Genomic DNA, 119,050 nt, shown 5'->3' with positions numbered 1-119,050 from the left:
AGGAATATGTGATCTTGCACCACACCATGTTGCGAAATTTCATTGGAACTATGTAATTTCTTATACTGGTAATGGTAGGAACCGAGGCGGGATTTAGGCTTATTTGTTTAGGAATTGAGGCACAGTTTTATGAATTTACAAAAAGCAAGAAACCCAAATCATTTTAAAGTGTTTTGTTAGGGAAATTGCAAAGTTTCATGTATTTTAGATAAAAGTTGAAGTTAGTAATATGGATACAACTAAAATAAATAGGGGTGACTTCAAGATTTTTTTTCTTCGATTATTAAATTAAAATAGATTTCCAGCAAATCATATCATTTCTCATAAATTGTAGATTGTTATATATATTTTTAAATCCGAAAGTGTCATATTTAATATTACTTTACTTTACTTTACTTTAATATAAAAAATGGTTCAGATTAACTCAGTTTTACGGTATTTTGCGGGAGGAGGAACCTTAATGATAGCTTGTCACTGTTGTCAGTATCATTGTAGCTGTTTAAAGCCCGACCAGAAATATATGATTATTGTCAAGAGGGCGCTGTTATTCTCATGTATAGGGTGACGGTTCAGTTTAGTATAAAAAAATTTGTTCCAAAGAAATTTCGCAATATGGCACGTAATCATATATTACTGGTCAGGCTTTACTTGAATAATACTTAGGGGTTGTCATTGAGATTCAAGATGGCGAACACGTCTCGTGAATATTTTTTTGTGTTTTGCTTATTCATGTAGTTTAAAGTGTAATATTGATAGCTTATTATGCAGTGAACTATCGTAGGAGTGTGCAGCTAATGAAAAACTTGAAACGCGTTTAACCATATTTTAATCAACACCCGGCAATCCATAGTGGCTTTTAATAAAGTCCAGCTATCTCTTTACTAAAAGCAACTACCAAACAACGTCATGCTCTACGAGCACACTTAAAACTTACAACGTAACTTGACATTGGCAAAATCATCATATATTTGATGGAAGCCATATTTTAAAAGAAGAAGAATAATACTTAAGTGTTGAATATTAAATAATAAATAACAAAAAATGCCCAAAACTATACACAGTCAAGAGCAAAACATTGTAAATAACAAACTGCTGGAAAAAACCTTTCGGGAAATTAAACTATTTCGCTACGAACATTAGAGCTGACAGGTAAACAAATCAAAATATCATTATAGTCTCGGTATTACGACTTGGTTATTGTAGTGTTGTGTTATACAAGCGAGGAAATACTTACAGTAACAAAAATTTTGAGACGATCAATCTTGTTCATTGACAATGTACCAGAACCTATGTAAGGTTACGGAATATAATATACCTACCTCACCTCTTATTTCCAACACTACCTACATCAAAAATCATAATACACCAAATTATAAGAGGGAAGTTCCACATATTGCCCGTGGTCTTCAAATCAGTAAGTAGCCTTACCACGAGTTTGACACTGACAATACTGACATATTCGCTAGCGTAACTTACTTTCTATGCATCTTGCTCGTACTGGCATCCTACTAGTGCGAGCGAGATGTATAGATAGTAAGTTACAAACACGTCAGCTAATATGTAGAGTCAAACTCGTGGTAAGGCTACAGTTGCACTACATAAAATTGGTAGTTTTCAAAAGGAAATGCAATGCTTAAGAATACAGTCAAATCACCATACATGTTCTTATTATTAAAGAATTACTCAAATCGGACCACGGGTGTCGGAGTAATCGGTGAAGGTACATAAAAAAAATAGCCACAACCGAATACACAACCTCCTCCTTCTATGAAATTGAAGTCGGTTAAAAAGTAAATATATAGGCAGCTTCGTAGTGTGTTTATATAATTAATTATATAGAAATGTATGACCTAGTAAGGTGTAATCATTTTTAGGGTTCAGTACCCAAAGGGAGAAACGGGACGGGATTACTAAGACTCCGCTGTTCGTTCGTCTGTGTGTCCGTCTGTCCGTCTGTCACCAGGCTGTATCTCATGAACCGTGAAATACTAAAAACTACGGAACCCTCGGTAGGCGAGTCCGACTTGCACTTGTCCCGCTTTTTAAAGCTAATATACCTATATGGCCAATCGCCCATGATCATAACGGTTCTATTGGTTTAAGTATCTACCTACTACCAAAACTGCGACATAGAAAATGCATTTCGATAGCCGGAAAGTAGAAAAAAAGAAAGTCAATAAGATATTGTACGAGAAGAAGGAAACAACTTTAAGGAAGGAGAGACCCGAGCGAGAATTGAGTAAGTGTTCGGTCATGACAGCAAGTGCTGTACCACAGAGAATAGGCACTTGATCAATTTAACGCCTCAACTTTTTGTGCATTACTCATTTGGACAGGATTACCTGCCACGAACAATAAAACGAACGGGTGTGATTGAACCATATGTGAGGGGTTCCGTTCTTATCGTCACGTTTGTAGTTATAAGTAATTATAAATTCCGTGCCGGTAGTCGGCTCAAATAATATTTACAGCCCTCTCATAGGTGTCAAATGTCAAGCAGCTCTGATTGCCACAATCATCAACTTCTTTAGTTTATCTATTTGCAGGAAACTCGGGTTGATTAAAATTCCTACTCTAGTCATATCTATCAAAACTGAATAAAAAAGTTTTTTCATAGCTCAAAAACACTACATACATAAACATTTACAACCCCCTAAAATATCTATCGAGAACCTAGTGACGGAACTCCGAACATATTTTCCACCACGTTGAGTACACACCCGACCCATTCATCGACGCAATGAAAATATTACCCTTTATCTTTTTGTTCCCAAACGGTTTAACTGCCGCTCGCAGAATATGTGTGCACTGACAGAATTCATTTCTGCAACAACTAAAATGGATTCGCACCCGGTGATATGTGAAATCACTTTTTTTATATCGCCAGTCGCTTTTTTGGCAATTTTAATGGATTTTCCGAGTGGTATCCTCTTTATAATTCAGTGTTATACCAAGTTATACGTACCTGGAAAGGTTTATGTTTTATCTTTTTTATTTACACAAAGTCATTCAATAGGCAGCTTTTGACTTAGGTATTTATTTGTCAAATATTCCTCTTGCATCTTTTTAGTATAGAAAAAGATACCTACCTCTAGCGTCTTATTTGCGCAAATAGCAATACATTCAAGAGTACCGTTACGAAACAATTTTTTTAATGAATTTATTTAAATTTGTGTTATGTCAAGTAGAAACACTACATATTAAATAAATTATAAATCGAAACAAATGTCACATACAAAGGAAAAATAAGCACTAAACAGGCACAAGGCAAAAAGGTACTGGAAGCCTTAATCACTTTTTACTTTGTATACCTATATTTGTGACATTTACTTTGGTTTTAGTATAATTTATATAGTAGTATCTCTACTGTTTATTGTTATTCTCTACCGAAGAGATAGCCAAAGGGCGCCGTAAGCTCTTAAGGATTGTATATAGGTACTTGGGAAAATTCGGTACCCATGCCACTGTGACCCCGCGAGTGGCCGAGTGGTTTAAGGTCACATTCGGATGGCAACCGCAGCAGCGTTGACGTGAGCCATGTAACTGTCAATCTCCTTAACAAAATGAGTGACGGATTGAATGTTCTAATCGCGGCAGTAAGGCGGCAACGAACGTAAACGCAATTTTTCAAGGAAATTGACAGAGAAATCGTCCAAGTCAACGCTGCAGCAGTAACGCTGCAACAGTAACGTTGTTGCAGTCGCCATCCGAATGTTACCTTTAGACATCTGTCGCGATTGCAGAGGACGCTGGTTCAATTCCAGCCCTGGGCACTGGAGGTCCCTTTTTCCTTTGTATTAAGACATTTACCTATTTCTGTTTATTATTCAAGAGTAGGTTCTTAAAAATGGACAACTTGCGCACGGAGTCTTGATCGTAAATAGTGATGTTCGGAAGGTCCAAAATAAAATTGTTCACAACTACTTAAGTATTTGTATAAAACGTATCTCTGTTGCTTAACCCGGGGCGTCAAATCAGCCAGGTCACCGCGCGTCAATCGGCCGCGTCTCCAGGGACCGACACCGCTTTGACGCGCTGACGACTGACAGATTGCCGCGCCATTGCTTTCGACGCGGCACGCGTCTGCCGCTTGCCGTTGTGTGATAAAAGTTGATGCTGTGTCAAGATTCCCTTTTGTTTCTTAGGGGTTAAAATGCAATGCATGTGGAAAAGTATGAGTTATATAGGTAACTGAAATTAATATGTTTTATTATGAAAAAAATATGGACGGCCGTTGAAAATTTGCGCCTGCAGACACGTGAAGACACGTAAAAGACTAAAGATCAGAATGAAAAATTAACGGCTTATAAAATAAATCTACTCTCGTTAACGTAAATTTGAACCCACAACTCTGGATTCATATGTTCAATTATCTGGGTGGGATAAAATCGGAATGCCTAAGTAGTTACAGTAACATTAGGTAGGTACTACGTCACAAGTGCATTCCATTACACCAGGGCTATTTATTATAAAATCTTATTATTTTCTTAGCTAAACCTGTCGTAAATGCTTTCCTATTTGGCACAGCTACCGAAGCCGAATAGGTACATCATAATGGGGAACTTTAGCGCTTTTAGCAATATGAACGTATCAAGTTATTAGCATAAATCCCATATGCGACGTGCCCGCCCACTGACAGATGTAGGTATTATGCGCTTTTTAATATGCGTTCTGTATGCTAATATTTTTTTGCTTTTCATCGAAGAATTTTGCGGTGACATTGTAAATTATTTTTTATAAAGTAATAAAAAATCGTGGGCACGCGACATGTACATAAATCACTTTTTACATTACTGTTTTTTTGTAAGGATACGTGAACCGTATTGCTCCTTTCAGAAGAACAAATTAAAAACGTTTTAAGTAATATATTTTTATGATGTCATTTATTATTTAAATTTATTTAAAACATTATTCTACGGCAGTATTGTCTTTGTTTGACTTCCGTTGTTCACGTAGCAACTGCAACTTATAGTCCACTAAGGCGGCAAAGCCCCTTCCACATACTTACGAGTATTTATTTAATACCGAGCACAACTAATTTACCTCGGTAAAATATCCCAATCTTAATTTCGGGATCGCTCACCAGGAGCGTAGCAACTTGTAGGTGGCTGGTTGATTAATCACCACATGAATATGCATGGGTGTTACGCTGGCAGGTGCCCGTACCTTTAAATGATATTAAATGTAGCACGTAGCCACCAACTTAGGTACCTATATTGTACCTATACAATATACATCCTTTTGTTAGCATAATTGGTATTGTCTTTATGCAGTGTTTTGTTTCTGAGGATATAGATACCTAGTAGAAGAAATATTGTATATCGCGGTCGGTAGAATAAGGAATTGTGAGTTACTTATATCATATAATATATACTAGTGGCTCAGTGAGCTAAACTTCGCGATAAGTTTTAAAATGTAAAAATACATACTTTGCTGAGTTATTATTATAGCGAACTCACAATAGTCTTAAACCCCATTTACTCTACTGGCGCTTATACCAATTTCTGCCATTTTAAATATTTTGCAAAAAAACGAAACGAAAGAACATTTTTATCTTGAGAGTACTATCGAATCTGCTCACAAAATTTCACGAGAATCAGTTGAGAAATGCGACCTGTAGAGGAGAATATCCGGATATACGAAGGCATTTTTGCCCAAGCTGAAACATAGACCTTCACTAAAGCTCTGTCAATTACCTAAGAAATTCCTATTTAATAAAATACATGCTTGTTGTTGAATAAGATCAGATTATAAAATTATTGAAATACTTAATTATTATTTTGAAGCAATTTTCAAAAAATATATCTTGAGTGTTACCTATGTAATCTTTGTAACTACGAACAATTTTATATTATTATAAAATAGTACATTTCGATGCTAGTGCGGAAAGTATGTCATTAGTCCACGAGTACCGAGATATCTTGCCACGAGCCGTAGGCGTAGGCGAGTGAAGAATGACATTTCCGCACTTGTATCGAACGACGTTTTTTAATACAGTTGCGAAAAAATAAGAAAAACAACAAGTACTTTTTTATGCATGTTCTATAAGACAGAAACAATTGTAAATATATAATATTATACTATTATTACCTAAGTATCGTTATTTACGATTATTTGTGTATCGTATACATATTTAAATTGTATGAAAACAATATCGAATGTTGCCTTTGTAAACTTAAAACATTCTTGCAGTAAGAAAAAACGCCTCTACTTTGACAGGCGTTTCGGCAGCTATTCCGTTTCATTCAGACAACTTATTAAGAACGGTTTTACAATATAAAAAAATTAAACGTGTTATATGGATGAAGTAATGAAATATGAAATATGCTTAATATTTATTATACTTACATTAACAGTAGGTTTTTATGTTGATTACGACTTTTAAAGGAAACTAACATTAACACTCATCAATAAGTAGTCATGAATTGGAACAAGTGGAAAAGTAAAAAGCACTAGTTCGCGAAATCCAACTTTCCGCACGCTAAACAGCTACGTAAAGTAGCACTTTTTGAGCAACTGTATTAAAAACTATTTTATTTTCAAAAAGAAACACACCCTAATGAAACCAATATGAAAATCAGCGCGGCAACCGCAGGCGCAGGGCAAACACACAGAATTACCACACGCCCATTATTATTTCTGGTGGCATTATCATCCAAATCGCATCTCCCATAGTGTCTAGGTATTTGCGCACTATTGTACGGCGTTGTGTATAAAATAAACATTTGTTATGGAGGGACACAATATCGCGCTGAATTACCATTAGAATGGAGGCTGATGTATGGCCGGCTCTATACGCTTTTAATGCCTTTGTTATTGTGAAATAAAAATCATGGTGGGTGTAAGATCGTAACGTAAATATTGGAAAATAAGACTTCTTTGGGAATGTTTTAATTATCTAAGTAATGCAATCGTATGGAAAATCACAAATCTATTTTTGGTCTGTTGAATGATCTTGCGGCCAATTCTAACTAAAGGCCATCATTTAGATATCAAAATGTGCGTTGGAATTGGCCTCAGTTTCTTGATAAATCTTGGAAAGTATTATAAATTGATATATTGGCAGAGGCATTTATAATAATAATTCATCCATTGTATTGTAAAGTATATTGTAGGTACATATATGATTTTCATTTTATGACAGATATTCCAAAATCTGTCATTTAAAACAAATCCATATCTTTAAACATTACAATAACATGCCTCTTTGAGCAATTAAAATACAATGCAATCGAGTATTTGCTTTACGATGTGAACTGATGAAATCTAAACTGAATTAGTGAGGGCGTTCGTCCGATGACACGGGTTCCAAAGATCCTCACGTTAAATAAATACCAAGGGTTCCGTCCTCGGGGGTCCGTCGCGTGGCGGGCGCGTGTGCTGCGTGTGCCGGAAGGTACCCTGTCCCATCTCTAGTTTTGCCGGATAGTATTTTGGCGGGAAAAGAGGGCGTCCATAATTGTACCGGGAACATTACACGCTAATTTTGTCACATTTGCGGATAGATTGATATTCTGCGGTGCGCTGGATTAGCTTAATTTATAGTTTTGTTAGCTGTTTGATTTATTGATAATATTCAATTGTATGTTTAGTTGCTCCATGCTTCGACTAAACCAGTTGTTTTTTTTTACTTCGTATTTTTTAATGATGTTAACATTGTTAGGTAACTCTTTTTTTTAGTTTTGAGTATCCTGTATATATAGTTACATAGTAGGTACATATAAACATAGTACATATGTTACGCTAATACAAGCACCCAAAAAAGTATAGTTTTTCTGGTTCTTACTGACTGACGAGTTGTGTTTGCTAGACTATATATCATTTATATAAATACCTCTACATAATTTCCTATTTTTATGATGCTTATGATGTTACATTAAAAAAAAACCAGGTTGCACTCCGGGAGTGCCAACAGAAGTGAAAACTTGAATATTAACGTTGTGCATTTTTGATATTTTGGAATGGTTAGGGAATAATTTTGCACGAATTGCTTTAATTATCAGTATCAGTTTATTGCGCTATCGTACACAAACATGACAATTTATATTACCTACATTAAAAATTTAACACTTCAGAACTATTACAATCTTCAATGACATTGTAACAGTTTTTCGATCAGGTCACGTGTCCGTCTTACGAATTTTCAATCCGACGAATCTGTCGGTCACGTGACCTGTCGCGAGTTTAATCGCGACTAAATCCGGCCTATCGAACGGTCAGGTAGCCATTTTTAAGAACTAACTGTCAACTAATTGCCAAAACTAAGTAGACATCACACTGTAACTAATTCCCGACGTAGCAATAATACAAGCCATAAATTGAACGCACTATATGTAGCGGAAGTAACGAACTATCGGGGTTTACGGCGCGTGTGATTGCTCCTTAGTGGAACTTTATTGATTGTTCACTAATTAAATTTGTCATTCGAGTAAAGGGCACAAGGAAATGCAGGAGTATTTAAATAAAGACAATACCTAGTGTTTGAGTTTTTTGTTTTATTTCATTAGCAATCTTGAGACCTTTCTTTTGACTTTCGCTCTATAGAAAAAAAATCACGAATATACTTACAATTAGGTCTAAAATGCACTTTAATTTTGTGACAATGTTTGCACGAAAACTAATACTGCTTTAAAAATGAGCAATATCAAAAACAAAAAAATTAATAGAGTCACCGAAGTAAGAGATCTTGGTGTTTACTTAGACAGCGAAATCCAGCTTACTTCTCATATTGACAAAATTACGTCAAAAGCATATAAAATGTTAGGTTTTATTTTCCGCCAAGGTAAAAATTTTTGTGATCCCCGAACTATTACTTTACTTTATAATGCCTTTGTCAGATCGCATTTAGAATTCGCATCCGTCGTTTGGAGTCCTCAATATTCGGTGCATACTCGTATTAATGCCATCGAAAAGATCAAAAATAAATTTATTAAATTGATGAAATATAGGTTTGAATTGTTTGATGGTGATAACATGGTAAGTCTCCAGCTTCGCAGGGAGCAAAAAGATCAAATTTTTCTGTTTAAATTATTAAACCATCTAATCGAGTCGCAATATCTTATTAGCAATATTTCATATAGATGTCCTAATTCCCGAACTAGATCAAAAGCGTTATTCGCCATTCCATTCTGTCGTACAAAGTACCTACAACAAAAACTCATATCTAATTAGAGCTCAACGTATAACTCTAAAATCTCTAAATATGCCAATTTTGATGTGTTCAATATGAAGCTGGGTAAATTTGTTTACCTCAATGAAGAAAAAAACTTTAACACAAGCTACATAACACACTAACGTCAAAATTGTACTGTACCTTTTCTTCTCCCAAATTAACAAACATAAGTGTCCGCTAAAATACCTGTTAAATAGCTTTCGATTTACTTTGGATAATACTTTATGTACTAAGTTCCCTTTGAGTTTTGATGTTTTAATTACCTAGTGGAAACTGTTTTGGTTTTTTATTATTCATATTATGTAACATTGTTAGCTGTTTGTTTCCCAAAAAAAATGTTTTATAGCGCTCATCGTTAATTTTTTTTATTGTTTAAACTTACAAATAATTTAAATTCCAACACGTGCGCACAGCCATCGCGTGAAAATAAATTCCGAAAAATAAAGCATAGTACTAACCACATTGATTGTCATTTTATTATCATTCGACAATAGTTATTTGTACAACAAGAGAGCAAAGTTTGATATTTCTTCGAGTGCTTGTTTTGAGTCCCGTGCAAGCGAAAGATTCTATAATATAATCTAACTCGCTACGCTCGTGAATCTAATTTAGAATCTTGAGCGTAGTAAGGGACTCATAAGCGCACGAGATGTAAATAACTTTGATCTCGTGTAGTACACAAAATTTTTCACGTCAGTCAGCCATCAAAAAATACAACCTGAAAAAATGTAATCCGTCTTGATCACTATTTAACTCATGTTTTCTGAAGGTATTCTAACAATTAACTTTAATTACCGCTTTAAAACAAAACGAAAAAAATTTCAATAAAATGATACGAAAATAATGAATTAACGAACATCAATTGACAGTTCAATCGTCAACTTTTTTTTGTTAAAAAAAAACTTTGTAAGATACGGTCCGAATTGCGGATACAATTATTTGTCAACTATAGTAGAGATCGTTAAAAGTCGTTAAGTAGAATTATTTACTGCGTAACAGTTGCGTAAATTTGTATAAGTACATTGTTTTGATTGTATAATAAAATACGTAAAATATGGTACTTTTATTTCATTAATTAATTATTACGAATGAAGAAACGAAGGGTGTTTTGGAACGATGCGGTCTGACTTATTTCGGGGGTCTATTATAAACCGTCAATATATCGTTGAATTACGTATGCATTCTTTTTTGTCTCTTTCTTTTTGCTAATGACGTGAAAGGGACAAAGACAATAGAATCCAAATACTTCGAACTTGTATTAGGCCCCGCACGTTGAAATGACATTCGAATATGAAGGTCACTTGAATGTTATTTTGTCTCACTCGGTGAGCAAAATGCGATCTTGCTCACTGTTTTTAAGCAGCAAATTACCCTTGTTCCAGCTGCTGACGTGAAAAATCTAATTGGACCCTAGACCGCACCAGTGCACAGCGCAATCTTTATTGTTTTATATTACGAATTGCATTGATTTTTAGTATTTAAGCTACTTACTGACTTACATGCATCGTTACTTAGAAACCATTTAGATGCTTTATGTTATATCTCAATGCGTTTGCTTAGGCACTAAACTTAATTGAGTTTAATTAGTAGGCGGTTTAATCCTGACAATCACGTTAGCTAAGTATCTATTAGATTAGCTTGCAATTACAGTTGTGGGAACTTACCCCGTATTCTAGGGACACACGCACGATCGTAAACTACGAGCGGATCAAATAGAATCAATGTCCCTTAAGTAATTGAAAATAAAATGCGCAATAGTATGATTATACATTTTGACGGCCAGTCTGGCCTAGTTGGTAGTGACCCTGCCTATGAAGCTGATGGTCCTGGGTTCGAATCCCGATAAGGGCATTTATTTGTGTGATGAGTACAGATATTTGTTCCTGAATCATCTATGTTTTCTATTTATTTAAATATTACATAAGCCTTCTTGAGCTTATCGTGAGACTTAGTTAATTTGTGTAAGAATGTCCCTGATGTGATGAGGAGGTTTCTTGAAGCAATTCTTGACTTAAGTTGACTTTACTCTCAGACGGCAGATTGTTAGTTAATTTAGAACCACTCAAATTAACGCTAAACCTTGTTTGGCTCGGCCCTTGTTGTAAGATTCATCAACAAACTTACAACGTGGATCCACTTAGCTGTAAGGTGCGTGCTTGTGACTTACTCAGAAATAATTAAATAAGTATTTTTAGTTACATTATTAAAGATCCGTTTGAAATCTTACAGTTTAACCTGCCATAAGTAACAATAAAACGCGTCGCTAAGAGCGGTATTAGCGCAAAGCCTTTATCTTAGCGCCGAGCCCCGCAAAGATGCCCATTGTGAGAACAATAACTGGAATCTGCATAATTTCGGCTCGTTAAGGCAATGAAATGATTAATAATAGGGATCATATAGCCCAGCCCTGCCATTGACCACGTCTTATGAGAGACGCTAAGGATATTATCGTTTTGTAAATATATAATATACCTAACTCACAAATAAGAGCAGGCAATGTGCTTCAAGTGTAATTAAGTTTTCATATCTACAATGTGTATACGTCTGTGGATTTGACGTAAACCGTAGCCATAGTATACGGGGCCTAGCCAAGATGACAATCGTTCAGAGAAAATGCCAATCGAAAGTTAAATAACGTGTGGAAATAGTCAAGTGACTTTTCATAGCATGTATCATGCCGATACATTATTTATTTTTATGCGTTTGTCGTAAATTGTTTTTCCAGATAGGTGTTCCTGTATACAGACTATCGGCCCGAGTTGAATTTTAAGATACGTCAAATATTTGCTAAAGATACGATATGGATTAGATATTATGTCAGTGTCAAACGTGACGTTTCTTCAAACAAAAACGTCACTTTTGACACTAACATATCCAATCCATATTGCATCTTTAGGAAATTTTTGAGTATCTTAAAGTTCAAACCATTGTGTTACTTACATCAACTTCTCTACGCTGCCGTCATGGCTACGCTACGTACGTCGCTACGTAGCGTAGCGACGCTACGTCGATGTCTTTGACCGAGAACTATTCCAAAGTAAACGCTAGAAACTTTGTTACCCTACTCCAAGACGTTACAATAGGAGCGATTTTAACAAAATATTAGCAAGCGACTTCCTATATTACAAAATTAAATGAGTATTGAAGGAGCCAAGCGTTGAATATTCAAAAGGAATAAATTAAGTAACGAACGTTAAACAGAATTTTGAAGACAAATTTTAGTAGACGCACGTACCCCATTAGATTAAATAAATAATAACAGCCTGGTTGTATCTTAACGTGCTTTGGTCCAGAAACGGTTTAATAGAAAGGTGATACCGTATAAGTACTTAAGAACTTGTTGGCACGCCAGTACCAGCTGAATACCTACATAATACCACAATATAAATGAAATTTTAACAAATAAATAATATTATGAAATATGATACAAAACGATAAAAAATGTGCTGTACATTAAATATTATATACTGATATAAATATGTACATATATTTTTTATAGTTGATGCGTGTTTGTCTAAAATTTTAATGATGTTATATGTTCATATTAAGTTGTCTTTCACCTATTAGTATTGGTTCCTCTCTCATTTTCTTAAAGGTTTATTTATTATCATTCATGGGTAGACACTCTCACTTTGGCGAAGTTAACACATTGTTATGGTAGTTATAAAACCTTAATCACCTAGGTGGTATCCTTAGTTTTAATATTGTAAGATTGAATTGAATTTCTTTTTAATTTCTTGCCATGTAAACACGTTTATTTTCTTTCATATTTTGCACTGATGCTAGTAAGTAATAAACTAATAAATGGTCTTGTTATCGTTGTTATCTATATCTATCAGCACGCGTACGACATGGCCTCTTTTCTCATCATGACGTCTCGCCGGCAGACTAGATGGCGTTGATCGCCGCCCTTTCGCCGCCGCAAAGCCGCGTTCAGTTTTATGCCGTGTCGTACAGCTGCGTTCGTGACCCACAAATGGTCTCGCCGGAAGATCAGCGCTGACTTTTGAGTTAGCATTAATGCTGAGGCGGGACCATTTCGTGGTAAACTATTTATTTATTCTATGTTTCTTTCTTTTGTTATGTTGTTATACTTTGTATGTCATAGTTTATCACGAATAAATGCTATGATTTCTGATTTTCTGATTTCTGGAAGAAATCCATTTTAGGTATAAGTTCGACTTTGTACATATTCTCATATCATTTATCGAATTTGTACATTTCTCCAACAAGAACCAAAGTGACAGAAGTCTGTAGTCTATGGTTTGTTTCTTTCTGTATATGTGTATGTTGGTTTAAACTAATACAGCGCCCATTAAAATGTATCAGCAACACGAATAACTTAATGACAGCGAATAAATATTGTTACTCCAGTCATTTTACGAACCGGAAGTATGGCGAATTGGAAATAAAGGATGACTCACGCTACTACGGGCCAGGGCCCAAAAATTAATAATAATTCATAATTCATAATATCTGATTTTTATAGTGTAATGGATATATCATGATTCTAATATTATTTACGAACTAGATTCTACTTCCGATATAAGTATGTATAAATTTATTTTCATATCATTTATTGTATTCTTATATATATATTTTTTTTACGATGATATCCGCCTCAGTTTTTTTTTTCACTATAAATACAACGATATATATATAATGTACAAATACTTAAATACATAGGAAAAACCCATAACTCAGGAACAAAATATTTGTGTTCATCACACAAATCATACCCTTCCCGGGATTCGAACCCAGGACTATCGGCTTCATAGGCAGGGTCCCCACACGTACTCGTATTTATTTGATATGTAGGTATGTGTCAGTTTGTGGATGACGTTCGCAATTGAGAACAGTGGCAGTATCAGTTAAGATTTAATTATTTATGAATTGGTCACTAGATAAGTTTTGCAAAAGACAAATATGAAACAAACAGGTGGGCTATCACATATAATTTATAAACCTTTTTTTTATGTTATAAAGATAAAAAAAGCGGCCAAGTGCGAGTCGGACTCGCGCATGAAGGGATCCGTACCATTTAAGACGTATTAAAAAAAATCTACTCACTAGATCTTGTTCAACATTTTACCACTTCTGTTATTTTAGAAGTTACAGGGGGGGGGGGGGGGGACACACATTTTACCACTTTGGAAGTGTCTCTCGCGCAAACTATTCAGTTTAGAAAAAAATGATATTACGAACCTAAATATCATTTTTGAAGACCTACCCATAGATACCCCACACGTATGGGTTTGATGAAAAAAAATTTTTTTTTAATTTTATGACGTATTAAAAAAAACTACTCACTAGATCTCGTTCAAACCAATTTTCGGTGGAAGTTTATAGGAAGGTAATGTATATCGTATATTTTTTTTAGATTTTCATTCTGTTATTTTAGAAGTTACGGGGGGGGGGGGGGGGGGGACACACATTTTTTCACTTTGGAAGTGTCTCTCGCGCAAACTATTCAGTTTAGAAAAAAATGATATTAGAAACCTAAATATCATTTTTGAAGACCTATCCATAGATACCCCACATCTATGGATAGGTCTTCAAAAATGATATTGAGGTTTCTAATATGGGTTTGATGAAAAAAGATTTTTTGAGTTTCAGTTCTAAGTATGGGGAACCCCAAAAATTTATTCTTTTTTTTCTATTTTTGTGTGAACATCTTAATGCGGTTCATAGAATACATCCACTTACTAAGTTTGAACAGTATAGCTCTTATAGTTTCGGAAAAAAGTGGCTGTGACATAATCGGACAGACAGACGGATATGACGAATCTATAAGGGTTCCGTTTTTTGCAATTTGGCTACGGAACCCTAAAAACTAAAAAAAATATTTTATTACATACTTATGTGCTGTTATAATAAATATAATAATTAAAAATACATAAAGTTGACCCAATGAAATAATTACAGATTTTTAGTAGAAAGTTATTTTTTATAAAAAATCTAAATTTTATTTGTACTCAATTTAAAGGAGACTTAACTAACTTTCAAACGATATTAAACACTTTTTCCTACTCCTCTACTGTTATCTGTCATTTATGCATTCATTAACACGAATATAAGAACATACATAAAAGATTTCAAGAAAAGTCTATATTGTCTATTCCTCATAAAAGCTCTTGTGCTTTTATAAGCTATAACGTTACTGCGATTAATGGCTACCAACCTAACAAAACCAAAATGAATACAGTTTTAAACTAAGTGCATTGCTGCCAACTTACAAAATATTCATTTGGTTGCATAGTAAAAATAATTACTTCATAAGTCAGAAACACGCATGTGACACCCGTAATATAGCAACACCCATAGACTACGAAGACCGCTTAGCGTTGCTTATTAGTCTCCGTAGGCTACGGTGGCCAAAATTGAGAAAAAACTGTCCAAAAAATTAATTTAGCAAGTAGCAAGTACCAGGGCCTCATGAGTTACGAGGAGGTGTCGCTGACCGGCCGGCCGCGGCCCGGGGCGTAACAAGGTATGCTCGCGCGTCTTGGCTATATACTTTTGCTGTAATTTGTTTACCTAAATTAAGATTTCTTTTTGTTGACTCGTAGGAAAAATATTGTATGCAACGTTGTATAAGTAGGTCAAAAAATTCTCGTGGCGTATTTCTTTACAATCACTCAACTCACGCCACTCGCCTTTTTTGACCCTTCTTATACAACTGTTGCATAAAATACTATAATAGTTTTCCTTTAAAAATGCTGAGTATAAGTAATTCAATTTCCGATAAGAAACTTTAGAATTACTCAACTTGCCGTGAAACAATACGTTATGTTCATGATTTTTTGTGGCGAATTTAGTCACTCGAGTACTAAAATATAGTCATATAATAATCTGATGCACTTATTGTCTTTAATTAAAATATTGAACGTTTTCAACTTAAACTATCTGAAATGATCTTGGTTGCCACTGGCACCACGTTGTACAGTCAGCATCAAAAGTAGCGGATCAAATAACGTTTCATAAGTATCTACCATTTTGTAATAGCTTGACAAACAGTGATGTCTTTAATATAGAACAACTAAGACTGTAAAAGATATACCTTTGAGCGCAAATTTTAGACATTTTTCTATATTTGGAAAAGTTATCCGGAATATCAGATACTTTTAGCGCGTTGTTTCATCCGCTACTTTTGATGCTGACTGTACTTACAGCTCACCGTCACATGTTTTGATCGCCAATCCTGTGTAATACATTATGATTTAGTACATTTTATGGTTTATTAATGTATTTTAATACTAAAACTATTAAATATTATTCATTAGCCAAAAAATATTTGGTAATCTTAGAAATGTGGGGATTTAAATTACGAAACACGTCCAGAAACTACTGAGCTATTGTTTTGAAGATTTTTTTTATTAACAATATTAATTAGGAATAAAATATAGGCTTAACCTAATAAACGAATATACGATGAGTATTTTAATATATAATACTAATAGAAATATGTTAATTTGACCACTTACGGTATTTAAAAACACACAACTACTTTTCACATACGCACTTCTCAAACACCTTGCAAAGTAATGTAGATAAAAAAATACTTTAGTTATGTCCTTGTGGTTGAAACATTTTCTAAATGTTGTCACGTTGGTAGTCTGTGTTTTGAAAATAGTTTATATATACCGTATCTGTGCATCCATTCACAGAAAAAAAAATCAAAAACCGCATACACTCCGTTTGTTTGGTACCCGGAGCTGCCATGATCATTTAGAGGTGCGCAATGTTTGAACCTCTAGCCACCAGAATCATGTGAGTGGCTATGGAAATATAGTTTAAAAAAATATATGTGATAGGCCACCTCATTGTTTCATTGTCTATTGCATCGTGTATAAGCGTTTTAAATAGGTCTGCTGGAATTTTATGAATTACCAAGACAAAGTACGGTCAGTGCGAAAATATCGTATACGACGAACTGACTGGCCAAACTCACTTTTAAATCTTAGTGCACTTAACTAAATATGTTCTTCATAATGTAGACTATCTAAAGTATCTGTACATATTGAGCATATCAGAGAAGTTGAATGGTCGGTCAAGTTCAGCCGACACCCTGCGGCTTATATTCTTAGCTGTAATCTCGTTAATCTTTATGGCTGTTACAGCATGCGCTGTTTATATGTGTCATATCGTCGTCGACTTATGTATACGACGTGTTGTATTGATGTCAGGCGTTTGGCCACTGTTCGAAGATGTATAGAGCTGTCTACCTCCTACATTAACTGAAGTTTGCACTTTATTATTACTTAGGTCATGACCGGTCATTACGTGGGAAAAGGTTATAGCTGCGTATAAATAATACTGAATTATAAATAAATAAATAATAAATAAATAAATATTATAGGACATTATTACACAAATTGACTAAGTCCCACAGTAAGCTCAATAAGGCTTGTGTTGAGGGTACTTAGACAACGATATATATAATATATAAATATTTATAAATACTTAAATACATATAAAACACCCATGACTCAGGAACAAATATCCATGCTCATCACACAAATACATGCCCTTACCAGGATTTGAACCCGGGACCATCAGCTTTGTAGGCAGGGTCACTACCCACTAGGCCAAACCGGTCGTCAAAAAAAATATTTTTCCTAATACCATATTACATTTTTATACCTACAATATCGATTATGGTTATTTAAATTCGTTACATTTTCCGATTCTATTGAAAGCCTAAGTGTATATTATGAAATCCCTTTAGGTATGTAGAAAACATGGTTTCCAGTACATCATTCACAACCATATTTTCAAATAAAAAGCATACTTACTTAATAAAAACTTTAACGAAGTAAATTCGATTGATATGTGCGGCATTGTAAACGCTGTGCAAATAAACATGTGACAATATTATGTATGACTAAATCCTTCCTATCCTTTTTGATTTGGGTGGACACCTGTAGGTATCCAAACTGTAGGACGCCAAAAAATATATTCTTTTTTTACAAGCTTTTATATAGTTCCACCGGTCCCGGTGTCTGTATGCATTGCAATCAAATCTTGCAATTAGACCCACTTCCCAGAGTTCGATTGAGCTAAAACTTTACATGCTTGATATGCTTATGTAAGTACCCGACGCCTCACGTGGCAGGGCGCCATGTGGAACGGGAAGTTGGAGGAGCAATTAAACAAGTGAATGCGATTAAAGACTAAAATTTTATTCAATAAACACGTAATTTATAGCAAAAACAGCAAGGTAACATTATTACTTCTTTATGAACTAACTGTTTAGTAAAATTAACATGACTATGTGCATCGGAACTTATAATTTTAAGTCAATTTTGTACAAACAGGCATTTCAGTGTCCAAAGTGACATTTCTTCAACTAAAAACGTCACTTTTGACACTGACAGATCAGTATCTAAATGATATATCTAACCTTATTGTATTTTTTTATATTGTCCATCAGAGTCACCTCATTTGAGTAAGTGTGTATAGACGAGTACAGCCAAATGAAGCGAAATTTTGCACGCGTGTAAGCTCGAAATGCAGAAACAAACGTATACGCGCAGAAAAAACGCTAGTCTGCCACAACCCTTACTGTCATGCTTATCATGAAACTAGCCTTATTTACCTAACAGTTTTCAATGATTCACGGTTACTTTCACTACACTTAAATCGACCGGGGTATAAACCTTGATTATCTTGTATATTGTTTTTATTGAGCTCCCGATATTTCGACGCAGTTACATGTATCTTATATCATTATTAAGTATTATCATAATGTTACGAGTATTATTGTTGTTTTAATTATTATGTCATTTATTATATCGGGAGTATTCGGGAGCTCCAAAAAAAACAATATAACAGGTAATCACGGTTTAAGTGCTTTTTTACCTAATCGTAATTTTGCAAGATAAGGATCACTTGTTGATTTTTTTAATGATACACATTTTTTCGGTCTTTGATTCTTTATTAATTTAATTTGAAATAAATGCACATTACAATGTAGGCCAATATGTGCTTCTACAGTTACACTTAATATTACAGTTACACTTAATATAAAAAGCTGGCTGTATTGCATAATAATCTATTGAAATTGGTAACCATATTATGACCATACTATGTTTGGTTTACAGGTCCTTTAATTATGCTTGATATAATTACCTACTAGTAATTAAGATTGTTTTCCTATTGGGTAAAGCAGTTCTGCACAGCGATACGATAGTTCTTATAGGCACTTCAAAATTTGAATTTGATTCCATTGATTCGAACGTTTAAAATTGCAACTCGATTTGTTATAGGCAAGACCTATGTGTAAAAGGTACTTATGTCAAATATAAATGATTTTTTAAGTCTGAATGCGGATCTAGACAATATTTAATTTAAAAAAGGACGCCTAATCGTTATACTTAAAATTGTAATATCATTAACCAATTCACTGTCAAAATTTAATATTCAGATGTTATGCAAATCGCTCGCTAAAATGCATAAACACTATACATTACGATATCGTATTACAAGGGGAGCCACCCCAATCTTCTATCAGCTACCCCCGCCATTGCAAAATATGTCGTACCCAATAAAATCGCATTCGATTGCTCCTTCGCTTCGTTGATGTACAATAACTGCCTTGAAAGAGCATCGATGTACTTTGTTAGTGATGTGCCATCGCTGTATGATATATGCCCTAGTACTAGGACGAATGGTCTTTTTTGAGAGGCATCTGCTACGCTCGATTAGTTTGACAAATTATTGTGGGACGTGTCGATTAAAATATCGCGTTAGTTGACGGGTTAATACGGCAATTCCACTGTCGTTTAGCGACCAATCAGACTAGGCTTAAGGTTTTTGGACCGAAGTGTTTATTTTTGCTTGATTAGGTAGTAAAAAGACAATATAAATATGTATCTTAATACACTTTGAATTTTGCAATGTGTTCGTACCTACTCGTCAACAACATTCACTCTGATCTCGTTGCTACTACTCTGTATTAATTATTTAAGTCGGTACCTTCGTCGTCAGTTGTCGAATAGCTGGTCGTTACATCGGTGTTTAGCTAAATCTACATCTAGTCTATATATACCCCTTTTTAGGGTTCCGTAGTCAACTAGGTGCCCTTATAGTTTCGCCATGTCCGTCTGTCTGTCCGAGGCTTTGCTGCGTGGTCGTTAGTGCTAGAAAAATGAAATTTGGCATGGACATATAAATCAATAAAGCCGACAAAGTCGTACAATAAAATCTAATTTTTTTTTAGGGTACCTCCCCTACACGTAAAGTGGGGGTGAAATTTTCGTTTTGCTTCAACCCTACACTGTGGGGTATCGTTGGAAAGGTCTTTCAAAACTAATAGCAGTCTTCAACAAACATTTTTTGATAAAGTAAATATATTCAGAGATAATCGATCCGAAAGAAAAAAAAATGTGTCCCCCCCTCTAACTTTTGAACCATAGGTCGAAAAAATATGAAAAAAAATCGTGGAAGTAGAGGTTAAGAAAGACATTAAATAAAAAATATAGCGGACATGATCAGTTTAGTTGTTTTTGAGTTATCGCAAAAAGTTTTTCTTTCACAGTAAATAGACGTACATCATACATCACAGTACAGTTAAACGTTATCACGATATTATTAAAGTCATTAAAGGTTAGGTTAGGTATTACGAGTAGGTTGTTAAAGACATTTGGCATTATTTATCTAAATAAGCTAAAATTTAAGATAAAAATTTGCTTATTTTACTCTAAAATATGTGTCTTATTCATCTATATGGCAATCTAAACGTTTTTCGCTCTCGGATATTTAGCTTTAGACATGCAAAGTCTCCGATTACAAGTAAGTCTGTTACTTTAATTAGGTACTGATTATGCAAATTTGCCTATTTGTTCAACCCGGGTGAAAGGTGCCGTTACTACGGAACCCTACACTGAGCATGGCCCGGTATGCTCTTGACGGTTTTTTTTATTCATAAATGTCACGGAAGTCATTAAAGCCGTTTTCAAGAATAGAATGACAGAATATTATGTAATTATAGCTTAAATTAGGTTAGGTTCTTCCTTATTCTACTTGTGTTACATGACTTACATGTATATGACATATGTCCGAGGTACTGTATTACCTGGTTATTTAAATACACAGCTACAGTTTTAGGTAGGTATATAAAAACTATATCTTTATTCAATAATAAAGGACACATATTGGCTTACGTTTTCGCTTACAACTACATACATAGTTAATTAACTTATTGTTAGTCACTATAAGTGCAAGTAGATACATAGCACAGTTAAGTGGCCAACAACAGTCCCTAAGTCATAAGAATAAAGTGTACAATTGGTCAGTTAACTGCACCGTTTAGTAATAATAAAATAATATATGGGATACATTTTATAATAGGGCAGATATTTTATTGGGAAAAATTATAACATGCAAAATCCTCCCCTTCCCCTCAACCAAAAAGGGGTATTTTTCAAGTTGCCTTAAAGCTCTTGAATTTTTTAAATTTAAATGTAACAACTTTATTAGCGTAAAATAAATATCTACAACTATTAAATACCTATTTACTCTTACTATTAATACGAGTAGATACAATAGGAAGCATCCACCCGAGTATCGCTTCCAAAGTGCTACTCTTCTGAAATTGTAGCTACTAACTGGTTATTGGTATAAATAAATAGGTAATTCTGGGCTTGGCTTAAAAATATAACAGCGTCATACACAAAAACAGCTTTCTAGCAATACGAGTATCATTAGAATTAGCATTTCGTAAGCGAATGCTTCAAAGGTAAATTTCGTGAAATAATCATTATTATTCGCAATATTTTATTTTCAAGTTGCTGTCAGATTACTCTGATTAATTCTGAATATCACTGTAGTCCATTTGAGATTGAGATTACCTATAACTAAGCACAGTATATGTATTAAAAGTTGGTATTGTACCTAATTTCGTCATTTTCAGCGATAGCCACGCTATGATCGATTTCTGACATTTATGCATCAAACGTCATTTTAAGGGAACAGACGACCGTCGCAAAGTTATTTCAGTTATTTGATTACCCCATCGTAATAAGTAACTATGCACATGTATCTTCGTTTATTTACCTGAAGTTCATCAACATCGTTATTAATCTAAAATATCATTAAGTTTTCAGCTATCTATTAGTAATATTTACATAGTTATTAAGAAGGACTTATCCATATATCTTCCAAATATCCTTAGGTACTTATTACAAAATGGAATACGAACATAAATATTATTTTAGAATGCCAATCTATAAGTATGTATTCTGTAGTTTAATATGTATAGATTAACCTTACTAAATTTAATGAACTACGATTTTTATGAAGGTGTATTCCACTTGTCACATACGCACGGCTTAGGTTTTAAAAATGGTAATAAACAGATCGATAACCAGACACCGTGTACCAATTTTTATTTTAGTCAAACCATCATCATCATAAAGTATCATCTGACCAAAACTTTGCTTTGTGGTATTATTGGTCCAAATAAAATACGCTTTCGCATTTTGTTAGCAACACTAGTGGAATGGTTTATCGTAAAGATAGACTTAATGAATGCATGCGTGTAATTTCTTGTAATATTAGAAAACTTAATACCTCGTGAGTTTATGAAGGCCAAGAACCTATTTTATCAAGCAGTATCTGCATGCTACTGTAATGAGAGATAATTATAACTTGAAAAGTTTAATGAATAAGTTTAACTTGTTATGATCGTTACCTAATAAATGTTGATACGCTTATTTTATTAGTATTATTCAGATAATAATCACAAACATGATAATATACACAAAAACACTTTAAATTCTAGGTACTTATGTACCTAATATAAGCAATAAGTAGGCATTTCTTATTAATTAAGTATGTAGGTAAATGAACTTATTGTTAGTACACTGGTTAAAATTATGAATCTCTATTCTACTACTAAACATTTGACAGATATATATTTTGAAACATAGTATATATAAATAATATTATTTTGTTGTAATAACAAGCTTTTACATAATATTACATTTACGTTTTTCTTTATTGAAACCAGTATGTAGGTAGGTACCTTACCTACTTCTGAATACAACTAACACAACCGATCACATTCCGTTGCCGTCGGCCACCAGCCGCCGGCCGCCGGCTCAGCGTGGCGCGCTCTTTGCAGTTCGTAGCTGCGCGTAGCCTACCGTAGACTCGCGTAGCATTCACGATAGATTTTTTACCGACTCATTAAAAATTGCGTTTATGTATGAATTATCGAAACCGAACTTTTAACATGATGCACGTGGAACAAACCGATCCGCGCACGGCGAGTAACGGACGCACCGAAGGCACGCCGCGCGTGCCGCCATATTGTTTCGCGCCCCGCCCCCCACACCGCTTCGTAACACTATTGGGCAAAAACACGACGTAGGCGGGGCGTATCTCACCAAAATGTTGCCAGCTTTTTGAATAAATAATTTCAGTAATTTAAGTAATGAAGGCAATTATGGCGTTGTTTAGCTAAGTTCGCGCGGTAGCGGGAACTTTATATTTATATCGGTCTCTTTATGTACGCCGACGCGGTTAATGCCGCGATCTGTTTGCGTTGTGCCTTATTTATTGCGGACGCTGCACGCCGGCCCGCGATTTAAACTGCAATTATTTTGTACGCTTAAGGAAAACATATTGCACTATTTAAATGAGCGCAGTAAAAATGCTTAGCTGTCGTTGATATACAACAATACATCTTTTGTATGGTGCATAATATTAAAGTGTAGTTGGTACTCGTAGAACCGTAAGTTTCATACTAGGTACCCACTCTAACAGATTACAGGAAAACTAACTCAACTAACAGTTGTATTGGTTTTTATTGATATTACCTAGGTATACTAAATATTTTGAAGGTAAAAAATGCATGGACAAAAAGTCACAAATTTCCATCATGAATCGCAATGACGTTGCGTGCCGGCTCTGGCTCGAGTAAACAGTGACGTCACAGAGCGTCACGACAAAAAGTCGATTTTCGCAAGTTCGGCCAGCTGACTGCGCTCGCGGCCCGCTCCCCTCCGCCACGCACTGAAAATTCAGTGCGACGAGATTTCAGCGCGAGCGAGAGAGACAGCGGGGAAGGGCAGTAGAGAGAGTGGGACGGTTACATGCATGTGGGGATCCGCAAGACGCGCGGTGGGCGGGCGGTCGGATGATGTATAGAGTGGTGGAGTTAGGTTCAAATTGTGCCGGGAAGTGGCCGAGATTAGAGCCCGCGGGCCGCGCCGCGAACGTAAGCCCACTTAAGACTGTTTTTAATACTAGTATTTTTTACGCGATCCCGACAGGATTTAGCGGATAAGCGACGTCGCGATCGTGCTTTGATTTATCGGTTTCGAATTCGGTTTCGGTTGGTGTTTACGCTAGTGGTGACGCTAGTAATCCCGCGGCTTGTCCCAGATTATGACGGATACCGGATTGCGTGTACACACACTGTGAAAATCGCGGAATTATCAGACGCGCTAAGCCAGCTTTTCGCTTGTTAATAGTGAGTACCTACCTATCTTAATTCAGTGAGTGTTCTGCTACGCATATGTAGACAACTGCTGAAATGTTTCACAAAATTTCAGTTTTGTACAGGATATTTGCTACATGCATACTTTAGCAGTTGTAGTTGGTAAGATAGCACGAATGCACCTACAAGTTCTACAGTATGCTGTGATGGTTATAGACCCGAAACAACAAAAGGAAAAAATTTTAAAACCTACACTTAAAACTGTTACGAGTAACTGACCGTAGCATCGTAAAAGACTTTTCTATTTACGCCTGACACAGTATTTTTTTTGGACTGTTCAAAAGGCTGTTCAAATTAAAACATAAACTTTATCCAATAATTAGCGGCCTAAGGTAATGTTTCACGCGGGCAAGTTTAAAACTTCAAGTAGGTAATAATGATGTTGCTAGTAAATCAATGCAAGAGTTTACTGTCTACCGTGCATATTTAAAATAATTAACAAGATCAACAACAACACATACTCAGTTATCTGACAAGAAAAAAGGAAACATAGTTATTACTTAAATTTCAATTGATTAATAGATAATAAGAATATAAGAATGGATATTAACTTCCAATGCAATTCTATAAATCGAATTAAGCTTCATTAAGCTAAGCTAAATCTTATTAATAAGTCAACCAAGTAAGATTAATATACATGATGAATCGATGATAGACTTGAGTAGAGTAAAAGCCACTTTAAAATTAAAAGTTTTTATCTTACGTGAATAATTTTATTATAAACTATAGCGAATAGTCTAATCTTTTGTCCTACACTGAGACTTGTCTTTCAGTTTATGTAGAATTTTATTTTATATTCAAACTTTATTGCACAGTAAAAAATATACAGTGACAAAAGGTGAACTTAATCCTACACGGCATTCTCTATACCTGTCAACCTTTAGGGCAAACAGAGAAATTGTGTTTTTCTAGAGATTTTATTGAGGATAGATGCCTCATCATGAAATTGGTAAGACGGATTGATGTCCTGGGGAATAAAATGATTAAAATTATGCAAACATTTTATTAAAATATGACTTACATAGCCATAAAGAATTGTCATTAATTCTTTAATTATTTCATTGTGATATAAAAGAAATACTTTGTAAGATTACCTATAACATAATTATAAAATATATATCAAACAATTCTTGTTCTGACGTAACTTCCAAACAATAAAATTGACCTAAATTAACTATATATATAAAAAACCTGAAGACTACTATGCTGCAAAATATTTTTTTCCCAAACATTATTTACATACTTTACAATCTTACACAACAGATACTCGTAAACGTTTATAATACCTATTTCTTAAACTTATACCCTATGCAAATATATAATTATAACACAATATAAAATATATATAAAAAAAACCTTCCCTACATACTCGTTTATCATGGTGTGTGAGGTATTAAATTAAAGCTCTAAGCGCAACTACATCGAGGTAGAGAATAGAGAGTGAAAATAAGCTAATCACAAGAAATCGCGGCAAGTATTATTTTTAATATTGCGGCACCTGGATGCGAACTTTGTGCACTAGTATATCGATAGGTATAATTAATATATATAAAAATTAAATTACCATTTAAAAGCTATGCCACTAAATAATAAACCCGAAATTTTAAAGCGTTCTCCGCCCTCGTCACGGACTTTATCGTAAAAACAAGGCAAAGGTAAATACCTGGGCACGGCTTCTGGGAGACTGAGGTATGTGAGGCTTCAGCTTCCTACTTAAACTACATATTATTTTTTCGTTTCGATATTGAGAAGTTAATTTTTGAAAGTGAGGCACCTATTCAACTGCAGCATCTACCTTGTAGATATATCGTTCTTGTCGCAAGCACGTCGGGAAGATGGTTGTCAAAAATATGTATCTCGTTTCAATAGTTTTGAGTGTAATTAAATATAAGTGTACTGAGTTAATACTTACATCATACCCTCATATAAATTAAGTAATTAATAAGTTAGGATTATTATTTTTTAAAATCTTCTAGGCGTACAAAACATACATTAGGTACTTAAAATTTGCCAACCCTGGACTAATTCATAAAACGTATATAAGTATTTAGATCTGCCGATAAAATATTATAATTAAGTATATCCATCAATCATTTATTTTTTCCGAAAATAGTCAAGTTTTATTATGGCCATATGTTCAAAAATAAATTTTGAATTTTTATTATTTACTCTTTTCAAAATATATAACCAGGGGTCGGACAAAAAGTGCGGATGACGTAAAAATGACGTAATCTTACACACAGGATGATGTTTGAGTTTGTATTTAAACTTCCGTGTGACATGTAGTATCAAAGTAGTATTAATGAAGTAACAAAATAAACGTAAATAAATCCATGGAATTAATAATACAGGTGGTAGGGTGATGTAGTGAATAAAATAAATTTCACGAAACTTGTTACCATAAGGTATAATTATTTGAAATTAGTTAGAACAAGTCTGTGGGATCCTCAGATAAATAGGTTTAATAGTCAAAAGTGGGAACAGTAGGTAAGATTAGCAGTATACGTGTTTGTCACGTACCTCCAAAAACGGAAAATTGCCACAATATTCGAGTAAAGATGACATGACATTTTAGAGCGTTTTCTTATGAAAATGAAAAAAATGTAAAATATTTATTTCGTAACTTATAAGTAGCTTTTTACATCTGTGCCGATGCCTCTTTTTAAGTAATGAATATACTTGTATTAAGAAGCACCGCTCTCCCGTAGTCTTATACATTAGTAAATATAAATTTTAGCTAAATATAATCGTGAAGATACAATAGCTAAACAGTAACGAAGTCAATTTATTGTTCATCTGATTGACAATGTGTCAGTCAAAAACGTACATCATTTCAAGTGGCGATATCGTTTAATAAAGAGGTTGATAAATGATAAGTGATAATTGTTTATGAAAATCAAAAATACTATGTATTTGAAATCATCCTATAAGTGGTTTGACGTCATGCGCACTTTTTGTCCGACCCCTGTATATAACTGATTATTTTTACAAGGCCATCTATGTTTTTTTACGTGATTTATTTTATTTACTAGCAGTTATATCCTACTCGTATACAATTAACGGGCATGCTTTGCAAACACAACTTTGGCGGAATACGACGTCTGGTCATCCTCCAAATTCATGAGATTAGCTAAGCCTGAATATGATGAAATAACGCTTTATCATACTGTTTTCAGTATTCAATCTAATATTAACAATATCGTAGTAGTGTTGTGAAGTTTCAGTTTCTGCTGTCTTTAAAAAACTGGATTGCAAAAACAAAGTTGTGAATATATTTTTGAAAGCTCGTAACTCTTATAGTAAACTTGAACTTGCAATATTAAGGGTTTCCTACTAACTTTAAGTGTACACCATTTTGTTAAATCAAATTGTTGTGTAAAAATGGGGACTACATTAGGGTCGGCAACGCGCATGTAACACCTCTGTTTGCCACCGACGTGGTATAAAAAACGCGTATGGAGAAGCGGTCGTCCGCTTCTTCTTAAGTTCTAAAGCGGTTTTGCTGGTGTGTACATTTTTCATCTTTTGCTTTTTGGTATCTTATTCTGTCAGTATTCCCTACCCTATGTAATACTGACAAAATAAGATACCAAAAGTAGCAAAAGAACGGCCGTTTATGAAGAATATGTATCCAAAACAAGCGGAATATTAAATAAAAAAGTTTACCCAATTTTACGTTATTACATTTTCAAACCTTTCTTTCAGTCCTTTAGTTAATTCTCTTAAATCTGGATGATGCGTAGTGAAGTATAGGGTCGGAATTGCAAAAAAAATTAGATAGTGGGTTACACGTTTGGATAGTTTTAACGAAGGGCAGGCCCAATATTCCCAATTTATATATTGCGGTAATTGTTTTCTTACATTTTATTTGTGCATATTCTTGGCGTTGTTACGTGTAGTTAATACACCCATGCCAAGTGTCTTCACTAGTACTAACCTACCTACTAGTACTAATTCTCTAAGTTATGCCGCGGACAGACACGTGAATAGATGGACGAATTAAATTGTTATACTTACTTATACAGGGTGTTTATTTAGTCACCTGCAATAATTTACTGGGTGAATATATAGGTCATACTGAGCAACTTTGACTATGGGACCAACCCCGAAATCGTGAAAAAATGTTTTACTCTCCCATAGAAAATGTCAAGGTCAGACAGCCAAATTGTATGAAGCAGCCAAATTTTTTTCGAAATTTCGGGGTTAGTCCCATAGTAAAAGTTGTTCAGTATGACCTATATATTCACCCCGTAAATTATTGCAGGTGACTAAATAAACGACATGTATAACATGCACTCAAAATATATCACTGTTTTGTAAAATCATAGGTGTTGATCTCATACGAACATATTGTGTATTTTGTGTAGGTATGCAAAAATAAGTTAACATTTTTTAAATTAATTTCGTAACGTGTTAGTACATGCAAGCACAAGGACTAGATATCTGCAGGTATTGTGTTCCTGGTGTGGCGGTGATTAAGGTTTTCAGGAGCCCGAGTCTGATTTTAATATCTTGTTTTCAAACTGATATAAATTAAAATTAAAATATAATGCAAAAAAAAATATTTCAAAACATTAAATTTCATAAATCATTACTAGTTAGTAAACGAGATACAGTTTCCTTATTGCTAAATACATGTTAGTAGTCGTATAGATCTGAATTCATATAGAGGTCTTATTCTACAACATGTCATTCTAACGAAAACCACGTCTCCGTTGCTACTCTAGGTATATTTATCCATACAAAAATAATGCTCTTAAGATTGCATCTAAACGGTTCCTTACACATGTAACGCTATCTGATCATTGACAATGCGATACCATATCAGCTGATAGACCGGATCATATCAATATTTGAGTGCTCGGGGACTATTCTTGAATCGGTCTAAACGTAAACAGATAAAATATTAAAAAGTAACAACGTACGTAATACGTTAAAAATATGAAACTTGGAACCACTGTATATGAATTCATGGGATGCATGATTAATAAGATTCATTTGAAGTGAATAATAATTATTCGTTATCTACATATATTAATAAAGTGTCTTTTAGTATATTGTGTAATAAATTAGTACTGTACCTAATCGTATTCGTACTTAGGTATGAGAATCAACAATTTTGTATTCATGTAATAAGTTATTAAAAAATTTGAGTACACGTAAAAAAAAACAAGTTATTAATTTATTATAATTTAAAACAAAGAAAGTCGAGCATTGTTTATCACAAAGTATTATTATTTATCACTAGCAAAAGATAGCAAAGTAATATAAACTGCTTGTTTGCTTATTTTAGTTTTTATTGCTGTGCTGTCACTATCTAATGATTTAGAGTAGTATTCTTTCGAGTAGTACCTAATGTACCCATTCGTCAATAATTGGCACAGATACAATGAGAATGGTTGGAATAAGTCGTTTTTTTGTGTTGTGAACTCAAAATAATAAGTATGTGATCAATTGATAACTCGAACAGTGGTGAGGAAACACTACACGTAGTACAATTTCAGTAGACTATGATGTCTATGATATAGTGTGTGGCCAAGATACTTTGTCTACTGTTTTATATCATATTCATAAAATATTACTAAAAGATAAATCAGACAAATAAGGAATTTAAGTATAACACAATAACATAAATTGCTTTTTACAGTGCATAAGTTATTATTTGTTATACTGACTACGTGTATATTTATTATTTCATAGCGTTAAATATTAATCGAAATGGTACATGGGTTTTATTTTGACATATTGTGACTTTGTTTTTTATTAATTTCATTTTATTTCATAAAAATACTTTTGAGAATCTTTATCTGCGGCAGCGAAGAACGGGTTCGAGTAAAATTCGAATGAAATCGCGTTTTAATAGAGCAGCCACTTTCGCCAACTTAAATCTTTTGGCTTAAAAAAGGCTTTGCGTTGGTTTAAAGGGATAAGAGAGGCTCAGCCGGCTCGATTGCTGCCTTTGGCTTTGCTCAATTACTCACCGCTGAGTCAAGATTAGTACTGCCGGCTTCAGACCGTTTTCAATTCCACTCGCTGAAAATACGAGCTGTATTTGCGTAGTGCGAGTTTCGAGTTTTGTGACACTGCCTTATTTAACGCGTAGGTCTTTGACCTTTTATAGGAGTTTAAGTATAAGAATCTTTTTGTGAACATAGTTCGCTACGATTGCATACGAAGTTTGATGTGATACCTTTTTATTGACAACAAGTTGTAAACATAAAATAGATGTGTAGAAGTAATAATATTAGGTATTGGATATATAATTGTTTTGGATATAATGCAATTTTTAAATTTTTAGGTGTGCTTAATTAGAGAATTATGCAATGTACCTACTCCATTTAAAAAAAAAAAACGATTTAATTGCGGGAAACTTTATGAATTTTCGTAAACAATGATATCGTTTGTCTCATGCTACTTGATCTTTTAACCTTAATACTCATAGCCAAGGAATACCTACTGCAGGTAGTTTATGAAGGCACAAAGCTAAGACTAGGCAGACGTGGTGGTGAACTTAATTACTCGCTTTAATTAAACCTTGTTAAATACTAGGGATGTACCGACTAGTCGGGAAAGCCGGCTAACCAGACATATTTCTATTCGACGACTGGTTGGCAAAAAAGGTCGATTAGTCGGCCTATTATTTCTTACAGAAAAACAGGACATAAACGTACTCGTAATAAACAGTCAATATTTAGCATGGTTTTTATCTATTTTACTAAAATGAATAAATGTAGGGTGTATCCTACTCTCCTAAGGCCCAGCCATCCAATTGAAAAATCCAAAATTTGAACCTATAGTATAGGAAATAGAGTTATTTCGCTTTCTTTGAAAACGGAAAGAAACAAAGCAAATTCAACTCTGTTCGAATTAAATATGATTTAAATTTCATCGAACTAAATAAGTCCTATAGGTAGGACCTCGGGCCTTAGGAGAATACTATAACTATTGTTCATATTATCATATTATTATTTTATCGATGGCAAACAAGCATGCGGCCTGTCTGATGGTAAGCAGTCTCTGTAGCCTATGTACGCCTGCAACTCCAGAGGAGTTACATGCGCGTTGCCGACCCTAACACTCTGCACCCTCATTCATGTACCTATGTCGTTGCAGTCCGTATAATATTTTGTTGTTAGTGACAATTACAATCGCCTTAATAAATTGAGCTGCTACAAATCATGGGTTCTTTAAAGAAAAGGGTTATTTATAGAGAGAAAGTTGTGCTGAAGTTCCCTGCAAGAACGAATTAAGAATGAGACAATATCTAGTGGAATTATTAATGTTATGTGTAATGGCGGAGCACATGTTTCATAGAACCCGTGTCCGCTGGGGAAAGGCTCTTGACTGGCCACTGCGTACGGGAAACTAACCCCTGGAAAGGTCTCCAACAAGGTGTACTGCTAATCAGATCAAGATCACTGAAAATAGTTGAATTGGGACTCCACAGGACCAATCATTTGGTCTTTGAACTTGCAGAGGACATCTTTTAGTTAATATGACAAAATAGCAAACGCAAGGATCAAAACAATTGCTTGTGCCCGACTAACCGGCAGTGTTGGGCAAAAAGGAATTGAATTACAAATTATCAATGGCAATTGTAAAATGTAATCTTCTAAAATATATATATATATATATATATATATATTTGTTCTAAAACCAGATGAAAATTTTGAATAAGCTTTAAATTAGACTAAACATTGTAAATTTTTGACTTTTTACATAATTACAAAAATACGAATTAGCATTGTTGCAAGATTTTGTACAAGGGAGTTTGTACAATTGAATATCGATAAAGATAACGTAAAAGTAGTGTTTAGTTAATGTATGAAAAAAAAGAGTAAGAATGAATATAGTAATTATTATTCAAATATTTTTCGCCTGTTAGTTGGAACATTAATCTTCTAGCCACAATAAAATATGTAATACAATTTAAATGATTATTTAATGCTATAACACACAGGAGATTATATTGAACTACATATCGCAAATGCTCGTACTGCGCGTATAATTTTTTTGTGTTCAATATGTCGCGGCGCGGCCAGAGTTCACGTTGACTATCCATATTGCCTACCAGTCGACCATTCCTAATGACCGGTTATTACAGTCTGAACCCAATAGCTTAGATTGGAAGGTAGCACTTGCTGTGGATTTTTTCTTTGCATCCTTTGTTTCACTCAATACTGATTAGGACTGCTTTATTTTTTGGAATTAGTAAAGGACCATTTTTATATAGAAAATTATCAGTATACATGTGTACTTCTCTTATTTAAGTTCTCTCGCTGTTATTTGGTCTATTTCTCATTTCGACGACTACAGCTTGTTTTGTACCTTTCGACGAGGCTTGTCACATTTTACTCTTTAAAGGGATAAAAATGTATAAATTATTACAAGTTTTTCTTTATAATTACTCCAAGTTAAGGATAACTTACGGTCGACCGGCCCGGGCCGGGCAGAGGTGTCCAACACGTCACTTTCTATGATAGCTGATCGGTGATCACGTGGTGCTTTCCATAGAAAACGAAGCACCTCAAGCTCCGGTCCGGTCTAGCGTGAGTCGTCCTTAAATTTTTTCATATTTGCAAATTAATAAAAAGGTCAACGAAAAGTAATTGAGTTGAGTAAGTGGTTGATAAATTACCAATTAATGTATTTGCAATTGCAAATTACACAAGAAATTGAATTACATGTAATTAAATTCCATCTAATTACATTCCATGTAATTAAATGACAAACAACATAATTACATATAATTCAATTAGTAATTAAACTACACAAGTAAACAATTACGCCTAACGCTGCTAATCGGCCATCCAAATGCCGATTACTCTGCTAGTTGGCTAGGTAGTCGGCCAAACACATACCTAGTCAGTACATCACTAAAATTAACCGTCAAGTAGATTAGCTTCGACTTACTTTGTTATATTAGACTCTGACTCTGGCTTACCCTTGCTTTTATAAGATACGTATTTATCTGCAGCTGAGAACCTAAATTTCTAATAGTTTTCAATTGTATTTTTGACTGACAATAAGTCAAATCAGTTATCGAATAAACAAAACAATTAGCAATTATGGAGTTTCAATATGAAACACGGAATTGTTACATCACAGTCAAGTTACCTACTCTTTATAGTTCTTCAGATTTATTCAATAAAAATCGTGTCAAAAATAACTGCGAGTTATTCAATTTTTTTTTTTGGATTTACTTCGTGAATCCTATATTTAATAACGTATGAGATACCTCAAGTCGGGCAACGGGGCTCGAAATTATCAGTAAACATACATTAATAAAAAATAACTACAGCCAAATATAGAAATTGAAGTCGGTTAAAAAGTGACTTGTGGGTCAGATAATGAATTGAAACGACAACTGTAAACATAGGTTTCATAACTCTATTATAATTCAGGGCCCGTACATTTCATGCCGTTGACACAAAAATGACGTAATTTAACATACAGAAAGTTTTCTTATAACGCTATAAATTTAGATCGAACCTATTGACGCGTAGAAAAATAAATAATACTTATTACGTAAAATACACTGTAAAAAATAAAAAATATCAATCTTTTATTTTATTAAGTGACAATAAGGGGAAAATCAGTTACTTAGACATTTCTGTACTATTGTCAAGTATCTATATATTAGTTACAGTCTGCGTGGAAAGAGAAGAGTCGTGGACTGTATTGGGCTCCATACATTCCACAACTCTTCTCTTTCTGCACAGATTCTAACTGATGTGCTTGAGAAATGATAAATTATTACGAAAAGACTAATTGGAATCTTACTCTATATAGCGTGACGTCGTTTTTCCGTCATCGGCATGAAATGTACGGGCCCTGATTATAATACTTTATATTTTTGCATTTTGTGCATCAAGTAATTCATTAAAAACTGTGATTTGCCTGTTCTCTTTCCAAAAAAAGCAAGATTGCCTATGTATCTTAGCTAATTATTTTAATTTCAAAACACATATAGTCATATACCTATTTGCAACCCATTGTGGTGTAAATCAAGCAGAGTCAGTTTAAAACGTTTAAAACCCATTTTAAACTCCATTCAATAGGTCATTTACCGCCTACCGTAGCATAGCCGCTTCTCTTTTTGCTGAATATTGAATTCTCGATGCAGAAATGTAAAAAAGCCCGTTAAAGACATAAATCAGTTAACGTACTCGTTCTATCTACGCTATGTGAGTGAATTTTATGTGCTTAAAACTCACTGACATGTTTGAAATATGAAAGTTGTATATCTCGCTGTTTATGAGACTGGATATCTGTTGTGTTAGCAACGTTAAATCAACTGATGATAGTTTACTTGACTAGGCTAAATTGAGTCATATTCTGGACTTTCTCTTATTACCGTAACTTTGATAATTTTCAAGCTAGTGTTCACGTGATAGATAGTGACAGCCAAGGCGGCTAAACATATTGTAACTCTCACACTTATTACCACAAGATACCAAGGGTGTGTTGGAATATATTTAGCCACTTCCTTTTCTTGCTAGTTAGACTTTCTCAAAGAAATATATGTATTTGTTCTAGAACCCAATGCGCTGCGCATAAGCGTGTTGTATTCTTCTCCCCTCGACTCCGTCCGGCCTCACCATTCACCTCCGCGTGTACAAAGAGGCGCTGGCGGCCGGCATGGAGCCGCTGAGCGAGGGCCTGTGCCTGTCGGAGCTGGAGCTGCACGGGGGGCACTTACACGAGTCAGTGGCGGCGTCCGTGGGCTCGGCCATCTCCAGCCTCATGGCGCCGCTGCACCACGAGCCGCAGCACACGCCGCTGCACGCGCACGCGCCGCCCCTACACCACGAGCCGCTTGAAAAGCTTAAACGTAAGTTTATATTTTAATATTAACTAAAAATGTCTATTTGTGTCGTTCCTTGAAACAAAGACTTACAGGCGATTGAAAATAACATCGCAAAGCGTCACTTTTGTGTAGGGGCTTCGTAGGTACTAACGAAAATTTTAGTGAAATCCAGTTCGAGTTATTTCAGCCATATCAAACATTTATATATTTTGCAGAAATTATTAAAGATCCTCTAAGACCTTGTCCTAAATTGGACAACATAAGCTGTAATTACGAAGATATCTATCTAGGGGAGTAGATCACTGTCATTATTTTAGGATCAGTTCTAAAAAATGTTACGCGTACAACGGGACGAGGTCCTATAGCATATGTTAACATATGTAAAATATAAATGCAAACTGCTGCAGATAATGTGAAATGGAAATCGCCGCTAAGCCCCGATAGATGAATTTTAGTGAAATACATCGCAAACGATCTATTCCGGAACGTTCTATATTGGCAAATAAATCCCGTTTTAAACTCCACCGGGCTTGTAAATAAAATAAAGGGGACTTTTCGTCCGTGATCCGCGGCGAGCATCCGATGAAGTCGTTCGTTCGTTTGTTTTATTTTTATGAAGATGTGTAGCTCCTCGGAGATGGGATGTGGGATACGAAGAGGGTAAATAAATAGGGTGCTTTCGATTTTACGTAAAAAAACGTAATTGGGTCCTTGGCGTTGATGAAATAAGTTTCAGTCGCGCTGAGAGATAACTGGATATAGCGATATAGGTTAGATACATTTCTCGTGTCGTGGCCATACAAAGTAAAATTAATCATTTCATTCACGAGTATACACATATTATGTAGTACAAACAACTTTTAATTTACGCGTGGTTAAAAAAACTACTAATACTTGGATACGGTAAAAGCATGTCGGGCCATGCTCAGTGTAGGGTTCCGTAGTCCTACCATTCTACCAGAATAAGCTAAACGGGGGCTATAAGTAAGTATCATGAACATTATAAGCATAACGAGTAAGTACTTCGCAGCGCTTTGTAGGTATAGCTTTTCATTTTCACTAAGAAGAGGAGACTTTTTGCAATAATTCAAAAGCGGCTGGACGGATCATGTTCGCTATAATTTTCATTGAAAGTACTTGTTAAGCTGTTGTTTTAGGATTTTTTAATTTTTTGGGCCCAGGATTCAAAAATTAGAGGGGGGACACATATATTTTTCTTTCAGTGCGATTATTTAATTAAAAATGCGACCCTTGTTTGTTTTAAAAGACCTGTCCAACGATACCCCACACCATTGCGTTAAAGCTACATAATACATATTGTCTGGGAGGTATCCTAAAAAAAAATTCCTTCTTTTTATTTTGCCATTCTGTTTCCACGCAAGATTTATGTATTCATGCCAAATTGCAGCTTTATACCACTAACCATCATGGAGCAAAGCCGCGGATAGACGGAAAGACGGACATGGCTAAACTATAAGGATTCCTAGTCGACTACGGTACTGACTGTACATGTTTTGCAATACATATGAGTTTTAACGCATGTCGCTTACTAGGCACATACAATTATTTGTATCCCTGCAACAGGTAAAGTTATTAAAGCCATAAAAAATATACAAAATCACCACCTCGACAACTTAAACAATCGCTCACTAATTAGTAAGATGCTATTCACCGTGACCAACCTCACGTCAGCAGCGACAATCAGCTTTGGCAACTGTACAAAAATAATCGGAAGAATGCACACAGAACCTGTAATAATTCAAGTAGGGATACTTTAGTACAGATTATTTATGTATGCTATCTGTCTAAATATTTGAATATCAAAACGCAATCTACTCGTATTACTTCTTAGAAACTGCATTCCTGTCACCTTTATGATACACTACTCGTATTGCTTGCCGAAATGAAAATGGTTAATGGTGGATTATTTTATCTATGGTTTTACTCGTATCTATTCTACTCTGACACTGACACCAGATCGCTCGCCATCATTAAAGAAAGAACAATACAATTACATTACAAAAACACAGACAGCAAAGATCAAGTGCCCTCAATAACCATAATACTCATATCATTTCGTATCAATACAATTTTTACAACAATTTTATAGCAATAATCATCGTTTGTTGCCACACGTGTTTTAGTTTTATTCACGACACAATCGTGACGAAATTGTGAGCGTCACACGTCATCAGCGTGACGACCGTGACGGGGACGGTGCACTTGCCGCGTTTGTATACAAAATTAGGGATTATTCTGTTTCGGTGACACGCAATTTTATCTTTTATCCGGGCCCGTGCCAATTTTATCATGACGCTTTCAAATTTACTGTGCATTATACAGTGACATATGCGCTGGCGTCCTGATGTTGATGTTGATTTACTCATATTCTGTTTAAAAGAACATTTAGATGTAAAAATATCTATCATAATAAAAGTTGACTTTTTTATTAACATTCTGAAATGTATGCTAGCTCGCATTGTAATTTTTAATTTAAATGATACACGTCTGTCACCCGTTTAAATTTAGCATACCTAGAAATAATACCTGTATTATTTTATTCCGGCTGACGGCTGTGTTGTCACTTACATATTTAGTACCTGGGCGACCGAGCTTTGCTCGGTTATAACTATTTATTGTAATATGGTGGTGTATAGGTAATAATCTTAACTACATTTTTTTACTAATTTAAACTTGTCTAAAACAATAAAAAATAAAAAATTATATATAAACTTGAACACATAAAAAAAAACAAAAGTTAGTCACCGGGCGAGATTCGAACCCGTAACACTCGTTTAGCAGTCCGCGTCTTAACCCGCTGGACTAGACGGACAGTGGCCGGTAACACGAAATTAGCGACCATATTCTGCGTCGAAAGAAAAACGCATGAAAACTCGAAAACACGCGTTTTCCCAAACATAAGACTAATCTAGATAGATTGTATACCCCCAAAAACCCCCATATACCAAATTTCAGCGAAATCGTTAGAGCCGTTTCTGAGATCACAGAAATATATATATATATATATATATATATATATATATATATATATATATACAAGAATTGCTCGTTTAAAGGTATAAGATATCTTGCTTAAATTAATATTCTACGAAACATCGCGTTTGTACAGGATGGGCATTGTATCATGATCGCGAAAAATGGTTGATTGTAAGGAGGATGCCGGAATGTGCACCGCCGAACTTTTTGAATACCTACATTGCTGCTATCTTATTACGATTGACTAGGAGTGTCATTCAGATCTAAAAAATCTAAACTTCATTTGGACTGGAACATCACTTGACGTGACTAAAATTTCCAATCCATGCCATTCCTCATGCGCTTCATTAAGCACGGGCAAGATGCCACGGCAAGTAATGTCATGTTCGTACGATATCAATAACAAATTAAGTTACGATTTTTGAAGTTCAAATTGGCCTACAGATAGAACACAAAAGGGTCGACTTTTGCTCGAAATGTCTTTAATTAAATACATGTACAATAAAAACTCTAAACATTTATTCGCAGTTAGGTACCGATACCCTCTATAGATATAATACTTTTTTTTTAATAATTTATAAAAGGACATTGTCGACGCCCGTCTGTTCTTTTTTTTTCAAATAAAATTTTCTAGGAGAATGAACATGACGTTTTAACGGAAATTACCAAAATCATTAGAGTACATCCAGACATTAAAATAATTGTATTGTTTGTTTGATTTTGTATTGCCGGCACCTGTACTGCCGGTCGCATACAGCCAGGGCTAATCGGATAGTTTTTACAGACGCATCAATATCGGATTACGCGCCCCCGGGTGTTTAGCTGTGCAATTAGTCATGCTGGAGGGGCAGCACACCGCCGTCTGGTTGTGTGCTCTGCTTCGCTTTTTATAATTTTAATGCGTTTAAAAAAGCTGCATGGCATTTCTTATAAATATAGATATCACTATACTACTATTAAATATGACTAAATTTTTTGAAAATATACAGGTTGTTTATTTAGTCACCTGCAATAATTAACGGGGTGAATATATAGGTCATACTGAGCAAGTTTTACTATGGGACCAACCCCTGGGAAATAAAAATGACCTGTTTCATACATTTTGGCTGTCTGACCTTGACATTTTCTATGGGAGAGTAAAATTTTTTTCGCGATTTCCGGGTTGGTCCCATAGTAAAAGTTGCTCAGAATGACCTATATATTCACTCCGTAAATTATTGCAGGTGACTAAATAAACACCCTGTATTTACATATTGTGTAGGTGCTCTGCTTAATGTTATGCCTATTTTGGTCATAGCATAAGTCATAAGTTATTTATTAGCAAAACCAATTTACACGTTATAATTATTATAGAGCTTATTTACATACGTCGCAAAATATACAACTCCAAATCAAAATCAAAAACATTAATATTAATATAAACTTTAACATTAATATTAAGTTTGATATTTATTTATTTATTTATTTAATCTTTATTGCACAAAAGAAAACCTTATAGTACAAAAGGATATAGGTGTTATAAATAAACTTCGAACAACAAAAACTAAAAACAAATATTATGTAACGACGTTAATTTAATGTTTGTTCTAACACAAGTAGAGTAGTTAAACAACAGCATCACCGGAGTGAAACTGGCGTAAACGCAATGATTTGCAATCCATCACTGACGAACAAAAAAGGGCAGCGGGCACAATCATTTAAAGTCAATTCCAATGAATTGAGTACTCTATCCTTCTTGTATTCATATATTCTTTATATCTCCATCCCGCTTGCACGTTAAAAAACAACCCTCCGAAATCGACGAAGCATTATATAGCGATGATTAGCTCGCACTTGCCGCTTTTGTCATTGAATTTAAATAGGGGATTAAAATGCACAGTATTTTATTAATGCTATTATGTTTTGTTTGGGGAAAATAAATCTCATTTTCGATTATGAGTAAACTATGCACATGATATTAAAAAGAAAACCCAGTCATTGCCGTTTCAGTCAAGAATCAAGTACTTAGTCATAAAGTAACCAAAATGACAAACTGAACTCTTATAGTTTCGCCATGGTGACGAAGTAAGTACGTTTGTCTGGATCACAGGAATTTCACTCAAAAATGATAAAGCCGCAAGTAAGCACATCTAGTGTGGTCTGGCTACTACAAACAATGTAGCCGAGGTGTTTAATTGTTCATAGGGGCATGGCAGTGGCACACTGCGTCCGATTCGCACGTCGCTCCAAAGTTTGAGCGAGACAACGCTATGCGCTTATTATAGTGACATGTGCCATGCCCCATAGATTTGAAGTTTGAGTAACTACATAAAAAAACACACGAAATACGTATACGATACATGTAGGTATGCATAATGATTTTAACAAATGAATAAAAAACATAAGTCACTGTCTTCAAGTGTCTTTCAGGGTTTCGTACCTAAAAAAAGTAGAGCCGTTGCTAAAAAAAATATATAAATATCTATGATGTACGGAATCTTTAGGGCACGAGTCCATCTTGCACTTGAGCGTGTGTTTGGTTAGTTTTGTGTGTTATGATTGATTGTTGTGATTTCGGTCTAAGTCCAGGTATATATTTATCAGTGGGTGTTATTTTTAAAATCAAGTAATTTAAATCTCACTTATCAGAACATAATGTTATAGTCTAAAATATATTTATTCGAATACTCAATATATAAAAAAACAAGACTACCGAAGTCAAATATGTCAAAATCCACATTATATTTTTTCACCCCCGAAACTCTAAAATACACGTTACGTAATCATATTGGCTCTCTGCTGTGATCGGTATTGGGTTTATCCTCCGAAGATTGTGTCATATCCTAGGATTTTTATAAAATAGGCGAAAAACACGTTTCGTGGCTTTAATTTTAAATTGCAGGTTTTGCGGAATCTTGCCTTAAGCCTTCCGCTCGTCGATTTTGCCGTTGCTCGTGATTTTTTTCACCTTTGCTGTTAAATCCAGGGCGAATCTCATTATTTTACTCGAAAAATATGGAAAACTAATTACGAGGGATTTGGATTCGATTATGAGGGGTTTTTCTCACTTTTAAAATGTATGAATGTGCTTAATATAAATGGGGTGTGTGTTAAAAAAATAACGACAGCACGTACCCAAGAAAATCTTCCATAAAGTATGATTCAGAAGTAACAAAATGAAATGTAGTAATACAACAATATTTTTTGTGTCGGTATTATTTCAATAACTCACTGCACTGCATATGTATAGCAATATTTCGTTGTGAAGCACCAATTAAGCATACATGCTTTACATAGTTTAAAATTGTCAGGTGTTTGTATGTATGTGTGTGTTCATTAGCTCTAAACACCTACCTCTGTACAGATCGGTGTAAAATTCATTGTATTGATCATGCCTACTACGAACATCGGCTGTTATGTCTTAAACAATTACTTACTTGTATAAAACTCATTTTCCAACAGTTTATTAAAACAAATATATTAAAGCATGATCACATAGTTACACTCCAGATGCACCTGAGATATTTTCTGTTGGCAGGGCGGTGGCTAGGCAAATATTTGTAATGCTGCCCGTCACTCGAGATTACCACTATCTTGATGTTAATCTGACTGTAACGAACAGTTTTCCTGGACCCCGAAATATGTTCACATACCTACTTAACGTTGTGTTGTTATTTTGATTTGGGGTATAATTAATGTAATTATTTTATTTATTTACTCAATGGAATACTGTGTTTATGAATGGTTTCCTGATTATCTCATTTTACTGGAAATGTGTTTTGTATTACATTCAAATGTTTAGGTTAGGATTATATACTACTTTATAAACAAATACCAATGTAGGTAATACTGTAGGTAGATTGTAGTAATACGACAAACCTACATACTTCATCATATCAGAAAACAATTCTCAGGATAACATTTAGGATAACCCTTGTAGTGGTAGGCCGTCGACTCCCGACCGATTATGTTATCTAAATTTCAAATTTGATTAATTGAAATAAAATCGAAATTCCAATAACTCAAAAAAGACATATGCCAGTTGAAGAGATAATTTTGGAATTTGTTACGTCATGGATTTTTTTTACAACTGCGACTCTATATCATATTTGGGATGGTTCCTAGAACCTAAGACCTTCGAAGTTAAAATATATCTCACATGACAACTCATGTTGTAGCTACCTACTGAACCTACGGGTTATGTTATGTGAGTATGTTTGTAACAGACATATTCCTTGTTGTTTGTAGTTCAATAAGATCGCCTAAAAAAATCTACTGACACTTATAAATGAGGATGATGTCTATAAAATGAATTGACAAAAAATCGGTGCCACACTGTCTGTCCCGCCCGGCGTCACTACGCAGTTTTTGTATATTTTTTTTACAAAAAGAGGCATCCCCTGTCACCCGACACTGACACCGGGTCCCGTTGTCGCCGCGTTAGAACTCTGGTGCAATATATTTTTTGTTGTAGTATTTTTTTGGATTGCAAAATTAGCAGTATTGGTAATTTGTCTATTATTTGTAAAATCAATAGGTGTTGAATGAGACCATGGTAACATTCTACGGTATGTAGATTCGTATGTTCATACATATGGTACCTATGTAGATTATTGCACTTAAATACTTATAAAAATATAATTTTTTTTTGTACAAATGAGAACCGAAAGGCGAAAACCAACATGCTGTTGTAGAACATATTCAACGTTGAAAACTGACTTCGCCTCCTTTGACTCGTTTGCCATGAAGGCATCTTACGACTATACTTTGACAATTTCAAGGCGATTCGCAGCGGTATCACTTTGTACTTTTTTGCCATTTTTTGTACTTACTTACCATCCGTAAAAGCCAACATCTTCAAAATTCACAAACGTTGGGCGTGACTGCGTTTCGGGCGACAGATGTCTCGCCATCCGCCCCAAAAAACGCGCATTGGAGGCGTGGTGGCAATAAATTTAGTCAAAATATGCTCGACACAAACACTTCCCATACCTCCGTATTAGAATAACAGAACGAATCGTTTTAATTTGTTAACAGGCCTCCGGAATGGGTGTCACATGTCTACCGGGGCTAAATTATTTAGTTTCGACTTCACTAATTGCCGATGACAAAGTTTAATAGCCTGTGCACATGTTAATCGGCGTTTTTCTTGTGTTTTAGAAACGATTTGAGTAGTTTCTGGATGTTAGTGCTATTTTAAGGTTTTATTTCACGTGTAGTAGTAAGTAGTCAGTACGTAACGTGTATCTACTTAGCTAATGTTTCAATGGCATTTATATCAGCACTTCCAAACGATTGGAGGGTCATTCTCTGAGAATATGTCTGCGGTTGCGTCTGATTGCGACGACTCTTTTCAAACATTTTGCATGGATCGCGGCAGTTAGACCGCCAGACAAATATTGTGAGAATCCATGACCCTGAAGTGACCACTAGCACGTCACGCAAATTAAACTTACCTAGAAATCGGATTAGGGACCTGTAAGTACTGGATTCACTCAGTTTCAAGTTCGGAATATACTTATGAAAGTCAAAAATGCAGTAGTCCTGTTAGAAATCTTTGGAATTACATAGGTGAAGATGCCAGACTACAATAATATAAGTACTAGTAGTTATTTTTATATAGACTGATACTGTACTACCTTCTCGTATTTCTGCAAAAATTAACGTGACTATTTTGTAAATGCTTCGCGTGTCTAGAAATAATAAGTACAATTTTTGAGACCGATTGTAAAATATTCATGGGACGTAACGAAATCCGACCCGTAGGTATAGGTGACTAATTAATCTCGTGACAAATGAGCTAGTGTCACATGTTGATATTCTACCTCTAAATAGGTGACAACACAAACAAATAATTGAAATTGATTATTTTCCCGTACAACCAGAAGTCAAGTAATGACAGAGCGCAGCGTGAAATCGGGAGTATTGGCAACAAACAAACATTGTTGACTGTGTGATTGATAGTGTGACAGATGTAACCCTTGCTCCGTCGCATCTGTCGCTAGTGGTCAACGGCTACCGAAAGGGATAGGGTTTAACTAATATTTAGAGATTCTAATTTGTACTTCCGTATGTTTTGTTAAGATATGGTTAACGGCATTAATCATGAGATATTTAAGAGGAAATTTGGAGTATTTCTGATTGACTGCCACTGCACTGGCATATCAGTGATTAAGACAAAGTAAAACAAAAACATCGAAAAATTAAAACTATGTTATTTTTATCCCAGTCGTGGGTAATATGGCCCTATTTCTTTTAAACAGACAGAAATTAATGAAACATCAAAGCTCCATGACTCTTGTTTATGGTAAAATGTTGTCAGTGTAAATAGATGTTAAATATGTATTTATTATAAAGCATGTTTATATTGACCAATAATGAAACATACACCATGTTTCATTACTGGTCAATATAAACATGCTTGTACACTTTGTACTTTAGGTAGGAACAACTTAACAGTGTATATAGTAGATTGGTATTTTATAACTAGTCTGCATACTATACTGGAGCTGCGCGACTACTGTGAAATATAGTTAGAGTGTCGGTAAACAATGAATATATAGAATACCTATTAAAGTAACTTCAGAGCAGCAACGGGTAGAAAGGTAATTTATTGAGTGGTAATCGCGAACCAGCGGACGTAGCAGCAGCATAAGGCCTCCGACAGAAGGACTGACGAAAAGGTCAAAAACGCATGTAACCACATGAAAAAAAAAGGAAGCGGATGATTTCTTTTACACCAATAATTTCCCATACATACTCGTATTTTGTAAACAAAAATAATTACAAATGTTTACTGCAACATCGCGGTTTCCATATTAGAATCGTTTTTATTTTATTGACATAGCTATAAAAACAGATAACGGTTGTAAAAGAGCATTGTGCTCGCACATCCATAAATCTCTTTATTTTATGACAAATTGTGTAGTCACCCCAACGCATTCAAGAACAAATAACAACATAATAGCCGGTGATGGGCAAACAGCAAAATAATGGGACAGTTGCACCGTAAGCACAATAGTGGGCCACTAATATCGGCGAACTTCACAAAATATTGTATTGTACATGTAATTTATTATCTGGGGAGGTGAGGCATTGGTCTAACAAAGAATTAATTCAGTGCAGGCCGACTTTCAGGTTTATTATATTAACTACGTAGTAAATACTTTACTTCGTTGTCTATAAAAAAATATTATTTATTACATAACTAGCTTATTTCCGCAACTTCGACCCAGTTAGTTAGGTAGTCTTTTCGTAGAACTCAAACTATCTTCATACTATTCCATCTAAATTTGTCCACCTGTTTAAGCTTGAAAAAGTTCTTAGCAGACAAACGGACTGAGTTACTTTCGCAAATATAATTTATATAATAAATAAACTTTTCTGAAATCGGTCTTGTTTTAGAGATGCATAATGACAAACCATGTGAAAAAATAAACTGTAATAACTCATTGAAAAACGCCTTATTTGGCTGCGACGCTGCCACTATGTCACTTGGTTTAGACATATACCTACTGACAGAAATATTTAAAGGAAACTCGAAAAATTTATCTGTAAATTAAAAAAACTTTACCTATTCGTTGCATTTTTTTTTCGCTAAGATAATAGTTATTTGTACAACAAGAGAGCAAAGTTTGATATTTCTTTGAGTGCTTGTGTTGAGTCCCGTGCAAGCGAAAGATTCTATAATAGAATCTTGAGCGTAGTAAGGGACTCAAAAGCGCACGAGATGTAAATAACTTTGATCTCGTGTAGTACACAAATTTTTTCACGTCCGTCAATCATCAAAAAATACAACCTGAAAAAATGTATTCAGACGGACGGATCACTATTTCACTCATGTTTTCTGAAGGTATTCTAACAATTAATTTTAATTACCGCAATAAAACAAAACGAAAGAAATTTCAATAAAATAATACGAAAATAATGAATTAACGAACATTAATTGACAGTTCAATTGACAACTTTTTTTTTGTAAAAAAAACTTTGTAAGATACGGTCCGGATTGCAGATACTACTATTTGTCAACTATAGCAGAGATCGTTAAAAGTAGTTAAGTAGAATTATTTACTGCGTAACAATTGCGTAAATTTGTATAAGTTCATTGTTTTGATTGTATAATAAAATACGTAAAATATGGAGTTTTTATAAAATTTTAAACTTTTATTTCATTAATTAATTATTACGAATGAAGACTCGTAGGGTGTTTTGGAACGATGCGGTCTGACTTATTTTGGGGGGTCTATTATAAACCATCAATATACCGTTGAATTATGTATGCACTTTTTATGTCTCATTCTTTTTGCTAATGACGTGAAAAGGACAACGACAATAGAATCCAAATACTTCGAACTTGTATTAGGCCCCGCACGTTGAAATGACATTCGAATATAAAGGTCACTTGAATGTTATTTTGTCTCACTCAGTGAGCAAAATGCGATTTTGCTCACTGTTTTTAAGCAGCAAATTACCCTTATTCGAGATGTTGACGTGAAAAAATAAATAACTTGTCGTGTGCAGAAAACACACACACAAAAAAAATACTGAGTTTGACCAAAAGTCTTATTACATTTTTTGCTGCTTATTACCTCAGGAATTCATGGTTATAATCTGTCGGGTTATATAGGCCCATTTATTTAAAAGTATCTTATCATATCGACGCATGGAATTTTTCATATCATAGATTACTGTTAGATACACCGACTTAAACATAAAAATTAAATTTCACCCGTGATACCAGTATAAAGAGCAGGAGAACAAAATATGGAAATACTATAACTAACCTAGCCCCAGTGACTATTATTTTAAGCCCCCTTAAATATCATTACTCTCTCCTTCTAATACAACGTCAGCAGTGCACCTTCCAACGCTGTTCGCCACCCTAAACCTGATCGGCCATAATTTCGTAATCACCATAAAATCTGTATCACCACAGTAATATATTTATGACATTATAGCTCCCACTAATATTTATGCAAATTGAAAACGAACAGAATGGCATCGTTTACAGCCCTAATGCTGGGAGGAAGATCATAGGTATGTTCACTAGGAATGTTACTACTAGCAAATGCAATATTTTGTCGTCAACATTTGATTAAAAGATAGAGAATATATCTTTAGGTGAAGTAATATTTAGATATTAAAACTTTAAAGAAAGCTCTACTCTTCTGACAAATACGTTGAACTAAATGAATATGCCCTCAAATGACAAAAGCTGATATTTTTATTTGATTAAAAAATAAACGACTTCTGTCGTGTTTTTAGTGTTATTTTCGTTTTTTTTTATTCTATTTTTTTCGTAATTATTACAAAATAACGGACAAGTGCGAGTCGGGCTCGCCTACCGAGGGTACCATACAAAAACACTATTTATTTTTTACAAATTTATAGTTTTCAGTTTTTTTTTCACTAGGTACTTGTATTATAAGACGATATTACATGCCAAATTTCTTAGTTCTAGGTAAACGGAGAGTAGTGGGTTGAAATACATATATGTTTTTTGCGACATAATCGGCCTGTTCCCGTTAACTTAGAAGTTTGAGTTTTTCACAGCTTGAAGGTATTGTAGACCTGAGTACGAGGTTTTAATTTCAACTCGATACCTCCACGCGTTCCCGAGATAAAGTGATCCTATAACAGTTTTGTTTTTTTCATTTTGAGGTACGGAACCCTAAAAATTTGCAATGCACTGAGAAAAAGTGTTCAAACCTGATAACTTTTCTCTCTAGAAATTTTTAGAAATAAAACTTTATAAACAATCGAAACATGTCGAGGGCTGAGTGACCTGTTCACTAGATATACTTGTACAGTCAGCATCAAAAATAGCGGTTCAAACAAGGTTTCAAAAGTATCTACCATTCTGTAACAGCTCAACAAAAGTTAATACTTCTATACGTAGAACAATTTAGACTGTAAAAGATATACTTTTGAAAGTAAATTTTAGAGAATTATCTTTATTTGGAAAAGTTATCCGGAATATCAGATACTTTTGGCGCGTTGTTTCATCCGCAACTATTGATGCTGACTGTAAGAGTATCAGTTGTTTCAATAATACACATCATATTACAATTTTTCATAATTTTACTCACGGTTCATAACACTCTGATTGATATTGACAAATTAAGGCTACTGTTATGAATTTTATTGACAAAAAACCAATAAGAAGGACGGCAAAATTCCATGATAGCATAATTCAAAGGGCCCTTCCATTCGCCACACATTTCATCCACATCATTACAATAAACAAACCGCATCCCCAGCCAGTTGTCATCGAGTCCGCAGAAAGTAATTTGTGCCCATATGTGCGCAGTGATTGCCCTCGGTGGTCTTTTGGCCATTTTGTCCCCTCATCTATTTTCTTAAAAGAATCCATTTTATTACAGTTAAGGGTTACAATATATTATTATGTACTTGTTAAGGCCAAGTCAGCGTCAAGAATAACTGGACATTTTGTAAAATGATGGACGGATGGATGGATGGACATTGTGTGACATAAATTAAATAGTTTAAATTATCGTGTTATTCAATTCAGTTCAATTTATTGTTTAAAAGACAACAATAGCTCATAATGGTCAGTATCAATAATGATTAAAAACTAAGCCTTAGTGGAACAAAAACAGAAAGCTAAACAGCACGTACAACAATGACAATCACCTAGTAGCGGTCATGACACAGTCAAGATGCCGCATTACGCAGTGGCTTACGTGAGCGAATAACTCGCGATGCGACGCGGCGCGGCGCGGCGGCCCAACGGCATTCGCGTTCACAACGAGATCGCAACCGTAGGACACTTCCATAGGTATCAAAGGATTGAATTCACCCGCGCCGCTTCGCGTCGCGTTCGCGAGTTATTCGCTCACGCCGACACCTTATAGGTGAGTTGTATCGGCCCGCTACAGGCGCCAGGATGGGGTTGGAGCTGGCCCGCACTCTGCAGAGCAACCAGGCAATTCGCTTTCGTATTATGACATAGTAGTCATCCGTGCGAGCTTGTGCAAAATGTACAAATATGCCTGATGCGCTGCAGAAACGGGGCAGCCCCAACAACATCCTACAGCCATTATTATATTGGCGCGCAAGGAACTGGTGGTCTTCTGCGTAAAAATAGTCCAGAGGCTGCACATATACATACATACATACTGCATACATACAACTTAACAGAAATTACATCTTATATTGGTAAATATTTTGTGTATATATAAACAACCTATAGTTTGATTTCACAAATATCTACCTAATATAAAACTAGGAGTACTAGGTTGTATTGTACAAAGAGAGTCCAAACACAATTTTAATTTTTTTTGATAAAACATAAGTAGCTGTAAAATAAAAGACAGGCCAGACTCCGTGCTCACCCTACTTAATTCGGCTACCCATTGTGCACTAGTAATATTTTTTTACAAGTCTCAGGTGGTCTGTAATTTGCTTGCGGGAAGGGTTGCTGATTTATCCGCTGATTCCTCTCCGGGGACGGCTTCGCCGCTGCTGTCGCGGGGTCTCGCGTGCTTTAAAAACTAATTTGTTTAAGTATTAGTAGTCGTTTAGTTATATTTTTATGATTATTGTTTTTGTTATTACGAGTTAGAACCATTTTTTTAAATATCTTTTATGAAATGATAGATTTAGTTACATTTCTGGAGTACTTTTGATTATAATTAGTAATTTATTCCAAAAACTTTTTAGTAAACGAATAATATCCGGATCCCTTATATCTGGTATAGCCATAACCATTATCACCTAACATATAACAACCAAAAACGTAGCATCAGTGTCGATTGTTACCTACCAGGTTGTAGTGGAAAATACGAAACGTCAAATGGTGTTAGAAAAACTTTCATAGAGTTTAGTTCACAACTCGTAAACGTCCCTCGATTCGTAACATATACGACCTTGAGACCGAACGTGGCCAATAAACAGACAGCCGTCCTCGTACGTGTCATGTCGCACCGCTACAATAACGAAACATGAAAAATTTCCAGACGCCCACATCAGACTGATAAATGGCTTCTGAAAATCCAAAAGGAAGTTACAGCTTACTCGGGATTTGGTCTAGAACCTCTCACGTCCCATAACTGCTGCACTTCGCTTTATTACAATTACCATAAGCCTCAAAGTCCCGCACTCCACGCCTGATGGTAGCGACTTCATCATTTTGAACCTACCTACGAGCGCGGTAAGACTGTTATTGCTTGGGTGAAATAGAAACCGCGTCTGGGGCGAAGTCTCTGCGTGAGCCCGCACGACTTCGGTACTTGCTGCTGATGCTGTAAGACTCAGTTTGGCTCTTACTGAGCGTCCGTGCAAAAATTATGCGCCGTTCGTGCCTCCGGAGCGGTCCACTCTTTACATTTATGTACATACGTGTACGATGTCGGGGCTATTTGGAATACTAATTGAGGATGTCTACGGACTACAACTGAATGCTATTTACTTTTGTCGATATAAAGTGTCTCGGTTACGTGTTAAGAGTTTCAATTAGATTGCGGTACAAATATCCTGAAAATTGAATTGTTTTTTTTTTACCGTAAATGTTTAAGTAATGCTAGTTCTTATAAGCATCTGTTTAATATTAAAAATACGTCTATTGTTTAACCCAGGAAATAATTAACTAAACGAATTGTTTGATTGCTTAAGTATCAGAGTAAATAGATGAACCTAAAATAGTACCTCATTTTTTATTAAGATAGAGGTCCCACCTCTCATTTATCCCAGACTTCCCAAATAGATACCTACATCTATCTATTACAACTTTCACAAAGGTATCTGAAGGCTGGCAGCAAGGGAATATGAATAGGAAGGCAGCAAACCGCGAAACGATGATGAATCGAGCGCGAGAAAAGGGCCTGTCGTGTCGGAGGGAAACACCGCTTACCGCAGCTACGAGCTAGACAGAGACAGAAGATGGGGAAATTAGCGGATGCTCCCGTGAATTTGTGTAGGTTTTCAATGAACCTTCATGGTAGGTAAAATAGGAATAAAGCGGATCGGGCCTAATCCGCGCCCATTTATAACTTACAGGCCATTAATTTGAGTGATAATTCATGGATAGGGTAGCGATTGGCCGAAGATATTGGGTTCCAGAGCGGTGAACCTGTTTGTTTAATTAGATTAAATAATGATTTATAGGTAAACATCCATAATTATGTTGGCATTTTAAAAACAAATAGAAATTAAAAACACAATATTTAATTGAAAATAATTATACTTTTATTTATGAACATGTTAGACAAGAGACAGAACACAAAACAAATAAAAGTAATTCCGCCAATCGTCATCGTCAATCTTTAAATACCAAGAGTACCAAGTAACTTCTTAGTAGTCGCGACTTCTTATTAGAGCTCAATAACATTTTAAAACTATGTTTTAAATTTGAAGACTTCTTCAATGGTTTATGGTTTGCGGTGTCTGTCAGTATCCATACCTACTATCTATATGTACAATACAACGCAATTGAATACGAGTACATTAAGATAATATGTACTAGTTACTTACATAATTATGCTGCATGTATATTTACTTCTATCACCAGTCATCACAGTTGTTCAACGATATTTTTGGAAACGCATATTAGTTACCTGGCTCGCCATGCTTTTGTATATTTCATTAATTTCTGACCATGATAGGCAGTGATAACACCGAAACTGATATCATTATGCTACATGTGATTCAATATTATCACGAGGACACACCTTTACTAGTCGTTTTATTGCACACCATTGCACTAGCTGTATCGTTTTGGTGTCAATTAAATACATAAATACCTAATCTACATATAATATAAAATACCTACCTACACCATAATAAGCTTTAAATACAGTACATTTTAGTCTAGTAACATATGATGCGAAACATGATCGCATTGTGTCATTTTACAGTGCAGATAAATACTTGTACCTACTGCACCTTGCTTAGTTATACCCTCTGGGTTGGAAGGTCAGATGGCAGTTGCTTTCGTAAAAACTAGTGCCTACGCCAAATCTTGGGATCAAACGGACCCCAGGCTCCAATGAGCCGTGGCAATATGCCGGGACAACGCTAGGAAGAAGAAGATCTACTGCACCTTAAGGTATACTCAAAAATACAAGACCACAAAACGATACAATACGGTAGTATAAGAATTATCATTGCCCACACTATGAATTAGACTATGTTAACGGCACCAATCATGGGACATTTAAGAGAAAATTTGGAGTATTCTTGATATTTCACCGATATCTGTAAAATTTATTTATACTTTATTGCACATAAAATATTAAGTACAAATGGTGGACTTAATGCCTTAAGGCATTCTCTACCACTGGGTCAAAAAGAGACTTGTGAGGTGCAGGCTTTGTACTTGAGAATAAGATATCACTACCTACTATTTACAAATTAAATACTAATTAATATAATGTAATGAAATCATAAACTTAAACATATACTAAAATTTCTACCTCTTTATGCTTTAAAAGTTGAATGTCCAATTCGTCCTCTGTCTTCTATGTATATAATAAAAGCTACTGCAATTAGTTTCAATATTATTAACCAATTAAAACTATGGTTTTTTGCTCCAGTCATGGGATGTATGGCGCCATTAATGTTGAAACTAACAAATAACAATGAAAAATTAAACTTAAGCAGCTCTTTGGCTCTTGTTAATGGTAAAAGGTTGCCGGCAATAAAAAACTGATGGTAAATACTTGTTTTACAGGATTTGTCTATACCATCCCATTGCTGGTGCTTGTTCCATTATAGGGGTGTTTACTATATATTGACTATCTACGATTTAAACAGGGAGCAAAGACCATCGGTTACCATGACGTCACGTCTTGAGCACCTCGGACACCAAAACCGGAAGCGAGCACTCGACGTGACTCGCCCGTCTTCCTCTTATCAGTGATGCCACATTAACCAGACGCGCGGTGGTGGGTCCGCTTATTAAAGCTTAGCACTTGCTTTTTCGTTCTTATAGTTCATGTCATCCACTATAACGCGCAGATTTGTCAAATCTAACCTTTAATAACATAACAATACGAGTCAAGGCAAGCGTCTTCGTGAATGACATGATCTATAGCATTCTAATTCAACGTGAACGTTGATACCACTGCAGGCCACGCTTACCGGATACTTGTAAACCCGTCAGGGGGCGTAGACAAGATGACAATCGTACATCGACAATCGCCAAACGGATTATATAATCCATCGAGATGACAGATGCTATCAAAAGTCCCGTGTCTATTTTCATATACCTATTTAAGTTTCGTTTGGCGTTTTCTATCAATGATGTCATCTTGCCCCCGGTTTTACAAAATTTGCTTAATCTTGCAGTACATTAAATAAAAATATACCTTCGTATTGTACCAACGTTTGAAAATTATCTCAATGAGCCTATTGGATAGACTATTATATCACAAAGAAAAAAACCGTCTGTATTTTAATACAGGTATTCAAAAAATAAGATAGAATATTTGGAAAATTAAATAACATTCGAGCGACTCCCCACTCCTTGTTTCTGGGTAAAATAACCAATCATTTCAAGTGACTCCTTAAATAAACAACATAATAGTAGATATAATTTAATACGCTCAGACAAAACAGAAACACAATATTTCTTCGACAACTAATGGTCTGCGATTACTTATGTTTATTCGCCGTAGAATAAAATGAGTGCTAAGGCCGTGAGACAAAAGATATGAATTAGTCGATATTTCATGGCGGATTTAGCACAATGCTCTCAGAAGACAACACAAGGATTACAGAAGCACTACTCAAATGGTCTGACGGGTTTGATTGATTTGTTTGCCCGTCTTATTCGATCCTCGAATCCGAAGAAATAAGTTTTTTTTTTACTTAGAAAACAACACACACTGTTTTCTTCCCTTTTTACTTCTTCGTAGACAACTTTCTATAAACAAAAGTCAGGAATCAACCAATTTTCTTAATGATTTTACACGGTTTAAATTAAAATCAGATAATGACCTAAAATCGAATAGGTAAACTTTAAGAGCGAGAAAACGAGCAAACAACTGTTAGTAATATTCAGAACATTAATTCAATTTACTATTCCTTGTAACAACATTCCTGTGGAATATCCGACACATTCGAAATTTCAAAAAATATAAACAGAGCTTTCTGTATTTACAGTAAAGACAGATAGCCTGGGGTAAATACAGATAAGTATTGTAATTTATAACGGCACACTAGCCGCCGGTAAACTGGACGTTTTTATGTCGCTACGAGATACCAAATGTTATGTCTATGCTATAAACAACTGCACAAGATTCGATAAAAATTTTTATACAGTTTTCACAATTTGAACACACATATTAAATCATAATTTTTAACGGGTCTATCGCAATTTTTTTTACGAAGTTTCGACGCCACTTACACTGGTCTCGTTTATGGACAACTGTTTGTTTATACTACGTCGGTGGCAAACAAGCATACGGCCCGATGGTGAGCAGTCTCCGTAGCCTATGTATTTTATTTATTTATTTTATTTTATTTTATTTTGATAGGCACAATAACACAATGCAGGCAACAACATTTTAAAATATTCCATACATAAGTGCTTATAAACTACCCACACCACGATTACAATTGTACACAACACAACCACGGAACAATTATTAAGCTAAAAATTTTCACTATAAAATCTTGTTATTAAAGACAATAAAGAATATAGTAAAATATAACAAACTATTAGTACGATGAGATATTTACTTACAATTTTGGGACAGCAAAACATTTTTGAACTTAGGTAAAGAAACATTCAAAATATCTAAATCAATATCTGATGCCTGCAACTTCAGAAAAGGAGCCACATATGCGCTGCCGACTCTAACCCTGCGCAACCTCGTTGAGCTTTTACTTACCGGCAAGAGCACAACACTATATCCCAGCAAAATTTTGAAACAGAGATATAATATATATAAAGAATTACCCGACGAAAAGTCTGTGAAAAAGTTGGAGGTACACATCAGAAATACAATCCATTAAAAATCATGCTTTATAAAAGTCTCACCAAAAATCATCACATTTATATAAACCTTTTTCGATCACGAAATATGAGTTCTATTTCCTCAATCAAGAAATTAAAACTAAAACAGGAGGCGTATTCTAATTGTAATAACAGGTTATGAGTTATTACAACAATATAAGAAACTTGCTTCTGCCCGCGACTTCGTCTGCGTGGAATGATGATGATCATGATTGATATGTCCCTACCCGAGCCTACAACTATCTTCATACTAATCTAAATGGGTTCAGCGGTTGTAGGATGAAGACGTAGTAAACAGAGATTCAACAATCATTTACCTAAATTGTTAAAATATCCTTACTCTGGATTTTATGTGGAAGGAATTCCATTACTTTCACATTGCATAGAAACCCCTCTATTCTGAGACTAGTCTGCATTCAGAATCACGTGACTATGAGTACCGTATTATTTTGTTATCATTCTCCTGTGCGTCTCGCTCGAGCTAATACAAGTACATGATAACAATGATAAGTAAATGACATAATTTACCTATCATTTTGGTGCAAAATGAACGTTCGAATTTGTCTTTTTCCTAATTACTGGTTTTTTATACTTGGATCTATAATTTCAGTTACCCTTATGATGAATGATAATATTATATTATAAATACATGGAGGCCAATACAAACTTACATTGTGACATCAAAATGATATAAGCCGCGCGGGCATTTCGCTTGTACCTAGTATACCTTGTCAGTACATGTATTGGCGCGAGCTTGACATAATTTTGATGTCACAATTTAAGTTGGAATTGGCCTTCTAGTCGAAATACTAGAAATTTCAAAACCTTTTCCGCGGAAAGGGGTCGATTTGACCTAGTAGGGTTTAATTATTAATAGTTTCCGCAGCGAAGGTGTGATGTTAGCTTAAATAATAATCACTTTAAATATGTAGGATGGCAATTTTTTTGCGGTCTGTCTATAATTGTCTTTACAATATTTATTTACATGTTTATTAATATTTTAATGTTATGTGACTGGTCGAGAATTCCTTTTGGCATAAAAGTCCGTCTTTTGTAAGATAAGTTTTCTTTTGTGCAATAAAGTTCATGATAATAAAAATTTTCCATCTAGATAATAGCTGAATAAAGATTACGTTAATACTCACCCAGTAGCATTATTTAATACGATGGCATTTAGGTACTAGATCAGATTCGTCACACTATCTTAATATTGGTAATGCTACATAAGCTTTGGGATTTGACGATAGCTTCCATAGGTATTCACACGGTTTTATCTTTCAGTTGAGACTGAGCTAAACTAATCAACGATCGAGTAGTAGAAGATACTCGTAATAGCTAGTTAATTATTAGCTTTATTTAGATTTATAATTGTACCTATTTTGTATACCAACAGTTACTTCTTTAACAAAGGAGCAAAGTTGTTGTTTAGCCCTCGTGCCAAGTGCCAACATTGAGACCCAAGCATGCGAAAGATACCAAAATTGAATCACGAGTGCAACGGAAAGTGAGCAGAAACTGTAATCTTAAGATTTGGATCGGAGGGTAAACAAATTTTGCTGTGGGGAGAAACACAAAGATAATACACGGGGATAGTAAGATTGAACTGTTAGTGCTAATTGTAGAATCACAAATTAAAAAAATAATAATAATACTAGCTGCAACACTTTACAAATGTAATCCAAATGTACGTTATTTAATATTTATTCATCATCCTGAAATACATTATTGTTATCTTAGATTATTAATGCTGCAGGTAAGCAAAATACAAACATGCACAGGAATATAAAACAGACTAGACATTAATTAAATAACCTTTAACTTAAAAGTTAATATTGTTTTTGTTTATCATTATTTTCACCACACCAACTGGTAAAGGCTCTCTTGATTGTTTAAAAACTAATGAGAAAGTTTCATTTTATCCACATGTGGGACACAGTCATCAGATACAAATTTTCAGTTGTTTCCTTATGTTAGCTGGTAGATTGACTTTTAAATGAAGATTTCCTTGTTACGTTCATGTGGATTTTATTTGGTTTGATATTTTTGGTATTTCATAGTTAGTATTTTCCTTGCGTTGGTGTGGTCAAAAATTTTGTGTTTCACTCGGAGGCAAAGTTTGTTTAACCCTCGTGCCTTGAAACCATCGCAACGCTCAAAATTCCACTTCTCGAACCACTCGGTACGCTCGTGGTTCAATTTTGAATTCTTTCGCTTGCTCGGGTATCAATATTAGCACGAGCGATTAAACAACAACTTTGTCCCTTTGTAAAACAAATAACTATTAATATGGAGTCTATAGAAGATACCTCTATAATGGAACAGGAACCAGTAATGGGACATAAAACCACAAATTTTGTAAAATAAGTAACTAAAACTAGTTTATAAGTACTGGCAACCTTTTACCATAAACAAGAGTCATAGAGCATCTTAAGTTTGATGTTTCATTAAATTTGCTTTTTTCTTAAGAAATTGGCGCCAAGCCAAAAGTTGTCGTGGATCTGAAAAAATAATCAGTAAGAATTCTTAACAACTCCGCTAAGAGAGGTGAGTACGTATTATAAATTATAATAATATATTATTTACTTCGTGTAAATTAGAATGAGTTTTGTTAATTGCATTTACCATGAGATTAGGTATACAGCACATTATGTTGTTACTCCAGAGATGTAAAAAAAAATGATATTTTTCCCAATTCCATTATAGGAGCTGTAAAACTGTAATACCTCCTATGATGGGACAATCTTAAACAATGATGCTTGCCATGCCATAATTTCATGTTTTAAGAATACATAAGTAAAATGCAGTTAAAACATGTCAACTATTTTAAAATTTGACACACATTTTACCACTTTGGAAGTGACTCTCGCGCAAACTATTATAGAAACCTTAATATCATTTTTGAAGACCTATCCATAGATACCCCACACGTATGGATGCGATGAGAAAAAAAAATCAGTTTCAGTTCTAAGTATGGGCAACCCCTTAAAATGTATTGTTTTTTTTTGGTTTTCTCGTATGAAAATCTTAATGCGGTTCACAGAATACATCTACTTACCAAGTTTCAACAGTATAGTTCTTATAGTTTCGGAAAAAAGTGGCTGTGACATAAACGGACAGACAGACGGACATGACGAATCTATAAGGGTTCCGTTTTTTGCTATTTGGCTACGGAACCCTAACAGTGATTAAATAACATCCGCAAACTACAAAACCACCACCATAAAAAAATATTATTAGATGATACATAATTACAACACAAAGAAGCATAATTTGATATCTAGGGCACAAATTATTTCTAGACAATCAATTTTCCATTCTGTCGCAGGTATTTGTTTTCACAATAAAAGGCATAAGCGCGTCATAAAGGTTATGACTCGTCGTATAACGGCGGTGACACAGGTGTGACAGCTGGTGCGTACAGTCGCGGGCACAAGTCACAGTTTTGGCTTATATCAAAGCATTTCATTACCTATATTTAAATCATCTAATAAAGACTGTAGTTTTGATACGACCGGATAACCAAAGGGTAGTAAAGGGTAGTTAGTGTGGGCTTTAATGAATACACTTTCATAGGTTTTATAAAAAAATAGACGACTTTTATTTTTCCATATAAAATAATTCAGCAAGCAATGTACCACTACTTTGTTTTAACTCAAAACGTGGCATTTAATGATGCGACGTCACTACTGTCACATGTGCCTACCATGATGAAGTACATTGCCGCTCGAAAGATAAATTTAAAATTAATTATGCTCTGGTAGTTAACATTAAATAATAAAAAAAACATCCAGAATCGTTTTATAGCACTAAAACCTATGTCTAGTTTACGTTTGTGGCTTTATCAAAAATACATACATACACACAATTTAATTACACGAACAATATTGAAGGAACATCAGCAGATATATAGTATATGCAATATTGACGATGTGATATTGTTGTTTTAAATTCAGAACAGTTATCTTTGAATAGCTCTGAATGTCATGTCAGTAACCGATACAATTCGGCAGATACATATGGACTTTGTAAACTACAAATTATTTAAGGACGTATTCGACATATTTTATATGATTTTATGGTGTAGAAACTATAGAAGTACTGTACTACACCACTTTTCGATATGCCGGTACCACAGTTCATCACTGTAAACCAGCCGAGAGGTTTACAACCGCAATAAAACAATGAACGTACGCTTATCAGTGTTATCAGGCCAAACACAATTTATTTGAACGCGCACTCACGTTTGTACCTTCCGACGTTTGTGACGATAATTACACCTTTAATAACAACCCTTATTTGCTTAGTTATTCTAGATTAATTCAAACTTAGCCAAATAACTAACCAGTAGGTAACCTTTTGCCTGTTCTCGCTCGTTTTCATTATTTAGCTTAATTATATTTACTTATTACGTTGCTATCACGAACATAAGCTGTTATAAATACGTGATATTGTCAGCATTGTGTCGCAGTCATACGAGTACGCATGATAATTGACGTCATTTAGTTTTAATAAATCACCTCAAAATCAGCTAAAAAGTTCACGCGGTATTTAATCTCTACAAAAATTATCTTATTTTAAGTACTGCGAGTATAATTTTCAAAGTGAAATTACTTTTTATACGCCAACGTCATCAACATAAGTCAATAATATGCACATTTTATGAAATGTATCCTAAGCTTAGATTAGATCCTTAGTTCAGGAATACAGAAGTCATATTAGACCTTAATCGGATTTCGTCGCAGTGCCGAATGTTTTTTTTTTTTATACCAGCCCATGATTGGTAATTTACATACAACCGCCTGTAGATTGGCACAAAGAGAATTGGAAATAGAGGTGTATAGTCAAAGAAAACTTTGCAGCGACGTAACTTTACTGCCATCTTTCGACACATATTTAAAACTTTTAGAACGACATTTGACTGTGATCCTTATTCTTTTACTGATATGAGTTAAATTTGTTAAATATATAAAAATGGCGCCATTTAATAGATTAAAGGCCGCATCGTTTCGAGCGATGGCGCATAACCTTTTGGTAGTACCCGGTAAGATGGCGCCACTTTTTGATATTTAACAAATTGAACACAGTAAATTTACGTCGCTACAAAGTTTTATTTGACAATACACCTCTATTTCAAATTATTTTTGATTGGCATCAGTCACGTAACTTACATTAAAATTAATAAGTAAGTTTTTTAATATACGAAAACTAAACTGTGTTAATTAATTAAGCGACATTGAACTGTGTAACAAATTTTTCGTACCGCTTGTGAAATATATAAAAATATCGGGAGGCGTCTACACGGAAAATCTATACATAAATACTGGCTACTGAGACATTTTAATTACGTTGTGGCATTTTGATTCACCTATTAAAAAGCTCGTTACAATTGTTAATTTGTCGATTTTTTTCGTCTGTATTTGTTGGAAGTCGTCTTCGCGCTGATCCCATTGTTTTGAGCGGAGTCACGCCCCGTCCCATTGATAGCGCTGTTACAAATGTTTCTTTTAATTAAAAGTATTCCGGCAATGTTATTAAATACAACAATATTAACCTGATTTTTACCTATAAGTCCAGGTGGAGTACAAATTACAATAAAATGCTATGTAATTACTTTTTAATTCAAAACGTTTCTAGACAAAGTTAGGATTTGAAGGCTAGCATGTTTTTACAGATCTATATTTGGACAAGAAAAAAGATACAACGCGTATCATGTTTAACACATTATAAATAATCCCATAAGATTTTACTATACTGGGGATAATATAAAATGTTATCCATTGCCGCTCAATATCCACCCAGGTCTAACTTCACTGGGAGCAAGTATGCCGTGCATGCGAGACATTAGAAATGGGCGTCCTTTGGTAAGATTTCGTAGTGAAAGCATTGTTGTTCTTTGTCAAACAAGGGATGCACGTGCGTGTCTGAGATACGGAACAAACAGTACTAAATAACTCGAAAGATGGCTACTCAACGTAGTTTATCTCGTTGCGATCCAATAGTGGAACGTGGTACAAATTACATACTTGTATTCTACTCGAATAAATTCTTTATAGCAAAATACAGAGTGATAAATGGTATTTTATGTAGATATGACAGATTTCTAAATATAAATGGCTAACTAGTAAGTATAGTAAGGATACTTATAAATATCTGAAGTGACATTTATTTTAATTTATATTAATTTAATATTTACTTATTTGTACAATCTTTTATTAATTTATTTATTAAGTTGAGATTGTTTGTATTGGTATTATCTTGTGAGTTTTGGAGTCAACAGTAAGTCCGCAAGTTTATTTTTACAAATAAAATCAAGTAATATTTAATATGTTTTCAACCTGAGATCTAAAGGCTATGTGTATCTACTTGTGGAAGGCACTTCTGTTTTAAGCATTAAGTCGTATATATATTGCACCTATATGTTTTTAAATACCTACTCTTGCAGATATGATGATGATGATGAGATGAGATTGTATATGCATGAAGGGTTAAATAACGAACTTTAGTTTTTAAACTCTAAGGTTATTATTTACATATATGATACACGTGTGTCTCATCTGGCGGGCCTATAAATAAGGGCGCACGTACACGGGCGTCTCCGGTGACTAATTTGTTAACAAGTGTTCGGGGACACTTAATTGCCCGTAAGCGACGGGGCGTCATCGTCGCTCGGCGAATACATTATTTTGTCGAGATCTCCTCGTTAAATAATGAGAACGTTTAATTTACGACTCAAAGTATTTTAGTGTACCTGCCACCCGTATAACACTTTTATTTTTATCTAATTGCTTATTTCGTTAAATTTATTGGACCATGCATGTTTGTAGTTACGTAAATCGTATGTTATGTACGTATGTACAAATTTCTTAGCACTATGTATTTTAATAGGAACTACCCATTAACAATAAAAAGACAAAGTAAGTATGAATATGTGATAGATAATATATAATCTTAAGACAGTTTAGGTTATACCGCAGCTACAGGTTTTAATTGTAGGCATATACAAGGTATTATTGCGGCTCTTCAAGTTAAGTACTCAAAAGATGAACTAGGTATCTAGGATGAGATTGGTACGAGTATATAGGTAGGGCGACTTCCTAAGCCACGGAAAACAACATTAGAGAATCTTTAAATTGGTGATTTCTACTGCGGTTGGTATTTCTCTCAAAAGATTACCGGTCCCTTATTTAGGTACTTAACACGAAAATTTAGGGTTCCGTAGCCAAAATGTCCAAATCGGAACCCTTACAGTTTTGTCATGTCCGTCTGTCCACCTATATCATCACAGGCATTTTACACAGCAACTAGAAGATAATCAACTATCAAAATATAACTTTTTATTTTATGTGAACATTATGAAACATGATTTTAGTTTCATTTCCATGTCAAATTTGGCTATTTTATTTTCAAAAGGCGCACTTATTTTGCGGAATAGTATGAATAAGTACGCGTTTTTTATAAAGTTTTTCTTGCCAGGTTCAAGTTTCCGTTGCATTATTTGTCAAAATTCCCATTTTATTTCGTGATTCTGTTTTCACCATCACAATCTAACTAGCAATTATATTATAACGATTAATAAGAGGTCCGACTCAATCGTAATCATACACGGTGTTTCATGATGAACCGAAAAGATTTTAATAGTGTATTCCTGGACATATTTAAATACTAAAGTGTCCTATAAACTTTCTGAAATTTGCTTAGTTTCAGAATTAATGCCAATTGAAAAAAAATTACATTTGTATTTTTACTTAGTGCTAGACGCCTTTTTGATGGCGATGTTGCTACCATGGGACGTAGTCTGAATATCCGGATTGGACAATTTATGAATTTCATTCATAACTTTTGATCTGTACTGTACAAATACATAAAAATAACGAAAGTAGTTGTTTTTGGTGAAATCGACCTACCGTCATATAATTTTTTTTTCGTTTTTTGGCCTCAGAAATGCGTTGTTAAAGTCGTTCGGGTTTCTCGTGGTAAACCGTATATGCTCCAGTACGTTCTGGTCCAAACGCTCAAGAAAATCGTCGGTCTCCTTTAGAAAGTAGGATTATTTTGTAAGCTAGAATAAATTTAGTTTATAAATTTATAAGAACAGTTAAGTGATTTTTGTTAAAGTAAATAACATGTAATAGTTAATACCTACTTACTGTTTGATAGGTCTTTAAAATAATGTAATTAAGTTTAATTAAGAATAGTTTTGAAAATAATTGCCCAAAAGTCAAAAATATTGTGTCCCCACCCCGTCTAACTTTTGAATCGGGCGTGCAAAGAAGAAAGAAAAAAAAAACTCTATAAATACATTCTCTGAAAATTATTTTGAATACGATAGGTTGAGCCATTAAAAAGTCCTTAAGAAACTTATCTCCTTATTAAAACGACGTACCTAATTTAATTAGGTATTGCCTTTTTGTATTGTATGAAGGTATGCAAATACTGTTGTAGGTAAATTATATATATACTTCTAATGTAACATCCTCGCAATATTATTTGCTATACAAATAATGTTTCAAACCGCAAATTTAATTATTTGAAATAATATATAAATGTAATATATATTACAATGATAAAATTGCGGCACTTCAGAACACCAAAGCTATCAGTAAAACACAAGTCATGTGCTCCAGCGCATACCTCTGCTGTGTAACAAGTATCTGAACGACGAACATGAAAGTACGAGTCTAATACAATTTACTTACTGGGAAATTATCGCTTTTTCAAGAGCAGACTTGATTATCAGAAAGCGATAACAAAGGAGGTTATTGAAGTTGGAAGTACTTTACAAATACAAATACAATACAAATACTTTTATTTCATTACTTTTTACAGCAGTTCATGTGGGGAAATAAACCTATCACTATTTAGCAGAGATCTATAGCACAGTTAAACTAAGAAAGTGTATACTAGAAATGTATTCAGTGTTTACATGAGAACTGTTATTGACCGACTGACATACATAAAAGTAAACAAACAATTCATAGAACCGTTGCTACACAAATACAAATTTGACAGGGTTCCGTCTACAGCCAGTACTGTGGCCCCTTAAAATAGGCGTAACCAGATTCTACAAATATCACATTAACATAATATTTCAATAGTTCATAGGTATAAATTTTAGGTAGGTAAGTAGTCCATCTTAGGTACAAGAATAGGTAAGTATTTATCTCAACAATGTGCAACAATTTGATTGTGTAAGTAATGAAAAAGTGCGGGTACAGCTTTCTGGATTTAAACCCGCCCTTGGTTAGCTAATTGGAGAGGTATCGGTATTATGATATACCAAATGTGGATTTTTATGCAGATTTTTTAGCTTCCCAAAAATGAAGATAGTTTCTTTATAGATAGACTAAATTCAAATTTATGGCTCATTGATATTCCTAAAACTAATTATTTTTACTCAAACTGGCTGTTTTGCGAAAGAATTTTCCAGCCTTGACCTAATATGAAATATGTAGTATTAAGATAACTCTTAATACTAGAGCAATATGTACCTATACGTATATATGTAGTGAAAACATTATGATATTTGTTAGTTCTTGAAAACGACTTAATGTTTAGGGTTCCATACCTTAAAAGGAAAAAACCCTTATAGGATCACTTTGTTGTCCGTTCGTCCGTCCATCCGTCCATCAGTCTGTCAAGAAGTCCTTTTAGTAAAAAATTTGTAAAAAAATAATTTGTACGGAACCCTCGGTGGGTGAGTCCGATTCACACTTGTCCAGTTTTTTTACTAGATACCTTTTTTCTTAGTAACACTATAAAATAATAAAACTAAATCAACAATATCGAATAGAAGTCTTGTATACAACCTAGCTTAAAGAATAAATACAATAAATACTTGCACTTAATTAAGCAAAAATAACTCTAAGTCAGGTAGCGTTATTATTTTGCTCAGTAGGCCCAGTTCATTAACTACCTAATGAAATTACTCGAGTTATTGAGTGTCATGTCAAGGAAACAATTTTCTGCTGTTTTATCTACATTGCAATTGTCATTTTTTTCTGTTGCAGTATGGGCGGAAACAGGCGAGTTTCGGGACAGCGGGCACTCATCGCTGACGTCGGGCGGCTCGGGTGTTGAACAGTCACTGTACGCGCCGCCACGCCCGCGCCGCGACCGCAAGCACAACGACGACAGTGAGTACACGTCTTTTTACTGACCTCTCTGTATAACTGGAGACACATCCGATTAGTTCTCTGTATGTTGATAAAGACAGAGAAGGAGCCATTTGAAGAGAGCATATTTCTAAAGATACATCCTTCTGTGTCCTACCGTGTTGTATGAAGCGACCACGCATCGAACAATTGTAGTTACATTCACATGTTTTATAAGGTTTTGTAAAAAAAATAACTACGTAAAAGAAGTAATTACAATGAAACATTGCTATTGTAGTCATGTGGCCGCATTTGTTGATTCAGTTATGCCGGAGCCTGCAAATATAATAGCTACTTAATCAGCCTCTACTAACCCAAATGAATTAAACTGATATTTCTTGCATCTTTCATGTAGTTCGTAGTTGAAAGCATTCATTATTATATTTATTATTTATATTTGAAGAAGAATATTGTAAATAAAAAAGATTTTCCTAACAGGACTTTTACCGGCTCAGGACCGCTTCGCCCGCAATTATATTTCGTCACCTTCTGAACTTGTCATATTATAATGGTTCACTGTTCTGATTTATCAACATTCCTATATCGACACTTTGCTATCTTGTCCACATTCCTATATGGTCCACGGTGCTATCTTGTCCACATGGCTATATGGTCCACGGTGCTATCTTGTCCACATGGCTATATGGTCCACAATGTTATCTTGTCCACATTCCTATATGGTCCACGGTGCTATCTTGTCCACATTACTATATGGTCCACGGGGTTATCTTGTCCACATTCCTATATGGTCTACGGTGCTATCTTGTCCACATTACTTTATGGTCCACAGTGCTAACTTGTCCACATTCCTATGTGCGGGCATTGATGACCAGTGCTGGTATAAGTGGAGGTCAAAATGACAGGCCAACAAAACTTATCCGGTGGAAAAAATAATTAAAAAGGAAATGGATAGTGCTGATGTTGTCTTATTTATAGAATACGGTCAGGATAATGGATAGTACAATAATGTTGATTGTTGTAGAGTTGGCACTATGGTCAAAATACTTAGAAATGTACACGATCTGGGCCTGTAGTCTAAATAGTAATAGTTAAAGTCTAAATAGTTAGAGGTAGGAGGCGACATTGCATTATGGTTGATTTAAAAAGGTGACGACATAGAATTGTGGACGAAGCGGGCCTGGCTGCGCAGTCAACATGCCAAGAATGAAACGCAACTGTCACTGTCGCACTAGTTTGGAAGAGTGATAGACACAAAGCGTTTCGTTATCGTAGCCAAAAGATTGTCACCTTGGCTAGGCACCCTGAGCCCTTTCACCTTTAACGATAATAAATTTGTACCTCTCACAATACAACAGCGTGGCAAATTATAACTCTTCCATAAAGCGGCCACACAAAGTGACAAACTTGATACTGAAAGCAAACTGAGCGAGCGCCGGGAAACCTATGGCAAATACCGTCGCGTTTATTCTAATGCCTTCACAAACATGCCGGCGAACGGCTTGCTCTAATTATGCAATTTTTATGCTTTCTATTCTGTGGCATTTTACTTCTGATTGGTCTGACACCTTGAAGCGGGTTAACAGATAAATATAATTTCAAACGCAAGCTTCTTTCAGAAATAATTTAAAAATTCACGAAATTCCATGATTATAGTAATATTTCCGGGCATCCATCTGTTCGAATAACCAAAGGTACATACTATGGTTTATGTTTTGGATCATTCAAATCATTTCAATTTAATACTAGTACATAATGAGGTGTATGAATTTGCTATTTTGACACTTAATCATCTTGATAGATATTAAGATGATTAAATGATGATAGATAAGATGGAAAATCATCGTACTACCTGTAGGGCTAAGATGGTCGGCTCTTTATCATTTGTCACCATACCCGTCCCGTTCTAACAAGTATGTAAGTGCGAAAGTGACGGGCATAGTGACAAGTGATAAAAATGGAACCATGATGCCGCCGCTGGTGACATATAATATACAAATATATATTGTCGTTAAGCCCCAGTATCTAGCATGTTCAATAACTTTTACAACAATAAGTGTCACCAGAAACAGACACTTATTATATAACTCTATCTATTACTTGGTACATTAAAGATGTTATCGAATAGAGTGATCGTTGAAGTGGCCGTGTACCGATATCGGTAACACATGTTCGTGCGATATTTACACGTCCATATCGCGTCGGTACAACGCAAAGGTTGCGCGCCTGTGATGGATGGGTCGGCGACTCACAAAGCGTATCGCCGATAGCCGCTATCGCAACCTCTATCGACCTTATCGCCAGTTCCACCGGTAGCGCTCCGCCTAAACCTGAGACCATAATCCCACCTTGTTCATTATACGCCAATGAGATTGCCAAACCGTACAGATTGATGGTTTTAATAAAGTTGTCGAAATTAACGCGATATGCGCGCGATAATCCTCCGCAAACGTTTTGATTGGAAACGTCGGCGTTATTAGAAATTCACGTTAGATACGAGTATCTATTTGACGTTTGTATAATCGAGTTTATGTAATCGTGGGCTTAAAACTATGTATAATAAACTAAGCCCAGAAAGTGGATGTAGCTACTGTTTTATATATTACTGTGGACTTATTGGATAAGTTTAATAGTATTGTTAATACGGATATAGCTAAATGTTCTGTAATTACTACAGTAAAATTTCAGATTGTCACCATCAGATTTATAATTATAATTTGTAGACAATTTGAAGGATATCGTTAATCAAAAGCAGCATGCGAACATGCTTACATTTACTAGCGACGGCTGGCCTCGATTTCTAAATGAACTATTTATTGAGTCTTCAATCAAGATAAGTAGGTACAATAAATTTGTAACCCTTAAGCCGATAAGCTGTAATAAATAATAGATAATAATAATATATGAAAATAAATTCTTGATTACAAAATATATAATTGTAGCAGTGGGTTTTCCAACAGTTGATTTATATTGTTCTCTAGAATTATACTGCAATTAAGGGTCAATTTAGTGTGATATCCTAACCAATATTCAAATTTTAATTTGCAGTGCCAGTTACTAGCACTTAACAAAACAGCTACCTAAAAATCAACACAAAAAGGATTTTCGTGAGCATTAATATCAATGTTTTATTATAAAACAATTGGTTCTATAAAACCTTACGATGAAGTTTTTATTTCTGCGTATAACTGGCACATCACCGTCCCCAAAGTTGACGGCATCAAGACGATCCCACATCCCACAGCGATGGGACGCGAAACGCTACAGCTAACACAGTAGAAATACGGATAGCTACAGCCCTTATACCCCCTAGAATTTTTTTCTTTGTATGTTGTATGATCTAGAATTTTAGTGCAATTTCGTAAGCAACTGTACCGGAATGCATATCGCCCCTTTCGTCGGGAAGTGATATGTTATTACATCAATTCGAGATACGAGGCCGATGGCAATCAGTCCGCGCATATGGGTTTAGGCTGGATCCCGGTGTCAATGCGATAAGCCCGCTGTACGTACATACTTGTAATTATAGAGGTGCTGCGATGTGTGTTGATAAGTGAGCGTTGCGTCCATGGATGATTGCCATCGGTTTACAAAGTGACAACTGAACTGCTGCTCTCGATAAAAACTCTTTGACCTACCTACCGACCTAATAACTTTCCCGGTTACTGTAAGATTGGAGAAAAGGGGTACGTACTTATACGTACGTTAGGCAGGTAAGTCATTGGCAAAACTTTAAATTTATACATAAAATAAATAAGTACTCTAATTCAGATGTAATGATTAAGCTAATTCTATTCTATTCTAATAAAATTAATGAAGCACTCGCATAAGTAATCGATTTTATTGCATAAATAAAGCACATTGGTGTGTATGGAGCTTGAATTTACGGGCGTCGTAAAAGCATAAGATACAGTAAGCCATGATTTAGCGCCGCTACTGATGTTTTCCTGATTGTTGATAATACTCAAGTTATTTTTTATTCTGATATATATTTATTCATAGTTCTTATAGAGGGGTTGAATATACTTTGAGGGTTGTATAAATTCTGCAGTCTGAAGCTAAATGCTAAAAACATAATTTTATTATTTTTCTATTTACTTGTAAGCATTTTGCAATGTGCCTTTAAGCTAATTATCTTAATAAAAAAAAATTACAGGACGTTCTTACACAAATTGACTGAGGCCCACAGTAAGCTCCAAAATGCTTGTGTTGGGGGTACTCAGACAACGATATATATAAATTATATAATATACAAATACATAGAAAACACCCATGACTCAGGAACAACCCAGGAACAAATAGCTGTGCTCATCACACAAATAAATGCCCTTACTGGGATATATAGGCAGGGTCACTACCGACTAGGCCAGACTGGTCGTTGTAATAAAACGATAAACAAATAAACAATCAATGTCAGATAAAACATTAGTAATGCAAAGACATTCATGGACATTGTTAACTTAAAGTACATGTATAGGTACCTAAGATTTAACGGATTAGTACAAATCCAAGCCTTTTAAGTTATTACAACGTGTATTTTAAATTGGTATAGGTAGTAAAGCGAGCAACAGAGAAATTAACCGAGCAGCCACGGAACTAACTAGTTCTGTCTAACTAAATAACTAAGTAATGTATTACTGTAGTATTATATAGATAAAGTGTAAATAGTTATAAATTTATCCATAATGTAGACGTATAAATTGGTTTTACAAATAAAAAATATTATGATGATGATTATTCCGTGTGACCAGCTAAAATACTAACTCAGCAAGTAGTCGCTCAAGGCTTTATTGTTTCATTCGGCGAGTTAAATTTTTGAAGGTTTTGTTAGTACTTATATGAAACTGCAATAAATAGAGTCCGTTGAAATATGAACGATATACACGTATATTAGGAATATAAATAATAATAATACATTTTTGATCACAGACTCCCGGCCGCTCACGGAAGCGACGATCAAAACGGAGTCGACGACCCCGGGCGTAGGCGGCGACGAGGGCCTGGACGACAAGGGCGACAAGAAGAACAAGCGGCAGCGGCGCCAGCGCACGCACTTCACCAGCCAGCAGCTGCAGGAGCTCGAGGCCACGTTCGCGAGGAACCGCTACCCCGACATGTCCACGAGGGAGGAGATCGCCATGTGGACCAACCTCACGGAGGCGAGAGTTAGGGTGAGTCGACTGTTTTGTTCTTTATTTACGGGTATTGGTTATGCGTATAGCAAATAATGTTGTCTATACTCGTAAGTGATAAAATTTCAGGCACGGTAACTGTATAATCAACTATAAAATCAATGTAGCAAAAGTTGTAAAAGTGACAAGGTGTAACGTTGATGACTTTGAACGCATTTAATAATTAGCTAGGTATTTGGTAAATATTGATGAAATGCTGATTGCATCCGTCTAATATATCTGGTGTTGCAGTTAATTAATTTAAAGCATTGTCAAATCATAACATCACTAATAATAATAAAATAAAATTTAAATGTCAGGTTTTCAAATAATAATAATTTAAAGTACCAATTTAATATTGCAACTTGATAATAATAATGCCCAATTTAGAATTAATGATTACATTTTTAAACTTTATCATTACAAATGCCATGCCGAGCTAGGTTGGTCCGACTCCAACACCCTAACGAGAAAAACTTACTGTTTAAGTCTCTGACAGTTCCTAATATGATTGATTATACATAAATACCGTGTATTTTTATTTCTGTTAATATCAAGGATTCCTGAGCTTAATTAATTTACATTCTCTAAGATACTGGTATTCTAATTAACTCTATTTCGGAGATAATCAAAAATTTATTTTTATCTGATAAGGCCCCTACGTACACTTGCCTTAGGGCCTGTTTACATACCTATTGATTAGCGTTTAGTACGAGTGCTGTTTCATACCTGTTTACATACCTATTGATTAGTGTTTGCTACTAAACCTTAAGTACTATTTCGGACGATCAATGTTCAAAATGTCATTGATATGTCACTGTTTGGTTGAGTTAAATAATATGTCCGTGTTCAAACTTCAAAAGAAATGTCGAGAGCAAGGTCAACCGTTGTATCTGTGTTTTGTTGATCTCGAAAAAGCGTTCGACAGCGTGCCTCGCGAAGCTTTATGGGTGGTTTTGGCGAAACTAGGGTGCAAAGAAAAGTTTGTCAGGATGGTCCGACTATTGCATGACAACATGCAATGCTGTGTAAGTGTCAAGGGCGAACAATCAGAATTTTTCTGTGTTAGTTGTGGCGTGAAGCAGGGATGTGTGCTTGCGCCCACTCTTTTCGCCTTGTACTTCGCAGTAGTAGTTCGGGATGCACTGCAAACTTCTTCTGACGGCATCCGTATTCGCTATCGTTCCGATGGTGGCATATTCAACTTAGCCCGGCATAAGGCGCGCACCAAAGTCTCTCACGCAATCATATCGGAGATGATGTATGCAGATGATTTATGTTTTGTGGCCGATTCCCCAGGAGCGCTACAGCAGCTTATGTCGAGTCTTGATAAGTCATGTCGTAGATTTGGCCTTAAAATAAGTGTCAAGAAGACTGAAGTTCTGGTCCTTGACACAATTGCCAATCCGCAGGTTGACATTAAACTCGGCCGGGACTCACTTAAACTAGAGCAGTTTAAATACCTGGGTAGCACGATTACAGCTAATTGCCACCTTGACAACGAAATAAACTGCAGAATAGGAGCCGCTGCAGGTGCGTTCGGCAAACTTCGTTCCAAGGTGTTTCGGTCACACTATATAAAGCTTTCTACTAAAATAGCTGTATACATGGCTATTGTCCTGCCGAATCTCTTGTATGCCTCAAAAACGTGGTGCCTGTATCGTAAGCATATTCGCTCATTAGACAGCTTCCATCTGAGATGCCTCTGCGAAATGATGGGCGTCCATTGGTCTGACCGTATTAGGAACACAGAGATCCTTAGGTGTGCCGATGTCGCTGGAATAGAGGTCTACCTAATGAGATGATGATAGCTAGCTAGATAGATAGCTACGATGGTGCGGTCACGTCTCCCGCATGTCCCAAGACCGAGTCGTGAAGCGCATCTTCAACTGCGAACTGCAATATGGAAAGTGCAAACAAGGCGGCCAGTTCTTGCGGTTCAAAGATGTGTTAAAGCGGCATATGAAGAGAGCTCATATAGAGCCAACGAAATGGGAGAGTCTAGCCAGTGACCGTCCACGTTGGAGGCATATTGTGCAGACGCAGGTGCGTCAGTTTGAAGCTAGGCGGCGCACAGAACTCGACGCTAAGCGCGACGAGCTGAAGGCCAGACCACCAGTGGCCATACTTTACAATTATGTCGGAAGGGTGCTGACTTGCAGCGAGTGTGGTCGCACATTTGCTGCAAAAATTGGCTTTATTAGTCACCTGAGAGCGCACCAGCGACGCTCTCAGCGGTAGAACGCAGTCGCTGTGGTTGAAAACGGCTAGGAGATGATGATGATGTCCTTGTTACAACAATGCTACGAGTATAAATACATTTTTTTAAATTAATAATACCATTTACTTTCCAAAAACGTACTTTACCCATACCCCGAAGTTAACAATTTATAACAGCTATCATAAAATTTGACTAGTAAGTAGCTACATACTAACACAACGATTTAATTATGCTTAAGTACTGAAAGTGTAATGTTGAGTCATTTATAGATAGGATCACCGTAACTGTCCATATAGCCAAAATTAATGAGTAATCTTAAATATAGAAGTGACTTTTTGTCCCAGTGCGGAGGTGCAGTGCGCGCGAGTGTTTAGACTAATCGGCGCATCCGTTGCTCGGTATTTTTGTGCCTCCGACGGAACATGGAATCCCTTAATCCCTGAGCATTTGAACCGTCTATTTCGGTCTTCTCATAATCCCCGGCTTAAGACTGATCGCACCCACACTCACTGTCAATAGTTCCGAAGGCCTGTTACAGATTCTGCGGTTAGGACTGTTCTATTTACAATGTTTTCTGGGATTCACGGAATACTTGACGGTTTCTTCGGTATGTCGAGATTTAGCGCGACTTAATCCTAAAACGCTTGCTTTCGGTGAATTGCTACACGGGATAAGGTCGTAAAACAAAAGACGGACGACGAAAACACTATCTGGACCAGATTTGTTACGAAAAACATTAATGAATTACTGGCTTAACGTGTTTGCGGATGAGGATTTTACGGCACAGGGCCATAAAATCAATTATAAATGAATCTAAAGAAACTAGAGCTAAATACCACAGATTTTTTTCTTTTGTTTAAGTTTTCTCGACTAAATAATTGCTTTGCAATTTATCCTCCTTTTCCTGCCATACATATATAAAACCCATTACCTACACGTAACAAATTTAAGTCGAAGTCCTTCACCAAATGGTGTAAATCGATATTCTACCGTCCAGACTTACACTTCAAGTACATATTAATTTCGAATGCAATCAACCGCGTGTGCTCTTCAAAACATTGCGATCGGAATGTATACAGGGCTGTCAGAATATTTAAAATAATATCATGAATGAAATATCATACTATATTTTACAATCGTGATGTATCGCGTAGGCAATAAATGAGCGGAAATGTCTTGAATGTTACTCATGAAACTCATGATATAGGGTGAAGGCACCAATCATGGACATGTTAAGCGCACTAAATTAGAATTTCGTTTAAAAATGGGATGTTTTTTGACGATACAAAAATGGTGATTTTTTTTTCGGCACTCAAATACATGAGGAATATTGAAACAAAACCGAAAATCCTGTATGTTTAATATATAATTAATAAAAAATATATAAATTGAAATTTACGAAATCACCATTGATGGACATCAAAAATTCAGTAATGGACACCCAGTCATGGACATGGACCCAATTATGAACATCCATTATTGGACACTTTTGTATTGAACACATAAATGAAACAAATGATGTCACAAATCAACTTTTATTATTAGGTAACTGTTCGCGTCCATACTTTTGTAAAGTTCTTTAATATATAAACTGTTACCAAATATCCCGTGAGATGGCGCTGTACCGGGAGTGGCGATTTCTACATCACGCTATCGAAATGTTTCTAGGGATTGTATATAAGGGTTTGGGATTATTTTGAATATATTGGCTTTATTTATTTGTGACTGGTTGTTTATTTCCATAGTCAATCCTCCTTAAGTAAAGAGCGCCCTTTTTGAAAGAGGAGTACATACATTGGTCCTTAGCGAACCGGAATGTACTGGGCCTTAAGTGTTTTAGTGGTCTTTCCTGCGTCAAGTGGCAACAGATTGTTGTCGAGGGTGCAGTCTCCGAGGGCGGCAGCGGATTTGGAGCAGTCGACGGAGTCAGCGGCGCCGTGACGTCACGGTGATCAACTTGGCGGGAAAATTCAACTAAGGTTCAAGTACTAGTGAAGTGAAAGTGTAAGAAGATTTCAAACTGTGAGTACATTTATGTTTATCTGTGGAAAGTGTCATAAATTGGAACTGTCACCTGTCAAAATAGTATTTGGAATGAAAAGCTGTCATGTTTGGACTTAGTAAAATTCATGGATTAAAGTAGAAATTTTCAAAGTGTTTAGGACTTAGAATAGTTTAAGAAAAAGTGATCCGACGGGGAACCTATGCCCGATTTCATATCGAAGTACATCACCCAAACACTTAGAAAATTTGAGAGCAAAATAACTTGTAATTTTTTCAAGACATGGGGACTTAGCAGATTTACGAGCAACTAAATTGGGACTTTGAAAATTCATGAATAGTTTTGTTGGGACTTGTCATTTATCAAGATGAGTAATAAGATGGAAGCGAGTATTAACTTACAACTAGATCAAAGTGTTCGTATTACCAAGGCATTCAGTAACTACAAAAAGTCTCCGAAGGAGCGGATTACCATCTCGTACGTTGAAACCAGACTCGAAAGCTTAGAGAAACTATGGGAACAGTTTTCACGTATTCATATGCAGATACTGATGTTGCCAGAGCAAGATTTACTACAAGACACTGCATACATGAAGGACGATGTGTATGATGCGACTAACGAGTTATACATGGATTACAAATGCGAACTCAAGAACGCTTTCAGCAAGTTGAATGCAACACCCAGCAATAGTAGTCCAATATTGTCAACTACAGCTTCAACGTCAAAATCGAGTCATGTGAAGCTCCCTAAGATCACGATTCCAACTTTTTCGGGAAAATATGAGGAGTGGATGGGGTTCCGGGATTTGTTCATTTCACTCATCCACAAAAATCAGGACATCGATGACATCCAGAAGCTTCACTACCTCAAGGCGCATTTGACAGGCGAAGCGGAGCAGCTTCTTAGACATATACCCATTTCTAGCGAAAGTTATGACCAGTGTTGGGCCCAGTTAGAGAGTCGCTATAATAACAAGCAATATTTGGCGAATTGCATTTTAAAGAGATTTTTTGGACAAAAGACTCTTCTGACTGAGTCTGCCACTGACATTAAGCATATGTTAGATTGTACCACAGAAACGTTAAATGCATTGTCTAGTCTCAAAATTGATACAGGCACTTGGGATATTATCATCATTTACATTGTCAGTCATAAATTGGATCCAGAAAGTCGGAAAAAATGGGAATGTAAAGTAAGCGAATCTGTAACTCTGTCTGAACAGTTACCGACACTGGAACAATTTAAAGACTTTTTGCAAACGCGATACTTTTCTTTGGAATTTTTGGAACCAAAGCCGGGATATGCCCAAAAACCTAAATACGTGAATAACAATAACAAGGGGAGTTTTAGTCAGGTCAAGGGCAATCAAGTGCAAAAAGTTAATAATTTGCATATCAGTAACAATGTTTCATGTAATTATTGTAAAGGTGAACATCGTATAATTCATTGCAAAGACTTCAATGCTTTAGATGTCAATGTTAAACGTAATTTTGTTCAAACCAACGGGATGTGTTTCAACTGTTTGGGTAATAATCACTCTGCCAGATACTGCAAACTGACAACAAATTGTCAAATTTGTAACAGGCGACATCATTCGCTGTTACACCAAAAGGGGGATACGCAAGCCAATGAAGGTAGGGATTCATCAGCTAGTCAAGCTATAGCTCAAGTTCACACACAGCAAGTCACAAATTCAACAGGAGAAACTACACCGGGAACCAGTGTTTCAAATCACTTCGTGAATGAAGTCTCACAGCAAGGGTTACTGGCTACCGCGGTAGTAAAAGCCAAATCATGGGAAAGGGAAGAATATCATCTATTAAGGGCACTAATAGATCCGGGCTCAGAAGTCTCATTTATCACCTCAGCTGCAGTTCAGTTACTCGGGTTAAAAGAAACTCCAGCTAAGGTTTCAGTGTCAGGATTAAGAGGAAAGCTGATTACAGAGCTGAAGTCTACAGTTGAAGTTACAATAGCATCGCGCTCTGGTACTAGGAGTGCCATTGAGGTTACAACATATGTGGTTGACAAAGTTACCTCGAACCAACCCTCTGCAAAGGTATCGATTACCTCCTGGCCTGAGTTGCAAAGTGTCGAGCTCGCAGATCCTGAGTATCACACTCCAAATAAAATAGATATGTTGTTGGGAGCAAAGGTCTACGCTCGGATCATTCAACCAGGTTTATTCAAATCACCCCAGGAAACTACGGTGGCACAAAAGACATCACTGGGATGGATTTTAAGTGGTGAAATAGGTTTACAGGCGAATGTCTCCTGCAAGCTGGTTAGCATGCACATTCAGGTGGAACAGTTGCTCAGGTCCTTTTGGGAACTTGAATCAGAACCTAGCAACAAAGAACGGATTTTAACACCTGAAGAACAAAGATGTGAAGAGATATATGAAGCGACTACTACACGGGATGAGAACGGCCGATATGTTGTTAGATTACCGTTCAGGGATGAGCAACCAGCCTGTGTAGATGGTGGGTCCAGAGAGATAGCGTTGCGAAGATTTCACTCTCTGGAAAGGAGACTTCAAACCAATGAGCGCCTGCAAACAGAATACACAAAAGTGTTCCATGAATACCGGGATTTAAATCACATGGAACCTTTGTTAGAGCAAGAATCTAAGGAAAAGGGACTGTACTTACCTTACCATGCTGTTGTGCGTGACGAACGGGAAACCACCAAGGTTCGTATTGTTTTTGATGCGTCTTGCAAGGGCACAAACGGGGTGTCCTTAAACAGTGACCTTATGGTGGGTCCTACATTGCAGTCAGAATTGAGGCACCTAATCATGCGTTGGCGAATGCATCCAGTTGTCTTCATTGCCGACATCGTCAAGATGTACCGGCAAATACTAGTTGACGAAAGAGACACAAAGTACCAACGCATCCTGTGGAGGGAGAATACTATCCAAAAGGTAAAAGAATACAAGTTAAATAGAGTTACTTTTGGGGTCTCAACAGCTCCTTACCTAGCTGTCAAAAGTCTGATTCAAGTCGCCTTGGATGAAGGTGTAGACTTCCCTCTTGCGGCTAGTCGCGTATGTCAGGATTTCTACATGGACGATCTGATGTCAGGTTGTCAATCCGAGCAAGAGGCAATAGAGATTTACCATCAGATGAAGACGCTATTAGGCAAAGGAGGCTTTGAACTTCAAAAATGGTCAAGCAATAGTAAAGCTATGTTAGAAGAAATTCGAGAGAGCACTGCAGGGAAAGAAGAGCATAAAAAAATAGAAATGAAGCAAGAAGCTGTAAATAAAATCTTAGGACTTACCTGGGATCGAAATAGGGACGAATTTGCTTATACAGTTCAGCTACCTCCACCAACAGCCCCTGTAACTAAAAGGAAAGTAACATCAGACATTGCAAAACTATATGATCCTCTTGGATGGATAGCTCCAAGTATCGTTAAAGCAAAAATGTTCATTCAAAAGCTTTGGTTGGCAGGAATCGATTGGGATCAAGAGCTACCATCTCCACTACTTGAAGAATGGTTGTGTTATAGGGAAGAATTGTCACAGCTCACCAGATTTAGACTTCCTCGCTGGACAAATCACCAATCTAATGTCAGGTTGGTTGAACTGCACGGTTTTAGTGACGCGTCAAATGCTGCATATGCCGCTGTGGTGTATTTACGCGTTATTGATGCAGAAGGGTTGATACACGTCAGTCTATTGACATGCAAAACAAAGGTTTCGCCAATAAAGCAAATTTCTACTCCTCGACTGGAATTATGTGGAGCAGTATTACTAGCTAAATTATTGGTTGAAGTTTCAAATGTGCTAGATGTGGAAAAATCCAATATTCATGCGTGGACAGACTCGGAAGTGGTATTGGCGTGGTTGAGCAGTCACCCAAGTAGATGGAAGACTTTTATAGGAAACAGATGTTCAGAAATCTTGACAGCTACCAGTCGAAGCCAATGGTCACACGTAAAGTCAGAACACAACCCGGCCGATTGTGCTTCAAGAGGGATATCAGCTTCTGAATTAAGTAACTTTGAACTCTGGTTATCCGGACCTGCTTGGCTGAAACAAGAAGTGATTAACTACGAAGTATTAAAGACAGTCAGTACTCAGCTAGAAGAAAGAAAAATACATACTCACCTTGAAACTGTGGGGACGGAATCAGACAGTGAGGATACTATGTGGTCGAAGTATTCTTCACTCACCAAATTGTTGAGAGTTATTGCGTACTGTCGAAGATTCCTGAAAAATAAAAGAAAAAATCATACCTATCTGCTGAAAAGTGAATTAGATGAAGCTTTAGCAATCATGGTAAAAAAGGATCAGCAACAAGCATATGCTGCAGAAATAGAAGAAATTAAAAAAGGTAAACTTAAGAAGAAAAGTCAACTTACCTCGTTTACTCCACAACTCGATGATTTCGGAATAATTCGTGTTGGTGGGCGGCTTCAGAGTGCAGATTTGACCTATGATCAAAAACATCCAATGTTGTTGCCGAAATCAACTTGGTTGACGCAGCTTATTCTTCGAGATGCGCATTTTAAAACTTTGCATGGAGGAGCACCCCTGATGGTCAACTATATTAGGGCCAAGTTTTGTATACCAGGCCTCAAGAATTTAGCTAAAACACATGTCAGAAAATGTCTTCCATGTGTTCGGAACGCAGCCAACATTCGGAATCAATTGATGGGGCAGCTACCCTCGCCTAGGGTTAATATGGCAAGGCCGTTTGTCCGCAGTGGGGTAGATTACGCCGGGCCCATCAATATACGTATCTCAAAAGGTAGAGGAAACAAATCATACAAAGGGTATATTTGCCTATTTGTATGCATGGCTACCAAAGCCGTGCACATAGAAGCAGTTAGTGAACTATCAACAATCGGCTTCCTCGCTGCCTTCAAGAGGTTTGTAGCAAGGCGTGGTTACTGTAGCGACCTCTACAGTGATAACGGGTCTAATTTCGTGGGTGCCGCTAAGGAACTCCGGCATCTCTTTAATGCCGAAAAGTCAAGTTTAGTTCCCGAGCTAGCTGACTGGATGGCATCCAACGGAACCCGATGGCATTTTATACCTCCTTACGCCCCCAACTTTGGAGGACTTTGGGAGGCAGGGATAAAATCCTGTAAATTTCATCTCAAACGCGTTATTGGGAATGCTACACTCACTTTTGAAGAGATAAGCACGGTCCTATCACAAATTGAGGCGTGCTTAAATTCAAGACCGCTGTGGCGCATTGATGATAACGGGGAATCACTACCATTAACACCGGGTCATTTCCTAATAGGAGAACCTCTCGTAGTAGCACCAGATCACCGTTATGATCAAGTGCCGGTCTCGCCGTTACGTAGATGGCAATTATGTCAACGTATGATGCAGGATTTCTGGCGGCGCTGGTCTCAAGAATATTTAAACCAGTTCCTTCAAAGACACAAGTGGACTCAGCAAATTCCAGAACACAAGGTAGGCGATGTAGTTCTGGTAAAAGAGCCTGATTTGCCACCGGCTAGATGGCTTCTCGGCCAAGTGGTTGAAACGCATCCAGGTTTGGACAGAGTAACGCGGGTGGTTACTCTTAGATGTAAAAATAGTCTTATAAAAAGACCCACTTCGAGAATTTGTGTTTTGCCATTAGCCGATTGAATGTTATATTTAAGTTAGATTTATGTTGAGTGCAATTCTTATGTTCAAATGTTGTTTTAAGTTTATTCTGATTTGTTTAGTTATAAATTGGGTTAAGAACTGTAGTTCTTGGTGGGCGGCATGTTCGCGTCCATACTTTTGTAAAGTTCTTTAATATATAAACTGTTACCAAATATCCCGTGAGATGGCGCTGTACCGGGAGTGGCGATTTCTACATCACGCTATCGAAATGTTTCTAGGGATTGTATATAAGGGTTTGGGATTATTTTGAATATATTGGCTTTATTTATTTGTGACTGGTTGTTTATTTCCATAGTCAATCCTCCTTAAGTAAAGAGCGCCCTTTTTGAAAGAGGAGTACATACAGTAACGCTATTTGAACTTTCAACATGATCAGTCTTAGATTTCCAAGTTATACTATCAGACTTTCAATCAACCATCTGGTTTTCAGTAATTTTTAAACATTTATTGAGGCTTTGCCTCTTTGCCAGCAGCTGCAGCTTAGAATTGGTAACACACTAATCAACTGAGATCTATCAGGCAAGAAATTAGAATCTTAGCAATATAATAATCATAAAGCACATTATAAAATATTAAAAAAACTATCAAAAAAGCTTAATATCTTGTTAGGCATGCTATTGTACCTACGGACGTTTGACAATATAATCAAAAGAAGTATCACATTTTCACAATTATATATATAGTTAAACAATATTATCATCTAATCTATCTGTACTAATTTGAATCTTAGCAAAAATAGAGCATTACAAACATAATAATAAATCTCTGAATAAAAACGTCAAAACAGTTTTACTATTTAGGAATCTAACAGCCTCACTTATCGGTTTAGACATACTAATACTGAGAATTCTACAAATATTCCACATACTATGACTTATTTTACTGAGATCCATATAAAGCTCAATGAATTAGATAACTAGGTGTATATATTTGGCAAATACTTCTCCTTTTCTTTAATTTTGTAGAAGCCTCGATTATTAAGAGGCAACGGGGTATTTATAAGTTCCACAACATCTCTTCTTCTTCAACTTCCTTTCTCCAGGCTACTTTCAAAGGGCGAAACACTGCTAAATCCATTGGTTGAAGGATATGGGTTGAGTTGGGGTACAGAGCAATGAGCTCTATGCCGTGTGCGGAGCAAAATTCTGATAGATGTAATGTTAAATGTGATCTGTGGCCATCTAAAAAAAACAGGATCGGTTTTGGTATCTTTTGCTCTTCTAGCCATGGATTGAAAATATTTGTGACATACTCGTAGAATGTGCTCCCACACATCCACCCTGATTCAGATTTTCCTATGCCCCAATGTTCAGGAACAGTGGCTGTTACGTGCGCTGGCAGTCTTTCATACTTGAAGACTATCATTGGTGGTGCTAGTTGACCGGTGGCACTGGCAGTGAGTAAAACAGTTAGGTTGTCTTTTTCATCGCCGCAGAATTGGTACAGATGTTTTTCTGCTTGTTTACAAAGAACTCGGCCTGCTTTTGGTGACAAAAAAAATGCGCTTTCGTCGGTATTAAATATCCGGCTAGGATCATCTAAAACATCTTTTAAACCTACACCTTCTATGTATGTCGTTATTTCATTAAACCATTTGCGTATGCCTTCTTCGGTAACGTCATCCCTCGACTTCGAAAGATTTTGTGCTGTTTTTTCTGTTATATCTGGATGACGTTTTAAAAATGAGGAAAACCACTTTTTTCCAGGTTTGTTATTTGTAAAAGGATTGGCCTTCCCTTGATCTAATATAATTTTTTGCACGCTCTCTGTTAATAATTGTCTATTTATGGGAAAGTGCTTTTCACTCATTGCGACCAACCATTTTACCAGAATGTCCTCTTCTTCTGCCGTAAGGATAGTTTGAGGCCCCATAGCACAAACTGCAGGACTTTTGCCTGTCACCTTGTTGTGCAAGGTTATTCGAGGAACCCCAAACCGGAGGGCAGCTGTGCTTATAGTTTCTCCCATCCTTACAGCATCCAATGTTCTCCCCATTTGTTCGGGGGTATAATTTTTCTTCGGTGCCATCTAAGAAGAAACAAAGAACCCAATTATGAACAACTAAAAATACCCAGTTATGGACATCGTCCATTATTGGAAAATAAAGAGCAGTCACAAAATCAACTCAACCCAAATGTTTAGTGCAACGAATTAAATAATTTAATACAATAAACTAAAAAAGTAAAAAAAAAACTTAAGCATGGACACTTGTCCATTACTGAATTTCCTAAAATATCGAATCCAGTAATGAACAAACCCCACAAAAAAGTTATTGCTGTGATTGGACATATTCAATTTAGCTCAAATTACTTGCTATATAGTATTATTCAGTAAAAATAACATCAAATCTCATTACAACACAACACAAGATAACACCATGCAAAAATATGTACTCACCTCCTTAAGGATTTCAATAATAAAAACGGATTTTTATTACCACCGCGCGTAACGAATTTTGACTTCGCAGCCATCTAAGAACAAAATGGCCGATTTTGGTGACATGTGTCAAAATGACAGCTCAAACGTCTATTGGTTATGCTTTAGTGTTGCCAGTTGAAAAATGTCGGGACAGTTGCTTAATAAATTCGATCAACGAAAAAAATGTCCATAACTGGTGCCGTGTCCATTACTGGTGCCGTCACCCTAGTGTTGTTTACACAAAATCAAAATAGTCCCATTCACCTCGACTGTTGAACTTATTGTATTGGTACGAGTAAATGTTTCTAACAATTGTATTGCTGATTTTTTTAACAATAGAATCTTTTTTTTATTAGTAAAAATAATAGGACTACCTACGCAAAGTATTCTCGCTTCCTTAAATAAGCGATATTTGACAGTGAATCCCATTTTCCCTCTCTAAGGCGCACCAGCCCAGCCTATCAACTGGGGAAGTACCTCTACCTCCACCTTACAGAAAACCGCAGCCAAATAAGAATAGACCCTACTTTTCACTTTTGTCACTGACAGATCAGTATCATATTGGAATGAGATCTAATCCAATACAATACAAATCAACTAAACCTCGAATCCAAAAACGTCACTTTTGACATTGACAGATCAATACGTATCATATAGTATTAGTATCATATTGGAATGAGATTTAATAACTAAAACTCGCCTTCAAAATACGTTTTTTGCTTTGTAACGCATGATTTTAAATACAGTCAGAAACCAAATATTTTTAAAATCTCTCGGAATTATATTTGGCAATAAAATTAAAAATTAATGGATAGTTTTTTGATAACCCTAATCCTGGCGGGCTTAGCGCTGCTCGCCCAATAAATCGTGCGCTCGCGCCGACAAATCGACCGACATTATTTTTGTTCTCATTAGGGTCATTGCCTGCTTATGTTATGACTCAATTAGCCGTAAAATATGAATTAACTAAACGCTTGTTGTAAAATGCTCGAATGCAAATTGGGTGTGAACATGATTTTATGACCGGTATGAAAATAAACTAACTGGGAGGCCGTAATAACATTATTACGTGAGTATATTTTAAAACTTAAGAGAGATAAAACCTAGCGGTAATAGCCTAATAGCTAATTTTGCAATATTGGCAAAGATTGGGCAGGTTTTTAAATAACATCAATCAACGCGGTCAGTTTCCAAATGAATGTGAAATTGTAAGATTAAGTTACCGCAAGCGAAAACAGGATTTTAAGATGCGATAAGGTGTATATGTGTCGAAGTCTAGTCAAAGATTCCACGTTGTCGCCTACCATAAGGACGAGATTTGCTTGTATCTTTTTACGAATAACCTGTCAAAGCGTCTTTATGGCAAGCGACAAAGTGAGACTTTTTACTTGGAAACGACACATATTTTATCACCATGAAATATAGTGAAAGAACTAACCAACAACTTCTAAAATAGGTAGACAGTTTTTCTTGTTTTCCTTTGTAATATAAATATATTTGTTTAAACATTCAACACATTTAAAAAGATAAAATATATGTTTAATAATTTAGATTATACAATTTTAAAAAAGTAAATAAATATAACATGGATGTCTAGCGTATAAAGAAAACATAAAAATACCTCTTCTCTTATCTTAGATTTGTTATAAAATCCGAAATGATCTATTACTAAAAAGCTTAGTCCGCGCTTTTTAATAATAGATACACACACATTTACACACATTTTTTGTCCTCTATCCTTATTAGTTTTCGAGGAATTCGCAATGGACGTCGTCGGCAATCGGTCGTGAAACAGTTCGCGACGTCTCATCTGAGCGACACATTTCATCTGGGCGACACGACTCATTGAACCACGCTATTGACGTCTGGGAAGGGAATTAACTCATCGATCTGCCGAGAGCAATAAACATACATATATGGTCCCGACACTTATTTCAGTTAGGAATACCAACTGAAAAAATATCATTATTTTAGATATAATTTGTATAGATATTATACCTAAATACACAGAAGATATAAAAATAAACATATCCTTATAGTCCTTACAAATTTTCAAACCTACTTGTAATTTTTGTGATACTCTAGACAGCACCCGTAAGCTTATGATATTAAAGGCCATTTACACATCGAGATGTGATTATTGAAAACGAGTATTACTCGCACTAGGAGCAATGTATGAAGTTCAAATAACCACGTTACAATTTAGTTTAAGTTTACCTGTTCGTACCAGTTTGCAATCAAAATCCATGTCATTCATACATTTGGTAGATGTACCCAAAAAGAATAACTGCTAAACTGTTTGCATACAACGCAGACAGCGTTAAAACAAACAAAAAAATGAAACATGAAACCCTGAAACGTTTTCAGGTAAAATAAATAATGCTTCGTGCCACACCGGCTGTCAGCGGCATTGCACACGGCTTTTATCTATAAACGAGTTCACAAGTGTGTAACAGGGTAAGGACTCGCGTTTTGTACGAATGTGGGTTAACTATTTAACTAAAGTGGGGCCAATGAGACACCTTCATAACTCAAAACATACTGTCACTGACTTGCCAATATTAAGTTACTTTGACTATGCAAAACTAGACTTTTTTTTCTACGAGTACAATAATTCTGATATTTCTGATACCAACTAAAGATACAGAAGAAATAATTTCTTATTTTGGATCCATACTTCATTAAACTTGAGCAAGTATATAATTATAATATATATGATGCTGTACGTATGTTATTTGGTTGAATTACCAGTTTGACTAACGGAAATTGAAGTCAATTACTTGCATATACTAAGTGTGCCGTCGTCAAATGCAATACAGTGTATGGTAGGTACTTTTTCTGTGATCTACATAGAGTTTTATATGTAAAATGCATAGTACACACACTACAAATGTACCTATGCCTGTCTTGGAATTTTATTTATTTAGGCAATAATTTATTATTATTCATAAAACTAGATGGTGAGGCAACATTTAAGGGAAATTTAAGGAATTATGGAAAATTTTAGGAAACGTGTTGAGTTTTACAAAATGTTAGCACTCGTAATGACACATAGGCAGACATGGGCAACGTAGCAAGTGTGGGGAATAACTGGAATTTGGATAAAGTAGAATTGATGTTGTTCCAAATTCTACAAAATATCATGGCAAGTTCTTATTAAAATAAATCCCAGTGAGCACAAGATCGTCGTTATCACTGCAACTCAGTATGTAGCTACTTAGCTAATTACTTAGTATAACCACGGGTTCCTTTAACTTCCTATCAAAAAAAAAATGCTAGTGATATTTTTACCTACTCGTATTTTGAACGAAACAAAACAAATGCAACTTTGTTCCAATTGAAAATGTTATAAATTTCATCGAGCTGAATAACTACTATAGCTAAGACCTTAGCTTACGAGGATATTTCGTTCCGTGCCAAGTCACAACATGACGGTGTTGCATGTTCCGTAGCATCGAGAGTTGGTCCGCTGGTGCTGCGAAGTGTGCGCCACGTCGTAAGCCAGTGGCCGTGACAGGGCTGCAGCGCCGCGGGGTGCATTTAATATCTGTACCGTAGGGTTGTCGCTAATCCAGTCCAAACATAAATCACACTTTTTTCCGGTTCGAGCTTGGTCACACATCGAAGTATTTGAAATGAGTTAACTTGAATATCAGTTTTGAGGTAGGTAGCGTAAGGTAAAGGTAGTAAGTGAAAGATATTGTTCCTGAAGTAGATATTGCAGGACAGTGGTTGTAATGTTATTTAAAGCTGTGTAACAAGTAAGTTATTGATTTTGTGGTTTTGCATCTTTTTTTTATCTCAACACCAATTATAGTTGATTTTTAAAACACACCACTCAATCGTTTGATGCATGTTATTTATTGAATGCTATGATAATGAGAACAAAGTAAAAAATTAATAGTGTTTATAAACCAGCCGTGAATAGTAGACTATAACTATAATATTTTTATATTTAATGATATTGTAATTTACTATAACAATTTATTTTTAATCGCAATCTAAAGGTAAATGTGTTGTAAGCTGTTTGCCATTTTCGTTATATACATACGTGATTCAATATCCCAAATGCTTGTAAAGTTTACGAAGAATTTGGACACGGAAGCCAAAACTTGACCGTACATTTACGACTGACTTCTTTATTACAATGAGACAACCCTATATTCGGCGAACATCAATTCCAAGTTTATATCCTCTATCCATTTATATGAGCGCGTGTTTATTTGACTTTGGAATAGTGATTTATTCTGTGCTATTATTATAACATGAAGTTTATATTCTACACCACAAGGTTGATTATCGTTCGATTCAGAACAGAGGGTAAGCGTTCTGTTAGAGCGTTATTTGATTGATGACACTAATAAAACTGTGATTCCAGTTTAATTTAAAATTTAAGGCAATTCGGTCGCAGTCTGACCGTGTAATGACTATAGAAGCAAATTCATCAGGCCGTAGTTAATCTGCGGACGTTGATTTGACAAGATTTTCTATTTAGATGGACAATTCATCATCATTTAGAAAAATGTTGCCGAAAGATTGTTCTTACCGGAGGGGAGTTTTTGTTGATACCCCAGCATGACTTAGACCACATAATATCTACTAAGAATCAGTTGTTCAAAATATTAACTCAAGGCAGTTAAAGTTTGTGATTTCAAAATATAGGTATAATGACAATAAAATATTTTAAAACTTTAACCCAACAGTTTTAAGTGTAGTGTCTGTCCAGTCGGGTTTCGTGAATTCGATTAAAAATGTCACCTAGGCTATAAAAACGACTTGATTGACGTTCAGACAAAATCAGTTTAGTAGTTTTGACGCTATTATGGTACACGTAAAGAGCATACAGACATAGACTGCTAAAATCCTAACTCCTCTCATAGCCGAGTAAAAAATGGTTTAATACTCGTTGTTTCAATAATAGTTTTAAAAATACGAGGATTTGGTAAAGTAAGTTTGGTTTATGCTCTTTTGTTTTTTCCCTAAGTAAAAAAATAATATCAACCAGCGCATTGAATAAATGTGGTAGAAACAAGAAACATTAATATCGATTTCGGAAGCATTAAAAATTGTCCCTCCTTGCGGCCGGGTAGGGTACGGTCACCAACGTGCAATAATATATTTAAAGGATTAGCAGGGACGCAATATTGCGACCCTCTGCCCTGCCTCCGCCTATTCAAATAATGGAAATTATTTCCACATATGTGCACCTAAATAAATATCATTCTGTTGTCATTATTGAGCACCCCAAAGTTCCTGTGGAGTTATTTTCACCCGTTTGTTCGCGGTTTCAATGGGAAACGGCGCGGTTTGTGTGAATTGATAATTAATAAGCTTTTGTAGGTTATCTTTTCACATTGTATATTGAATTGATTTAATATTTCCGATAAGGCTCTTGTGTTTAGTCTATTTTTTGGTTTCGTTAGTACCAGATGAAAATAAACATTCGTATTTCGCTGATACTATGTAGTTTGAATTGAGTCGAATGGGCCAGAGGTCTCCACTCACAGCAATAGGAACCACGAATAATGTACCGGCCGATCGTTTTCCACTTGGTTCGGTCTTTGGTTGTGTTTACGGTTTTCTCAGACTTTTTACCCGTTGTGTTGCGGTGGTTATTATTGCTGTACGGACAGGAAAAATACTGGTAATCTCCGATTTCACACACACTCATAATGATATACTTAGTTTATGTTTACATTTTTTACGAGTCTACTCGTACTGACCGTAAACCAGTTCGCAGACTCCGCTTGGAATCGGGCCCCAGTTTGAAGAACAACGGATTAAGTATTAGGCACTTTGTAATTAAACCGGGCGGAATGCGAATTCTAAATGCATAATGTGATTATTGCATGTCATTCCCATCAAGGAACAATGGTGTTCCGGACCTATGGGAGGCGTGCATGGAGCCGAAATCCAACACGTAGAGGACCTTTTAATGAAATGAAATGTAAGGTGTATACCGAGCGGATGCTGTCCTTGCACGCAATATATATATAATAATTATTATTATAATGGTTTGCTATTTCATAATGAGTAAACCAAATAAAGCGTATATAACGCTAGACATAAAGACATTATTAAAGAATCAAAGAAATTGTGAGTACAACACTATTTTTTGGCCCGATTTTATCATACTATTTTCAACAAAATAAAAGTACCTACATGCTGCATTCGGCTATAGTACTTAAAGGCATAGATTTAAAAAGGGTCTACAATTGTGCATTTTCCGTTAAATCACTACGGAGACCGTAATTTTTTTTTTTTTTTTTCAAGAGAAAACTTAAGTGGTAGGTATACTTATTTTTTCGCCAAACTGCGGACAGTTTGTTGGCGTGTGTTCTATTATTTATGTAATAATGGTCTATTATTTAAAAGAAATCATTATAATATTAGTTATGTACTGACGAAAACTTTATATTTTTATGAACTTGGTAGACTTTTATAACGTAAATACTCGTAATAGATTAAATACCACATTGGATCTTACGTGGGAAGATCTTTTAAGAATAATCGCACATAAATTCTGAGTTACCTACCACACATGCGTTCATGCGAATTTGTGAAATTTATGTTTTGAAAAACAAACGATTGTATATGGGGTGGAAACGAGCGTTCATGTTCACTTAACCGAGGAGGAGGGTATTATTTACCGTTTCGGCTGGGTGCGCCCGCCACTGAGTGAGACAAATACCTCTGGCGGGACGATATTTATTGCTCGAGCTTGGATTGCGCGATTTATCGGCGAGGAACCGATCGATGGCTGGGCGTGAGCGAGTAATCGCCACTTACGGCGACTTATCACCTCGCCCGTCGCTGCACTGTATCGCCGTCCTGACAACCCTGACAGATGTGCAGCTGAAGTTAAGGCCTTGGTGCCCATCCATCTCAATCCTTCGCGAATTGCATTTCCTACATGCTATCTGTGTCGCGCGGTGAGCCAGGAGTAGGAAGGCGGTGATATTTCACCGCGTTGTGTGTTTAATTTTTAAAGGAATGTACTGCTGTTGATTTATAACATTACTAGAGATACAGGAGGTCTGCAAATTTTATATGAAACCCACTTTCTTTTTTAGATCATTTATATAAGGAGACAGATGACAAGATGAAAGTACAAGCTTGTTAGAAATATTGAGGTACAAGTGTCTGTAGAGACATATAGTAAGATTTCAGAACTTTTTATTATTGTGTAGCAATGAATAATAGCGGGCCGTCGGCGCTGACGGAAGGCCCATAAATCAGCAGCTATCTGCGCATCGATCCTGCCCGCCTGACGCGTACTTTAATCTTATATATATTACCTCAACTAATGTTCGTAAATACAAATACTCCAACTAGAGCCACTATATGTATCTATTTATTTTAACTTGTAATCTGAAAAAAAAGGCTCATTGCAGAAGACACCTAGGTAGATTCGTTCTCAAGCCGCAGATGTTACGGTGCATATTATCTAAATAAAGAGTAGGCACTAATGTGCCGTAACACCTGTTAGTCCTCCAATTTAAAACTAATGGGATTTTTTTTCCCACTTGTTACCAGTAGTAAAAGGTGGGAAAAAAATCCCAGTAGTTACCACTGGTAACAACTTGGTGGTAACTAGTGGGAATAACCCCATAATTTCATAGAAGTTTGACGTTTAAAATAACACTCACACAGTCTATGCTATCTAAATTGCTGCAGGGTTATCTTGGCCTAACTCTATAGGTAAAGGAACTGTAAAGCGTCCAAAATTTGTAAAGTATATCATTACATTAAACGAAAAAAGGGCCTTATACGAGAGAAATAATGGACCAAAACGTCCAGTGCCCGAGGCTAGAAACGAACCAGCATCCTCTGCAATCGCGGCAGACGCTTAAAATCGCCCGGCCACCCGTGTATATCATCAACGTTAATAACACTTTGAATGCTATCAAATAAACGAAATAAACCTAGCCAACAGAATGTTATAAAATTCATAGTTTAACTTTGAATTTCATACTACCTTAAACCCCATTCGAACAATACGAAGTTTTAAATCAGTATCAGGATGCGCGCGGCGTTGCGTAGCTATTAACTTTGCTCATTACAAAGTTGACGTCGCGTTATTCCGCGATTCCGGCCACGTCCTAACCGCCGCTCTAATTGCGGCTGGAATGAAGACGGACGAGCGGGGCGATCGGACGCGACGCGGGTGCGATAAATGAGCCCCGCGATCGATGTTGTTTAGGTTGTACTTAGCCCGAGGTAAGATTAATTATTGGGCTCTGTTATTGCTTAACCATATTTTTACTCTTCAGGATCCTAATTGTCTATGGTGACTGGAGAGTCTTCGATAATCAAACTACTGTGTTTTACTCGCTAGTTTTATACCTTCTATCCAAACCAAACTACTGATAATTATATTGTTAATACTGTCTATGAATAGGTAATATAGGTATAACAGTAAATAGATCCACGCTTAGGTAAATTTAAATCATAGACTACACGAACTTAATAAAAATGTTTCATATTGTTCCCAGGTATGGTTTAAAAACCGAAGAGCGAAATGGCGAAAGCGGGAGCGCAATGCCATGAACGCGGCCGCGGCCGCCGCCGCTGACTTCAAAAACGGTTTCACCACGCAGTTCAACGGGCTAATGCAGCCCTTCCCCGACACTGACATCTACTCTTCCTACCCCTACAACAACTGGGCCGCCAAAGTCCCTAGTCCGCTAGGGACGAAAAGCTTTCCATGGCCCGTAAATCCTCTGGGTTCCGTCGTCCCGGCTAGCCATCACCAAGGCTCCGTTAACTGCTTCAACACGGCTACATCGATGGGCGCCGTCGGCGGCAGCAGCATGGCGGTAGCGGGCTCGGCCGGCGTCGGTGCCGGTGTCGCGCCTTGCCCGTATACCGCTCCCCCCAACCCGTACACGATGTACCGGACGGAGCCGTGTCCGGCGATGTCGTCGTCGATAGCACAGCTGAGGCTGAAAGCGAAGCAGCACTCTACAGGGTTCAGCGGCGGCTACGGGACAGTGTCGCCGGTGTCGCGGGCCGGCTCGGCGCCGCTATCGGCGTGCCAGTACGCGGCGGGCGGGGTGGGCGTGAGCGACCGCGTGCTCTGAGACGAGGCGCGCGGCCGCGACGATGCGCGTTCGCCGCTGCTGACCGCCGCGCGCGCCTCCTAGTCGCCGCCCGCGCCCGACGCCTCCACACCTCTTGGACTTTATAGGCATCTGTGGGACTGGTTCGATTGATTCTGTGCACGAAATCAAGCGTAGCGTTTATATTGTGACCGTTCATATGTGGAGCACAACATATAAAAGCAACAAGCGTTTCAAAACTGGAAAGTACCCACTTACCCAATTTATTTTTGATTAATGTTTATATTTGTTCAGAACATGTTCGTAAAGTGATGTATAGTTAGAAAGGAATCTTTATCATTTAACAGTATAACAATTAGTTAGTACCTTTGTTAGATGAAGCATTAATTAGATGAAAACTCGACTAACTCTGGCAGATTAGCATGAGCGTTTCGTTCGCTTTAGAAGTTGTATTAAAGCTGCAGGTATTAACAGTCAGCAGATAAACTTAACGTAAGCATTACGATTGTTTCGAGCTTGTCGTTCTTGTTGCAGCTGTGTGAGGGCATATTCGCGAAAAGCTGGTCGGCAGAGTTAGTGGCTGGGATGCAGCTAAAATACCTACTTATTTGTAAATATAATTTATGTACAGTGCAATACATGTGTGTTTAGTCAAAAGGCACCACTGTAACTATCACTTAGCAATAAGGTGCTCTTCGGATAACAATTATTCTTATAAAGAGTCGCCTTTTAACCGACAATGTAGTACACTGGTGATGCCTCATTAAATGGACATATTTGTAAAGAATGGTTAATAGCTAATAATTTCATTATTGATAAGAAGAACTAGCTTTTCGTGAACATGGCTCAGGAATGACGCTGCATGAATGTTGAATTTTTCGTGAACAAAGTTCCGTTTGAAACTTCGGGCAATAAAAACCTAACGATTCTTGTAGGATATTAATACGTACCCTGTAAATATGTAGTTATGTACTTACGTATACCAAAGCGATGTGTGCAATTTTATAAGCTTAAAATGTATGTACTTAGATTTAAAATTTCAATTTAAGTATGTATTTTAGAATGTAAATATTATGAATGAGTAAATTATTTGAGTTACATATCGAAGTAACATCGTGAAGCGACTTTTTTTTGAAAAGTTTATCACGTTATAAAATTAGGTCACGTGTTAACTTTTCCGAAAAATGCCGATAAACGCATTTAAATAAATTTAAAATAAATAAATCCAGGTTTTCATGAAATTACATAATACACGGTACATCGACTTACGCAGAGTTGTTATGATTGTTTAACTTTTTTGTTCTGTGCATTTCGCAGTGTTGTTAAATGAATTGTCAGTTGTTGTTAATTTATTTAAGTCACAAAAAAGCAATAACAGTTTATATTAAACCACAGTACGAATATAATATAATTTATATCAACGTATCCGACTGGGGAAACCATAATGACCGCCAGTATTTCTAGTTATAAATGTAACGTATAAATTGTGAATTCAAATAAATATTTCCTTTTAAAGATATTTATTTTTAAAAGAGAGCATTTTTGTACCTGAACACTGAAGTTTTTTTCTAGTGAACTAAAATTGTTGCAATGTAATCAACAAGCCACGTTGTTATAATAAACTGTGACCTTAGCGTGGGATGACGCAGTTTCATCAACATTGTTTCCAAAATATTCTGCCCATTTGGTAAAATGTAAAACTATATATTCAAGTATGCCATGATTTTCATTATTTCATAAAACCATAGTCGAGGGTATCTATAGGTACCCTCTACCATCTATCTAGATGGTCTACACTCTTTTGAACTTTATAATTATTTTATTTATTATGTTATTACTCGTAGCGTATCGCTTATATAGGGTAAATAATCGTCTACTATTGGCTACCTTCCAATAACTGGATACCTTATACTAAAAAAGATTCTGTTCCATATTCACACAATCCAAGTCAATTTTACGGAACTAATATTACTTGGTTTACTTGTATTGTGTGCAATAATAAGTAGGATTCTTATTTTAGCAATTTTACTCGTAGTATAAAGTGTCTAGTTATTGGGAGGTGGCTAGTAATACACGATGTACTCTACTTACAAACTGGTGCGCGGTAAGTAATGGCCGACTGAAATCAGATTGACATCAATTTGTAAATTCTAATCAGCCTCCAGGAAGACGAATTTTGGTTTAAGAACTCTCACTGTTAACCGCTGATAAATTATATTCATAACCGTTTCAGAAAAAAGATAAGTTCGAATCGCCCTCCCCGGGATCATGTAGCTCGCAACAATGCTACGCCGTAGGCTCGTAACGTAATTATGGTTTCAAATCTGGCGTAGCACCTTGGGGCCGACTCTAATTAAACAATTTGTTAAGATTTTGATCTTGAGGCCAATCAAAACATAAATTTGGATCAGAAGCTAAAAAAATATGTTAAAATTATTTATTTATTAACGAAGCTGATTCTAAGATTAAAATCTGTGATGGTTTTATTATTTTTATAAGACCTTGACAGTAGTCGCAGTGTATCTCGAGCGCAACATCAATACGTGAGAGCGAGATGCCATATGACTCATTTCGTGCGCTCCATTATGCGCGAGAGATTTTGACGTATCAATATAAAAACCATAACAGATTAAAGAAATTGAATCCCGCTGAATTCGAGTGAAGATTGAAATCTATCTTCTATATTCATAGCACGCTTGACGTGACATAAATATATATAAACTTACCTCAATAGTATTTGAACGAACGAAGCTTTACTATTTAAACTTTCCTAAGATATTGGCAATCTGAAATGAGATTAATGTAACCAGGATCTCATTAATTTAAATAAATAACTATTTATTAAACACTGGACAGGAACTGTATATAATTGTAATAAATTAGTATTTTACATTAGAGCTACTCTTAGTTAACTACACGAACTAGATACCTTCCGTGTGCCTATCAGTAAAAGTGATGTAAATAAATTAATATGATAGTGTAAAGGATTGAATTCGAGGTTTTCATTTCAATACATATCAGACAAATATCAGCGAACTAGCCAGTAATTTGAATTATTTTGTAAAATTACTTAAGAGATCCGATTGTTTTGTAACTTCAAAAACCTCTAGTCATAATAAAAAAATATCACCGAGTATTTTAAAGTTTTATTTATATCTTACATTTAACATTCATACATTGCGACCCACAATTTAGATGAATATTATTTGTCAGGAATTAGACCCAGGACGCTTTGCGAGTCAACCTATCCGTGGAACCTTAAAGTGAAGTGAAGCCTGAAGCGTGAAGCCTTACTTTAGTATGTAGTACCTAGTTGGACTTTCATGTTATTGTTTGATACGCATTTGCATTACTTACTCATTACTTTGTAAACGTTAACATTACTTTTTATAATAATATTTAAATCGTAAAACAATACGTGAAATCTTAATTTTCAATTCCTAGAAAGCAATCAAAATAAGCAAGACTGCCTAATTAAAGGGCGCGATCACTCCAGTGGTAATTTTTTCATCAAATGTTCAGTTCGATTTCGCTTCACTTGTCCACAAATTCACTAATTGGTCGTGTGCCCGTAAGGAAACCAAAGGGTTCTAGTTTAAATAAAGTATAAAAATCAATAAGGAAAATTATACACTCGTAAAATCTAGTATTACTCTATAGACGAAAAAATATTACTATCCACAACACCGGGAAATGATTATTTGAATGATATGGTTTGGTACTGTATATATGTGACAATTGACATGGTATGGTATGGTTATAGTATGGTACAGTATACCATATCATACAGTATCATATTAGTGGACTGCGCTAATGGAATAGGTATGTACAGTCAGCGTCAAATACTTCGTAGCAGTCAAAGTGGCCAAATAGTTCGGTACACCATTCAAAATATATGGTGTATTGAACTATTTGGCTACTTTGGTTGCTACGAAGTATTTGACGCTGACTGTACCAGGAATGAACCTATTAGCGAGTCTGAGTGGGAAAAACCAGAAAAGTTTAAATCTGTGAGAAACAGGTAAGTACTTGAGTTTTTATATATATATACAAACACAACCTCTACAAATCGGGAAAACGCTGGGATCGGCTACGAGCGTAGCGCTACAAAAACGTTGGCATCGAATGTGTTAATAAACATGAGTCCATTTTTATGCGACATTATGAAAACATCCATGACTCAATTAACAAATATCCGTGCTTACCCTTACTAGGACTTGAACCTGAGACCATCGGCTTCATAGGCAGAATAGTGATTTTGCCTATGAAGCTGACGGTCCTGGCTTAGTGGGTAGTGACACTAGTGACCCACTAGGCCAGACCGGTCGTCTTAATTTAATATCCCTTCTAGTGGCCGCCCACCACTCACGGCTCGATGTGAAAACCAGTAAACTGTTGACCACCAGAGATTGACTACTGAGGTGTTGCCGTATTTAGTGCCAAAATGGAATCTACATTTTTTTTTATTGTAAAGAAAACCATTTGAGTTACGAGACTAGAAACTTCGTGGGAAGACACAGCATTAGAAAAGCAAAAAAGTAATATCAGCGTTTTCTAAAATTTATCCCCTACGGGCGTTTGTAGTTTGAGAGTTTGCATCGAGTCGATGACTCGCGAATGCGACGCGGCGCGGCGCGGCGACCCAGCGGCATTCGGAGATCGCCCACGCAGGACACTTCCATAGGTATCAAAGGATTGAATTCACCCGCGCCGCGCCGCGCCGCTTAGCTTCGCGAGTTATTCGCTCAGGTAAGACACTGCCTTAGAAAGACAATAAAAGAATTACAAGAAAAGATGTTACTGGAATACTAGTTTTTTTTTCAGTGGTTTTTAAAATTCGTTCCCTAAGGGGTTTAAAAATAGGTGAATTTTTTTTCGGGAGAAATGTTTTGAATTAAGGAATATGAAATTGCATAAATAAACGCAAAATGGGAAAAGCAGAAAAATAGTTTCAGCATATTTTTAACTCGTCCTTTCGATTGATGAAAAGCTGTTTCAGGGTTTATGAAAATTCATTATCTAATGAGTTAAGGAGTTGTTTTTTTTATCTGGTAGGAATAGTTTTTAGTGTCGGACTTGAGACTGCTTAGAAAATTACAATACCCATTAGAAAACAAGAATACTATACCGTGTTTAGGCAACGAAGCTTGCTTAGTTGCCTAAGTAAGGTACGAGATTGAAAAGCTTGATTATATCACTATTGTATACAATACTTTTTCTACGAGTAGTCTAAAATAATACTTTTTGTACTATAAAACCTAAATTATTAATGAAAATTGGCAAGTATCTCAGTAGACAAAAATGTAGTGCAAATTTTTCTATGAGAGCGTGTCGTCTGGTGATTTTTTTTATAGTTGACTACAGCGTGTCGAAATGAATATTATAATCACAGTTTTGAATCAGTTTTAAGTCTAGTGAATATTATAGTTGAGTTTGGAGCCCATACATATAAAGTAAGAAGAATCCCATACGGCCCGATTCGAACTTCAAGATATGTCAAAAAAAATCCTAAAGATACGATATGGATTGGATTTACGTCAATGTCAAAAGTGACGTTTTTGTTTGAAGAAACGTCACTTTTGACAATGACATATGATCTAATCCATATCGTATCTTTAGCGAATGTTTGACGTAAGTTCGAATCGGGCTGCTACTTAATTACTTAGTAAAATCGGGCTGAAAGCGTGTTAAATGCATAACTTAGCTTGGCATGAAAATAGATAAAAACTTTTCTTGGTCATCTCATACATCTGTAGTAAATTAAGAGTCCTACTTGGTAGATTTTACCATCTAAGATATACTCCCAATAAGCACCCTTAAATGTATTTAATCGATTATAAGTTACTCTCTGGATTGCTACGGACTCACTTTTAAAACTAATATAGAAAAGAGTGAAAAATTACAAACTAAATTTCTAAAGCTATTAGTTATTTAACAATAAAACTAAAAACAAATATAAAAATGATTATTACAAGTTATTTAAAATATGTAAAATTCTTCCGGCAACCCTAAGACACAAATATTTATTTTTAGTTAGACAACACGGCAATCAAGAGAGTTATCTCAAATGAGCCATAATCATGGCATCAGGTCTATAGCTGCAGGTAAGTATGCTGTTCTCAGAGTAAGCAATTACTATGGGGACAGGCTCACCATACCATAGGCGCTTACCATACATACTCAATGCCTTACCTGCAACTGGAGAAAAAGACAATAGTTATTTGTACAACAAGAGAGCAAAGTTTGATATTTCTTCGAGTGCTTGTTTTGAGTCCCGTGCAAGCGAAAGATTTTCACGTCAGTCAGCCATCAAAAAATACAACCTGAAAAAATGTAATCCAGACGCACGGATCACTATTTCACTCATTTTTTCTGAAGGTATTCTAACAATTAACTCTAATTACCGCAATAAAACTAAACGAAAGAAATTTCAATGAAATAATACGAAAATAATGAATTAACGAACATCAATTGACAGTTCAACCGACAACTTTTTTTTGTAAAAAAAAAACTTTGTAAGATACGGTCCGAATTGCGGATATTACTATTTGTCAACTATAGTAGATATCGTTAAAAGTAGTTACGTAGAATTATTTACTGCGTAACAATTGCGTAAATTTGTATAAGTTCATTGTTTTGATTGTATGATAAAATACGCAAAATATGGTGTTTTTATTAAATTTTAAACTTTTATTACATTAATTAATTATTACGAATGAAGACTCGTAGGGTGTTTTGGAACGATGCAGTCTAACTTATTTCGGGGGTCTATTATAAACCGACAATATACCGTTGAATTACGTATGCACTTTTTTGTCCCTTTCTTTTTGCTAATGACGTGAAAGGGACCAAGACAATAGAATCCAAATATTTCGAACTTGTATTAGGCCCCGCACGTTGAAATGACATTCGAATCTAAAGGTCACTTGAATGTTATTTTGTCTCACTCGGTGAGCAAAATGCGATTTTGCTCACTGTTTTTAAGCAGCAAATTACCCTTGTTCGAGCTGCTGACGTGAAAAAAAAATTAAAAGACCTTTTGTTCCAACATTATTTTGATAGCATTTAACAAACACATATCCAATATTTGCCTCAACAATTAATTAGATTTAAGACTTTATAATTATCATGTACCTAATTTAGTATAGACCCACGGATCCCACAGTCAAACTGTGCAAACAGTTTTGTGGGACGTTGTATTTAATATTAAGTCAGTATCCATTGTATTTTATTTAAAAAAAAAAAATATATATATATATATATATATATGTTTATTTTAAATGAGGTACTTTATAAAAAGGCATTTTACTGTAATACAATAATAGTTATTTGTTTTGCTATGGGGCAAAGTTGTTGTTTAACCGCTTGTGCTAATATTGATACCCGAGCAAGTGAAAGATTCTATTCTAGAAGTTGAATCTTGAGCCTAACTATGAAATACCATAAAAAATCGAAATGAATGTAATAGGTTTTTTTTAATTTATTATTCAAAAGCATCATTTAAAAGTCAATTCTACCGGCTAACATGATCAAAAAACTAAAAATTTGCATTTCATTACTTTGCCCCACATGTGGATAAAATGCAACTGCCTCATTAGTTTTTGAACAATCAAAAGGGCCTTTACCATTTGGTGTAGTTAAAAAATAATTTGAACGCTTTTGGTTAATTCTTCTTCTATGAGGGTTGAGAGGGTTTAGGTGTATATAGAACATTTTTTTGAGTGTAAGACTTGAAATTGAGTAGAAAGACAAATGTCGCATGTAGAAACTTTAAGAAAAATAATTCTTCTGGGAATATTACATTTACAATTTTTACCATCATTTGCTATCTTTTTTGGATAGGTTAAGTACCGTTAGGTATCACTGTGTGCTGTTAAGTACCCTATTTATTCATATAATTAATAAATTCGACCAGGTAGGTATGATTTTCCACATTATTTAATAAAATTAAATATTTAACAGCTGAAAACAACATCGATATAAAATATTTGTTTTCAATGTACTCAAAGCTTCACAACAAAGTTCAAAGGACAACATTACAGCCCGGTCAGAAGTCCTGTTATGAAAATCTTTTAATCCTCCAACTCAATCGGAAAACAATCGGCAAAGTACCAAATGATACCCAAATCGCTAACATTAAGCAAAGTATAAAGTAATCCGGATGATTATCAGTCGGTCGGTGCAAACACACACTTCCCAGGTGCTCGATCCTGGCGCTTTAAGGCTTTAGCGGAGGATTTGCTTTCAATATTAGCCCGGCGGCCGCTCCGTTCCGCCCGTTTTTTATTATTTTGTCGCGTCGTTTTGGCTCCAAATGGAATCATTCCACCATCTACATTTTTATTTTTCAATTGCACCCCGATTAGTGGGATTAGCTGGTATTGCTTTCCGATTCTTTGCTCTCTTTGCTGGGCTGCTAACGCCGTGCCGCGCGTAATGCGTTTCTAATAGGGGTTAATTACTTTATGCGTGTTTTTTGAATTATTTTATTCGCTTCCGTCGAGTGCCTAAGTTACCTCAACAGTAAATAGCATATAAAAGAATAATGCTACCGTAAAAATCCAGTTCAACTACGAGTTCAATTTAAATATCTTCGGACCAAAGCCTGATGGCGATTTATTAATTTTCATCTAGTAAAACCGGTGTTGTGGATATTTTTTTGCTTAATCATTGTTTATTTCTTGGTGTAAAGTGAATCTTGAGCACATCATTGGTCCCCCTTGTTGGGGCCATTCTTGAGTTAGTCTTAACTCAAGATCTTTTCTGCCCCAGTGGACATATTCTACAAACAATATGCTCCATCTACTGTCAATTAACCAAGCAACCAAGCCTGGCAACTTCTCAACCATGTCGATATCCTAACCTATCTTGAAGATTCGATTTCGCAGTAGAACTCCTGAGAGTTCGCTCTATTGCCTTGATTTTGAGCCTCCATATAAGATGTAATTTGTGAGCTATCATACCTTCAGGGGGGAGTAGGTATGATATAGGAGTTAAACATAATTTTACTGCATAGGTACTATTCGTACAACCATATATGCGCAAACCAAAGACTTAGAATGATGCTTACTTGAAGTGTGCAAAAGGGAAGGGAATGTGTATGGGTGCGTGGAATATTGGACAAACGAGCTAAATTGAATAAAATAGGTGCATGTACTCTGTGTCGGTCAATCAGTGGGATGTAAACTAATCATAATCGCCCAAACATTAAAGGGAAGCTCGAATAAAAACTGTCAAGCAGGCCTATTATGAGCCACCACCCAAAAAATAAGTATGTGGTCTTTACACAAAAGCTTATCATTCTACTACTTATTATTTAACACGGCCTGTATTTGCTCGTTACTTCGAGTCTCCACGGTGGCCGCGGCCGCCGCCGCTGCGTCAGACGCACAAGCCTTATCTTTATGGTCGCAAACAGGTCCTAATCAATGCTACGATTTGGGACTGCACAACGAAACGAGTTGGTTTGAATTTAGTATAAGTATTACCTAAGTCATTCTGTATCATCTGAAACAAATAAGAAATTGAATCAATGATTGCAATGCTCCATGTTATGTTTCAAGTGAGATGACTCACAGATTAAAGAAGGACATCCGTAAAGGCGTGTCAGCCTGTCACTGGAGTATATTCTCCTAAGGCCTTACGTACAATTTTTGTACATATTCCAAATTCAAAAACAAAGAATTTCTTCTGGGTCTCAGGAGGAACATAAAGTCTGTCCAGATTGTCCCGATATTATGAGGTTTTTTATAATATCCGTCTTTTTCTTCAATTATATGTTATGAATAAATTACACAATGGTCCATTACGTTTTGGAACCCTACTACCTTAGGCTTACGTAATGCTAAGCTTATTCTTATTTTATCAACCTCTGCGCGCGCGTCATCCGTGATAGCACTACAAGCTACAAGTTTATTTGCCCTCCGAATGTAAGGTCAACAACGCACCTTGTAGGAACTGAGCAAGTAATCCAAGTTAATTAGAATACTTAAAAAGATTAAATTAAAAGGTAAACTGTAACGTGTGGTCATTAAAAAAATCGAACAAGTGCGTTATATCCTCAAGCCCCACGGGGTTCCTTATATGTATTTCCATTTGTAAGGTCAACATATACATTTTATCGTGAAACTGTTGTGGCAGAAATGTTAAACTTGTACCTAATGTATTTATCATCAAAACAAGGAGAGTTTGGTACAATTTTCTTTTCTTGCCTTTAAAATTATTTTCCCTTCGAGATCCATGTCTACCTGAAACCTAGGTATTTGTTAGGTTTATAGCTCAGAGCTAGGAACATCTATACAAATAAAGGTGCCACGCGCACAAATTAAAATGTGAGGTATTAGCTGGTGATCGTTTTATGCTTTAGTGTAATAATTTTGCTAAAATCTGGGGATCGTTTTATCCTTTAGCTAATGTTTCATCTAGTTTTATTTTGCGAATGTAAAACAAATTTTAAGCACTAAATACGAGGTGTGTACTTGGTCAAAACTAGTTTTCACTGACATACATACATTTTTGAACAATTAGCCAAAACTAGTTTTTACTAAAGCACTTTGCAACTAGTTTTGACTGAAAAATCCTAGTTGAAAGTACCAAGGCGTTTCGAAAACTAGTTTTAAGTAGGAAAACACGCTTTTAACTAAAATCGGATTTTTACAGTAACAGATATACCTAAGTAGTTAAACCAACACAAGCTCAGCATTTAACATAGGTTCCTACACGCTGTCTCAATATCTATTAGTTTGCTGCCGGATATAAATATTATTAGACCAATCCGAACAGGCACCTTACATCAAACCGATATTTTAATGATATAATATAATACAAGTTAGCCACATACAAGTCAGAGCGAAATGAACGCGCGAATTACAGCTAACTGATATGATTCCAATATGATTGAAATATCGGCTTGACATCAGATGCGTGTTCGAATAAAATTGGCATGTAAATCTCTGCATCCTACTAATGATATTTACAATAAGCATCTTTGCAACATTTTATGGTGAGCATAAAAATACACCGATAAACGTTACAGACTGATTGACATTAGACGGACATTGACACTTATTTGCCTACTATTACGGAAACAATGCTTGCAATATTTTATTATTATATAAAATAATAAACAACCAAACATCGTATAACAAATTGTAACAAAAAAGGACATAAATTAAGAGTGACATCAGAGTCCCTATCGCATATAAACCCACACGACGCTAACAGACAGACAGGTACGCGCGCAACATGTCAATAGTTAACCGAGGAGCGCCAAAAAGGGCTAGGTTTTGGGTGGAAAGGATCAAATCGGGATTAGAGGAACGACAACCAATCAAGGGTAAACTGGACTGGTATACCTACGCGAGATAAATGCGCCACATAAAACTTATTCTCAGCTAAGGGAATTCATGCCCACGGTAATAATATTAAGGTTTGGTTTGGATTATCAGCGGAGTTTATTGATGTTTTGTTTTGAGGGTGGGCAGATGGAAGGAGGGCGAGGGAAGCGAGTGCAACCTCCGCAGACAATCTTACGAGTTAATTGTGTTCCGTGCCCCGAGAGCGACTACAAAATAATATCGTACTCGATACATGTAGGGTACACCTACAGGGTTTGTCTGATGGTATTTGATTGTCATTATCTTGCAACAAAATAGCATGGAAAACCGAGGCTGGAGTTAGTAGTCGAATTAAAATGTTCCTCTAGGTATATATAGGTATAATTTACCACATTGGAATTAATAATGTAATCACTACAGAGTTTAATTGTTATAATACCTATACTATATTCTTCAATATTTCAAGTAACTTCTATAATACCTTGTATCCCAAACAATGTAATTTAACTGAATATTATGTATACGCTCGTGCAGCTTAAGATGGTCCTTTTACCTATAAAGGTTTCAGCTACTTCGTCCATGTCGGTAGCGGTGTGCGGGGGTGCAGTACATAGGTAAATACAGGAAGACAGCAATTTATTGCAAACACTCTCAACTTATACAAATACGACTGTTTGAAAAAATAAGACGTTGGAAACGACAAGGACATGTTTTAACAAGGATTCATTTTTCCTTCTTCCGTAACAGAATTCTTCTTGTAAGTCATAATAAATAACCAATATTGATTATTTCAGTTTTATTTGTTTCTTTAGCAACACTTTCTTTAGATGGTACAAGCACCTTCGAAACTTTGATATTTTTGTCAGCAAGCTAATGACCATTTGTCAGCACCCAAAGTCAAAAACTATCATAACTAACGTTTACCCCAAACAACTTATCAGAACATTAGCAAAATATTATGATCGGTGAGATCCGAAGGTTCTCGAAGGAAATCAAGAGACGGGGGAATGAAGATTTACGATCTGCCCCGTAACGACCGCTAGATGAGGCGTAAAGAAGCCCAATTCGGGTTATTATACCTATTCAGTATACGCCCGTGGAAACGTATATTTGCGTAATTTCGCCTTTACTGCGTTATAGTGGAGAAAATTACGTGAAATTTTGAGTTTATTGGAGGTTAGCTGCTCCCGTTTTATTTTATAAGGTGGGGGAAGACTTGAGATGCGTACAATACATACTCGTAATTACATTTTACTCGCTTTCGTTGCTTCAACAAAAATTAGAGTACTTCAATCAATTATAGGTACCTAGTTATTTTTTTTATACTACGTCGGTGGCAAACAAGCATACGGCCCGCCTGATGGTAAGCAGTCTCCGTAGCCTATGTACCTACGCCTGCAATTCTAGAGGAGTTACATGCGTGTTGCCGACCCTAACCCCCACTATAATGTAAATTATACATTATAGCCGCTATTTGTACTTTAATAAAAGAATATCATAATAATAAGAGCAAATTTATAACCAAAAAAAATATTCTTACGTTTAATATGAACAAGCAGTTTTGTCTATGGTACTAGTGAACATGGACGCAAAATTTGAACTAATTCGCACTTACAATAATACGGTCATTTGAAAGTATGCAAGTTTAAGCACCGGACATTCTTTGGCGCTGGTACCTTATATATTAATGTGTAATTCTCATAGAATGGTATTGTTACTTAATCCATGTGCTCTTACCCAAATAACACCTCCGTTCGTAATTATTCAATACTGATTTTATATTTTACATTGTGCTATAAGACATGTACATTATTCCATATGCAATAAAACTCAATAATACCTACATCATCTTCCACTATCTATTGTAGGCGGGAGGTGGTGAAGATTTATCGCGTACTCCCCGTATCGTACATGTACACAGAGTACACCGATACCTTTAGGGTGCCACTAATTTATGGATTAACCACATTTGCAAATGTAATTTGTATTCATTAAAACAGCTAACGAACGTGTTTTAAATGGGATGGCAGTGTCGAAACGTCAGGGCCGGTTAGGCGCATGATCAACGAAAATGCTGCGTAACATACAGAATGGATGAGTTGTTTTAATAACTTCAGGCTTAACAAATTAAACAAAAAGCAAAAATTTTAATATTTTGTTGTATATTACGAGGACTGCTACCTACTTATGTATCCGGAAACACAAAAAACAACTACTGAACATCTATAGCTACTCGTGTAAATGGTTTTATTGCCTTAATATTTGTTCATGTAGTATGAATGATGCAATTTTGCATATCTTGAAACCACTTTTCATAGCACTATTTCCATTCCATTCATCTTGGTAAGGTGAGATGAAGTAAGAATATATAAATAAATGCTCGAGGCAAGACAAACACTATGATGATTACATAAAGTGTTATTCATGGCTCGGTGTTCGTCTTACCCTATCTCACCTTACACAAAAACATGCATTTTGTAAGGTAAAAACGGCTTTCTCGCGAGGTTTTCCTTTTTTCAAACCAAACGTTCATCTTACAAATGTTAGTCATACAACAGTAAGACCCCGATAATCCGTACACACCGTAATCCGAACGTCGCTGTAATCCGAACTGCCGATGGTTAATAAATAGAACCTGGCTGATTAAAATAGATAAGTTCTTCTCAAATGATTTCGAATTTCACATCGCAATTATGTAGTGTTAAGTTACTTTGTTAATGCGTATATTTGTATTTGTAGTTTTTTTTTTTTATTCTTCCGTAAGCATGATGACGACCACAAATGAACTCACTCACCCACAAGTAAGGGGTACTTCCCAAAAGTCGAATAAGTCGATCCATGCACTATTTTTAATCCGTTGAAGATTTTTTTCTCCAATATGCTCGGAAATATCCACCTTAAGGATGACTCAGGCTAGACCGGGCCGGGGCCGTGCCAGAGCTTCCGGCGCTTTGTTTTCCATGGAAAGCACCACGTGATCACCGATCAGCCGTCATAGAAAATGACGTGTCGGACGCCTCGGCCCGGGCCCGGCCCGGTCTAGCGTGAGTCATCCTTTATTGTAGCAAAAGTAGTACCGGAAGTTCTTTGTTATGGTAAAACTCAGATAAAAAAAAAAAACAAATCATTATTGTCGTGTTTTAGCGGACGGAATCGTACATTATTGCAGAGGCCGGGAAAGGGCAATTCTCGGATGAGCTTCGATGACCTGGAGAACACATTTTGATATATATGACACCGTAAGATTGTGCACCCGTTAATTTATAATCTAACGTAGGTTAGATTAGGTTGGGGGGGTGCTGAGGTGACGTGCTTGCGAGCCCTCTGCACCCCCCTTAACGGCATGGACGGAAACGCCGCAGGGGAGGTTAAAAACAAAAAAAAAAAAAAAGGTTAGATTAGGTTAGTTTGTAATCTAACTACCGTCAGTTTGTAATGTAACTAGCGAGATTATAAGCTGACGAGTGTTTACAATTTTACGGCGACATATATATTAAAAATACACACACATATATATTACACATATATATTAAAAATATATATGTATATGTATGTGTTATACATATATATAAATATATATGTATAACATATGAAAATACACTTTGGAAGCAGAATACAGTTTTTTTCATATGTCATCAATTGGTTTTACATTAGCATAATCAAAAAATAGTATATTATTGCAGAGGCCGGGAAAGGACAATTAATGGATGAGTTTCTTTTAATCAAAAAAAAAAAAAATTAAATCGAAACTCATCCACGAATTGCCCTTTCCCGGCCTCTGCAATAATGTATTATTTTTTAATTATGCTAATGTAAAACCAATTGATGACATATGAAAAAAACTGTATTCTGCTTCCAAAGTGTACACTTTTCATATGTTATACATATATATATTTTAATATATTTTTAATATATATGTCGCCGTAAAATTGTAAACACTCGTCAGTTTATAATCTCGCTAGTTACATTATAAACTGACGGTAGTTAGATTACAAACTAACCTAACCTAACCTACGTTAGATTATAAATTAACGGGTGCACAATCTTACGGTGTCATATATATCAAAATGTGTTCTCCAGGTCAATTTACATGTTAATCAAATGAAATATAATTGATTTTAAAACTAATAACATCCCTTAGGCGACACAATAGTGTTTAGTTGCATGAAACTAATGAGAATTTAATAAGTAGGTATGTGATATTATTTCATAATTATCAACTCATCATTAATAAATGAATAACATTACGATAGTAAAAAAAATCCGAGTACCTATCTAGAGTTCTGCTAGATACAGATAAAACTATATTTCCCATCATGTTGTGTTACTAGAGAAACCTCCATTTTAATAAGGAGAATCGACGGCACTGCGAGTTTATTGCGCCGTCGTTCAAACGCGACAGTACGTAATAGAATTAAATTGGGAGCCTGTGCTGTTATGTGGAAAATAATAACAGAGAGTGGCTCCTATCACAGAGCTTTCGCGCTCCGCTGGCAGGGGTCTGCACTAATGGAAATCCTACCAATGATAATCTGTTTTCTACACCATTAATCCTTAAGTAAGTCTGAGCATTCTGTGGCGTCTCCGGAGTGTGGATCGAGTTTTATGCCCTCGTTAAGGTTCGCAATTTGTGGAGTCGGGCCCGTTAAGGCACGGCGAGGGCCATCCGCCCCGAATCCTAATTCCGAGCGTGGACTTTCTTAATCTTGCGATATCTGGCTAAAGGTAATTGTTTCCAAATTGTTGCCCAGATTGTGATTCGCGTAGGTACACACGTCGTGATTTGTGAATTAGGCTTTTTCATTTCTGTCGATATCGACGTATAATAGAGTGATTTTTCTTTATGGGAGTTTTCAGAAAATAGTGTACCCACACTCAATTAACGTGAGTAGTTAAGAAAGATAATGGCTGTCAGTTTCGTGACGACTGTTAAGAATGAAATCTTTATCGGAATCAACTTTTTACCTTTTTAGGGATACGTAGTCAGCTATAATTATATAATTAATAATTATATAATTATTAGCTATAATTATATAATTTCGCAATGTCCGCCTGTCTGTCCGTCTGTCTGTCCGAGGCTTGAGACATGATCAGTTTAGCTGTTTTTAAGTTATCGCAAAAAGTCTCTCTTTCAAGTTAAAGTTATTTATTAACTTTTCTTAACAACTCACGCTAATTGGGTACACTATTTTCTGAAAACTCCCTTATACCTTGGTATTCCCTTATACCCAGCTTGCAGCTGCGTCAGTATGGGAGTTGATGACTTCTGAACCTAAAGAACACAAATTAACACAACTCAATACTGGAAGAATAAAATATGAATGATTTATGTACAAAAAGTATTGCAAAACATATGGCCTGAGAAAAACACTGCGTCCATTTTTATTCAAGCTGAGACTGAAATATGCAAGTAATAGTACCTATTAGTAGAATGAAATAAGTAATCTGTCTATTTTTTCAGAATGTTACTTGACGACCGATAGTAGAATTAAAGGTACTAGTTGAATAGTAAAATATTTGAGACATTCTCCACGTATAGTAGGTACGTATAGTTTTCCAAGATAAGTTGGCAGCGATTTTGATAGTTCAGACAGTGCAAGTGTTATTTTAAACGTCAGACTTCTATGAAATTATGACGTTTACTTAACACTTGCAGTTGCATAGGCTGGACTATAAAAATCGCAGCCAACTTAGCTCGGTGTCGTCAAGCTCACCATACTTATTAACCTATCGAATGAGCTAATGCTTTTACGGATACTGGAAAGCGATATGTAAATGTACTACATACCTATACGAGGCCTGGATGTTAGTGAGATGACGATATGAGTTGTGCTGGTGTCCGACTTTATTACCTACATATAACATGAGTATCACATGATTATCCACCTGGTTTCTTGAGCTTAATAGTCGCCTCCAAACCTCCCCTTATAGCGACCCCATTCCTCACACAAAGTTCACCTTAAGTTCATAAATTAGCCTCACTGGATCACTGTTCACTCTGAGTACTGATAACGTGGGTCACAATATACCCGAGACACATCATTATTCTAATAACACCATAAGAACGTTCTTGACTTGATCTAAAAGCAAGTATCACTGCCGCGTCGATTTGTTCGCACACAACCTCCTTTTTCCTACTGTCGTTCTCATCTACCCTCTCAACTTCCCTCAAAAAATCCCAATAACCTAGAAGCGGTTACTTAAACGTGACTACTAGCGCCATCTACTCCATGACGTTGGCAAATATTAGCTGGTTCGCAATACGTTCGCGACACTCCCGCCCAGAAAGACAATGCTACTCTTAATTAAAATTAGATGTCTATAGGCAAACATATGTATAAATAAATCAACAATCAGATAATAAGAAACACTTGTGAATAACGATGTGTTTGAGCCGTCCATTCTCGAACCGCATGGTTCACCCTTTGCGTCGTGAATCGGCACGGCCTGACACTTTGTGCAATTTCTGATGACGTTACAGAAATGTGCTGAGACACTGCGTTTCTGAGATCGATCCAATCGTGCATCTGGTCTGAGTTGAGTTGTGAGTGATCTGTCTTGAGCTGATAAAGAACAGGATTCTGAGTCTGGTCTGAGCATTCATCAATGTTTGTGCTGAGCCAACTAATAACAGGATCCTAAGACTGATCTGAATACTGATCAATTTCCGTGCTAAACTGATTGAAAGCAGGATCCTGAAACTGGTGTGAGCATCCATCGATGTCTGAGCTGAGCTGAGTGGGATCACGGCTGCGACCTGTCATATTTGGTCCATTACTGGTCTCTCCGTCAACCCATGACCAATGTTATTTCCTACACTCCCGCGCGTACGGTTCTAGATTGTTCCGAGCAGTCCCTAGTTGCAATTTAGGTCACAAGAAGAGACCGCGTCATGCGGCCCATGTGTCAGAGAGTGGCAATGCGATCTGATATCAAATATCGGTATTGTTAAACAGTGAGAACTCCGTTCGCGATAGGTCTATCCCATCTATAACTACCATCTGTGATTCGCTCTGTCACTTTGTCACTTTGCTCCTTTGACATCGTTATTAACATAATAACCTATTTCACCACTTCAAGTATCACAACTATTACTACAGTAGACGTAAACAACTGTAACTGTTTTGAACACTGCGACGACCGCGTGATCGAAAAGAACATACGTTTTTATATGCAATGATAGTTACCACACAGATAAATGCGGCCGTCTTATCCAAACGGGTGTATGTAACCTAAATTCCCACTACTTCTCTTTACTGAATATTACTCGCAGTAATCTACTATGTTAAGTATTCGCTTTAAATCTATTCGCTTATCCATTAAGGCCACTGTTGACATGTCCATCTCTGGGTTAACACACTTCATGTCCGGCAGCCCTCCCCAGCCAAGGGAGAATCACGCTATTTTTATATAATCACATATCAGAATGTAAAATAGAATCTATCTACAACTTGACCACACTCCTTTTTTTATGCTAATTGGACATTCAACAGACTTGTCAAATCAGGCTCCCACTTCGAACCGTCAAATCCAAAACAAGTGATGTGATATTCAAGGCACCTTTTCTTACCGTTCATTTCAATTTATCAAGCAGATATTGAGTCAAAATGAACTCTGTTTGTTTGTTTGTTTGTTTGTTTGCAAAGTGGTTTTTATTCTTCTTATCAATCTCTGGTGCGTTTATATCGCGCCTGGTGTGAAATAATCTAGTTTAAATATGTTGGGACAGTCAAGCAACTGTTTTATAGGCTTAAAGTATTATATCGCGTCCGTGATTTTATTCACGTCTATTTACGCATAAACATTTTTGCCACACTTTATTCTGTCTAAATTGAGCTACACTGATACCGCCTTTGGGGGGTGGATGCTGGCGAGTACCTCGGTATTAATTTAACGCATTCAAAATGCTTTTCTTTTCTGTTTCTTGCCGTTCTCACATCACACCATTTTTAAACCGTTATAACCTATTAAATATGTCTGCCAGACCTACCTTGCACTTTGCATCATTGCTTTTTGGAGTCATTCGTGATTAACAGCCGTCTTATCTATTTGAAAAACTTAAGATTTCGAAGGGTCATATACGTAGTATCCTCAGGCTTAATGGCACGCAACACAGTAAGTCCGCTTTTCGTGGCAGCTTTGGATATGTTTACTCTTTGATTACATCCCCGTGCACATGCTTCAGTCCTGCTAAGGATGGTAGAAACAGCAATACATATACTGTATATCCGAGGTACCGATCCATCTTCCTCATTCCGATCAGATCTTAAATTAAGCAAAATATCGCCAGCCTTCCGCACCACAGTGTTTTAACTGCTGTGTCCATCAAATTGACCCACTCTGTTTCTTTTATTCATGAATAATCACTTCACAACTTTAACAACCATGCGAGACATATAGATGGGTACTCAGTAGCAAATTCTCAACGTGTGCCAATTAATAAAGAATACAGTGGGTGCGGCGTCTGTATACTCTTTAAGGCTTTGCGCTTTATTGACTTCGCATTCGCAAAGGCTTTTGATTTCTTCAACTGGAGTAAAATGTTCAGAGTTATGAGAAATGGGGATACCGCAACACGTAATCCTTTTATAGTTGAACGAGGAGTGCAACTGTTCACTGAGATCTGTGAATAGACAATGAGTATTGGAAGTTTGTGAGGGTGATGTCCAAGTTGGTGGCTAACTAATCAATAAACTCAGTTTTGCAGATGACATGACTATATTAGGTTAAGTGTCTGTGGAAAATGAATTTCGGTTCTGCTACAAAAGATTGAGTATGCCAGTAATGAGTCCATTTTCAGGATCCAGATCCATACCTTATGATCAATAGAAATGAGACGAAGATGATGCATGTCGATCTTCCTGGTAAAATTAAGAGAATCAATGAATTGCACGATCTTGAGGCAAGTTGGTGGTTGATCTTAAATAAGTGACGATGGCATCTGCGACTAAAAGGTGATCAGAAGAGCTCATATGGCCAAAGCTGCGGTGAAACGACTCGCCAGGATATGCATATGGAATAACATAAAACAAGGATCAGACTAATGCGGGCGCCTTGGTTTCTCGATCATATTCTTTACATGTCCGAAACCTAGACCATTGAAACTGAAACCCATCATAGGACAGATGCATTTGAGATATGGTGCTGGCGAAGAATGCTTGAACGTTACTACGGTACAACTGCTTCTACTCTTGACAAACTCGACATCACCGAGGTTATCCACTGTTTGTACCCATAGCGTTCTTAGTTTCTTCGGTTATCGAGGCCGAACCAAGAAAGGAAGAGCCAAGGAAGCGTAGGGATGGACGTATGGTCACACGTCGTTGGGCGAACAGAATAACATTAAAGATAAATCCACATTACAGGCTAGCATACACCGCCCAAGAAAGAGCGGCTTCGAGTGCACTGGTGAAGAACCACACAGGACTGGTGTCCACAGTGACTTATGACGATACGGCAACGAATAAATCTGTCTTGTGACTATTGCTACTGTAGGAGTGGTACATAAAACAATTACGACTCCTCTTCCCGCAAAATACCGTAAAACTAAGTTATTCAGAACCATATTTTATATTAAAGATTGATACTTTCTGAGTAGCAAAACATATTAAACAATCTACAAGATATGACCAACGATATATTTTTCTGGATATCTATTTTAATTTAGGTACACAACTATATTTCTTTCAGTTAGATCGGTATTACTTCTGCAAAAATATGGAACTTTACAATCATTCTCACAAGACACTATAAAATGATTTGGTTTTCTTGCTTTTTGCAATTTCATAAAACTATGCCTCAATTCCTAAAAACAATAAGCCTAAATCCGCCTAGATTCCTACCATTACCCCCCTCTGCGGAGGCAGTGCGAGGCAAGTCGTATTGCTAGACGGACCTGTGCTGCATTTCACGCGCGAGCAAGCGATATTCTATTTCGAACGCATAGCTCTGCGCGCGCTCGATCTTTTGCAGCGGGTGGTGCGGTGAGGGGTATAAAGCTCCGCCCACACGCGCGAGGTCATTGGCGTCGAGTGCAGCCTTAACACTACGATATTTCACGGCAATATTAAAATGAATCAAGAAAGATATCGAACTTCCTTATATGACATCTGATTCTAATTGTGATTATGATTCTTGGGATCATAGTGTAGCTCCAGTCTGCATTTCAATCCGATTAAATCTGATAAACAAGCTAACAAGCTGAGGTGTCCCGATCAATAATTATTTGGCGTATGATTAATCTCTTCCTTTTAAAGGTTTAATGGTCTGAGCTTTTGCATACTAAAATAATTAATAATAAAGTCCTTTTTATTGTTTCTAAAGATGATATTATACAACATAGATATTTGAATTCCTTCTGTCATTACATTTATTAAAATAACACAATACTTGAGAAATCCTGATCTTATTCAGAAATGTATCCACCATGGTCTTCTACCACCTTTGTAATTATTACTATGAGTATGAAGGTTGAAGGTACTTAATATGTACATCTACGACGAGTAGACTCGATTGAGTTGGCGACATCAATTAACATCTACTGCTCGATTCCACTTTCATTTAACAAAATTAAAATAGTTATGCATGGCTAGTGACTATTCTTTAAATTATCTACCACTCCCTTACCTGTTTTTGTTCGAATAAAATAGATAATAAAGAAACCACTAGCCCATTCAGTTAGTATGCCTTTCATTTGAAGTCTTCTCAATAATAATATATTTTAATATTTTTAACCCTAGGTTTGGGTCATCGCATGTACATGACATAGATACATACACAATTCAGAAGTTAAGTTAATATGTATCTAATTAGTTTATACCAAATCGCTAATCTGTGACTGTCCATACTATGAATCAATGGTTGAATAATAATAGGAAATCATACCTATAGGGTATGGATTAGGTGCAAACATATTATAATAGCCTGGTGGCTTATACTAAACAGTTTTGCCTTTGCAATTTACTGTTATACAAGTTGATATTTACTGATTCTGATACTGGTTGAAATGTTAATTGGGATTGAATCAAGATACTGTGCTAAGTTACATGAACAGAAAAAGTAAGTGAATATTATTTAAACATTATATATTCGGCAGTTCTTTATTCGTTTACAATCCTTTTAACCGTTTATTTTTCAGGACAGCAATATCATGCATGCCAACTGTTAAATCTAGCGAGAGCCCCATTATTGGCAGTTTGCTGGTGCCATTGGAGTGGCTGCGCGATTCTGATTGGGTCTGATGGTCCTGGTCCTTTGAGTTGAGCCATGTACATATTATGGCATCAAATTGTAATCTGATTTCAAGTGCCTCCTGCATTTTCACTAAGGCACGTTACAGGTTACTACATCTAAATGATACCTATAACTTCTAAGAAACCAACCCGTACCAATACCTTACAACTGTAACAACAAACAACAATGAGGCAAGACATTCCTTAACATCTCTTATATTATGAGTGGTTCTAGTCCTTCAAACGAAGTGAAAGGGTTAATTTCGAATTTTGATATAACGCAATGCGAATGCTTCTGATTTTAGCTTAGTGAAGATATGGATGCGCAAAACATACGATAATAATAGCCTAGTTTGGTTGTTTGGAAGATATTGCTCTTCAGCGATAAGACCGCTTGTTGTGCACCATAGTTTGAGTTATGTGCTTAATCTGTATGTTATTTTCGTTTTTATATTGGTGAGCAACAAAGAATATTTTTGTACTGTATTATTTTATTAATCTTGATAAAATAAATTTTGTTTCATTCTAAGAGAATATTTATGGATCATATAAGTATAACGAACGAATGTTAAATCTGGTTCCTACCAGTGGCGGCGCGTCACAAATATTCGTAGGGAACCCGGAGCTATTTTTGGTTTCCTTTTCTCTATAAACGGATCCTGAAAGTACTCAACGGGCTGAAATTAGACAAGCCGGTGGGAATCGAGTTCTTTGAACGATCCGCCACTGGTTCCTACCTAATATGTTAAACATGATACATTCGTTTTCTAAAAAGACACGCAGTATAAATTGTTTCCATACACCACGGACACTTGCGCGCACGACGAGTCAAATCAGGGCTGAGCTGATAATTTGTGATAAAGTGGATATTCTGCAAGCAATGCGTGTTATACAAAAGCATCATGATTCATAAGAGATTATGGTCCTTTTCACAAAATATTATAAACACCAATATAACTAGATCCCGAAGTTACAGAAAATATACCAAATCGGAGGTCAGACTTAAACTGGTTTGTAAGCAACAACAGTCGGCAAGGCATTATATTATATCAACTACCCGCATGATAAATAAACTTTAAATTTGATACTTTTAACTATAACAACTATTCCGCCAAACAGAACAATGAATGTGAGATTTTGATTCTTATTATTTTAATATTAAAATGTTAATTATTTTGTTAATGAATTGTTGATCAACAGCATGATTTGAATCTGTGATGAAGTCGGTGTTTGAAAGGCAAATTTTAATTCAAAACGTCGTAAATGTTTATTAGTGCATGATTTTATTTAATTTATATCAAAGATTGGTCAGGCAACTAAATCTAAACACGTAGGTAAAGTACCTTGTCCCCAACATAATCAAATATAAATATCAAAATTAACATAACGTATAGGTACCTAAATATAGATTATAGTTAAACCTCTTGTTCAACTTAAACTTAGGTTTGAGCAGTTTGACCTGTTAGGTATGAGCAGGTATGGTAATGGCACCATTCATAGGACATTTAAGAGAACAATTGGATAATTGCTGACACTTCACTGATAATTGAAAAAATTTCTAACGCTTTGGGCGTTAAAATTTGAGTTGAATGTCCTTTCACCTTTTATTATTCAGTAGAGATAACTATATTTTCTGATGTGACAATCTTTGCCACTCTCTCATTCTTTTAACATAGAAATGTTGAATCTGTTTAGTAACGTCACATATAATCATGAGCGTAAAAGTAAAATCTTGAGCGTTGCGAGTGTTTCAAGGCACGTGAGTTGAAAACAAACTTTGCTGCTCTGGTAAAACACAAACATTTTTATCACATCAATTAGTGACAAATACTGGTTCTAAAACATAAAAATTTAAATATTTATATCATTGAAAACCATAACTTAAAATTCCATTCCACTGCTTATAGCTGCTATAGGGCTAATAAACACACTGTTTTCAAAGATTAAAGAGAGCTTTTTAATTCAGACTACCCTTTGTCGCAAAATATTAATAATCGTGAAAGTATGTATTTATATATCTGCTTTTTATAAACTATATTATGATACCTACTGACACTTTCAATCTCTTGTATATCAAAGAGCAAGAATGTTCAGTTAAAATGTATGTAGGTACTCACTCAATTGCCTATGTGCTCAGGTGAACCACTAACATTCGCCTGCTGAATACCTTTTTGGTAGAAATAATATAAATATGGGCTTCATGGTTGAAATAAAACATTAAATTGAATTAAATAAACCAAATATTGTAGCTCTTTAGTTGTACGCGCGTAAATAAATTAACTTTTCATATGTTAGAGATAAACATATGTTACTTTTGATGATGATAACAGTGCATGTCAATAAAAATTCCCAGCATGCTCCACCATGTCGTCAAGCTCACCATACTTATTAACCTATCGAATGAGCTAATGCTTTTACGGATACTGGAAAGCGATATGTAAATGTACTACATACCTATACGAGGCCTGGATGTTAGTGAGATGACGATATGAGTTGTGCTGGTGTCCGACTTTATTACCTACATATAACATGAGTATCACATGATTATCCACCTGGTTTCTTGAGCTTAATAGTCGCCTCCAAACCTCCCCTTATAGCGACCCCATTCCTCACACAAAGTTCACCTTAAGTTCATAAATTAGCCTCACTGGATCACTGTTCACTCTGAGTACTGATAACGTGGGTCACAATATACCCGAGACACATCATTATTCTAATAACACCATAAGAACGTTCTTGACTTGATCTAAAAGCAAGTATCACTGCCGCGTCGATTTGTTCGCACACAACCTCCTTTTTCCTACTGTCGTTCTCATCTACCCTCTCAACTTCCCTCAAAAAATCCCAATAACCTAGAAGCGGTTACTTAAACGTGACTACTAGCGCCATCTACTCCATGACGTTGGCAAATATTAGCTGGTTCGCAATACGTTCGCGACACTCGGTCTGACTCAAGAAATTATATAAATAATCGGTTAAATTGTTATTAACTTTATAATTTTGAATTCATACTGATATTATAAATGCGAAAGTGTGTATGTCTGTCTGTCTGTTACCTCTTCACGCTTAAACCGCTGAATCGGTTTAGTTGAAATTTGGTACAGAAATAGTCCCGGGGAAGGGACATAGGATAGTTGTTATCCCAGAAACCATCCTCTAAGTAAAGTGGTGAAAGGGGGGTGGAAGTTTGTATGGGAAATCAATAACCACTGAACCAATTTAGGTAGATGTAATTTAGTATAGAGATGGTTTGAGTTGTGGGAAAGAATACAGAATAGTTTTTCCCGAATCCTTTAAGAGTGAAAAAGGCGGGATGTAAATGTGAGGCTTTTATATTATTTAAATAGTAAGCAGCTTAATGAAAAGCATATTGGATAAAAAATAAGCTACCCAAATTACTAAATCCATGCAGACGAAGTCGCGGGAAAAAGCTGGTTTATTATTCTTTATTGTATTGCAGTCATGCTCATTATACATTAGGTGTTACAATTTGAAGATGGTAGGTACATGACACCCTGTAAGGGCACTCAATATTTCTTAAGTCTAGGTATTTAATACTTATGGCAACGAGATCTATATTTATAACGTTATATTTTATCGACTTTTATGCAATATAAGATATAAAATGTCAAGTTCGTTTATGAAATTAATAAAATGATGATGGTAAATACTAAATGTAATGGTTATTTTATTAATATATTAAAATAATAAGCAACATGGTTAATATTAATTAACTATAGCGTGATTTTCGATATTGCATGAATGTCGATGAATACTTACAAAACAATAATATTATAATAAAATTTATTTAATGGCAAGTACATAGCATTATTCCAGTGTTTGGTCATTTAGAAATTCGTCTATTGTATAGTATGCTTTCTCTAAAAGGAGCTTTTTAAGAGTATTTTTAAATTTTAAGTCATTCGGTTCTCGTTTTATACTGTCGGGGAGTTTATTTGTAATTTGAATACATTGGTAATAGGGCCCCTTTCTGCACATAGCCAACTTGGTATTTGGTACGGCTAGCTGATTTTTAGACCTACTAGACAGTAGTTTTGCATACTTCTCCTTTGGTTTTAAACAATTCCGAATGGTTTCTTACAAAAAGTGCAGATTCCAGTATATATATACATGGTAACGTAAGTAATCTATGTTTTACGAATTACAATGCACAAGTGAAGTTATGAAGCATGTACTAAAAATTTCGCTTTACTAAATACTTATACTGGACTTAAAGGCCTACTACTCCTCCTATTTGAATCTGCCATTACTTTCCTAATATAGTTAAAACAAGTCACCGTTCGGGGCATAATAAAAAGGAAAGTAATCATGCAAATTGGAGGAGGAAAGTTGAATTAAAAAGCGGGTCTGCGGGGGCGGGCAGGGTAGAGGGGGCGGGTAATGTGTCTTAATGACCGCAATGG

At 35.9% G+C, this 119,050-nt stretch overlaps 1 protein-coding gene across 3 annotated transcripts; it reads left to right on the top strand.

The window, feature by feature from the left end:
* Positions 1 to 23,202: 23,202 nt before the first annotated feature.
* On the top strand, positions 23,203 to 95,195 carry LOC133534622 (pituitary homeobox homolog Ptx1). 3 transcript variants are annotated; one of them, XM_061873824.1, is made up of 5 exons: positions 23,203 to 24,650; positions 35,217 to 35,511; positions 65,449 to 65,574; positions 70,480 to 70,721; positions 91,493 to 95,195. In XM_061873824.1, the coding sequence occupies exons 2-5, from the start codon at positions 35,319 to 35,321 to the stop codon at positions 92,078 to 92,080; spliced, it is 1,149 nt and encodes a 382-aa protein (XP_061729808.1). In that variant the 5' UTR covers positions 23,203 to 24,650; positions 35,217 to 35,318; the 3' UTR covers positions 92,081 to 95,195. The 3 variants fall into 3 exon arrangements, with proteins under 3 accessions (XP_061729808.1, XP_061729810.1, XP_061729809.1); XM_061873826.1 differs by lacking the exon at positions 23,203 to 24,650 and adding an exon at positions 29,867 to 30,149; XM_061873825.1 differs by lacking the exon at positions 23,203 to 24,650 and having other exon boundaries at positions 34,276 to 35,511.
* The last annotated feature ends 23,855 nt before the right edge of the window (positions 95,196 to 119,050 follow it).

The sequence above is a fragment of the Cydia pomonella genome, chromosome 2, assembly GCF_033807575.1.
Source record: "Cydia pomonella isolate Wapato2018A chromosome 2, ilCydPomo1, whole genome shotgun sequence".
NCBI classification, from domain to species: domain Eukaryota; kingdom Metazoa; phylum Arthropoda; class Insecta; order Lepidoptera; family Tortricidae; genus Cydia; species Cydia pomonella.
Note: the sequence above shows the minus strand (reverse complement) of the source record. Positions and strands in the feature narration are given on the sequence as shown.

Excerpts from the sequence above, each read along its gene's own strand:
- LOC133534622 (XM_061873824.1), top strand. The coding sequence starts at position 35,319 with ATGGAGCCGCTGAGCGAGGGCCTGTGCCTGTCGGAGCTGGAGCTGCAC. Across the intron at positions 35,512-65,448 it reads GCCGCTTGAAAAGCTTAAAC|TATGGGCGGAAACAGGCGAG; the intron begins GTAAGTTTATAT and ends TTTCTGTTGCAG. Across the intron at positions 70,722-91,492 it reads TCACGGAGGCGAGAGTTAGG|GTATGGTTTAAAAACCGAAG; the intron begins GTGAGTCGACTG and ends TATTGTTCCCAG.